Source organism: Cupressus sempervirens, chromosome 2 (assembly GCF_028749045.1).
Source record: "Cupressus sempervirens isolate cs-2001-9-10 chromosome 2, ASM2874904v1, whole genome shotgun sequence".
NCBI classification, from domain to species: Eukaryota; Viridiplantae; Streptophyta; class Pinopsida; order Cupressales; family Cupressaceae; genus Cupressus; species Cupressus sempervirens.
Genome location: NC_143119.1, coordinates 676228121 through 676372299, shown reverse-complemented (window position 1 = coordinate 676372299; position 144179 = coordinate 676228121). Strand labels below are relative to the sequence as shown.

The 144179-nt window shown below is 34.9% G+C and overlaps 1 protein-coding gene across 2 annotated transcripts; it reads right to left on the bottom strand.

Annotated features, from left to right (window-relative positions):
- Nucleotides 1-83794: 83794 nt before the first annotated feature.
- LOC149575169 (magnesium transporter MRS2-4-like) lies at nt 83795-136016 on the bottom strand. Of its 2 annotated transcripts, XM_089815024.1 has the most exons (5): nt 135504-135994; nt 118987-119441; nt 85987-86098; nt 85814-85907; nt 84707-84973 (listed from the first exon to the last, which is right to left on the bottom strand). In XM_089815024.1, exons 1-5 carry the CDS (start codon nt 135790-135792, stop codon nt 84841-84843), a joined length of 1083 nt encoding a protein of 360 aa, XP_089671150.1. In that variant the 5' UTR covers nt 135793-135994; the 3' UTR covers nt 84707-84840. The 2 variants fall into 2 exon arrangements, with proteins under 2 accessions (XP_089671149.1, XP_089671150.1); XM_089815023.1 differs by lacking the exon at nt 84707-84973 and adding an exon at nt 83795-84303 and having other exon boundaries at nt 85814-86098; nt 135504-136016.
- Nucleotides 136017-144179: the final 8163 nt, after the last annotated feature.

The following is a 144179-nucleotide window of genomic DNA, read 5'->3' as shown; positions in this document are numbered from 1 at the left end:
AATAAGTTTCAAACACTTTATTTCTCCTAACATATATGGCTTCAATATTTCAAATAATGTCTACCCAATATTTATATCAAGATTTGAATTACAAAATGTGACATACATTTCATGGTGTGTTATGTCCAACAAATGTTTTCTATGAAGTTTGTAAAGATTATCTCTAACCTTGTGTCTGAGAACATCTATAGTATTTGATGAAGGATGAGCATTATCATTCCAAAATGATATTACCAAATTTTTTATTCTATCATCAATCCTATCACAATGAGGAGCTCTATACATAATTTTCCATTTTCTTTCCAAAGTGCTATCATCCAAAATCATTCTCCTCTTAACATATTTTGATATGGTTTTTCTACTAAAACCAATATGTGATGAAAATAAAGCTATTTTTCTATTTTGGGTTATAGTGCTACCAACAAAGGATGTCAACATAACTCTTCTTTTCAACGTCTTATCTTTACTTTGACTTGTCTTCCCTACAAAGCTCAAACCTTTCTTAACATTTTTAATAATATCACATTGCATGTTAGAAAAAATTTATTTTTTGATGTTGTGTCTACACCCAACAATTTTAATGGATCCTCCAAGTTTTTTCCTATAAGAACTTAGAAATTACTTAAGATTTTTCAAGTATCTCCAAATCATCAAATTTAGTTGTTATTTCTTTTACTATCTTATTCAAAGTTTTTTTTTTGAAAGACTTAACGATTTAGTATCAGCAAGTGATTTCAATTTATCCACATCCATTGCAAGTAAATGATCTAAACTTCTATAAGAATAATTTTTTTAATTATATTGATAAAAAATAACCTATATCTAAATTATTGTTAGCGTCACTTTACCATTGAATAAAATTTATAATTTTTAACAAAATTGAATGAAACCAACTATAATTTCTAGGTATCGATGTTACTATTCTAGCCTTAAAGAATTTTGTCATTAACATATTTTTAAAAAAAGTTATATTGATCAAAGGGTCCATCACTCTTTGACAATGTCAATTTTCATGTAAACAACTTCTCAAAGGAGAAGAAAACATGGATTTCAAATGAATTTTTAAAAAATAAATATTTTTAAAAATTGTTAGAAACTAGCAAGAAAATGCTAAAAGTCAGTAATTTTCATCATCTTCAAATTCTTCATGATTTTTTAGTAATGCACATCTGAAAGTGACATTTTCTTTTTTAAATATCTATTTTAGTGTCAAAGTTGACCAAAAAGTGGGAAACATTACCATGGCCTCACCCCCTAGTAATCATTAATTGAAACTCTTCTCAAACTACTACATATTCTCATTATGAGCACTCGCATTGAGAAATGACTCAGATATTTAGTAATTTATTCGCATATAAGAAGGAATGTTTGGCTCATTAAAAGGCTTGGTAAATACTTTTTTGGGGGCTAATGTACTATTTTAAATGCATTTATTCATTTCATTTTATTTATTATGAATAACACTATTAATCAATCTTAGTCAAGGTAAACAAATTATATGTTACAATGGAGGAGTATGTAAATTGCATCAAAGATGAAACAAATGGAAAAGAGAAGAAGGAATAGTGATACAAAGACTAGAATTAATGCTATACAAAATTAGCATCAAAGTAGAAACAAATATAAAAGATAAGAAGGATAAAACAATACAAATACTTTAGAATCAATGTATGTTTGGCAAAATGCCTTTTACTTTTCAAAAAATAGTTGGCTTATATATATATATAACGGAAGAGAACTAAAGATGGTTGTTGACCTTTCTTTTTATAATTTACAAATATCTTTCCATAAATGAAATTAAAAATAAGTTCTAATGATTAAATAAAAGATCTAAGAGGGGTATTGATTTTTATTTATTTGAAATCACAAAATATAAGCATTATAATAAGTGATACTACAGTAATTTCATTTATAAAATGTGGACAAAAAAATATAGTGGAGTCACATGGTGTTTTAGGTAATGTGGAGTGATTTTTCCTCAGATTTTTCTTTGGCACTATACAATTAATTGGAATCTTTGCTGCAAAATAGAAGAACCTTATTCATGTTATTCTCACCAAAACCAAATAAATGATGTTCATAATGTGAAATATAATTAGAATCTTAACGAATTTATTATATTTTATTAAGTATAATTCTATTTAATATAAATATATATAATTTTTAATTTTTAATAGTTTTTCTTAATTTTGTCTAGTAATCAATTGTAAGTATGATGTGAATATTTACAATTTTAATGAATTTATTATAGTTTATTAGTTATTATTCTATTTAATATAAATTTATATAATTATAATTATAATAATCAATCATTTTCATTTTGAATTTAATTAATTTTAAACAATATCAAGAAATTATAATTAATTATTGTGACTAATTTTACTTTCATTTTAGTTTACCTCATATAAAGTAAAAACTTTAAAAATATGTAAAACTGTTAAATTACTATATCTATTATGCTCACTATTTTTAATCATTTTTAATCAAAATTTGATATTTAACATATATTCAAAATAAGAGGAATGTGAACCATAATTGTAATAGCAAATCTTGAATATATTTATTTTGAAGTGAACATCTCAGGATTAAACTTAACATACATGCATGAAATCACCAAACTCCAATCCTTGCAAATAGATTGTCAACATTAAAAGAAAATTTCCATTAAGTATTTAGTAAACCCAGCATTAACTTGATCCACACAATAACTCAACCTTGTTGTTAACCCTGTTGATCGAGTTTTTGTCAGTCACCACATGGTGGTGTGCTGACCGAGTGAGGTAGTCATGACCGAGTGGGCAGTGTTGATGGTGTAACTAGTTGTCACCGAGTTGTATTCTTAACTTGCAAACTTAAGTATGTGTTGTAACAAAAATTTAGGACATTATTGATCAGCTTCATGTAGTTACATTTTTACACACATATAGAGAGGGGAACAAAGTTGCAGATTATTTTTCCAACTTAGGACATAGTGGGATTACAAATTTTACAATGCAATTTTTAGATATCATTGAGAAATGCAAAGATTTAAAAAATCTAATTAATATTCATCAAAATTAAGTACTAATTATTAATTTTTGGGCCCCTTTCTCAAATCATTCCCAATGTCATGTAAGCTATCGTCACCTGGGTACGATTTGATATCTCTTTGGTCATGTGGTATTTTTACACATGGCGAGATCAATTTTACAACTTGTTCACATGGTTTTTTATCCTTCATACAATCAATATGTGTTCATATCAGGTGAATATTTATTAGCCTGCATAGGTACTATGAAGATATTTGCTTTTGTTTTTATAAAAGGCGACAGTGGCATATTTAGCTTCATATATCAATAGAGTAGAGTGATATTTGATATACCCTGCTCGAAAATGTCTTCGCCTTTGGATTTATGTGCCAAGTGTGAATTCTGCAATTAGTTTCACTGGTCTTTGTTGCCCAAAAATTATCATATATGGATTAACCCCCAGCATTAATGAAGTTGTTCCACCCTTGTGTATTGATGATATGGCCATGGAAATGATGTTTTGCATCAAGTCTCCTTCAATTCATCAGGGTCTTCAACAAGTAATTGGTGAAGCAATTATATGTCCTTCTATGAAACATTTCATATACCCATCAAATGTTGTGTCCATTTTTCTTTCAAATGCCATGGACTTGTTATAGTTGGTTCATTTGCTAGAAATTTTGGCAGCAAAAGTATTTCTTCCTCAATTTTGGAATGAAAATAAACTTGCAAATGCAATGCAGTAGTCTAATCTTTGGTCTAGGCATGCATTAATGGGTGGTCTCTTCCAAAAATCTTAGTTATTAAGGTGACATGAATACATGGTCATGTCCAATGCTCTTCAGAAAACTTTTGAAAAATAGAATCCCCACATTATGAAATCTACTCTCCAAACTATTGCTAGGGCTTTGGGTCACCAATTGGAAGATAGAGTTAGGCACATTGCTTTTGCTATATTGGATTTGTTGAGCCTATCCAACTTTGATTATTAGATTCATGAAGGGCCTCCTTCAGCTGCACTCTAAGATTTAGGCCCTAATTTGTAAGATGACATAGTGATTACTAATCAGGTGCATTGGCTTGGTACTCTGTCTGAGACTACATTTCATGAACTAGGACACGTTCGAGAGGAGGCACACAATACTATGGAGGAGCCTCCTACCACAGATACTATAGATGATGTTGTTGCTAGTTCAAGCTTGGGTTGGGAGGTGGCTCCAATGACAAGTTTGGATTTTGGGTGGAGACACTCTCTACAAATTGGTTCAATCTCAACTTCTACAAATGGTGTTTCATGCGAGGATATGGAGGAATGAAAATTTTAAGGTTTTAAGGTTTTAAGGTATTTTGTTTTGGGGGATTTTTGGATAAATGGCATGTTTTTAATCATTATGTATTTTTTGGTCGAGTTTGGGACCTTCATGCCTGTTTGGTTGAAATGTTTTTGAAATTGTAATAACTTGACAAGTTTCAGACTCTAATGGGAATATCCCTTCACTTTGTAATTTTGATTATGTTCATCGATATAAAATGTTGTAAATATCGATGTTGAGCACTTGTTCATATTGTGACGATGCTGGGTTTTCTTTCTGGTTCTTTCCTAGTTGAGCTCTTGAACTAGTTTTAGTAAAAATAGTATATTCAATGGTTCACCCACTTTTTCCAAAAAAAAAAAACCATTTTAGGTTACTAGCAGTTTGAGATTGCACATTCAAAAGCTCTCATTTGTGCATTTTTTCCAATCACCAGCTTCCATTATACAACATCTCTTTAAGACATTTTATCAAATGTATCAAATGTTGCGGATATGCTTCCACATTTTGGATACATCTTTTTTACTACACCTTTCATCTATGATTTGTTGGATGTTAATAGCCTCTTTCAAAGTTTCCATTGTGAAAATGATGAGATGGGTGCCAAAAAAATTGTCATATTTTTCTTTGCAATTGTTGATTGCATTTACTTGAAAGTTTTTTTAACTTTTCAGCAAAACCTTTTTTCGTATATCCTACAAACATGGGTAGAATTAATCACACCTCTAAAGTCTAAACAACTTGACAACTCAAAATACAAAGTAAAAGAAAGTCTCAAATTGATGAAAGTTATAGAAAAAGAGACCATCTAGTTTATTTAATATAGTTGTGGGCCTAAACTTTCCACCATAGGGTCCTAACCATATTTTTTCTTATTATTAGCATATTTGAAACTTGTCTACAAAAGGGTCCCAACCATTCATAGCTTTTCCCTCAATTGGTATGAAGTGATACTTTTTACCATTGGCCTGCAAATCTTGTATCGAAACCTATGATGCCATGTATCTATTCAATCAACTAATAGAGATTGTTAATTGTGCTATTATAGAGTATTGGATTGCAAAATGTCTAGTTCAAGTCTTATTGAGTGTAAGACTCGAACATTTTTAAAATTTAAAAAAATCATTATTGCCTCTCAACCCTTAGGTCTTAGCCTATGATTTGTACTACTAAATACCTAAAATGATTTTGTAGATTAATTCTATAAAATAAATTGAATAATATTTTTCAAATGTAAATCATTTTTACAATCTATATTTAAAAATATAAAACTTTTATTTAAGATGTGTATACTTTTTTTTATTATTATTTCAAACCATACAACATTATCTATTATGATATAAAGTAAACATTTTTTCATAATAAATAATAAATATAAAGATATTAATTTTTCCAACAAAAATATTAATATATGAAGAGGCAAAAACCCTAAATTCTAAATTTATTTTGGAATGGTTTTACTTTTTCACATTTATCTTTGCTTTGAATTGCTTTGAAAATAAGATGGAAGTTATTTTGAATTTTTAAAAAATGATTTTTTTGATTGATAAGTAATACTATTTTTAAGAACTCCCAAAATATGCAAAAATCATCATCAAACAGCAAAAATGTCATGGCCTAAAGTTGTTTAAATAGGAAAAAGAAACAATAAAAAGTAATAGGAGTTTACAAATACCATGGCTTAATAACAGAAAAAATAACTAAATTTTTTTTTAATGTAGATGAATGGGAGAATAAGGAAAGGTAGAAAAACATTGTTCATGGGGAGCAAGCAGGATGAAACCCTAGCTATCTAGGGATGGTATTGCACAAGTTTATAGCTTCACGGTGGTAAATGAGAGATTCATTGGTCAAAACTTGGTATATATGACCTCTTATTCCTCAGTTGTAGCTGAGTATGATGATAATTTAGCTCAATTAAAAGTAGAGGCTAAAAGGATGATGAGAAAGTCTTGTGAGGGTTTGGCCTTCTCATTAGCTTAGGGGGACAATGTTAACTATCTTAATAGACAAGAACAATGTGGAGAATGCAAATGGAGTGGATTTACCTTTACCAAGAAAGGAGATCTTTGGTAATATAGTAGAAAAGGAGGGAAAAAAGGCATGTTAAAGATGACATAATTTTGGGGTCAATTAATGCAGGTAAAACACAACAAAATGAAGATTAAAAAATTATAGAGGAGATAGAGAATAGTAGTAAACCCCTAGAATATGTGAATCTCCATGATATACTTGATTTTATTGAGAATTGTCAATATATATCTAGATAAGTGTGCCAAGATGGTTTACAAAAAAGTGGCCATCTCCTAAAAAAATGTTTCATAACATGCTCACATTATTCAAATCTTGAAAAAACTAGGCTTGGAAAATCCAAGTCTTTGCAAAGACACAAAAAATAATGAAAAAACCTTACATTTTGCAAAGGCCAACCACATTTTTAATTTCAAAACATTTCCCCCACAACATATATGCATTATGAAAAATTAGAGGTTCAACTTTAATTTTCTATAATGTGTACAAGTTTTGTAATAATAGCAAGGGGGGAAGGGAGGGAGGGGCAAAAGAGAGATAAGGGGGATGGAGAGAAGGGGATAAGAAGAGAGGGGGGGTGAGAGAGAGAGGCAGACACTTAGAAAGAGATAAAGAGATATGGATAAGGAGGGAGAGCCTTTCGTTTTATGATTTTGTAAGTGAAGGGGATGTTAGTAGATGGATCCTCTATCACCATTTTTTTGAACCTGATGTTCTTTCTCCTTCACTAGGCTTCCGACTAACTTGGTCGATTGAGTTGTGACTGGTGTTCTCATATCCTTGGAAGTACCTTAAAAAAATTCTTCAAAAGTATCAAACATTTTCTCACTTTTGTCCATAGTTTTTAGAAAATAGCATTGTTGAAAATGATTGAAAAGATCACGAATGAAGGATAATGGAACTGGTAAAGAATGTTTTTAATCATTGTTTTGTCATTGATGTCAAACTTGCTACTTGCAGGAATGACAATTGCTTTAGTGATCCAAATACTATTAATTGGTTTATTGACAAGGAGGTGGCAATCAATAAGATGTAACTAGAAGTACCTAGAGAAAGGTTGAAGTTATGATGTTGTAATGAAGTATAAGGATCAGCTAAGCCATTGATGAAATAATGTATTGATGACATACTCTAAGAGGATGGACACACTGAGATACATCAAAGATGTAAGGATTAACTAAGTTCATTATAAAGAGCTAAGCAAGCTAGTTGGAGGAATAATTGGAAGACTCACTGCCTTTGAGTTATCCAACTTTGACAACTACAAGCCAGAAAACTTTGAATGTGGATTCAAAGCTAAGATGACAATAAAACACAATGATGAGGTGCAAACAAAGAAAAAGAATGGAAAAGGAAAAATATGTATCTAGTGACAGCAGCACTATGAAGATGATGTAGACCAATTGGAGGCATTACTAGCAAGAAGATTTCACAGAGGAAGAGGGAAATTCAAAGGTAACCTACCAATCATTTGTTTCGATTGTAATGAAGTTGGTCACATTGCAGCCAGATGCATACAAAAGAAAAATTACAAGGATGGAGGAAACTTCAAGAACAAGAAAGAGGAAAACAAGGACTACAAAGGTAAAGGCAAAAGATGCTACATTATTGAAGAAGACTTTGACGAAAATGATGATGAAGTAGTCTATGTCACTATGAAGGATGAATCAGATGAAGAAGAAGCAACTATCCTAGTAACCTGCATGAACAAGAATGATATATGGATCATAGATAGTGGATGCTCTCATCACATGACTAGAGATAAAAGTAAGTTCATTTCCTTTACTCAATATGAAGGAAATAGTGTTAGATTTGGTAACAATGCACCATGTCAGATCAAAGGGAAAGGTAGTATCAAGCTTACTAAAAAGATATCATGTGATAATGCATACTATGTTGAAGGCCTGAATTATAACTTGTTAAGTGTCTCATAGTTAGGCAACGTAGGATGTAAGGTTGAATTTGAAAAAGGAATTGCTAAAATTTATGATTCTCAAGGAAGTCTAATAGGAAAAGGTGATCAGACTAGGAGTAACTTGTTTTATCTAGACATGGAGGATGCTTCTTGTCTTATAGTTCAAATTGATGATGTATGGTTATGGAACAAGAGACTATGTCATGTAAATTTTGACAATCTGATAAGCATCAGCAAGATGAAGAAAGTCAGAGGACTACCAAAGTTGAAGAAACATGATAACATCATGTGCAAACAATGCCAACTAGGGAAGATGACCAAGTAAAATTTCAAATGAAAGACTTATACTTCTAATGAAGTATTAGAGCTAGTTCATACTGACTTGTGTGGTCCTACAGAAGTACAAAGCTACAAAGGTGATAGATACATAATGCTATTTGTAGATGACTAGTCAAGGATGATGAAAGTCATGTTCCTGAAACAAAAATCAGATGCATTCCAAATGTTCAAATGGTATTTGGCTAGAGTTGAGAAAGAAACTAGAAAGAGCCTAAAATGTCTCAGATCTGATAGAGGAGGTGAATTCACATCAAGAGAATTTGAAGAGTTTTGCAATGAAAGAGGAATAAAAAAGAAGACATCAGCACCTAGGACTCCACCTCAAAATGGTATAGCAGAGAGAAGGAATAGATCAGTTATTGACTATGCCCAGACCTTAATGATGGAGAAAAAATTACACTCAAGTACTGGAGAGAAGTTGTAAGTACTATAGTCTACACACTCAATAGAGTTCAAGTCAAAAAAGGTACAAATGCAACACCTTTTGAATTATGGTATGGGCATTCTCCTAATGTAAAACATTTCAAAATATTTGGATGCAAATGCTATATATATATATATATATATATATATATATATATATATATATATATATATATATATATATATATATATATATATATATAAGAGACTAGAAATGGAAATTTTGATGCAAAGAGTGAGGAAGGCACATTTCTTGGTTATTCTACTAGAAGTAAAGCTTATAAGTGCTTGAATGTTAACACTAACAAAGTAGTAGAAACTACAAATGTAAAATTTGATGAGCTTGCAGAAGTTCAAAGTATTGAAAACACCAAGAAAGCAAAGGAATACAAGACCTTTGTATACTTTTATGAGGGTATACCTAATAATGGTGAAGATACAACTCAGAATGACCATCAGCAAAAAAATCTAGTATCTATCGAGTCACATATAGTAAATGCTAAACAATAGACACATTTAGAAGCCGAGCCATATAATACAGAAAATGTTCATTCAGACTCTGAGAACAACCAACAAGAAGAAAATGAACAAATGCCTAATGAAAATATGCATGAAGATTCAAATTCTGAAAGAGACAATATGCAAACAAGGAAAGAACCTGTATTGGCCAAGTATGTGAAAAGACATCATCCTGTAGATCAAATTATTGGAAATAAAGAGGCAGACCCAATGACAAGGAATAGACTCAAAAAAGAAACATGTCTGCTCAGCAAAATGAAACCAAAAATAGTAAGTGAAGCCATAACAGATGATGACTGGTATAATGCTATGAAAGAAGAAATAGAACAAATTGAAAAGAACAAGACATGGAACTTAGTCTCAAGACCAGCTGACAATAATGTGATTAGAACCAAGTGGGTGTTTAGAAACAAGTTAGATGAAAATGGTGAAATCACAAGGAACAAGGCAAGACTAGTTTGTAAAGGGTATGCATAAGAAGAAGGACTAGATAATGGAGAAACTTTTGCTCCAGTTGCCAGAATGGAAGGAGTAAGGACCTTACTGGCATATGAAGTCTTCAAAGGATTTAAAGTCTATCAAATGGATGCTAAGTCTGCATTTCTGAATGGTATACTTGAAGAGTAAGTATACATAGAGCAACCAGAAGGTTTTGTTGATGAAAATAACAAAAATAAGGTATGTAAACTGCATAAGGCTCTATATGGATTAAAGCAAGCCCCTAGAGCTTGGTATGAGAGACTTCACAAGTATTTGGTGCAAATAGGATTTGAAAGAACTGATGATAATAGAAACATGTACATCAAATCAGAAGAAGGTGAGGATATTCTTGTATCTGAAATATTTGTGGATGATATAGTTTTTGGAGGAAAGGAAGTACTGTACAAAATTTTTGATGACAAAATGAAACATAAGTTTGAAATGTCTATGTTTGGAGAAATCAAATTCTTTGTAAGATTGCAAGTACATCAACTAAAACATGGTATATTCAAAATACATCATGGAGATACTCAAGAAGTTTGGATTGGAAGACTCCAAACCAGTCAGCAAACCAATGGCAATAGGACATAAGCTATCTAAAAATGATGAATCAGCTAAAGTCAATCAACTAATGTACAGATCCATGATTGGAAAACTACAATATGTTGTACATAGCAGACCAGACATAGTACTAGCAGTTGGTATAGTGGCTAGATTCTTTGCCAATCCTAGAGAAACTCATCTCATGGTAGTAAAAAGGATAATGAGGTATCTCAAAGGAACTGATGATTTTGGCCTGTATTACAAAAAGAATGAGAATTTTGAGCTCAATGCATACACAGACGCAGATTGGAGAGGAAACATTGATGACAGAAAAAGCACAAGTGGAGGAGCATTATTCTTAGGAAAAAGGCTAGTTACTTAGACTAGTAAGAAACAAACATGCACATCTCAGTCCACTGCAGAAGCAGAATATGTGGCAGCAACAATCAATTGCATAAATATTGTGTGGCTTAAACATTTATTGAAAGGAATGAAAGAAGAGGTAACTAAACCTATGACACTGTATTGTGATAATACAAGTGCTATAAACATATCCAAGAATCCAGTAATGCATGCATAAACCAAGCATATTGAAATCAAGTATCACTATGTTAAAGAATTGGTGGAAGACAAACAAGTGAAGATGGAGTACATTCACACAAAGGAACAAAGTGCAGATATCTTCACCAAACCATTGCCCAAGGATGCATATGAATATCTTAGAGGCAAGTTGGGGGTAATGCCCCTAACTCAAGCAGTCTAAAGCAAAATAGAAGCTGCCCTGCATCAACAGGAGTAGATCATTGAAATATCAGAAGAATGATGCAGAGAATGACAACAGGAACAGAAATTCTAGATCAGTCACAAGCATGGTGACAGAAAGAGAAAACATGAAAATGCAAAGCTTATATTTAGCATGTTGAAGATGCTACATCTTTGGCATTTATGTCAAAGAGGGAGATATATGAAAAAATAATCTATATAAAGTAAGAGGGAGATATATATGAAAGATGTATAAGAAAGAGGGAGATTCAGAAGAAATAAGATTCAACAAGCAGCTATGAAGGATCAGGAATAAAGAGTAAGGATGCAGTAGTACAGAGGGAGAAGTGAAACAAAGGATTCAATTTGTATCAGTTATATACCAAGCAAGAAACGTATGTAATATTGGTGGTAACTAAGTTGATCAGCTTAATCATTTGATCAGTTTGGTTTGCCATCAATGCCAAAGAGGGAGATTGTTGAAAATGATTGAAAAGATCATGAATGAAGGATAATGGAATTGGTAAAGAATGTTTTCAATCATTGTTTTTTCATTGATGTCAAACTTGCTACTTGTAGGAATGTCAATTGCTTTAGTGATCCAAATACTATTAATTGGTTGATTGACAAGGAGGTGGCAATCAATAAGATGTACCTAGAAGTACCTAGAGAAAGGTTGAAGTTATGATGTTGCAATGAAGTATAAGGATCATCTAAGTCATTGATGAAATAATGTATTGATGGCATACTCTAAGAGGATGGACACACTGAGATACATCAAAGATGTAAGGATTAACTAAGTTCATTAGAAAGAGTCGAGCAAGATAGTTAGAGCCAAAAAAATTCTCAGTTGAAGCTGAGAAAGTTCAACTTTAGTATAAGCCAAGTAATTACTCAGATGCTGAGTAACACAAAATCCTTCAGGTGCTGAGTAGCAGAAAAAGATAATGGATGCCGAGTAATTTTTCAAGTGCCGAGAAAAGCCAAAATGCTTTAGGTGCCGAGTGCCAATAAATAACATTAAGAAGTCGAGTAACACAGAAGGTGTCAAGCATCAGTAAACCAATAATGTCGAGTTGTTGCATTATTTGTTAAGACAAGATTCGCCAGATCAGCAACGATAAGGTTGTTACATCAAATTTTGTGAAGTAGTTGGAAGTTATGAATGATGAGTAGATGTCACAGAATTCTATGTAATCCATGCAAACCAATCCAAGGTGAATGCTAATGGATTTATCATGAAGTTTCCAGAAGAAACAATTTGGAGGGAAAAACAATACTATTTTCTCAAGAGAAAATTAATATTTAAGAGGGAAATGAAGAACAAAACTTCTTTATAAGGAGTTATAGGTCAGAGATCAAGTGCACGTGCAAGCGAGAGAATTGGTCATAAATGTGATCATGCAAAGAAGCCAAGAGGAGTAAGAACAGAGCATCAAGACTTTAAGTTGATCAAGTGACTAGAGATTGCATTGGCATAATGAGTGGAATAACTCAAAGAGATAGATCTTGAAGGGTGAACAAGCTGTCAGCATTGCAAGCAAGAGAAGCCAAGCAAAGAAAGGAATTGAAGAGTGATCTGAAATCTGCACAGTTAGGGTTGCAATCTGTATCAGGTCAAAACCCTTCTAATACTTTCTTACCATTGTATTAGATATTGAAACCCTATATTGCTAGGTTAGCTTAACAGCTAGGTGGATAAGCCTCAAGAAAAGAATAGAAGATCCCCAGGAGAAGGATAAAGAGATCCTCAGGAGAAGGATAAAGAGATCCTTAGGAGGAGGATAGGAGATCCTTAGAGAGGGATGAAAGATTCTTTTGAGAAGGTGACTGCAAATCCCATAAGACTTGGGTGAGCCTAACAGCTCTATGTAAATCTTTTAATAGGGTGACATTCCAAGTTGAATGTTCTTAAATCCTTTAACAAGGTCACATTTAACAATGTACTATAGCCTTTAACAGGGCAGGCCTTTAACAGGGCAGACCATCAGAAGTGGTTGAAATCAATTGCGCAGTTATTTTGTGGGTATCATCCCCACTCCAGTTTTACCTTCTTATTCTTGGAGGGTTTTTGGGTTATCAAATCCTTAGTGTTATGGTGTGATGCATGTTTACTTTTCATGGTTGTTTATGTTTAATTGCATGCATGATAATTTTAGTTATGTGCCATTAAGGATTTGTAGAAAAAAATTTATTGGACATCATTGGACCTTGGATAACTGATTCACCCCCCCTCTCAATTATTGTAAATAACTCCAACAAGCATGTCAACATGAAGACTAATATCTTTTTCATTAATGTCATATCCCATAGGTGATAACCAGTGGGTTTTGGGTTTAACTTCTTGTATAATTCAGCAATATGTTTCTACTAGAAAATAAATATCATCCTTCAACTTTTATATGATACTAACAAGAATCCTTACATGAGTATGTATGTTAGTTTGAAATTTTCTAAAGTATTCATTCATAATAGTATTGAAATTTTCACCTTGCTCCCTTATTAGTTCAGCTATCTATGTAATTATTCGTTGTGTTGTTTGTCCATTCAACTCTTTCTTTCCCTAGAAAATAGTTTTGAATATAAAATAAAACACATACCAATAGGGATGCATACTTCACTGATTGTGTGTTGTCTTTCTTTATCTTCTTCATGCTCTCTAGGATTTGTACCCTCACCTTTTTACATAGGTCATAAAACTCATTATTCTTTACAATCTTGTAAGAAATGTATACTCAACATATAGGTACATTTTTTGTTCTATTAGATTGATACACTATGTATCCAATCATTCTTGATGCTAGAAGTGTATTTCGAGGTCTTTAATATGTTGTATAGTCATTGATCAACTACCATACTTTGATTTTGTTATAAGATAGTTGTTGGAATTCTTTTTGAATAACTGAGAGGGGGGTGAATTAGTTATTCAAGGTTCAGATGTACAAATAAAACTTTTCACAATTCAGTGAACCCATAAAATATTATTAACCATGCATGCATTCATTTTGTATTAACTAAAACTGATATGTTACTATCAAATCAACATGCATAAATGTAAAGCATAAAAAACAACATATCCATCAGCACAATTGACACAATGATTTAATGTGAAAACCCAATTTGGAAAAAACCACCATTAACATGCTACTCCTTTTTCACTCTTTTGAAGTGATGCCCTGTTAAAGGCCAACCATATTAAAAGTTACAATATACACTATTACATGTGACTCGATTAAGGGATTTCAGTCACCCTAAGTGTAGCTAGTCATTTTGTAACCTCAAGTTGATCATCAATACATTATGTTATCACTATCTTAACTAATTCTTGCACTTCAATACATAATCATAACTCAACCTTTCCTCTAGGTACTTTTGTTACATCTTGTTGTTCAAATCCTCCTCATCAATCAACTAAGTGATAATACTTGAAACATATAAGCAATTGTCTTACTAGCATGTAGTAGGTTTGACATCAATGATTAAACAATGATTGAAACACACAGTCTTCTTCAACAATCTTTCTACTCAAATGATCTTCTCAATCATATATCAATAATATCCCTCTTTGGCATTGATGGAAAACCAACTGATCAACCAGTCAAACAAAATGATGAACATCTTGTTCCATCAAACTAACTAGGTTAAAATAGTAAGACAATACCAAAAATAAAGCTTGTGATTTGAACTTTCTCCCTCTATTAGTAGCTCCATCTTCTGATTAGGTTACAAAATATAACTCCCTTAAAGTTCCTTCTTTAGCTGTTTCTCTTCTATCATGAATCAAAAGAATATCAGAATATATCCCTCTTTTTGTTCAGATCCTTCCTCTTATTGTTTTATGTTTTCTCCCTTTTTCTTTCTTTTAGTCTTCTAATCTTCTAATGGTGTACTCTCTCCATTGTTCCTCTTGCACTTTATCAATTTAATGTACTTTCTCCCTCTTTGACAACAATGCCAAAGACATACACTCAACACTTGGCATCTTTGATATATGCAAATATATACTTTTGCAGGTTCTTCAATTTTATCCCTCTATCACCTTTCTTGTGACTAATTTATGATTCTATTTCTATGATTACTTTAGGCAATTCTTATAGTAATATCCACTACATCAGTTTGTATGAAATAAATGTCAGCTTGTTTGATACAGGGTCCTCCCTCTATCTTTTACATAGCCTTTGATAGGGGTATCACCCCTAGTTACCTCTCAAATACTCATAAGCATCCTTAGGTAATGCTTTTGTGAAGATATCACTAATCTACTCCTTTGTGTTAATATATTCAATCTTCACCTCTTTATCTTGAACCAATTCCCTTACATAATGATACTTTAATGCAATGTGCTTTGTCTTTGTATGCATTTCAAGATTCTTTGATATATTAATAGCACTTGTATTATCACAATAAAGTGTCACTACTTCTATGATTTCCTCCTTCATTCCCTTAAGTACTTGTTTGATCCATACAATGTTTGTGCAATTAATACTAGTAGCAACATACTCTGCTTCAACAATAGATTGGAAAGTACATTTTTGTTTCTTGCTAGTCTATGTAACAAGTCTTTTTCCTAAGAAGAATGCTCCTCCATTGATGCTCTTCTTGTCATCAATATTTTCAGCCCAATCAGCATTTGTGTAGGCTTTTAGTTCAAACTTTTCATTCTTCTTATAGTATAAATAAAACTCTTCTATTCCTTTTAAGTATCTCATTATCCTTTTCATAGCCATCAAGTGATTCTCTCTAGGATTAGCAAAGAATCTTGCAACTATCCCTGCAGCTAATGCAATATCGGGTCTGCTATGTACTATATATTGCAATTTTCCAATCATGGATATGTATAATGTTTGATTTAGCTCAGCTGAATCATCATTCTTTCATTGCTTGAGTGTTGTCATCATAGCTATACTTACTAGTTTTGAATCCTCTAGTCCAAATGTCTTTAATATCTCTTTGACATATTTTGACTAAGTAATATATACATCATATTTTATCTGATAAACTTGTAATCCCGCAAAGAATTTGATCTCACCGAAAATTGACATTTAAAATTCTTGTTTCATCTAATTTGCAAAGTCCTTACACAAAGCATCCTGTCCTCCAAATATGATATCATCAACAAATATTTCAGATAATAGTATACCTTTTTCTTTGTTTATCTTCATGTACAAATTTTTGTTATCATCTATCCTTTCAAATCCAATCTTAACAAGATAAGTATGAAGTCTCACATACTATGCTCTTGGTGCTTGTTTCAATCCATATAGGGCTTTGTTCAATCTACATACCATGTTCTTATTATTTTTGTCAACAAAACCTTCTGGTTGTTCTATGTAGACTTTTTCTTCTAATATGACATTTAGAAATGGAAACTTGACATCCATCTGATAAACTTTGAAACCTTTGTATGCAGCACAAGCAAGCAAAATTCTTACTCCTTCCATTCTTGCAACAAGGGAAAATGTTTTACCATAATCAATTCCTTCTTCTTGTGCATACCTTTTGCAAACTAGCCTTGCTTTGTTTCTTTTCACTTCACCGTTCTCATCTAACATGTTTTTGAATACCCATTTTGTGCCAATCGCATTCTTATCTTCTAGTCTAGGAATTAGACTCCAAGTCTTGTTCTTTTCTATTTGCTAAAATTCTTCTTCCATAGCCTTGTACCAATCATCATCTCCAATGCATCTCTCACTGTCTTACGTTCATTCATGCTTAACAAGCATGATTCACTTCTCAATCTATTTCTTGTCATTGACCTTGCATCTTTTCTCTAATGATTTGATCTACAAGGTGATGTCTTTTGACATATTTGGATAGTCTAGGCTTAATTCTTATAACTACATTATGTCTCTCAACTTCAGTATCACTATGTACATCTCTATCAGGTGTTTTAGCATCTCTTTCATGTGTGCTAATCTTAGAGTCAGATTGTGCATTTTTCTCATTTTGTAACTCGACATATGAATTCAACTTGGCATTTACAAGTTGTGACTCGACAGTTGTTGAGACTTGCTATTGGTTTGGAGCATCATTTGTAGCATCTTCTTTAGTAGGCATTCTTTCATAATAGTATACAAATGATTTGTATGCTTCTAGTTCTTTTATAGATTCAGCCTCATGTACTTCTGCAAACTCATCAAAATTCACATTTGCACTTCCCATAATTTTATTAGTGTTAGTATTTAAACTCTTGTAAGCTTTACTTCTTATGGAGTAACCAAGGAATATACCTTCTTCATTATTTTCTTCAAACTTTCCACTCCTAACTTCTTTAAGAATATAGCATTTGCTTCCAAATATGATGGATATCCATACTATAGTTCAAAAGGTGTTGAATGATTACCTTTCTTGACTTGCACATAGTTCAAGGTGTATACAACAGTACTTATAGCTTCTCTCCAGTATTTTAGAGCAACATTCTTCTCCATCATGAGTGTTTTGGCACACTCCATTATAGACTTGTTTCTTCTTCAAAAATTCTATTTTGTGGAGGGGTCCTAGGTGTAGATGTTTTTTTTTTTATTCCTCTATCATTATAGAACATCTCAAACTCATTTGAAGTGAATTCTCCTCCTCTATCTATTCTCAAGCATTTCAAAATCTTACCTATTTCTTTTCCAACTCTTGCCAAGTACTACTTAAACATTTGAAAAGCATCTAATTTTTGTTTTAGAAACATGACTATCATCATCCTAGAGTAATCATCAACAAAAAATATTATATACTTATCTCCTTTGTAGCTTTGCACTTCAATAGGTCTACACAAGTCAGTATGAACAATCCTAAATATTTTCTTACAGGTATAAGCATTACTTTTAAAGCTTAACTTTGTCATCTTGCCTAGCTAACATTATTTGCACATTATATTTTCTAGTTTCTACAACTTAGAAAAACCTCTAACTTTTTTCATGTTAATGATACTAATCAAATTATCAAAGTTTACATGACATAATCTCTTGTGCCAAAGCCATACATCATCAAATTTTGCAATAAGACAAGTAGCATCTTCTATATCCAGATAGAATAGATTACTTCTAATTTGATCACCTTTTCCGATCAAGTTTCCATTTGTGTCATATATCTTGGCTGATTTATTTTCAAACTCGACTTTGCATCCCAAATTATTCAATTGTGACACACTTAACAGGTTATAATTCAATCCTTCAATATAATAAGCATTGTCACATGAAATCTTGTATGTGAGTTTGCTAGACCCTTTTCCTTTTATTGAACATGGTGCGTCATTACCAAATCTTACACTATTTCCATCATAATAGGTTAAGGTAGTGAACTTACTTTTGTCTCCAGTCATGTGATGTGAGCATCCATTATCAATGATCCATTTATCATTCTTGTTCACACAAGTCATAAGTGCAGTTGCCTCATCCTCATTAGATTCGTCCTTCATTGCAATATATACCACTTCATCATCATTTTCAACAAAGTCATGTTCATCAGCAATGTAACATGACTTCTTGCCTTTGTCTCTGTAGTCTCTTGCATCATCTTCTCTTCTTTTTTTGTGCTTGTTTCCTTCTCTAAAGTGCTTCTTATGTGTACATCTTGTAGCAATATGAACAACTTCATTACATTTGAAACAAATGATCGGTAACTTACCTTTGAACTTGCATTTTCCTTTGTGAAATTTTCTAGTTAGCAATGCTTCCAATTGTTCAATGTCTTCCTCATCTATGTTATTATCATTAATTGCATACTTTATCTTTCTTTTCTTCTTCTTCTACTTTACCTCCTCAGAATCATTTAGCAACAATTTTGTTTTGAAAGCTGATTCAATACTCTTTGATCTGTAGTTGTCAAAATTGGATAGCTCAAAAGTAGTGAGTTTTCCTACCAAAACTTCAAGGGTTAGATCATTTCCTAGTATGCATCTTAACTCTTGGATTGCAGATACTCTAATAGCATACACATGCAACAATGTTCTCAAGACTTTACTCAACATAGTATCATCATCTATTTTACTAGCAGCACCTTTTATTACACTAATAACTTCTTTTATTCTAGAAACATATTGAGCAATATGCTTACCTTCTTTCATTCTCATGTCATCAAACTTACCTCTGAGGCTCTTTGACTTGGCTCTTTGAACATTTTTGTCTCCTCCATAGATGGTGTCTAGGGCATCTGACATCTGATTTGCATTTTTAAGGCCTCTGATATCATCAAATTTGGCATAGCTTAGGGAAGAGGCAATCTCCAACATCACTTGATTGTTTTCTTTATTTTTCTTTAAATCTTCAATAGTTAGGGCTTCTTCTAGATCAACATGTTCTACAGCAATGTAATATTGTGCATAATCTCCAAGTCCTCCAAGGTGTAGCGTCATCAATCTTTGCTATGTAGGAAAGTTATCTTTGTTGAGTTTGGGTACCTCTCTTTTTGACATCTTGATCATTGTGCTTCTAGTACCTTAAAACTAATCCTCTTAAGAAAATGACTCTAATACCAATTGTTGGTATTCTTTTAGAATAACTAAGAGGGGGCATGAATCAGTTATTCAAGGTTCAACTGTACAACTAAAAAATTTCACAATTCAGTGAACCCATAAAATATTCTTAGCCATACATGCATTTATTGTGTGTTAATTAAAATTGATATGTTAAACTCAAATCAACTTATAGCAATGTAAAGCATAAAACACAACATATCCATCAACACATTTGACACAATGATTTAATGTAGAAACCCAATTTGGGGAAAAACACGAGTAACATGCTACTCCTTTTTCACTCTTCTGAAGTGATGCCCTATTAAAGGCCAACCCTATTAAAATTTATAATACACACTGTTAAATGTGAGTTAGTTAAGGGATTTCAATCACCTTGTTAAAAGTGAGCCTTGTTAAAGGACTTTAGGCCATTCACTTGGAATGCTACCCTTTTAAAGGATTTTCCAATGACTGTTAAGTCAACCTTACTCCAAAGGATTTACCCTAGGCTAATACAATTGTTAGAAAGTAATAGTAGAGCTTTGATCTGATACAACTTACAACCTTACTTGTTAATTTCATATCACTATTCAATCCTCAATTCTTCTTGGCTTCCAATCTTTGTAGCTTTGACAGCTTGCTCACCCTTCAAGCATTCATACTCTTTAAGCTTTCTAGCTTAGTACACCATTGCAGACTTCTTACTTGGGTCACTTGATGAAGCAAAACCCTTTTCTTCTCCTTGACATATTTTTGCACCAAAAACTTTCCAACTCTTTTCTTCATGACTAGACATCCCTACATATAGGAAATTAGAACACTTTTCCTACTCATTATCCATCACCAAAATTAGAGTTTTCGATGGATTAGGTAGGATACAATGTATCTACCCCATATCTTGTCTTCTCTAGAAACTTCACTTAGAATCCATTTGAATTTTCCTCCAAAATTATTTACATAAGATTATGTGTCACCAGCTCATCAATCTTATCTTCCTCCTAATTCTCAAGTTCCAAGAAAACAAACTTGTCAACTTTTATTTAGTGAATCTTTGATCTTTTTCATAATGCAGCAGCTCGGCATTATCAATCTACTAATGCTTGGCACATATTATGTTACTCAGCATCTATTGTAAAATAACTCCGCATTGATTGGATTTTACTGGTGCTCGACATCAACTAAAAATTACTTAGCATCTACTAACTTACTCAGCACCCACTAGAATTTTCTTTCACTCAACTCCAACTGACCTTTTTCTTGGCTTGCACTAACTTTTCTCGACACCTACTATCCACTTGGTCAAGCTTGGCAAATAAACTTTGTTTAACTATATTCTTCCAAACTTTCTAAGTGTAGCTAGTCATTTTGTAACCCCAAGTAGATCATCAATACATTATGTTATCATTGTCTTAACTAATTCTTGCACTTCAATACATAATCATAACTCAACCTTTCCTCTAGGTATTTTTGTTACATCTTGTTGATCAAATACTTCTCATCAATCAACTGATAGTACTTGAAACATATAAGTAATTGTCTTACCAGCATGTAGCAAGTTTGCCATCAGTGACAAAACAATGATTGAAACACACAGTCTTCTTCAACAATCTTTCTACTTAAATGATTTTTTCAATCATATATCAACCATTGTAAGCCAACTAAGTTGGCATCATTATAACTATGCATTTCTTACCTTGAGATCAAAATCCTACAACTCCATGATTGATCATCTTCAACAACCAATGTGGTTTCTCTACTCACATATACAGGTCATGCACTCAACTCAATATAATCCTTATCTAGTCAGGATGAAATTATGTTGGGATATCTACAACGTAGGTTGAATTTTTTTCCTGTAGATGCTTGTGCTCATTTTTCAATACACCATCCAAACACATGTTCTCAAAATCATTTATGATAGTTTTAACTCCCAATTCCTTAATTTTGTAGTGGACAAAAGATTGTATATTGTCTAGTGATAGAACTCCTAATGGTATAGTGGATAACCCTCCAACCATATATCAATATTCTTTGTCATTCTTCCTGATACAAGCAGTATTCAACAATAAATTGAAACTTGTAACTCGTGAGTGATCAAATAGGGCTCATGATAAACTCAATTATAATCTTTTTTTCTCAAATCTTAATACCTCAAATTATCTTTTTTTGATAATACTATATTTGATCTTGAGAAGACAAATTAAAGTAAAGGTGTAAAATGAATCATTCTATCATTATTTATCATTGAAAGATAGACGTTACCACTGTAACAACTTAAAATGGATGCAAAACATCAACTATGGGAATCAATCCTTCTAGGTTGACCTAGTCATTTCTTTCTGGATGAAATATTTATGGGCTTTGTTCCTTCTATCATTTCATGCAAGAATCCGAATTTGACTATTTGGAAACAAGCTCGAATCCATGACTTTTATAGCTAATATACATCTTCTACTATATATTTCAAGGTTATTCTTCCATATTTTATTTTATTTCATATCTTTACCCTAGATTTATATCTTAATTGGGATGATTGTATATACTTAGCATCTATATCTACATTACTTAAGCAATTGGTTGAATTTTGCATTCACATTATCATATAAGGGTCCAAGAGTGTATTTCCTTATATTGCATTATTATTTATTATTCATATTTGGAATTTGCACCCTTTCTCCTTTGGATCATAGCTAATCTAATATGGGTTATAAAGAGGAATCATAGTTGGGTATTTCTCTCTTTCCCTCACATAAATATTTAAATGGCTTAGTGACCCAAAAAAAGTAGAGATCTACAATCCTATTAAAGTGTCTCCCTTTTCCCCCTAAAGATTTTTGTGAACCTAGCAAGCCTCTCCTTCTATTTGGTATAAGATATTTTTATTTTAGTTGTTTTCCTTGCTTTGGTGAACCCGACATCTTTCCCCCTTCTTTTTGAGTTAGATATCTCTTATTTGTATTAGGTGTTTACATCATTTTTGGGTGAACCCAATTATGGGATTTTAACATGGAATTCTTTTGGTTTATCACCCTTTATATGGTTGCTATCTTCTTGCATTTAGTTATCATATTTATGATGTTTGTGCAATTTTTTATCACTTTATGTCATTCGGGTCTTTACATGCTTTTCTTGGAAATGTTCTTTTACTGTTAACTAACACAATGTTTCCAAATAAGGCATATATTAAGACTACAATTAGACTTCTATGTTAATTTATTATCTATCTTTTAAATGGTATTAGATATTTTGTTAGTAATCCTCCTAATTCTAATCCTAATCATATTCTTACTCTTCTTAATCAGATCTATTATTTTTAGCAACTTCAAGGTATGGTTCATGATCTTGATATTGCTTAGTTCTTAAGTGAATCCTCCCCTATATCACCTCCCGCTACCTCTCAACATTATATTCACACCACTTCTCCAATAATTCCCCCCTACAATACATTTTCTCATAATTCTTCTGACACCACATTTTCTCCTTCTACACTCTATTATACTTATACAATGGGTTATAACATTATTACTCAACAAAGTTATAAGGGTGTAGATCTTTGTATTAAGAATTCTATTGACCCTCGTACACACCATCAATTGATGTCTTGGTCATTTTTTTCATCTAATGATAATTCTTCTTCTTCTCCTCTACCCCTACCTCATTTACATCTTCTTCTTCTAATTCCACATTTTTCTCCTCCTGATACTAGTAAAGCTTTAGCCTTAAGGGTTTATCATCACCTTTTGCAAGCTCCTACCTTACACTATCAACCTTCCATCCTGAATTTTGTTTCTATATTTAAATGTCATTTTTTCTACAACAATGAACACTCTCTTCATGATTGTATAGAATTGATTTTATATATTTATAGTAACATTAAAATTAGTAAATGTTCTTATACAAATACTATTTATTCTCTTCTTCATAAAAATTCCTAACATTTCTAACACCTATTGCTGCCACTCCCTATTTAATTAGGAGTGGTACAATAGGCCTTTTTACTTGTTCACCTTCACTGGGGGGAAGGACCATCCTTTATTGGGATGAAAAGTACATATTTAGTTTTGGCATAGCCTCTTATGTTATCCCTTCACCTTTTTATCCTTCTTAGGTGTGTATTCTTCTAATATGTCTACATTGATTAGTTGTGTTACAACTTTGTTATGAAGATATCACTTAGATGGACATTCTTAGCTTCTTTCTTCATTTTTTTTGCAAAAAGAGGGGTAAAAATTTATTAAGACAGAAAGGAATACAACAAGGAGAGCTCAACAAGGAGCTCAATCCTGAGCAACAAGATCATCAAATTCTTGCACCATCTCAAAGGACAGTTGCCTCCTATCCCTAATATTCCAACCCGGATCATGACTAGATGCCCATTTGGCTAAACAATTAGCAGTTCTATTCCATTCACAAGGAATATACGTGCACCTAATGAACTGAAAAGAGGAAGAGAAGAAAAGAATCTACTTAACAACAGTAGCCAGCTGCCAACTAACATCCTCAAGCTCTTGCGAAGAAAGCATGTTCACCACTACTTGGGAATCAGACTCACAAATAATCTTACTCCATCCCCGCAAGCAACACTGTTCCACAACATATAAAATAGCTTGAGCTTCCATGAGATTGTTAGTATAATCACCCTTATGAACTGAGAAGAAAAATTTAACATCCCCAGAACTACAACGAGCCACTCCGCCAATACCAGCCGGACTAGGATTCCCATGGGAAGGGCCATCAGTGTTAATTTTTAGAACTCCACAGGGAGGAGGAGTCCAGTGCCCATCTCGGTTAACCCAACCCTTCCTCTGATGATGAAGCTGCCTGGACATAGAAGGAAACCTATGAGCTATAGCCCCATCCTGCAGATGAAAATTGAGGCGATTGCAGATAGCAAGATCAACTGGATCCATACTCCCATCAAGCTCACACTTCACAAGAATAGTTTCTTGAAGAGAATGTGATATTTTCCACCAAAGATGCAAAACACTAAGCCAAACATCTTGGAATATGCGACGATTCCTCTCCAACCAGATATGCCAAAGCATGAAAGATGGGCCAACAATCCAAGCAGCATGGAGAAAAGAAGACTTGGAGGGAGCAGTACCCAAGCGGGCCCAGAACTCAGGCAAAGAGGAAGCATGCCGACAAGAGAAACCCCAAGCGCACCACCAAAGGTGCCATATCTGAGTAGAATAGGAGCAATGGAAGAACAAATGGGAGACAGACTCCTCTCCATTAAACACAAAACACAATAAGAGGGGCCCTGAAATCCACGTTTACAAAGATTATCTCAGGTAAGACAACGGTTGTGAGCCACTAGCCACATGAAAAAATTGCACTTGGACCAAGAAACTTTATTCCAAACTTGCTTCCACCAAGGGACCTCAGCATCCCCAAATAATTGTCTAGTTATCTCCTGATACCCAGAAGAGACATGATATTTACCAGACAAGGTACCACCCTAAGCCAAAAAATCTGGACCAAGCAAAGAAGAACACTCTCTAGAGGCTAGAATTTGAGAAAGCTCCTGACGATCCATGTATGTACCTCCAGGAGGCTAATCAGAAGAATGCTTCCATCTGTAACCAACAACAGGTCCCAATGATAAGGAGTCTTGTAATGAGCCACTTTATCCCATCCAGCGGCAAGAAAAGAGTCACAAAGAGGCTGAAGATGAGGGTATATGGATAAAATGGAAGGGAATACATCCCAAGCATCAGACCAAAACAAAGCCTGAGAACCTCCTTTACATATCCAAAATAGACCCCTCTTTACCAACATCGCACCTGTCTTCAAAGTATGTCAAACCATTGAGCCACGACCTTCAAGAGGAAGTGCAGAAACAGAGCAAGGATCAACACCATGAAAATATTTATGAGTGATAATACAAGCCCAAAGTTGATGTTGTCCAAAGCACCATCACCAATAAATTTTAGTAGCCAAAGCTTGACTACTCAATAGAGCAGATCGAAGACCAAGACCACCCTCCTTTTTAGGCCTACAAACAATTGCCCAATTAACCAAGCTCCATTTAGTACTACGCAAATTACCACTCCAAAGGAATTGTCGAGAAAGAGCATCAAACTCCTTGAGAAAGTAAATAGGTGTAGTGTGAACCATGCTTCGATAAGTAGGAAGAGCTTGGATAACAGCTTGAAGAAGAGTAACTCGGGCAGCAATAGAAAGCCATCTATGAGTCCAATGATTTACCTTATCCTGAAGCTTGGTAATCAAATTTTTCCAGAAGAGACGTGGCTGCCTGGAAACAACAATAGGGATGCCAAGATAAGTCAAAGGAAGTGATCCTATCTGAAACTGTAGGATACCAACAATCCTGTGCTGAACAGAATCAGGAGTGTTAAAAAAGTAAATGGAAGATTTGTGCTCATTAACTTTCTGGCCTGAAGCTACCAAATAAACGTCCAAAGCATGTCGAAAGGCTTCAGCTTCCTTGATCCTAGCAAGACCAACAAGAGCAGAATCATCAGCAAATTGAAGATGGGAAAGAGAAGGTAAGCCATTACCCCACTGCCAGCCTTGAATAGAATTCTGGGACACCTGATGCTTAATGAATCTTCCCAAGCCTTCAGCCATGATGATGAATAGATATGGGGAGAGAGGGTCACCCTGGCAGAGGCCTCTAGAAGCACCAAATAGTTGAGAAGGTTGACCATTAATAAGAACAGAAAAAGAGGCAGAAGTAACACAACTCATAATCTAACTCACCCAGTCAGAGCTAAATCCAAAAGAAAGAAGAATACTCCTTAGGAAGCTCCATTTAACTCTATCGTAGGCCTTAGCCATATCCATCTTAACAAACATGGCTCTCTCCCTTTAAGTAGCCATAGAGTGAATAGCCTCAATAGCAATAACCACCCCATCCAAAATTTGTCTGCCAGCAACAAAACCACCTTGTTCTTCTGAGATAATAATGGGAAGCCACCTTTTCAATCTCTCAGCAATCAACTTAGTAATAACTTTGTAAACCACATTACATAAGGCAATTGGTCTAAAAAACTCCAATTGATTAGCACCCTCTCTCTTGGGAATAAGAGTCAAGAATGTAGAGTTCAAAGCTCGAAGCATCTGCTTGCTAGCATAGGATTCTTTAACCACCTCCAACAAATCATGATTAATGATGTCCCAAAATTCTTGAAAGAATTCAACTGGAAAGCCATCAGGACCAGGAGCCTTCCCCTTAGGCATTCCAAAGACCACCTCCTCCAGCTCTTCCAAAGAAATAGGATGCATGAGATAATCATTCATTTCCTAAGTGATAAGGGAAGGAATACAGGACAAAATAAGATTTTCTTCATTATCAGCAGGAGGAGAGTCCTCAGAGAAGAAGGTAGAGAAGTACCAAATAGCCTCCTGGAACAAAGCTGGCAAGGAATTCAGTTGAATACCTTGAGAATTAACCAAAGAAGAGATAGTGCTCTAATTCTGGCGAGATTGCACTATTTTATGGAAAAAGGTAGTGTTACGATCACCTTCCTGGAGCCAATCAACTCTAGCCTTTTGCTTCCAAAAAATTTCCTCTCGAAGTTCCCATTCTTCTAGAGCTCTAGAAGCAAGGGATTTAGCCTTGCCAAGATCCTCTGAGAAACCTCGATCTCTAATCTCGCTTGTGATGACATCAAGATCTTCTTGAACAAGCCTCTTCATAAAGTGAAGGTTCCCAAAGCATTCCCTATTCCATATCTTGAGCTGCCTTTTAGCATATTGAAGCCTTTTAGAAAATGAGAACATTGCAGTACCATATGCAGGAGCACCATCTTTCCACCAATAGAAAACACAATCATGAAGAGAGGAGTCCCGAAGCCACATCAACTGGAACTTAAAAGGAGGATGCTTCGGAACATAAGCCCCTATAGCAGAAAATTTGATTGGCCAATGATCTGAACCCCTCCAATCAAGGATTTTTGAAGAGATAGTAAGGGTGCCACTAACCCAGAAGCAAGAAACAAGAAATCTATCCAGACGTTCTGAGATAGCAGCAACACCAGTCCTGTGATTATTCTAGGTATAGAGACCATTAGAAGGCTTAACATCAGAGAGATTCAAAAGAGATATATGTTGTCGAAGAAGAGCAGAAGAAGGCCCCAATCTAGCCAAACCACCATGCTTCTCCTCCAGACTTAAAACTGAATTGAAGTCCCCTGCTAACACCCAAGGATGATAAGGATGACAATTTCTAATATATTGAATATGTTCCCAAAGTTCCTCCTTTCCCACAAGATCAACAGGTGCATACACATTAGTAACCATGATTACCTCTCCTGAGTCTAGAGCAGAAGCTACCATAGAGAGAGCTGAGCGAGAAGACATCCAGCCAAGAGGAGAAATTTTTTGAGGATCCCAAAATATAGCTAAACCACCTGCACTGCCTGTTGCCCCAACACACTGGCATTGGCCACGAGACCAAATACTAGAGGCATGTTGGACCATAGACTCCACAGAGAGCTTAGTCTCTTGGATACAAAAAACATCAGGGCTATGATCAATCACCAAGTTATGAATAGCCTTTTGTCTAGGGATGCTATTCAACCCCCTTACATTCCATGAGAGAATAATCATCATTGGGTAGATTTGGGAAAATGAGAATCCAAAGGTTTCACTGAACCAGACTCAATCAATATATCTCCTGTGAGTTTAATCTTCTCTTGGTTTGTTTTGCGCCCACTCCTTAGAGGAGGAGTAGAAGAAGCCCGCTTAAAGGGTCGAGACATCAACCCCAAGGGGAGAGGAGAACCCTTTCCCTTACCTGATGGTAGCACATCCTTAACCAAATCAGCTAAAACAACATCATTATCCTCCAACACTGCAGGAGTCACCAGAGCCTCTGTCACAGGAGCTACAGGGACCTCACAGTTCTGATATACTACAACTTGGGATGCCCCACAAGCATCATTAGGAACAGATCTCTCATCTAGGCAAACTGGATCAAAAGAGATAGGAGGAGGAATACCCTCCTCTAGAACCATACTATCTAGCACCTCAAAGCGGTTAAAACCTAAATCAGATAATCTTTCTTTCAAAGGCCTCTTTTGACCATGGCCCTTAGCATGAGGGCGAATAGGGGTAAATCCATCCTTATCCTGCATTTGAGCCTTACCCTTACCTGTAGCATCTTGCGGATTCATCCCCTTGGTAGTATTAGCCATTTGAGATTGTCCTTTCCCTATAGTATCTGCCAAACCACCAGTATTGTTAGCTGTAGAACCATCCACTCCTTTGAAACTTGAGTTACGGGGGTACTGACGCAGTAAATGACCATACTCATGACAAATCCGGCAATGAAAAGGGAGAGATTCATAATCTAACTGATGCACCCAAGAAAAATCCCCCATACACATCTCCAAAGAATCTGGTAATGGGTTATTCAAATTAATTTCAACACAAATTCTAGCATAAGAAATAACCTTTTTATCAAGGGATTGATGTGCGATCACAATCGGCTTCCCCAACAAAGCAGCAATTTGTCAAAGGATGTCTTCACGCCAAAATTCCAAGGGAAGACGAGGCAAGTGAACCCAAACTGGCACTGTTGAAGGGAGATCCTCAGCAGAATTAAAACCTGAACGCCAAGGTTTGACAAATAACCCCACATGGTTGTAGAAATAAGGGCCTCCTTCAAAAACATGATCCCGATCAGACATGCAAGAGAATACAACAACAAAATAACTATTCCCCGCCAACATAATCTCCATATCGCCTTCCACCTGCCATGAGCGGCGGATCCATGCCTTAAGAGCGGATAGGGAAATCTGGATTCCAAGAAATTTGCATATCAAAGCATGCTTGGTCCAATAATCAATGTCCTCCATTATAGCCATTGGAGGAATAACCAGAACAAGGCGATCATGGCTACGCGGAAAACAACCATTAACTTTTTTCAGCTTGGAGCTCTCCCCTGAATAAAATGATTCAGATCGCATTGCGTGCATAGTTGGAGAAGAACCATCTATTCTCACCAATGGAGAAGAAATCCCAAGACCTTCCATGCAAACAATAAAACCCCAATCCAAAATTGACTGCAGAAGATTCCCAAAAACACCGACGTAAATTATGTCCAGTAGCTAGCAATCCAAACAGAACAAAAAAATAGTAAAGATCAAACACCAAGAACAGGCTAGGGGAAAAATCCTAGCCTAGCTGGCAGCCAACGCTTCTCCACATTCTCAATAGATTCATTCATCAAGCTTCTTTCTTCATACTATTTCTCTATAGAATGTATTATTTTACAATACATTTTTATCTTTAGTTATAAAAATATTTTGTTACATGCAAGATTGTGTGTCTTTTGATATTTAAAAATTTTAAAACAAGAGGTTACATGAGATGTACATTAAAGTCCAAAATCATAAGAGGAATATGCCCCAAACTAATCTAGAATACTTTAAAGACTACCATTATATATTCAATATTAGCAAGTGTGGCTAGAATAAGTTCTAAAATCTAGATGTTGATATCAGCCCAAAAATATGATTTGACCAATCATAGATTACAATATATAGCATGATAAAAAAGGGAGTAACAAAATGCAGCATCGATACACCCTTCAATTACTATGAGACTAGTCATTAGAATTATTGTCAGTATCCTCAAAATGAGGCCCACTTGCATTGCCCCTAGCTTCAATATCCATGTCTTCAATCTTGAGATTCTTTACAAAATGGTTCAAATTATCAAGTTCCCTCTGATTAAGCATGTCCTTGTGCACTGAGAAGTATTGGAAAGATATAAAATCCTTCTTGTGGATAAGTAGTTGTCCCTCCCTCATAAGCCTCATAAACCTATCTTTGGAGATCTCCAATGTTGTAGCACCATGTGTCATAATATGAAAATGTGTGAATTTACAACCAGAATCAGTAAGCTACCTCCTTTGCCTTTGGAAAGTATCTCCATTTTTTTCCTTCCAAAGGAGCCATAAGATATCACATGTTAATATAGACCAAAAAGTATTAGTTTATAAATCAAAAGATAATGAAAATATAGAAAGGATTTCACTCCAAGATATACCAAGATCATTGTTCCAGGTAATAGGGTGCAAAAAAAAATAGACCAAAGACCATGGGCATAGATGCATTCAAAAAACAATGCTCATAAGTTTCAAGTACATAATAGATTTCACACATAATGATGTTATTCTTATCATAGGGTATATAAAAACCAACAACAAGTTTTTTAAGCAAAAGAAACCATCTAAAATAAGCATTTTTGGGTGCACAAGGTGAGTGTTAGAAGAAGTCAAAGATAACATTCTATTTGGAAACAAACCATCCTAGTCCCCAACCATGGTTAACTTTATCAAAAGTAGAAAAATAACTTTTCAACATACAATAAATGTGTTTGGCAGATATCTTATCAAAATTTATGTCATCAAGCCATTTAGTCCTCTGTAAAAATTGATTAGTATTCATTATGTGCTTAGCAAATTATTTGATCACATCTTTACATACAATAGAGAAAGTCTTTTTCTAAGTACTAGGGATGTTGAAATCACGTAAAATTTCCTCCCAAATCTCTAATCGATTATCAATCAAAATATCTTGCACTATGGAAATACTAAGTTTATGCCAATTTCTTGCAGAGAAACTCTAAGCAAGGGTTAAGGGTTTCCCATTAGCCACTACATCCCACCATAAGGATCTATCTATAACATAGTATGTAGGAAAGCCTCCAATAGACCTCCTAGGTTTAATAAAGTCCCTAACACTAGACCATACCCTCTATAGAGACTAGAATACTTTAGAGCCAAAAATAGATAGCTAGAAGTTACCAAAGATCTTATCACATAGAGAGACATTGTTCCAATATTTTCCTTTCTTAATGGAAGATTTAATAATATTATTCCTAATCAAGACCTTCCATGTTTCCTCTATTGAAAGATATTTTATGATCCACTTGGAGGCCAATGCAATACCATGAGCCTTCATATATTTAATACCAAGGCCGCTTTGCTTTATAGAAAGATAACACCAATCCCATTTAACACTATGTCTCCTTTTGTTCCATCAGACCACAAGAAATATCTCATGATTTTTTCCAAACTGTGAGATTGATAATTAGAAAATAACCAGTAAAAGAGAAATAAATACAATGAGCTGAAATGACCTTTTGAACAACTTGAATCCTCCCTACCATGGATAGAAGATTAGTTTTCCACTTCATATACTTCTTTTTAATTTTGGAAAATAGCCAAGACCACATTTCCTTAAGAGATGGGTCAATAGAATAGGCAATCCTCAATTACCTAGCAATAGAGTTAGGGCCAAGAAACTGCTAGCCATTATTTACAGTCCAATCAGGGGGTTCAGGAAGCTAGCCAATAATACAGGACTTGAGAGAGGAAAATTTAGATCCGGAGACCAAGAAAAAGAACTGAAGTCTATAATACATGTTATCAAAATTCTTATTCTCTAGTTATATAAAAAGAGCAGTGTTATATGAAAATTGGGCATTGAGAAGAGTCTCCTTATTAAGAAGAGTAACACATATGATTGGAGGACTAAGTGAGGAGTCCTAAGAATGTAATAAAGAGCATATGTTGCTATGAAAAACAAGGTAGGAGCAATGGGAAACCTTTTCTTATGGATATTTGGAGTTAAATACTATATGATAATTCATTATTAATGTCAATGATAGTGGAAGAATCTCTAAGAAGGATATTGATCCATTTACAAAAGTAGGAAGGGAATCCAAAAGCTTGAAGCATACCCAAGAAAAATGACAATTCAATTCTTTCATATGCCTTTTCAATATCTAACAACACCATAACTTTATTTTGATCCTCACACTTAGTAAAATACATAGCTTCCCATCTAGTAATAAGATTCTCAAGTATGAATCTCTCCTTGATGAGACCAATTTGGGTAGGAGAGAAAAAATCATTTTGTAGGTCTCTTATTCTCCTAGAAAGAACCTTGGCAATAATCTTATAGGATAGATTTAACAAGGTAATAAATATCTAATTCCTCACTTGTGTCTTATCACGTCCTTTAGGAATAAATTTCATTATCCCTTGGTTTATATCAGTTCCCAAGGATCCTTTCTCAAACACATCCTCATACAACTCAAATAGTTCAATGCCAATCCATTCCTTGTTATATTTATAAAATTTGGCTAGAAATCCATCAAGGCCTAGGGACTTTTTATTGGCCAAGGTGTTAATATCACATTCAATCTTTTCCAGGTTGATGGGGGTTTCCAACCTCTTAGCTTCCTTATGTGAAATTTTCTTAGGAATGAGTTTTAAGCATTCATTTAGAGAAAGTGTGTTATTCTCATTATATTCTAGTGTAAAGATATCTTTATAGAACTTGAAAAAAATATCCTTGATGCTACTAGTATCATCTAAGATATCTCCATAAATTTGGATCCCTTTGATCCTCTCCCTTTTTTGTTAAGCTCTAATGATATTAAAAAAATATTTGGTACCTTTATCTCCTTCTTTCAACCAATTCATCCTAGCCCTAATCATCTATCATTTGATCTTGAACTATTGAAGCCTCCTTAAATTCCCTTTGATACAAACTAATTGGTCCTCCAATTGAGGGTCAAGGCCTTTAATTTGAAAAACCTTTTCAATAAAAAATTTCTTATTTTGTGAATCATTTTCTTCTTTAACCTTATCAGATGTTTTTTTTCTTACCAACAATATGATATATTTTTATCCAACCAACAACCATTGATGACCATCTTTCTTTATGAACCTTACCTTGGTTACAATATTTTCTTAAGGTAGAAACCATCCTAATGACACTATTACTATCTTCATCATTAAACAAGGAGACATTAAGTTTAAAGGAGATATCATTCCTCCCTCTACTCCTATTAATATTAGGATCCTCTATGCAAACACAAGTTGAGATTAGATAGCGATTTGACATAGAAACAGGGGAGACTTCAATGGGAGCATGACTAGGTTCAGCAACACTGAAGAAGGTGGGACTTTCAATATATATCTTCTCTAGTTGGAAATACACTCTTTGGTGACTTCTTTGATTGCTACACCAAGTAAACCAGATATCTTTAAAATATTTTTTCTTGCTAGTTAGAGGGTCATTGATGCTAAATTTCCTCTTAAAGTTTAACCAAAAAACTAGTTTATTCCCTTTCTAATTATGTAGATTACCCACTTTTATCCTCTTTGACATCAATCATATTAAAGTCCCCCAAAAAAATAGTAGGCTTTAGGAAACCTTGAGATTAACCAATCCCACAAACTAGGTATGTCCTTCTTATCATTAGGGGCATAAATATTGTAGATTCCAATGTTGTTATCATTATTTTTAAAGATAACCTACAATGATCTTTAGCATGGGGAAACACCATTAGAAGATATTTTGTATGTCCATTGAGGACCAACCATAATAGAAGTAGCCCCTTTGCCTCTAATATGATTGGAATAAAATCCAATAGATTTATCCCAAAGGAATAAAAAATGGTGTAGGCCTTAAACCCCACAACCTTAATCTCTTGTAGGTAGATGATATCTTTTAGTTTGAGTTTATTACACCATCTCCTCACCAAATAATTTATATCTAGCATCTCAAGGCCCCTTACATTTCAGTTATGGATGCCAATCATTTAGATTACAAATTTTTGGAGTTATTGTATAGTCTATTAAAGCAATATGGGATATATTTACCCAATTTCCTACTATCATTTGAGATAGATTGCCTCTCCACAAGCTTCCTCTCTTTTTTAAGACTTATTGATAACTTCAATGAAAAGAGGCTCATTGACAGACTCTATATCATTTTTCTCAATAACATATTTAAGGGTTCTAGTAAGGGCTTCATCACAGGTAAAAGGCCCATTAGAGACTCTCTTAACATACTCTTCTCTCTCTTTAATAGAGTTGAGAGAATTTTTTTGAGAATTCAACATAGGTGGGGGTAGGGGCTTAAAAACTACCATAGAGTTGCTTAGATCATTACTATATTTTAATTGGCAATTGGCTAGGGTCTTGGTGGTGCTCTCATCTATGGTAGGAATCACTTCAAATTCATCTTTGAACAAAGGATTGTTCAAACTTTAAAAAAAATCATTGTCAACTATTCCTTGGTTAGATCCATCCAAATTATTATTGCCAATATCATTTACAGAACAAATATTTTTATCAACATTACTATTATTTTTAGTATTATGGTTAGCATATTATTATTATTATCTTCCATATCAACATTCTTTAAATTAGCATTGAAATCAAATTTAGGGTCCTAAGAATTTTTTTGACAATGTTTTGGAGTCGGATAGTCCTGTTTAGTATGACCATTCATTTTACAATGAAAACAAGATCCTAACTTCCCTAAGAGAGAAATTTCCCACAAGAATTGTTCTTTATCTAAGACCATCAAGATAACCTCAAGGAATTTAATCTCAAGAGCTAGAGAAATTAAAATCCTCACATTAAGATGCGAGAGACTATGTTTAGATTATTAAACTAGTAGAACTAAACCCAAGGGTTGAATAATTTGTGGGATGAAAGGCCAAAATTATGGTTGTAAGTTTTTAATCTCAATCAAATGGGGAGAGGAATGAGCAACCACTTGCTCAACATTACCTTTTGCAAACCATTTAAAATACCTAAAAAGAGAATGACCCACATTCCAATGTCTTTTTTTCAAAATCATATCTTGCATACCATGGGATTTGAAAAAAACCACAAAGGGACCCTTTTGAATCATTCTGCAAAAACTTATTTGAATCCTTAGTTTACTTCCCCAAATATTAGCTATCCATTCATCAAAAAAATTATGAGAAGGAAGAAAATATTTATCAATGCAAACAAATAAAAAATCAATATCTCTCAACCAAGACTATTCTTTTCAAATAGCTTTACTCATGTTCTTATTAGGAGAAAGGGAGAGAGTTCTAGGTTCATAGGGAGGAGACTTATCAACTCCACCTTCATCAGCTCTATCTTTATCTAATGTGTCTCCACCTAGCCTATCTCTATCACCTGTAGGTCTTCTACTATATTTATTCCTACAAAAATATCCATTAAATGTAGCCGAGGAAGGGAACTCAAGCCGTGACTAGTCTGCCACCACAGACTTATAAGAGGCTTTGTCGCTAACTCTCTCTAGTTTTTTGTTTTCCTCATAATACCAAAATTCTCATCTGACTTTGGGGCTTTATCCACGTCCATTTCCTAATTTTTGAGGCCATCAATATCTTGCAAGGCCACACCCTGCACAAGAGAACTAGGTTGGGAGCTGAGAGAGCCTGACTCTAAAGACATAAAACCTAGGATAGACCCAGCAAACAATGTTAAGAAATGATGAGCCAAAATAAAAAGTAATAATGAACAACAATTATTTCATAGTAAGACACAAAATCAAGCCATAAAAAAAGGACACATAGGGTATATGCAGAGATCAAACAAAAAATCTACAAGTATGCTAGCATCCAAGGAAAGCATGTCACTATAGGTACTCATATGGTTACAAAGCCTAGTCATGTGTCTTTTTCCTAGCAAATGTCTTTTTATATCTTGGATTATAATGTTCCTGGTTTAAAATCATCTATATCTCACATGATACATGATATCTATCTAGCATCTTATGATGTTTTGAGTTGGTTATCCTATTATGATTTCTTGTTCTATCCTTCTATGGTATGACATTATTCTATAATATTTCTTGTTGGATATAGGATGTTTTCTATATAGCTATCATTTATTGCCCACATCTTTGTATCTCATGAGATATTATGGCATAATCTTGTCCTAGACTTTATTTCTTGTCTCATGCTTGGGGACAAGGTATTCTATACATTATTTCCTCTCTCTTTGTCTAAGGAATGACTTGACTTAGTACAACAGCATTTTTAATAATGTGACATTCATTTCTCATAAGGAATGGTGTCTTCATTATGAATCTCTCTTCTATACAAGAGGTGCATGTCATTGATAATCACCCTTTCTTTGCAAACCTATGTTCATAGTTAGTATTTACCCTTACAATATGCTTCAAATTTTTTCATCCTTCTTTCCAAGGACCACTATTTTACCTATACACAGAGGGCTGAATAGGTGTATTCTTGTTCTTCTTTCTCTCTGTCTTGAAGTCATATATTTTCTCACGACACTTCTCTTGAAGGTAGGTTTCTTTTACACAAGATCTCTCCCTTTGAAGGATTTCTTCTCATCAATAAAATTTCCTTTCATAATTTATCTATATACTTAACTTATAAGATTCAATGGTGTTTGCTAATTTTATCATATACATTATTGTTAAAGGATATCTCCTTGTTGATAGAAGTAGTTATCTTTGATTCTCTTCCTTGTGATCTGTATGGCTACATAGTCATCCTAAAGAGGGGTGAATACATATGTCCTCCTTGTATATGGTTAACAAACATAGGGTAGCAAATATGGATTCAAAGCATGGCTTGGAGTACTTTAGCCTTGTCATCTTGTATTATTTCTAGATCATCCTCAAATCTATGCATTGTTTCTTCATCTCTTTTCACACACAAACACATATGCTAAAACTCATATGAATGGGAAACACATGCACATTTTATAAATCATGTGTTGGTATTAGTGACATCTCTCCATCTTGAGTAAACACATCTTTTTGTCTTTTGTTTTTTTTTCTAAATCCCTAATGGATATTAGTGACATCCCCCCATCCTGAGAAAACTTATCTTTTTTTTGGCTAAATCCTCAATAGGTATTGATCTAAGGACAAGTCTTTCTCATTAACCATAACTTCTCCTAGGGTCTACTCTAGGCCTCTCCTCTATCCTTTTAGGATTCTTGCACTAACCCTGACTTAGGTGGATCACACTCCCAATCTCTTCCTCTTTCAACTTGTCCACAACAATGTGAAACTTCACATCAACCAATCACCATTCCTTACATGTTTTATTGGCTCATCTACACCAAACACCCACACATGCTCACAATCTACTCAACATGGAGAGAGAAGATTTTACCTAGGGTTTTGAGTCCATTCCATTCCTTATCCACCAAAAATCCACTAAAACCTCTATCAATTTCAAGAAATTTCTCCAAATTAGGCCTAGTAGGGCTACAAGGAATTAGGCCTCCAAACTCACCTTTTGGCACTAAACTTAGAAAAGGGTTTAATGAGGTGGTAAATTGACCTCATATCCTAATATTCTTTTGGAAGACCTTTGAGATTCACCTAGTCTCACTTCCCCAACTTGTCCATATAGTGGGATGCTAATTTTAAGCCTAAAATTAAGGGTTTTCAAGTTCGCTGACAAGATTCATAAAGTTTGATGAAATCCTTATCTAGGCATGTCACCAAGATGTCTCCTTTGGCATAGGACTTCTTCACTCTCATGTCCTTCTCTCCACCCACTTAGACTGAAGCATTGCACTAAATCCCATTAAATGCTATTTAATACTCTATGATCCCTAACCATGCTCAATTGGCTTGCCTAAGGCATCAGTGCAAAAATGGAAAAACTTGCTTTCTAGGGCCCAAGAACTTGCATGACTATATTACAAGGATTCTTCTCACATATTCTAAGATATTTTACCATTGCCACAGTGGAAAGGTGAGTTAAGACTCCATTTTCCCAAACTACTTGATTCAGGATAGCAACAGTGCACAAACCAAAATATTTTAAAAAGGAAATGAAATGGATTCAACAACCTATATAATCACACATGAAACTTATTAACAATAACTACCAACACATGAACAAGATACAATATGGAATTTAATCCATCCAATGCCCTCAAGAAGAAATAATCATATGTTGTGGTAAAAATAACATTGAAATATGCTTTCTCATTACACAAAATCCTTCTACTATGCCATCCAACCCTTGTTATAGGTTAAGGTAGGCCTTATGTAGCTCCATTACACATGATCCAACCATTTTGATGTGGTTACACAACCATCTAAGGTAGAGAAATCACATGGAACAAGGGAGATATCAATAGTAATACCATTGGTGAATTCAACAAACACACCATACAAGGACTAAACCAACAAACTGATAAATTATCATTCAATCATTAGGAAATAGCATCCTAGTCAGTATATAAAGACACAGTCAATAGTTGGAAATTATCAAGAGTTCCCAATTCATTGAATCAACAATATCATTAGTGAACCTTTCAAACCAAAAGAACATGGAGGAGTGAATAGTGATCTATATACACTGTTGGTGTTTGAAAATGTTACCTATTTCCAATTACCCTGATGAGAACAAGATGCATCTAGGGGCAGCTAACTCCCATTATCAACACATCCATTCAGACACCAGGCCAACTATAAGGCTATACTCCTTCTGCACTTCAGGCTCTGCAAAACCTAGGGGGGTGGACCTATAGATTCTTTATATGGTACCAGTTGTCAAAGCATACACTGAATCTAATGCAAAGCAGATAGAAACCCTTATTTCTCCTAATAACTTATGAAATAACGTATATCTGCAGTAGCTAGATGCAAAACAATGAAATTCATAAGCTGAGTGAGGGCATTCTGTTTAGAGCTCTTCAACATGAAAGGGAAATTCATTTGATTAAAGATGTTGATTCAACAAAACTTCAAAAATGCAACAGTATAACCAGTGATCCTATAACTGATCAGTGCCTACTCCATTGGGCAATTCCATGAATTCAAAACATACATCTGTGACATCAGGGCGTATCTCATATACCCAGACATCAGATCTATCCAACCACCTTGTGATTCAGACATCAGTGTTCATTTAGGTCTCATTCTCACAAAATATCCTTCTCAAACAACCAGTAACCTTGTTTAAACATATTGAGCATTTACTTGGCCCTTTGGTCCAACAGCAAAATACATCAAACATACAACCTGAAAGGGATGCAAATGGGTCTCAAATCTTTGTTCCAAAACCACATAAGACTTACAGATTGCTGAGACAGGAGACAAGAACCAAAACAAAACTAGTGAAATTGTTGCTCATATGTATTCCTTTCCTTGAAACTATACATTCAGATGCATAAAATTAAAACATGAAACAACCTAATATCTCAGAACTATCTATATTATCTCTACAATGCTGTTCACATGAGAGTTCTGCTGAAGAAAATGGTGTCACAGTCATGGAAACATGTCAAAATACTAGAACCAATGGTCTCACAGTGCAAAAACTGGAATCCCCAATGGTATCACAGCAATGAACTTTTTCTTCCCAAAAACTGGAACCCCTAAAAAGTGAAGAAAGAAAGAAAGATATAGCAAGAAATGAATTCCCGGATCTGATATGCAATTGCCAAGTGTCCACTTGAAATCCAATCCTCTATAACTGAAAAACCTCTTTCTTCCCTCTCTCTATCAACTGGCAGATCAAATCTTCATCATTATACCTCTCAAAGGCATCAAAATATTTGAAAAAGTAATGATGAAAAGATGCAACTGATTCTTGATGCATTCACGGTAAGAAGTGAAAAACTAGTTACAATGTTATTTCAAGAAGCCAAGGAAACAACCTCAAATTGATTTTCTTCACCTTAAGATTGCAACTAACCCCTAAAACCATCCTCTAACCAATCTTAATTATCACTGAAGAACTCAGCCTGTTCTGTCGCCAATGCCTTTGATTTCACAAATTGTCCTATAACTTGAACCAAGAAGCACCTGTGCAAAAACAAACTCCAGATTTGGAAAGTTCAGGTTCTCCCGGTTCCAACGGTATATTGGAGTGCCTAATTCGGTTTAAAATTTCCCCAGATATGGCCGTTTGAAAATTAGGCCTCTGTTTATGTCTCTATGACAATATTTCACAAATATATGAACTTTCAAAAGTTAAAACTATATCAGAAGTTCAAACTTTTTTTTTTTTTTAAAAAGTCCATGTCAGTTTCTTGGCAAAATAATTTTAAAATAAAAATTTTAAAATCATTTTATTTTTTCTAGCCTCTTTAATTTCGAGTCAACTCCAGGTTTGACCAATGCCACGTGTCACTTTCTGATTGGCTGTTGACTCTTGCCGGATTTCTGAGTTTTCCGGCGACCTCACTATGTCGCTAGCCGGATTTTTCAAGATTTTCCGGCAAGCGACATAGCGACCTGCCGGATTTTTGACTTTTCCGGCCGCCTATAAGCTGTTGATGTCATCATTTGGGCATGCATTTTCTTTCAAAATTTACTTCACTCCTTCTAGCTGACTGGGACCCACGTGCACCTACCTTGCCTTTTCAAAATGCTTTGTCTTGTTGACACTATATGTTTGGGTGCAAAAGCATATAAAGACTAAAAATACTTCCCACTTGCTCAATGTGGGATAATGTTCTTCAATGGTTCTTGCTCTTTGTGTTTGTTGTGATTGCTAAATGCATGAGTTTTCTTATTCCAAACATGAAACTCCATCTTGCTGGTCGTTTTTGCTATGAATCTACAGACTTTTCATTGTAATGGTCATTTCTTATGCACATGGTCATTTAAAATGCTGCTACTCCCTTCAAAAACGTGGCTGCACCTTTAGAAAAACCATGGGCTTGAAAAATGGGGGTTCTTTGCTTCCTTTTTTATGCACATATGGTCTTTTATTGATTGCTTGCTACAAAAACGTGAATCACATGCTACCTTGAGCTTTGTTTCACCAACAAATTTGTTCATTTCTCTAAAAAACGTGGATGCTTCTTCCTCTGTGGATGTTTGCTGCTGTCCTCTTTGTTTTCTCCAGACATGGAGCACATCTTCTATGTTGAAAACTACCTCTCAGCTGCAACTTTCAAATTGAGACTACAATGTGAGAGAGAGCAACCTTTATGCAATCTTTTCCTTAATTCAATGTGCAAACTCACAACAAAAAGCTTCATTGTGCTCGTGGATTTTAATTGATGTGGAAATTTCTTGATTAATACTATCTTTTGAAATTGCTGGCAAATCAGCATCATATTGTGATCCTCTAAACCTCTTTAATGGAACACTTTCCAAATTCTCTCTTTCTTGAATCTTCACATGCTCCTTGTATTTTGCTTTTAAGAAACGATTTCCACCATTTACTTTGTCATAAGATTGAATCATATGCATAATGATCATCAATTTATTATTTTAAGCTCACTTTTAATCAATTATACAAATTGTGAATTAGTTTCTGGAGGCCTGCCGGTTGTAATTAAAACTTGATCCAATCAAGTTACCAAGCCACAAAAATCGGCATGAGTGTTCAATCCTGCATACTCTATCACACTGCAAATTTTCAACCCATGATGGATTCCCAGTCAAGAGATTTTAATTGCCGAACATCCATACTTCAATTACTCTGCAGGCAAACAATGTTAAAAAACATAAACTGGGCTCGGGTTCGGCATTATAAACTGGGTTATTGATCACTTGGGGTTTTGAAAACTAGGATATAAGTTCTTTGCCATGAAGAGAATATAATTCCATGTTTTGGGCTCATGAAGAATCAAAGGGCACATTTGGCGAATTTCTGAAAATAGGTACTTGGAAATTTTAACTGGCAAATGTGTCAAAAAGTGATTTTTGGCAAATGTACGGACATAAGAAAGTATGCAAATGGATTCATCATGACTTAAGAACTGGCATAGTTCAAGGATTTCTAGGACACAACACAATGGTACAATCCATTTAGGCTAGCCAATCACACGATCAAAGTTATAACATGCCGAACAGGGGTACGGATCAATCTAGATACCGTAGCCGTAACAAAACAATGCACACTGGGTTTTTGATCATGTTAGCAAACTGATCAAATGGATTCGACATGATCTCAAAATTGGAACATATGAAGTGTCTTACCCCTAGAACACAATGCAAAAAGGATTTTTTCATTTGGGTCAACTGGGTCAAAGATATGATTGGTCGAACAGGGCTTCCCAGAATTGTGATCAACTAGTTAAATGCACAAAACAGTAAATGACCAACTTTGCGGGGTGCAAAACCTAGTCAAACGGATTCGAAAAGACTTGAAAATTGAAACATAGGTCATTTGTTATACACACTAAACATCCCCAAAGTGACTAGTCATGACACAGTCCTGGGTAAAAGATATTCAGATGCAAACTAGGCCTCTGATCGCTATTTGACACTTGGTAGAATTGCAAATTTTGACACTAGCTCAAAATGGGACTTCACAGGATGATTCGGGATGGCAAAATAACATTGTGGATCATATGCATATGTCAAATGAAAGGTGTTAAGCCACTCAAACACCATCTAGGCCTCAAGCTACCAACTGACCACATGCATAAAAGGCACTTTAGGACATGATTTTCCAAAATTTTCAAAATGTGACTAAAAATGAAGCATGCAATTTTTAGTCCCAACAGTGGCTCTGTCTGGGGATGCATGCCCCTTGCGGGCATGGCAAGGATTTAGATCTTTGGGAGAAGTAGACCACACACTTGAACAGCAAAACTCTCTCGAATAACTTTATTGAAAACAAGAAAACTACTCTTAACTATGTACAAGAGATGGCCCCAAGCCACCGAAAAGTTTCAGAACTCTTTACCTCTGTCATACACCTTATTTTCATTGACATTCTCCTGAGGAAAACTGAAACTCTCATTCTTCCTTGTCTTACCCAACACATCATTATTCACAATCAGCTCAATAGGCAAAACAAAACTATCATCATCTTCATAGTGCGAATAAAAATCAGATATACTTTCTTCATCTTGCCCACTATGAAAATATGAATCAGCGTGATCATAATAACTTACATCATACTGAAAATGAAACAGATCACTATTGATTGAGTCATGGATTCTTTCAACTGGAAACACAAAAGCTTGGTACTCTATTTCATTCAACGAGTTACATGGAGCAGATTGTAACGCACCTTGTGCTTCCATAAATGAAGAGTATGTGAAATCTAATCGTTGCCTACTTGCAACCATGTTACACTTTGAATCAGATTTATCCTCCTTTGTTGAAACCTCTTCACACTCAAAACATTGATTAGTGACCATATATGAAAATTCATTCTGAAAGTGTTGATCTAGACTATGCTGATCACTATCATTTTCTTCATCAAACTGAATGTCGGAATACACCTTGAACTCATCTTTACAAGACTTATTAGCACATGAAGAAAATCTATAATCTGATTGACAACCTTCACTATTTTCCTCCTCATCATATGAAAACTCAAAACTTATTGTAGCATAACCAGCATGGAAAGAATCTGAAACAGCATTAAACTTCCCTTCATTAACATAATCGGCATTCAACAAATCGTCATGTGCAAAGACATTTGAGGAACTGTCACCTACACCTCCAAAGTCTAACAAAGATTGTTCGGATTCTACCTCTTTTTTCACATCAAACTTTGGGGAATTGATTTGACTGAATGAAAAAGTATTATGAGAGAAAATATGAAGATCCTTAGAGATACTTACGTGCTTTTCAAACTCACAAGCCAACAATTTTGAGATTTCACTAGAGCTCAAAAAGACTTCCTCACAAATCTTCTCCTGGCTGTGATTGTCATCTGGATAACATGAAGAACTTACAACAGCAAGATCCTTAGTGTAACAATATGGAAAATCAACATTATTACAATATTCTTTCTTATCGTGGCAATCACTAGATCTACTGTTGTTACAACTTTCTTCAACTTCATATGTACTGTAACAAAATTTATCTTCTCTTTTATATCCATCTTTTTCATGCTGATTGCTATTACCTGATTCATTAACATTTGAATCCGCCTCTTCACAATCAGAAGATAGATTATCTTGCTCTACGGACTCATTGTATTCATTACTACCTTGGCCTTCAGCACACTCATTATCATCAAGAGACATAATATGAAATCTGTAATCATCATCTTCCATCTCCTGAATGAATCTTTCAATTTGTAAAAACTTTTGTAATCTTATAGGTGCTGGCCAATTGACTGAATCGGGTACTAGAACATCAAGGAAAATATTAGGTAGTGAAGATTCCTCGGGTCTACAATGAAAAGGCATCTTACTGATTACTGACTTAAGCCTTAAATAACATTGTTTGACACTTAGACCTTGAGTACTGCCTACCTCATTTCTTATAAGATTTACAATCCTTTTGTAAACCATTGTATTCAACATAGTAATGTTATTATTCACGATTTTCAAACTCTCAGAATTCGGGGAACTAATCTCAGATCTAAGATCTGACTCCATCATAAAACAAACTTTCTACCTCTTCTTTCTAGTGCTGAAAATCACTAAATAGAGGCAACTTCTTTAAACACTTGACTTCTATGAAAAGAAAATATGAAAACCAAAATACCTCCAGTGTTGATACTAAACTTGGATCTGCTGATTTGGCACAGGTGCAAGACTGAAAATCCTTTACACCACTGATCAAACTTTGTAGAGTCGCCACCTCTTTGCAAGAGGAATGAAATAACCACTGCTGTGATCTATTTTTATATTTCAATTATTTATAACAGTAGATTGCAACCAGCACTTAAAAACTTATCAAGAATTTGAAACTCCTTTTCAAGAAACTACCAAAAGCTTCAGATCTGCCCATACAACTGAAAGTCCTTCCAAATTTTGCAATGAAATCAACTAGGAACAAACTGGTACAGAGATTTGAGAGTCGCCACTCACACTTGGTGAGAAATAAAACATAATTTGTCACTTGACAAATCTGAACCAGACCTTCAATGTAGGAGAAACTTGCAGATCACTGACATCTTGAAAAGAAAATATACTTTATAAATGAATTCTTGACTCTGAAACTTTTTCTACAGTATTTGCAAAAACTGAACTGATTGAAGATAGACCTATGATAGTCATAGAACACAATTTTCATCCAGTTTCAACATACTGCTGATAATGAATAAAGCTTAACTGGGGAACATGAAACTTCAGCAAGGAAAAGGAACACATCTTGCTATTGATATGATATATCCAATCTATTTCACATCAAAGGCTCCTGTTCTTTCAACAAAATGGATTGCCATCTTATTTCCCCAGCAGAGTCGCCATTTTGTTGGTGTTTGAAAATGTTACCTATTTCCAATTACCCTGATGAGAACAAGATGCATCTAGGGGCAGCTAACTCCCATTATCAACACATCCATTCAGACACCAGGCCAACTATAAGGCTATACTCCTTCTGCACTTCAGGCTCTGCAAAACCTAGGGGGGTGGACCTATAGATTCTTTATATGGTACCAGTTGTCAAAGCATACACTGAATCTAATGCAAAGCAGATAGAAACCCTTATTTCTCCTAATAACTTATGAAATAACGTATATCTGCAGTAGCTAGATGCAAAACAATGAAATTCATAAGCTGAGTGAGGGCATTCTGTTTAGAGCTCTTCAACATGAAAGGGAAATTCATTTGATTAAAGATGTTGATTCAACAAAACTTCAAAAATGCAACAGTATAACCAGTGATCCTATAACTGATCAGTGCCTACTCCATTGGGCAATTCCATGAATTCAAAACATACATCTGTGACATCAGGGCGTATCTCATATACCCAGACATCAGATCTATCCAACCACCTTGTGATTCAGACATCAGTGTTCATTTAGGTCTCATTCTCACAAAATATCCTTCTCAAACAACCAGTAACCTTGTTTAAACATATTGAGCATTTACTTGGCCCTTTGGTCCAACAGCAAAATACATCAAACATACAACCTGAAAGGGATGCAAATGGGTCTCAAATCTTTGTTCCAAAACCACATAAGACTTACAGATTGCTGAGACAGGAGACAAGAACCAAAACAAAACTAGTGAAATTGTTGCTCATATGTATTCCTTTCCTTGAAACTATACATTCAGATGCATAAAATTAAAACATGAAACAACCTAATATCTCAGAACTATCTATATTATCTCTACAATGCTGTTCACATGAGAGTTCTGCTGAAGAAAATGGTGTCACAGTCATGGAAACATGTCAAAATACTAGAACCAATGGTCTCACAGTGCAAAAACTGGAATCCCCAATGGTATCACCGCAATGAACTTTTTCTTCCCAAAAACTGGAACCCCTAAAAAGTGAAGAAAGAAAGAAAGATATAGCAAGAAATGAATTCCCGGATCTGATATGCAATTGCCAGGTGTCCACTTGAAATCCAATCCTCTATAACTGAAAAACCTCTTTCTTCCCTCTCTCTATCAACTGGCAGATCAAATCTTCATCATTATACCTCTCAAAGGCATCAAAATATCTGAAAAAGTAATGATGAAAAGATGCAACTGATTCTTGATGCATTCACGGTAAGAAGTGAAAAACTAGTTACAATGTTATTTCAAGAAGCCAAGGAAACAACCTCAAATTGATTTTCTTCACCTTAAGATTGCAACTAACCCCTAAAACCATCCTCTAACCAATCTTAATTATCACTGAAGAACTCAGCCTGTTCTGTCGCCAATGCCTTTGATTTCACAAATTGTCCTATAACTTGAACCAAGAAGCACCTGTACAAAAACAAACTCCAGATTTGGAAAGTTCAGGTTCTCTCGGTTCCAACGGTATATTGGAGTGCCTAATTCGGTTTAAAATTTCCCCAGATATGGCCGTTTGAAAATTAGGCCTCTGTTTATGTCTCTATGACAATATTTCACAAATATATGAACTTTCAAAAGTTAAAACTATATCAGAAGTTCAAACTTTATTTTTTTTTTTAAAAGTCCATGTCAGTTTCTTGGCAAAATAATTTTAAAATAAAAATTTTAAAATCATTTTATTTTTTCTAGCCTCTTTAATTTCGGGTCAACTCCAGGTTTGACCAATGCCACGTGTCACTTTCTGATTGGCTGTTGACTCTTGCCGGATTCCTGAGTTTTTCGGCGACCTCGCTATGTCGCTAGCCGGATTTTTCAAGATTTTCCGGCAAGCGACATAGCGACCTGCCGGATTTTTGACTTTTTCGGCCGCCTATAAGCTGCTGACGTCATCATTTGGGCATGCATTTTCTTTCAAAATTTACTTCACTCCTTCTAGCTGACTGGGACCCACGTGCACCTACCTTGCCTTTTCAAAATGCTTTGTCTTGTTGACACTATATGTTTGGGTGCAAAAGCATATAAAGACTAAAAATACTTCCCACTTGCTCAATGTGGGATAATGTTCTTCAATGGTTCTTGCTCTTTGTGTTTGTTGTGATTGTTAAATGCATGAGTTTTCTTATTCCAAACATGAAACTCCATCTTGCTGGTCGTTTTTGCTATGAATCTACAGACTTTTCATTGTAATGGTCATTTCTTATGCACATGGTCATTTAAAATGCTGCTACTCCCTTCAAAAATGTGGTTGCACCTTTAGAAAAACCATGGGCTTGAAAAATGGGGGTTCTTTGCTTCCTTTTTTATGCACATATGGTCTTTTATTGATTGCTTGCTGCAAAAACGTGAATCACATGCTACCTTGAGCTTTGTTTCACCAACAAATTTGTTCATTTCTCTAAAAAACGTGGATGCTTCTTCCTCTGTGGATGTTTGTTGCTGTCCTCTTTGTTTTCTCCAGACATGGAGCACATCTTCTATGTTGAAAACTACCTCTCAGCTGCAACTTTCAAATTGAGACTACAATGTGGGAGAGAGCAACCTTTATGCAATCTTTTCCTTAATTCAATGTGCAAACTCACAACAAAAAGCTTCATTGTGCTCGTGGATTTTAATTGATGTGGAAATTTCTTGATTAATACTATCTTTTGAAATTGCCGGCAAATCAGCATCATATTGTGATCCTCTAAACCTCTTTAATGGAACACTTTCCAAATTCTCTCTTTTTTGAATCTTCACATGCTCCTTGTATTTTGCTTTTAAGAAACCATTTCCACCATTTACTTTGTCATAAGATTGAATCATATGCATAATGATCATCAATTCATTATTTTAAACTCACTTTTAATCAATTATACAAATTGTGAATTAGTGTCTGGAGGTTGTAATTAAAACTTGATCCAATCAAGTTACCAAGCCACGAAAATCGGCATGAGTGTTCAATCCTGCATACTCTATCACACTGCAAATTTTCAACCCATGATGGATTCCCAGTCAAGAGATTTTAATTGCCGAACATCCATACTTCAATTACTCTGCAGGCAAACAATGTTAAAAAACATAAACTGGGCTCGGGTTCGGCATTATAAACTGGGTTATTGATCACTTGGGGTTTTGAAAACTAGGATATAAGTTCTTTGCCATGAAGAGAATATAATTCCATGTTTTGGGCTCATGAAGAATCACAGGGCACATTTGGCGAATTTCTGAAAACAGGCACTTGGAAATTTTAACTGGCAAATGTGTCAAAAAGTGATTTTTGGCAAATGTACGGACATAAAAAAGTATGCAAATGGATTCATCATGACTTAAGAACTGGCATAGTTCAAGAATTTTTAGGACACAACACAATGGTACAATCCATTTAGGCTAGCCAATCACACGATCAAAGTTATAACATGCCGAATAGGGGTACGGATCAATCTGGATACCGTAGCCGTAACAAAACAATGCAAACTGGGTTTTTGATCATGTTAGCAAACTGATCAAATGGATTCAACATGATCTCAAAATTGGAACATATGAAGTGTCTTACCCCTAGAACACAATGCAAAAAGGATTTTTTCATTTGGGTCAACTGGGTCAAAGATATGATTGGTCGAACAGGGCTTCCCAGAATTGTGATCAACTAGTTAAATGCACAAAACAGTAAATGACCAACTTTGCGGGGTGCAAAACCTAGTCAAACGGATTCGAAAAGACTTGAAAATTGAAACATAGGTTCTTTGTTATACACACTAAACATCCCCAAAGTGACTAGTCATGACACAGTTCTGGGTAAAAGATATTCAGATGCAAACTAGGCCTCTGATCGCTATTTGACACTTGGTAGAATTGCAAATTTTGACACTAGCTCAAAATGGGACTTCACAGAATGATTCGGGATGGCAAAATAACATTGTGAATCATATGCATATGTCAAATGAAAGGTGTTAAGCCACTCAAACACCATCTAGGCCTCAAGCTACCAACGGACCACATGCATAAAAGGCACTTTAGGACATGATTTTCCAAAATTTTCAAAATGTGACTAAAAATGAAGCATGCAATTTTTAGTCCCAACATACACAATAATTAAACTGAATAGGGAGCGAATAGTGATCTATATAAACAATTATTAAACTGGATATACACCAAACAGAGTTTCCAAACTCATCATGCTAAGTCTTTCTAATGTTGCCAAAAAAACTAAACAAGAGAAAGGCAATTATAGATGATTCTAAAAAAATCAAGTATTTCTGAGAATAAATAAGGATAAGAATGGAATTCAGGGGGAAAAAAATCCTAAATTGTGTTCATAACTAGAAAATTAAAGTTCGGGAAAATGTTGACAATTTTCTAGGAAAAATTAACATTTCATATAAGCCTATTGGCTTAATAAAACATAATATTGTAAAAAGTACTAGTCTTCTAAAGTTTAATCACTAAATAGATTTTGGTGTGCCTATAGTTCTCCTACGACATGAACTAAAAATAGCACTTGCATGTGAAGGACCAAGGGGTAGCCGATAGAGAGAAAAGGTGAAAGTTAAGATGATTGTTCACATTTTTCCCCAAGCATGTAACATAATATGAAAAAAAACATAAAAGAGGAAAAAAAGTTAAACATAGTTAATAGTAAATGGTTGGGTCACAAGTGAAATTTTTGTAGACATGTTATGAATTTTTTGAAAACATTTTAAGAAAAAAAAATCTAATATAGCCAACAATTGACATAGTGTTTGTTCACATTTCCTAGATCTAACAATTGAAGACACCTATTGGACAAAAAAGGAAGCATATTTATTCTATAACTTAAAATCTTTCATTATGTTTGTTGTTTGCAAGAAAGGAACAATGAAAAGAAAGAATGGGTTAGAAAAAAAAAAAATCATGTAATAACCATTCAACCCCAAAATGAAAATTGTGAACATTCCAAAAGTCTTTCATAGTAGCCTCCTCCTAATCTAAATAATATGGCACATTGTTCTAAATCAAGTGGATGTGACTCTTTATTTCATAGCTGAAATATTACATGCTAATTGTTCTCCTAATATCATTACATTCACTACCCTAAACAATGGTCTTTGCATAGTGGGGAGAGTGGATGAATTTGTGCAATTGGTAACTATAATGAGACATGCTAATAATTATCTACAAGATGTTACTTAAACTAAGTTGATTGAGGGTCTCTACAAGTTAGGTAGAATGAATGAATCTCTAAGATTTGTTGCTAATAAGGGGTAAGTTAAATGTTCTCTAGATACTATCTCGTATAATGACCTTATCCATTATTGATGGCGTCTACAAAGTGGATCAAGTAAAAAAAATCATTGCACCTATCAAATAGAGCAAAGTAGATATTATGGAAGGATTTTCATACATCAAATTGTCATTGGTTTCTATTTGCAAACAAAGCAATTTGTAGATTGATAGGCAATTTTTTAGACTACCGAGAATGGGTATAGTCACAAATGAGTATCATGATAAAACTAATGCCCAAGCATGACTGATTCTTTTATGAAAAGTAAATCCAAACAAATAAACTAAATCTCACCCCTTCATTATGCATGCAGACATATTAAATGCCAAAAAAAAAATTATCATAACGGCAATGATCAAGAGTAGATGCAACTATTTTTTGTCTTTTAGTAAAATAAATTGATATTTTAAATATCTCAAATCTAAAACTCTGTAATGGTTTGCATAGATATAATGAAGGATAAATGCATTTGAATACATCGTTCAAGATTTAAGGACTACCAATTTTTGTTTTGTCGTTTCAAGTAAAAAATTGTTCTTATGGGTGGGTTTGAAATTCTCCTTATGTTAAAAAGTATATTACTAGATCATTCTTTTTTTTGGATTGAAACTTGGTTGCCACTTTTTGGAAAGAGCTCAAACTAACCTAAAATCCTTGAACCATTGCTAAGAATCTTGATACAATTTCCCATGGACCAAAAAACTAAGAGAATATTCTATTTAGTTACAAATATCCATAGGCCTTCCTTTTTCTTAAAGCTTATTCTCTAAAGTTGTCAATGTTTGGCTTGACTCCATAAAACTTCCAAACAAGGGAAGACTCAAATCTTAAGCGAACCTCTAGTAAGCCTTAGAGGGACTTTACACACTTTCAATAGGTTCAATGTGCTATTTTGAAGATAACAATGACCCCAATGAAAGATGACATCCAAGAAACCAACTTCTCACTCAAACTCATACCCACCTTTGACCACAAGACTAGAAAAAGCCAAAACTACCCTATCTCCACTTGAACACAATCAATCCACAACAATGACAAACACTTCAATGAAGAGCACACAAGGATGAGAAACCATCTTCTCAATCCCTACAATTGATATCCATGAAATATTTGATATTAATATGGATAATATTCTAAATAACTTGAATTTTATATACCAGCAATGAATGTATTGAGGGATTTGATGCTAGGTTGAAAACTTTATGGACCGTAATGTTGTTGAAATCAATCACCTTACTATTCCCCTCACCCAATAGAAGCATGATAACACATTAGAAGAACGATGATGCTCAACATAAATATTGTAGTTTATCCTCTCTGTGTATAAGGACTAACCCTGCAAAATGTTCTAAGATTATGTATAAAATCTTCCCTCCTATATTCTAATGTGATGTTTTCACAAGTTGCAAACCTTTGATCACATGACATGCGTGGCCTCCAATGAAGCTTATCATGCACCCTACATTAAATTTTGCCTCACTCCCCAAAAGGTGATTTACTTCTTAGTGACTTAAATTATTGGGAAATGAGTCACAACCCCACATAAATGAATACAACTTCACTATCATGAGCCAAACTACTACGTGATAAATGTATTTAAACAATAAAATAATGAAATTGAAGCTTTAAAATTGGACAATCCACCAAACACATTACTATACTCTTTGATAAGATTTCCACTTTGTTTAATCAATTTCTGAAACTCTACAAGTTGGATTAATTTCCAACTAACAATAAATCACATTTTATATGAATCCAAAATCACATATAAGTTCGTGTGGTGCATTTTTTTAAACACAAGAAGATGAGCAAAGGAAGTAATCTTTCTGGAACTCTCATGTGAGTAAGACGACTCCTTCCTTATCATGCTAAACTAAAACTTCATATAGAAGTTCTAAAAAATTATAAAGATTTAGTGAAGTCATATCATGTTCTGTATTTATTCATGTATACAACATATAGTAAAAAAGTTTGTTGTTTTCAATGACCATTTTTTATTCATTCAACTTGTTGCATAACATTACATTCACTCAAATAAAATTGTGTTATAAATGAGAGTAAAAAACCAATCAAAACATATTGTATCAGATTTGTTTCAGATGCTTTAAACACATTTGTCACCATGTTTCTACAGCCACAACAGATTTGGGCTAACAAAGTGATGAGGAGATTGTATTACAAACTACTAAAAATTCATTAAGACTGTGTAATGGTTATTTCCATCCAAATCAACCATTATACAATTAAATTCATATTGTGTGAGCTTTAAGCCACATTATTTTCTCGGTGACAGGAGGCCAACGCCCAAGGCATCTTGTACCAAACCAAATATCACTGAAAAATATTTGTGGGGAGATTTATGATATCATGCACACCCCTGGTGCTCTACCAAATGCTACTACGAAAATTTCATTTATATCTTTGTCCTCCTCTCCTACTTGTCTGTGGACAGCTTTTCCAACGGTGCTTGCATGTTTCCAAAATAATTTTCACAAGAATGGAATAGTAATGGCAAAAATAGATGGTAATTGTAGCATCTACTTGAGAGTGAAAATACTTCATGAGGGGGCAATATGGCGAGTAAGAGCATCCCCACACAAATATTGTACACATACACCTCAACAATGTCATTGCTTGTATTCACTGCATTGAGATTTCAGCATGTTATCAATAATTTCATCCTTTGCTTCTCACAGGGAGATGGGAAACTCAGAGGTGTCTCACACTCGGATTCATCACCAATTTTATTCTAAAATATAGACTTGGATACTTATATTTTAAAAAATATAAGTGAAACAAGGGAAAATATATATTTTTCAAAGGATTAAATATTTCTTAAAATAAAAATTCATATCTATTTACTTAGATAGATTTTCAAAATATAGTTATGTTAGATTAAATTAAATTATAAGTATATTATTATTATTATTAAATATATGGAACAATTTTGTCAAAATTACAAGAAAATCTCTCCTCTCATTTGGCTTTTTTTTCATGGACTAAGGGCAGGTCCTTATGTGACTGCTAAGCTTATTGTATTTGCCGTAGGCTCATACTATTGTAATCAGTTCAACATATCTAGTGATTAATTTTTTGCATCTCGACCAATTAGATCTAATTATTTTTCCTTCTAATTTTAAGTTTTGATTTTTGGATTGTTTATATATGAGTTTTTTAACATCTAAATTTCTTTAAGATATTTTACTTGAACTTGATTGGCTCTTATATTTGTGTCTTATAAGAGCGATTTTTTCTGGAAGCACTACCCAAAATTTTAGCATTCACTTAAAAGAATAAAATTGTATGGAAATAAATAGTTTTGAGTTTGTAAATATTAATTTTATCACCAGTCATTCTACTATTTGATTATATTAAATTTTAAATACTTTAATTTGTGAAAGATGGCAATTAACTAATGTATATATTAAAATATAGTATTTGTGAAAGAGGGTATAATAATAAATGAAAAGGTAAAAATATAATATAAATAATTATATCTTTCTTCAAATACTTTGTTATTAGACTAAAATCTAGTACAATTATTTTATGATTATCTAGGGCCAAAATCTCTACATCTAAATACTATTTATTTTATGAATGTTTATTTATCTATAGTTAAAAAATATATTAATGTATTAATATATCAATATGCTAAAATACAATTAAGTAGTTATAATAGTATCATTGCATTTATGTGAAATTTAGATTTTTTATATTAAAGTTTTATCTAAAATATATATCAAATATTAATCAATTAGTAATAACATTATATTATCAATTTTTTACTTCATTATTCTAATTAATTAAAACTATTATAATCTAAGGCAAATACAAACCACTATGTGGCACTTGTTTTAGCTAGCAGTCACTGCTCAACATTTTTAGGAATATTTTGTGGAGCTGATGGTCCCATGTTTGTTGATTTTTGCCACTTCTTAGCAACCATCCAAAATAGAAAGTTTAAATGAAATTTAAATAAGAAATATTATAGATAAATAGTTTGATGAAAAATGGGAGGTGCTAAAGGAGAGGGAAAATGTTTTGTGGAGCCACATGTCACATTTCTCAACAAGCAGCTGCTGCTTATTTCAATCCTCCACTATTTTCAATGCTTAGGCAAGGGTCCTATGGGAGAGGCTTGGGCTCTACTTTTGTGGAGCGGGTGGCCCCGTGATAAATTTTTAAGGGGGGCTACAGGTTTAGTTGGAATCTATTCCTATAAAATAGGAGTTCTAACTTTTTAGTCCCTTCAATTTGAGCAAGTGAAAATAGTTGGGGCTGGAAATAGCCCCACCAACTTAGGGAAAAAATCTACCACTTGTCAAAATTTACTATTCATTTTCCCATCAAAATGATATAATCCTACCAAAGAAATTTGTGAAGAAATTAAATTTTTATTTTTTAAGTTGATTCACATATAAAATTCATGGAACCACTTCATTTAGATATTCTTAAAAATTCTCACCAATATCTACTCTATTTTTAAGGAAGTGGGTGCCCGTGAGACTCCAACCTTACAGCATGTTTTCATGGTGTTGCTAGACTTATCTTGGCCAGCAACAACTGCTCAATATTTTTAGGAGTAACATTTGGAGCTTATGACCCTATGAAAACAAAATTTGTTGCTTATTTTTAAGTATTTCTTAAATATATTTTTTGAATTAAAAATTAATATTAGTTGTGATAAATAAAATATAGATGCAAAATGTTAGGCCAATGAAAAACAAGGTAACTCTTTTTTATGAATACACTTCTAGCTTTTTTCAATAGGGAGATTCTATTTTAAGCCTCCCATTTTCTCCCATAGCTTAGGCAGGGGTCCCATGGGAGGGGCTTGGGCTCTATTTTTATTTGGAGCGGGTGGCCCCATGATAATTTTTAGCTTAGGGAAGAAATCTACCACTTGTCAAAACCTACTATTCATTTTCCCACCAAAACATATAATCCCATGAAAGAAATTTACGAAGAGATTAAATTTTTTAATGGGACCCCAAATTTTCTATTCCCAAACAATAGTTACGTAGGAAAAGATTTTTATTTTTTCCTTTATGGAGTTTTAAAATTTGCATGGAATTCTTTAGCTGTTTAAATTTAAGCAGAAATGACACTTGAGCAGTACCATGGGAATATAGGTTAATTTATAGCTCCACAAAAATAGGAATATATTGCAAATTATCTTTTTCCCACAATTGAAAAATGGCATGGGAAGGCTGCTTAAATTCAAGTACAAATTGCACTTAAACAGCAGCCTGGAGAGATGGGGTAAATCTATATCTATAAGGATAGGAAAACCAGGTACTGTTCAAAGTCGTGTTCTATTCATGATTGCATTTGTTCCCACCTCCATTGTGCTAAATTTTGGTTCTTTATCCTATGATTTAGAGAATGAAGGAAGGATTTAAAATGTGTTTTGTAAATCATTTGCCTCACTTTTTCATAATTTGAATCCATTGGCACCTCCTCTAGCTGGATGTTTTCAAAATTGCTGAGATTGATAACTCGTATCTCACCTATTAGTATTTTTTTCAATGCCTAGAAATAAATGCATGAATTTATAGATTCCAAACGTAGAAATCTCAGAAGAACAAGCAACAATCAATGGCATGTGAACAATGCATGCTCAAATATTTGTGTATGCATTTATCTTTGATTTTGTTGTCTGACGGAGCTTCATTTTACAAGGTCATGACAGGGAACATCTCCTCTCAATTGGTGAGTGAAAATCTTGTATCAGTGGCTTCCTTATTTACACTTTCAATCAATAATTCTCCAACCATTATATAAACTCCTCTAGGTTTTCAAATCTCAGAGATACGGAAAACATTTTGTTAAAATTATGGTTGCATATATGTTTGTAAGGTGTAGTTACTGTTATCAGATCGGGAAATTCCTCTGGCAGGCTGCTTAATCTTTTCAGAGTTTAAAATTTGATTGTATCTCACTGGCATTAGTTACTTAACACAATCATGAAGATGTTTACAAAGAAACGGGAAAATATTTGAGGAATTAGTGATTTTTTTTTAATTTAGCAAAGAAGATTTGCTTTTGAGTAGTTCGATTACACTAAATGTGCAGTCTAGTCGTCTGTTAAGAACTCAATTCAAAATTCAATTTAGCAGATATAGGAAATTCAAAGTTTACAAAGAAAAATGAAATTGTTTGAGGACGAGAGGTCTCCTGTAGAAGAATTAGTGATGTTTGTTATTTTTATTTTTGTATAAAGAAGTATCTTCTTTAGAATTGAACTAAATTTCACATCACTGGTTGCAGGAAATCCCTGCCGAGTTCGAATGCAGAATAAATTTTAGGGCTTTTAAAAATGTGATTCTTACAGGGCCAAGTTGTCACTTGTGGCATGTAAAGCTTTGCAGTACTAGTGTTCTACATCTTTTAGACACAGATGGAAAGGATTTGTTACTAAAATTTGTATAAAAGCAAAAGACATACTTGTTTTAAGACATGCCAGGGATAAATATTTCGCTGTGCATGTATTTGGTGCAATTCAGTGGGAACACAAACGGAATGATAGAATCTGTGATCCTAAAGAAGAAATCATCTCAGGATTTCGCAGTCAAAAGAGTTAGAAAATAAAGGAAATTGTTGCAGAAGATTCTTCCACTTCCACGTTGGACGCAGCTCCAAATGTTGGATCTTTAGGTTAAAAAGTTCAAAGATACGAGCGTAAATCTCAAAACTGAAAGATGTTAGGGTTTTTTCCCATTTTGTTTTTCTCTCAAAGCTCATTGATGAGGGATAATTCAGGCAAGAGCAATGATTTCAAAACTGAGTTGCTAGGGTTTTTTTGTTTAATTTTGATATTTCCTTCAAAGTTCATTTACGAGGGATGATTTAGAGTAGAACAATGATCTCAAAATTGAAATATGTTAAGAGTTTTACTTCCATTTTTTTTCCTAAACATGAAAATATTGTATCTACTCCATTCAAACAAAGGCTTTTGCAGTTCCCAATCCTATGAAAAATACATAACCAGTATTTTCAATAACCTTAACCCAAAGTGCAACATCTGCACCTTTTGTTCATGTAAGTAATTTTTTCCCTATCATTTTAATGGAGGCTACTACACTTTAGAATAAAATCATCTCATTGTTTATGTTCTAGATGTTGAAATTGTCAGTTTCCCTTTGAGCCAACCACCCACCTACCCATTAGGAGCATTAAACTCGGTAGGTGAGTTTGATTTTCAAAATGAGAGGGAAAGTTTTTGAGACAAGACAAAAGGGAAGAATTTCCATTCATTCTATACGTGTACAGAGACTAGTTGAAGACAGCAAACCTTTTAGAGAGCAGAAGGAAGGTTCAAGAAGTTTGGATGAAGATCAAAAGTTGCAGCAGCACGGCTCTTGATCTCCTTGTTCTTTGTATGTTCATTTTTCTCTATCTTGTTGAAGCAATGATTTCTCCAGGCATTACTTTATAAAGCCATCTAATGTTGTAAGTTTATATTACAAATAGAAGTTGTAGGTTAAAGTATTTTTATTCTAGTTGAAATCATATGCTCCCAAATTTGTAATGGTTGAATCAATTTTTTGAATAGAAAGCAAGCAAGCAGACATATTAGTTAATCTAGGCACTGCCCCCAAACCCCCATAGTTAAATTTGGGGGAAAACCACACCAATTAAAGTGGAAAAAATTAACCTTTGAGTCTAATTAGGCTCCACATCACAACAATTTCTCACTTGAACACTGATCAGACTCCACAACAATAACCTCCCACTTGGAGACTAATTATAGCACTACTAAACCTGTATCTCCCACTGTAATGCAAACCACCCCGAGCTTTGATTTTCTTTTATTTTGCTCGGTCTAGAAAACCAACCAAAACTTAAGAGGAATTTTGCTTCTCCCTTGTCACTGGCTTTGTAAACATATTTATTAGATTATCATATATATGTATCCCTTTTATCTTTAACCATCCATCATCCAAAACTGACTAAATAAAATGGCACCGCAACAATATGTGCTTTGTCTTTGAATGTAGAGTAGAATTCTTTGCAAGATGAATGACAATATGGCTATTTGTAAATAAATAATTGTCCATCTATGTGTACCCCAACTCTTTCATGAAGAATTGAAGTCATTTCATCTCCTTAGTTGCCTCTATAGTAGCAACATACCCTACATCTGTAGTGGATAAAGCATTGACTTTATGTAACTGAGAAATCGAACTTATTGTTGTCCCACCAACAATGAATACATATCATGTAGTACTATGCCTGACATCTAGATCTCCTGCCAAATTTAAGTTGACATAGCCTTATAAATCAATAGTAGAGCCCCCAAATGTAAATATTTATTGCGAATATCTAAGAATCTATTTGACTACACTCTAGTACTCAATTCGAGGATGACTCATATACCTACTAATAATTCCCACTGCATGTGCAATATTTGGCCTTGTACATACCATTATATACATTAAGATTCCTACAGATGGAGCATAAAGTGCATTGGACATCTTATCCTCTTCTTCTTGTGTCTTTGGACACATCTCCTTAGTCAATTTCAAATGACTAGGCAAAGATGTGTTGACAACCTTAGCATTCTTCACAAAGAAACATTGCAACACCTTCTCAATATAATTAGCTTGAGATAATGTCATTTTTTTGTTCTTCCTATATCTGCAAATTTTCATACCAAGGATTTGTTTTTTTGTCCCCAAACCCTTCATAGAAAATGAATGTGCTAACTATTTTTTTAACCCTTAATGTGATCCATGTTAGACCAAGATCAATCATATCATCAACATATAAACATAAAATAATGTAGTGGTCATCATTCAACCTCTTAAATTAAACACAATAATCTAAATGACACCTAGTGTATCCATGCTCATGCATACAATTTTCAAATTTAAGATACCATTGCTGAGGTGCTTCCTTCAAGCCATATAAACTTTTCTTTAATCTACACACTAGATTCTCATTACCTTTGACCTCAAATCATTGTGGCTGTGTCATATATATTTCTTCATCCAAGTCACCATGAAGAAAAGTTGGCTTAACATCAAGCTACTCCAAATGCCAATCTTCAGTAGCCACAATACTTAAAATAGTGGGAATAGAAGTCATTTTAACAATAGGAGAAAATATTCCATCAAAATCAATGCATTTTTTTCAATGCAAGTCCTTTTACAACTAATTTGGCTTTTGATCTTTTCTTACTTCCATCCTCTTCTTTCCACCTATAAACCCATTTATTTTGTAAAGCCTTTTTACCTATAGGTAACTTACATTATCCCAAGTCTAATTTTTCATCAAGGAGTCCATTCTTCTATCATTTTAGACTTCTACTGAATCTTTGTATGAACTTGCACAGCTTCATCATAACATTCAAGTTCATGAGCATCTATTAATAAAATAGAATACAAAGAGGAAGAAAATCTTTCTCAAAGTCTACTTAACCTTATTGACCGTCTAACATTCACTAGGGTGTGTGGTATTTATTGTTGTGGAGTGTGACAGATTGTTGGAACATCATCCTTTTGAGTATCATCCAGCATTACATAGTCATTTTCTTTCTTCTCATACTTCTTGAACAGATCTTTGTACAACACTTTCTGACTAGCTATGACATCTTTGTTTCTTACAATTTTATGGTTTTTAAAATTCCATAGTCTACAACCAAATTCATCAATGTCATATCCAACAAATATACATTTTTTTAAATTAGCTTTCAACTTGGTTCTATTTTCATAATCTACATTGCAAATGCTTTATAACCAAAGGTTTTGAGAAAAAATAACTCACCTTCTTATCAATTCATGATTCCTCTAGAATACCACAACCCAAAGGAGTAAAAGGGCCTCTATTGATCAAATATACAGCAGTAGGTACAACCTTTGCCCACATGTTTAAGGGCAGCCTAACATGCAACCACATAGTCCTTGCATGCTCCATTATTGTCTTGTTCATGCGTTCAGCCACTCAATTTTCTTAAGGGCTCCTTGGAACAGTTTTATGCCTATGAATAACATTAGTTGAACAACAATATCCAAATTCATTGTTCTAATATTCACCACCATTATCAAATCTGAGATGTTTTAGTCATTTACCAGTCTTATTTTCAACCTAGTTTTTCCATTTCTTAATGTTAAGTTTCTAGTTGCAGTCAAATTGATTCAATCATGAGATACATTGTTGATGGTAAAAAATTATTATTATTATTATTATTATTATTATTATTATATATATATGGTTATTTATATAATCAATATATTAATTAATGATGATTAACTATAGAGAAATGTCTCTTCATCAGACATGTCTCCTCGAATATTTGTGAGTCTCCAAATTTGCATTTGGAAGATATCAATTACAATGATCATGTTAGTACATCTGCAGAAAATGATCCATATTACTCTAACATGGCATCATAGCCAACTGTAAATGTAAGAAATTTCTACCTAATATACATGGGAAGTTTCTTAGCTATTGAATGAAGATAATGGATGGAGACAATGAACGTGAAAGTTAGAAACATGTCAACAAGGGAAGTCTCATAAGAATCTGGAACAAAAAAATGCTTATGAATGAAGCATCTCATTCAAAAGTCACCAAACTAATAAATTCAAATTCATGAACTGTCAACAAATATATGAGGGACATCTAGAATTCAAGGAATGGAGTCATATGAAAGCATTACATATATGATGACCTCATCATTTGAATCAAATAAACTCGACGCCTAGTTGGTATGCATTGACTATTTCCCTTCATGAGGGGCCCTTCAAATATGTTGTAGAATTCTACTTTGTATCTCCTAAATATAGATATGTTTAGTATAGCTATGGTTGTTTATAAAATACTTGCACGGAATGGAAAGCAGTAATAAGTAGGAATTAAAAGTTGTTTGAAGATCTACATGGCTCAAGGATTGATCTAGTGTATTAGTGATGTCTAATCTACAGCAACAATGTGACTATATGAGTCTTATATTTTAAAATGTGAATGAAGATAACAATACTTTCTCATTTTGATGTAAGGAAAAAACATATAATTACTAAGCCAAATAGAAATAACAACATTGATCATAGTGAAGGCAAATGGATTTCCCTTTGTAATTGATAGTAGTTGATTACATATATCACGTGGAAAGATGTGAATTGGCAGCATATTGAAGGGACATGAGTCAAATAAGAAAGGAAGTCATCTCACAAAAATTGTTGTCATTGGGAGGGTAGAGCAGGAGTTTAAAGATCTCTTATACAACAACAAATATTTAAATAATATAATTGTCATTGAATCATGTGGACCCCCTATACTGGGTAAGCAAAAAGAAGTTAAAAGAAGGAAACCCCTACCATTTGTTGGTGGTCACGTAGAAGCGTGGGCCTGAATATTGTGTATGGCATGAGGGCAAAAGGACTCAAGCACTGACTAAATAAAGTAACCCACGTAGGTGCTTTGTCAAGTCCCGATAAAATAGAGAAATTCAAACTAGGTAAGAAAATACCATTTGTTCAAATAAAACAAAAGGGAGACATAAAGGTAAGTTGGTAATATATTATGTTCCTTTGATATTTATATGTTCAAATTCCCTTGAACTATCAATATGTTAATATATATATGATAGGAATATAAATATGGAAAATATAAGTATATTTGATATTAAAATAAAGGAAATAATATGTTGAAAACATAGATTAAAGTATATGGAATATATGCATATATTTAAATTAAATATTTATCTATATTAAGATAATGGGGACCATTATATAATTGGGTATTATAGAATGATCTACATTTTATTGGAAAGATCTTATTTTAAGTATTATATTAATCTCTCTTTTTATTTACTTTTATATATGTACTATAAGAGCTAAATATCTTGATCTTTTCCTCCAAGCATGTTATTGCAAGAAAAAGAGAAAGATTTAGAGGGAGGCTCACATTTGAGGCAACCTTGAAAGAGAGGGAGCATATAGGGATATGATTCAATCAACCTTTGGTGATCTTGATCATATTAATTCAAAGGGAGTAAACCACATTGTGATGGATTCACCAATGATATAAATTTGGAATACACAGATTGCAAGATGTGCATAATATAGGTTTAATCAAAAGATCAAATAAATACCTTTGCATGAACAAAGGAAATTTGAGATGTTGTTGTGAGAAGTTTATGAAGCTTTTAAGAGTTCATTTGAACCATCTACGAGTCTCTCTTTAATGAATGAAACTCCATGCATGAGTTGTAGATTCGCTCATGTGGCACAATCATACTCAATCAAGATATTGGCATATCGTGGCTAAGTTTAAGAAAATGGAAGGACATGTTTGCTTCTACTGTTAAGCTTAATGAATGTTTGGACCTTCAATGGATGAAAAGAGAAAGCTGGAACTTAGAAAGAAGTTGTCATATTTGATATGATGCAAAAGTGTTGAACGATATAAGAGTAGGAATTCTACATTGTGAGGGGAATGATAACCAATGTTTCATTCCCACTTGAACCATCTTTAGAAAGGAGATGTTCCATGACCCTCATGGGCAGATAAATACTCGTATCTTTTACATTTATCTATTCATTTCTTTATAATCATATGCATACTATAAGAGTTATTTGTCTTGATTTTTTCCTTTATGTCTAAGGATGTTCTTGCAGGAAAAGAAGGTTGGTACTTTACACATGCTACCAAATATTGTGCAAACTCAATCTTATGATAGTAGCTTCAAAGATGTTGATGATCAAGATGAATAAAATGAGGCTCTTGAAACAAATATTTTTGATGATTGAGATTATGAGATCCTTCTACATTAAGAGAAAGTATGACACTTCTTCTAAGGCAACACAGGAGCTTAGAATATTGATACTCAAAGGGAATCTAGATATACATGTGTGGGATTGCATGATTTGATGGGCCTACTCCTATGTATATCATGAGGAGGTAATGACTTATCACCAGAAAGTCGAAAGATTGATATCAAATTTAGAGAGAATTTGAAAGGCATCATTTGGCAAAGAGAGCTTCCTAGGATCATTATTCAGAGGAACATTTTTAAGGTGCAATCCTTTGTGAATGATATCTTCTCTATGAGGAGAAGTTCTAAGTGAAATTTCTTGTAATGTATTCTTCTCTATGAGAGAGAATTGAGGTGAAAGAGTTTGTACGATCCTCTAACCTGATTCATGGTGGTTATTATTTTGCATATGATGTGTAATGAAAAATGATGATCTTTCATTGACATATATAAATAAAAGGTAACCATTGTAAGATGATGATCTTATAAATGGTAGACCTGTTATTATGATAGACCTCATTAAGTTGGTGTCCCAAAGTGTTGGAAGTCATGACAATGAAAGTATCATGATAAGACAAAAGGTAACCATTATAAGGCGACAGTGTTATAAATGGTAGACCTGTTATCATGACAGACTTCATTAAGTTGTTGTCCCAGAGTGTTGGAAGCCATGATAATGAATGTATCATGATCAAACTTCATTAAGTTGTTGTCCTAGAGTGTCGGAGCTCATGATACTTGTCACGAGAGAGATCATGACATTGTGATTTATTTTTATCCGATAGACTATATTAAATTGTTGTTCCAGAGTGCTAGAAATCAAATAACTCATATCCTTCTAGGATATAACATATTCTTTTGGTAGGCATCAAGGATTTGATGCTCGTGCACATACCAAAAGAATACTTATGGTGAATATCATAAGATTGATATTTCTTGTTGAAGCATACTTCGAATTATATTGAAATATAACATCTAAGTTAGTGGATTTATGTTGATATCCTTAAATATTTCATTCTAGGAATATCACACTGAGATGATATCTCGTCATATACTCAAGACAATAATGTGTTCTATATCAATCCTCCCTAACTAAGAGGGAGTGTTAAGTTTTTAGTTGCAGTCAAATTAAATCAATCATGAGATGCATTATTGATGCTAAATCACAACTAGATAAATATTATTTTATATATATGGTTATTTATATAATTAATATATTAACTAATGATGATTAACTATAGAGAAATGTTTCTTCCCTAGACATGTCTCCTCTCACATTTACGAGTCTTCAAATCTTCATTTGGAAGATATCAATTATAATGGTCATGTTAGTACGTTTGCAGAAAATGGTCCATGTTACTTTAACACTTAAAAGTTACAAATAAATTAGATTTATTTTTAAGAAATCGGATTTATGTCTAAGGAAATAAACCAATACTTTTCTAGTTGCATCATCAATAAATGTAACATAATAATGAGAGCCACCAAGGGAGATACCTGAGCTGGTCCCCATACATTTGTATGCACAAGCTCTAATTTCTCATTTTCTCCTTTTCCTTCCCACACTTCACAAAACTCTCTTTTTTTTTCCATACAGACAACTTTCACAAAAATCCATATTGACACATTTCAGACCTAGTAAAATTTATTTGAATCAAGTAATTACATACCTTTCTTACTTATGTTCCCAAGTCTATTGTGTCATAGTGTTATTTCAGAATCTACAACAAATGTTTGTTCTCCTTGCTTAACTACAGTAATTGTTCCTGAACATTCATTTTTCTCTAAAAAAATTAGAGTAGAAGGAACAATATGGCCTATACAAAGATACAAAGTGCCTACTGTCACACCTTTTTCTACTACTAAATAACCTTTTGAAACCTTCCAATTTGTATCATTAAAAATAAGTGTGCAACCTGTTACCTATCTTTGCTTCTCGCCAAAAATTTGAATTCAAATACTTGAACCCACCCAACGCCCTTCTTCCATATTTAAGTATTATTTAAATACCCGAGAAATGCAGAAATAAATGATTAGACTTTCTGTTTTCTTGCAACTTTTCGCGCTATCAGATCTTTGGCGATCTACGGTGGACACTTTCCTGCATCTTCAAAACAAATGACTTTTACATAATGCGGAGAAGCCCCTTTGCGACGTGTGGCAGGTGGGTCCATGTTCTTCTTATGGGCCGCAAGATGGGAGGTGGCAGGGTGAGCTGGCGATTCTATTGGCACCCGCATTTTGAGCTTCATCAAACTTTCTGACAATGTGGACAAGCGCCTTGGTGACACATGTCCATATGATGTCACAAATGATATTCACGCAGGTTTAGAGAGCACGTGTTATGAGCACCGTCAGATCTCCCAAGATCAGTGGTTGGCGCGTGCCTACATTATGAAGATGCGAGGAGATTAAAGATTGCGGGCAAGCCCCTTCATGACACGTAGCTGATAATGACATCATGCATCCATTCTTCCCAAAGCAAGATCCATCATCCGATGCAAGGATCAACGGCTAGCGCATGCCCGCAATAAGGAGTTGCGAGGAAATTAAACAATGTGGGTATGCGCCCTTGCAACACGTGGCATGGCATGACGTCATGGGCCCACTTTTCTTAGAAGGTAATGATAACTCATCTTTCGTGGCTGTTGTCAGGTGATTCGGAGTATGAAGAGGGCATTTCATTGGTCTGTCCAATTGACTAGGCATGCAATCGTATAGGATTCTGATCGCCGTAGATTCAAATGGGATCAAGGGCTGGCGCTTTCCCACATTATGAAGTTGCAAAGAGATTAAGGAATGTAGGCAAGTGCCTTGTTGCCACATGTCCTCGTGGGGCCAGGGTTGTTTCATAGGCCGTAAGGTGGTGCCAGTTGGATGCCAAGTTAGATGTCGAGTGTTTCATGGGCTTAGAATTTTGAAGAGCAAGCGCAGTAATATGGGGATCTTTCACGATCGTTGATCTCACAGAGATCAAAAATCAAGGCTTTCCTGCATTATGAAGTTACAAGGAAGTTAAGCAATGCAGGGAAGTGCCTGAGGGATACATGTCTTTGTAGGTCCGAGGAGATACATTACGGCTAGGGTATTAACAAAATGGCTGACGGTTATGAGACATTGTGGTCAGGGTTTTGAGGAGGTGGCGCAGTTGGTAAAGAAGATGTGGTCAACCGCGTGGAGACTCTGCAGAGTGCCAAAAAAAAATAAGATCATTGGTCCACGTGGCTCATCCTGGTGGCAAAACTCAGTTGACTTGCTGACCCTGCTAATTCATGAACCAAAAAACGAAGGGAGTCAAATTTTCCCACAGGATCTGATCCCTGTGATCAATTCCAACCACCCTCGAATGAATGATAAACTCAAGAGAACACTCCACCAGCCCAGTTGATCCATCTACTTGGTCAGACAATTTAATGGCCCTGCTTCTATCTTCTCAGGGCCCTGTTCCAACAAAGATCAGATATCATTGCATTTGGATCTGTGTTCAGATCAGATTTTCCCTAGATCTGCATGATTGTTATCTGTAGGGCTTAATGGCAGTGGTTGTAAAGTAATTTCAGTTGGAAAATATCTTAGTTATGCCTGAGATATAAAGGAAAATTTTGTAGATTTTGAAAAGGTCAACTTTTCTTTGACTTCTCTAATATTGCTCTGCAATTTCATGTGTAAATTCCCTTTGCCTCTGAACTGTATGACATTCTGCCTTATCTCCTCTAGCCATTGATGTAAAGTGCAAGGACTATTTGTCTCTCATTGGTGTATTGTAGAGATTTGCAATCTCGCGTGACTATATCTCTTTTGGCCTATGAATGGTATATTAGTGAATCCTCTCTTTCCTTGTGTCATTCATTTGGGTTTTTTGATCTGTATGTGATTGTTAGATTAAAGAAAGTCTGGATGTGTATATCTTTTGGTGTCATGATGGTTCAATAGTGCATGTATGGGCAGAGATTGGCTTGAACACTCTATTTTGGTGCATCACCCCCTTAGGTTAGAGTAGGTAGATTTTCTTTCATGCATTCCTTCTCCCTTTTCCTCTCCAAGAGTAGTTAGGTGCACCCTGATAGTAAAGGAAGTTGGCCTTCTCCGGAGACTCAACCTCACAGTTCAAGTCCCACAGCTTGGGGGTTGTTTCCATGTTTCACAAGGTTGTCCTTAGGTAAAAACTTTGGATGTGGGTGCAAACTTTTGTGACAACACAACTCTCATCACCTAGTTGCCCAGATGAAATTAAATTCCTACTTAGTCTCGAAACATGTCTTAACTCTTGTAGAAGCCAATGATTCTCATTCCACAACTTTATCTTAATTTTCCCTTTTCCAATAATTTGACAATGTTCATTATCTCCAAACAAAACTGGACCAAAATCCCCTTGGACATAATCGAGGAAATGAAGTCCCTGAATCTAAAACCTATGACATCAACATTTTCTAAGGAAAGAAGGAAAGCATCATCTTTGAATGTATTACTTACCTCATTTACCTGTTTATTCCCTTCTTGTTTGTCTCCTTTATTATCCTTTTGAGTCCAACGATCTTTCTTCTTATGCCCTAGTTTCCCATTGAACCAACAATCTCTTGGTCCTCTAAATTGAGACATCTTTCCCTTTGATTTTTACGATTTTCAGAATTATTTGCTCTCTCATTTGTTATGTCCCTGCTTTGTGCACTCGAAATGCTTCCTGATGTAGATCCACCTGAGATTTTCCTACAAATTTCCTCACTCAAAATTACACAAGTCAAATAATCAAATTTTATGGTATTAGATCCAAAAACATAATTACTCACAGCTAGTACCAAGCATTCTAGCTTCCAGGAAAAGAACACAAAATCAAGAGAACCCTAATTTCTTGATCAAAATTGACATTTACAAAATTTAACTAATTGGTAACCATATTAAAATTATTTAAATGGTCAATAACAAATCCACCTTTTATCATCTTCATATTAAATAAATGCTTCATGAGAAATACCTTGTTTGAAGTGGAGGGCTTTTCATTCAACTTTGCTAGGGTTTGCATCAACTCTTCAGTTGTCTTTGCTTTCATAATATTAAATGTCACAAATTGTGCCAAACATAATCAAATACTTCCAAATGCCTTTATAAAATATCCCAACCCTCATCTATCATAACAACTAATTTCTTGGGTTTTCCTTGTAATGGCCACCATAAATCTTTCTAATAAAGATAATCCTCCATTTGAATTTTTCATAACTGAAAGTTCTTCCCATTAAACATCTCAACCTTCAGCTTACCCTCATCTATCATTGCTCCTACTCAGCTGTGAGACCTTCTTGTAGAGGATAATTGAAACAACTAGGCTCTAATACTACTTGTTAGAGTTAACGAGATAGAAACAACATTACATGCAAATATAACCAAAATCAAAAAATAATAAATCACATAGAAGAGAACACAAGAGACAAATTTTTAACGTGGTTCACCTAATCTTTGGGCTACATTCACCAAACAGCGAGTCCAATATTTGTATTATCCAATTATTACAACCTGATTACAATCTATAATCCCTTACAAATCAATATTGTTGCAAGAAGTTACAATCTCAACATACATAATGAAATCTCTAACCCTAGGCTATTTTATACAAGTCTTTTTTCAATTACAAATTAGGGCTAGATTAAGCCAATCGATAGAAAAAAAATTACTTTCGTCATTTTTTACGATAGTAAATTCATTTTTTCTTTAAGGGCGTTGCCCCTCAACCCTGCCTTGTATCGAGAGCATGCTTGGGGTTGTTAATCCCAGGACTCCACAAGTTGGGGTGTTGCCCCTTCACCTTGCCTCAAGCGCTACCCCTTGAACCCTAAAGCATGGGGTGTTGCCCCTTGACCTGGCCTCAAGCGCTACCCCTTGAACCCTAGAGCATGGGGTGTTGCCCTCATACCCTCGTAGTAAAATCAAGGGGGGAACTACTGTTGACAATTGGCTAATGGAGATATGTAATTGTTATCATTTATGGCAACACATGATATAAATGCTTACAGGAAACCTCGAAAAGAAAGATAGTTAGGTTTTAGTACTCAGAAAAATGTCTAAGTATAAATTTCGTATATAGCAGTGTATTGTTTTGTTTGTAACTTGTTGTCGATGTCATATTATGACTAGTAAAGTTAGATGTAGATAGTATACATGTGGATGATGACGTGGATAAACTTAGAAGTTAGTACAGACTGTATAGAAAAGAGATTTGTGTTTTAGCAGTGAAATAGGACAATGGAATTAAATGAAAGGAATTATTTTGTTTACAAATAATTACTTGTCCAATTAGGGCCAACATCCTAGACATTTACTCTAAGTTGGAAAACTATATTGTGGTCTTAGCCGACCTAGCAACAATTTGTAAAAAGGCATGGTATTTATGCAAAAGTCATCTTGTTAATTCAAGTGTGCTATCTTGGAGAAATTATGTTGAGCAATTGTATGCGAACTTTTGTGAAAGTGATAGATGTAAAGTTTGTGAAGCTATTTTGTGATCCGAGATTGAATTGAGAAAGAATCTATATACCAGAAGTTTGATTACTCGTTTGGGTAGTGAGCTCTTCTTGTAATTATAAGTGCATGTTTAGGCAGTGGGCTCATCTTGCATCTACCATACCACAACTCCTAACAAGGTTGGAATCTCCTAACAGGGATTCAAAGTCTCCTAACAAGGACTCTCTATATTAAATTTTCTCCTCGACTCCTAACAAGGTCCATCCTTTAACAAGGAACTTATATATTAGTATAGTATCTAGTTGGTATCATCCCCACTGAGGTTTTCCCTTGGCCAGGGTTTTCCTAGTTAACAAAATATGGTGTTATGAGTTATCTTAGTGAATGGTCACTATTACTGTTTAGTATTACTTTATTACTTTGTTATGTATGGTATAAAGTAAGAAATAATATCCAATTGGTGATTCAAGTTTGTAGATTATTGATTCACATCCCCCGCCCTCTTAGTAATCCTTATTTCTAACAATTGGTATCAGAGCACAGTTACTCAGAAGAGGCTTAACAACTTGAGTAAGTTCCCTATGGATATGGAATAGTTGATGAAGAACCTTGAAGAGGCATTTGATCAAATTGATCTCCTTACTAAAGAAAGAGATAAGTTGAAGGATAGATATGAAGACTCCAAAGTATACATTTAACAATTGAAGGAAAAGATTAAACATCTCAAATCCAGGCCTAAATCTACTAAATCTGGAACTAGTGATGATGATTTTTCAAAGCTGAAGACATAGTACAAGTTCTTGAAACATGAATTGAAGATTATGAATCTGAAGTTGACTTTGAGGAATGATCCTAGAAAAGTTGAATCTAATTTGAAGACTGAGAATGCAAATCTTAGAGCAAGTCTGGCAAAGAAGACATTTGAATTTGAAACATTGAAAGAAGATCATGAAGAACTTCATAAGTACAATACTAATGTGAAAGGTGAATAACTTGAAACATGAATTGAAGATTATGAATCTGAAGTTGACTTTGAGGAATGATCCTAGAAAAGTTGAATCTAATTTGAAGACTGAGAATGCAAATCTTAGAGCAAGTCTGGCAAAGAAGACATTTGAATTTGAAACATTGAAAGAAGATCATGAAGAACTTCATAAGTACAATACTAATGTGAAAGGTGAATTAACTCAGTGCAAGCAACAACTTGAGAAGCTTTATTCTAGCAGAGAAAAGCTTGATGATTCAATGTCAATATAGAGACCTACTTATGATAAAACTGGTCTTGGTTATCTATTTAACATGTCTGTGAAGAACCCTGAGATTAGATCAGATCTAAAAATAAAAGATAAATCTAATGATAAGATTGAATCCAGTTAATCTTTTGATAAACCTAAAGAAGTTGGATAAGACAAAGAAGTTGAAATATTGAATGAACCAAAGCAAGTGGAATCTCCGAAGGAAACTAGGTATGGATTTAGAGGTAAATGTTTTACATATAATGAAATAGGTCATATGAAAAGAGATTGTACAAATAAGTCATTTAATCATGTTAAGGACTATTATTGTCATAATTATCATGGTATGGGTCATAAAGCAATTGATTGTAAGAAACCTAAATATGATAATGATAGAAGGAATAGTAGAACGTCTAAAAATACTAAACCTGTAGATAGAAGAAGATTTAATGAAAGGATATTGAAAGAAGGAAGACCTTATGAAGATGGAAGATAGCTCATGTGTTATAAGTGTAACAACCTTGGACATAGTACTTGGAATTGGCATGCACCTGATGATCAACAGAATTCTAGAAGCAAAACACCAGTATGTTAGTTATGTAACAACTTTGGACATATAGCAAAGTATTGCAAAATGGATAGAAAATTCAGAGGTAGAAGGAACAATGGAAGAAACTTTGGAAATAGAAGGAATGATGGAAGAAACATAGGAAATGATAGAAGGAACTATGAAAGGAACTTTGGAACTAACAAAGACAATGAGGAACAAAGAAATATAGTCAATGAACTTCAAGAAGAACTCAATGAGGCATTTGTAAAAGGATTAGACATCTCAAAAGAAAAGCTAGAAGATGATGAGATAGGAAGATCGAAGTCAGTTATCAAGTTTGATTCAATTAAGTTGAATTAAGCTTGTTCATAGCACCCAAATTTAAGAACTTCATTCAGAAATCAAATTAGAGGGAAAAGGTGTATCGAGATAAGTGTAGATGGTATCTAAGCTCGCTTGTAATTTGGAGCTTATTTAAACAAGTTATGAAGGAATTAAGAGTTACTAGTATTACAGAAAAAGTTAATTATGTAGCAGAAGATGAAAACTATGTTTTTGCAAAGAATTTCATGAAGCAAAGTCTTGAGGAGGATTGTCATGATGGGAGGAAGCTATAGTAAACCTCGGGTGGCATTTGAAGATCTGATAGATGATCTTGAGTAGTTATTTGATTTCAAAATGTAATTGACAACTTTTTTGTGTTTACAAAGTATGCAATTAATGCAAGTTCAACTTGATGGAATAAATGGAGTACAGACTTGATTTTCACTTTATTGCAATCACATCAGAACCAAAGAGCATTCAGAAGTGACTTGTCAAGGTGATTTCGAAGCAAACCTTATTTTTGGAAAGAGGTATTTTATCATTTTTCATAGAATTTATTCGATAAAAGTTCATATTTGATAGAATCATGGATATGTCTATAGTTCACAATATTGAGAATGAAGAGAGACCATAATTGAAGGTTGTTTCCGTGAAAACCATAGAAGGAAACCATAACTTAGCATTATCCATTACTCTTAACAATGTAGTGTATTTTGAAGATGTAGGAAGTTATCTTACCATTAAGTTTGAATCTATTGGAAGTGAATATATGAATGAGGATATGGAACTAGTTTTCAATCACAATATGATTGTGAAACCCAAATTTGAACACTTGAAGGAACTAGACCTGTTCAAATATCATTTTTATTGAGAATTGGACATAGATGAGTGGACACAGATCATACTAAGTAGAATACATGATGGAAAACTATGGATGGCAGATAGTGTAGTTGATATCTTAGTTGACCTTATTCATGAGCTAACTGGTTTTTGTAAACAAGAAAGTGTACCTATAGGTGAGAAAATGGTTTAAAAGAATGTTGAGAGCTACACAAAGGTAGGATATAATGGAAAGGCTATGTTGATCAACACCATTAAGCAAGATGATGTAAGATTCCTGAGTAGAATCATTGCCTACTCTATATGTGCAAGTTCAAAGATTGATGAATTATTAGCCAAATTCATCTATGCAGCCTACAAGATATGTGTTGAGAAGGAACAAGTAAATCTTAGTGAAATTCTAAGAATGCAACTTCTAGAGAACCTAGAAAAGGTCAATAGGACTAAGAATGGTGCATTTAGATTTTAGTGACTGATTAATCACATATTCTTTCATGTGTTTAAAAGATTTCCATATTTATCGGTCACAAAGATTATGAGCAGTACGAGGTGTACAAAGGAGAAAATCACAGAAGTATGTAGAAAACATCCAGTAGATAAGATATTAGATGGTGGAAACTTGATAATGAAAATATTTCATTATGAAATGAGGTAAAGATTCAAAATTGCACCTACAATTGTAGATAGATTTAATGAAGAAATTTGTGTTATGGTCGATACAGATTTCACTTATATTCAAGTAGTAGAACGTCGAGAAACATTTCTTGATCCATTAGGTTATGAATTGAATGATGATATAGCAGTTGGATACATCAATTTATTGTTGAAATCAAAGGACAAAGTTGAATACATATTTGGAACTTATGATGAGATTACCCAGTCAACTCATCAAGCATGCTTGGAGAAGGCTTCTCACAAGAAGATAAAAACAATAATGAAGAAAGCTTTATTAGAGGTTGGTATGATTGAGAGTGAGTCACACGCAGTCAGGCAAACCATGAAGCAAGGTATACTGAATGTGCACCCTTTGTCAGTATATATTGTAGAAACATATTCAAAATAGAGCATTTTGTATGCAGCATTGTCAGATGTTCAAACAAGTGAACCGAAGAGAAAATCTAAGAGATTAGTGGAAGTTGTGAAAAATAAAGGCTACAAGGGTAAAACAACAAGCCACATGACAAGGAAAGAGACAAAAGCATTGTTGAAAATTGTTGAGTCTAGCGAAGAAGAAGAAGAAGAAACCAAACAGACAAAGAAGGTGACAACTTCAAAGCAATCAGTAGGAAAAACTCGGCAACCCTAGAAGCTGAAGATAGAAAAGATAAACTCAGCTATTGCTAATGAGGGCAACTTGTTCAGATGAACAAATTCTATGATTTGTATAATAACTTTGAGAAAGGTCATACTGATATCTCTACTATGAGATACATTATAGCCAAAAATTTGAAACTAAAGGATATTTAAGGCACAGTAAACCAGAAGGTCTATGACAGACTCATAGAAAAGAAGGCTACAACAAGAGATGAGGACTTAGAACTTTGGAAGTCTATGTTAAGAAAAATATGCAAGACTGATGACAAAGAAGAAGTCAAGAGATTATTGAATAATCTTGCACCTTAATAAATAAAGACAGACCATTCCTATTTATGGTGGGTGAAAAGGACAAGATAAGAAGTGAGACTGTAGCAGCTATAAGTCAAATGATGACAGAGTCTAAGGTAGCATCTTCACCAGCACCCAGAACCTCGGAAGTGTCAGTGAACAGTGACACAATGCAGATAGATTAGACCAATATTACCATTAATAGTGATGATACGAATCCATTTAAAGGTTCCGAATAGAATAAACCTCATACTAAGGATATTGAAGACAAATTGAGACAAATCAAAGAAGAGAAAAGGCTACTAGAAGAAGGAAAAGAAAAATAGAAGAGGCCAAGCAGAAATTGTTTGAGGATGAAATAAAGAGAAAAGTAGAAGAGGAAAAGAAAAGATTAGTTAAAGAAGAAATGAAAAAGAAAATAGAAGAGGATGAGAAGAAGAGATTAGAAGAGGAAGATAATAAAGAAAAAGAAAGAGGAAGAAGAAAGAAGAGTCAAAGAGGCAACTAAGAAGAAGCAAAGGGAGGATGACACTAAGCCTTCTAGTTCGTCTACTCCGCTTTCACTTGCTAGTCTAGCAACTAATGATAATGATCAAATTGACTTGATCTCATCTTTATCAAAGCTTATTCAAAAGAACAAGACAATGAAGAGCCTGCAAAGAACCTTGATGGAGGTTACTAACAAATTACATATTACTCTGGTAGTGCAGCACACAGAAGCAGATCTAGAAAAAAGGGCACAAGCAGTGCTAAAGTATTTTGATGAAGAATTCACAAATTTTTTGAATGTTGCAGAAACAAAGGCACAAATCTCATATGATGCTAACTTGTTTAGCACCATTTGTCAAGATATTAAGAATGATTCGATAAGTCTTGATACTTGTATCAAGGAACTTCGGAAGTGTCAATAGGATGGCAAGATATTGTACATTAAGTGTACTCTATCTCACAAACTAACTAAGGATATTGATAGTCAAATTGGAGGAAAGATAAGTGAGCTAAAAGCTCTATCTAGCCAGATACAACATCCAACTAGTAAGATTGATGATTTTGAAAGATAAGTGGTTAGTATTCAGAGTGATATCAGGAAACTGAAACTTCGAAAGGAACAAATTTTGAAGAGAGTATCATATTTTAGAGAGTCTATTGCTCTAGAAAAAAAAATTGTTGAGAAATAGTTAGAGGAATGTATCAAGGACAAGGACACTTATTCTAACTTTTTATTCTTTGACCTGAATGTAGTTGAGATTACATCATATGTCTTATGTGCAATTCTCAACTCTGCCAAATCTACCAAGGAAACATGGACTAAGGGTATGGGTAGTTTTTAGGAAAATTTTGATGATTACATGAAGATACTATTAGTCTAAGGCAGATGTTTACAGAGATTTTGACAACAGATGGATAGTTTTTGACATTTTAACCTTTGCCATTGATGTCAAAGGGGGACAAGTACATAAGAAAATTGTAAATCAGGAAAAAGGAAAAAGTATGAAAGTATATTGTAAGGGGGGGCATATCTAAAATGGACAAATTGTAATAGATGTAATGTGAATGTGTTCTTTATTTTAAGTTTTTGATACTTAGCCAATTCTCCCTATTTTGTTGCCATTAATGCTAAAAGAGGAGATTGTTGACAATTGGCTAATGGAGATATGTAATTGTTGCCATTTATGGCAATACATGATGTACATGCTTATAGAAAACCTCAGAAATAAAGATACTTAGCTTTTGGTACTCAGAAAATTGTCGAAGTATGAATTTGGTACATAGCAGTGTATTGTTTTGTTTATAACTTGTTCCTGATGTCATATTATGACTAGTGAAGTTAGATGGAGATAGTATACATGTTGATGATGACGTGTATAACCTCGAAAGTCAATAAAAACTATACGGAAAAGAGATATGCATGTTTTAGCAGTGAAACAGGATAGCGGAATTAAAAGAAAGGAATTATTTTGTTTACAAAATAATCACTTGTCCAATTATGGCCGACATCCTAGATGTTTACTCTAAGTTGGAAAAGTGTATTTGTGGTCTTAGCTAGCCTAGCAACAATTTGTGAAAAGGCATGGTATTTATGCAAAGGACATCTTGTGAATTCAAGTGTGCTATCTTAGAGAAATTGTATGCGAACATTTGTGAAAGCGATATATGCGAAGTTTGTGAAGCTATTTTGTGACCCGAGATCAAACTGAGAAAGAATCTATATTCTAGAAGTTTGATTACTTGTTTGGGTAGTGAGCTCTTCTTGTAATTGGAAGTGCATGTTTGGACAATGGGCTCATCTTGCATCTATCGTACCATAACTCCTAACAGGGTTGGAATCTTCTAAGAGGGATTCAAAGTCTCCTAACAGGGACTGTCTATACTGAATTTTCTCATTGACTCCTAACAAGGTCCATCCTCTAACAATATTATCTAGTGGGTATCACTCCCATCAGGGTTTTCCCTTGGCCAGGGTTTCCCTAGTTAACAAAATATGGTGTTATGAGTTATCTTAGTGCATGATTACTGTTGTTGTTCAGCATTACTTTATTACTTTGTTATGTATTGTTTAAAGTAAGAAATAATATCTAGTTGGCGACTAAAGTTTTTAGATTACTAATTCACCCCCCGCCCTAGTGATCCCTATTTCTAACAACTATGCCAAATGAAGTGGAAAAAAATTAACCTTTAAATTTGATTCTCAACAAAATGGGTGTATAACTTTAGATTGTGTATAACTACTCACCCCTTCCTTATCTAATATGAAACAATCGTCAGTGGTGTAGAGTAATCTTATCCATTCTTGTATGCATGAGTTGTTAGTTAGTGTTAGAATCTACCAAGAAATAACCTTAGTTGTCAATTCAAGTTTGGGGACAGATTTGAGTTTAGGGTTCGAGTTCAGGTACAAAAAAATTCCCATTTAGGTTTGTAGGTGGGATCATGAGTGTGTGTGTGTGTGTGTGTGTGTGTGTGTACACATATGAGAAATGTGCATAATTGTAAAACTAAGTCATTTCGGTGTTTTATAGTATGAATATGTGTCGCTTGATCATTGATCCATGCCAAATGTCAAAGATAAACACTGAATACTTGCTCATTAATCAATGTTCATGATTTTAAAGAAAATCATATAGTGAATTACTAAATTGTAAAATGAAATTTCAAAACATAAACTAGTTCATCGGATTGATAGATAATAAAATTTGAAACATAATGATAAATGATAAATGTTTAATAGTTGATCAATGATCATAGAATCATAGTATCAAATATGCAAATGTCATTCAAGGGTCAAATGGGTCATCGAGGAATGAGGAATCGATGGCTTCATCCTTGAATGCAATTGTATGTAGATCCTCATCTTTGAAGCCCAAATCGATTCCACTAGCCTCAGATGTTGTCACATCCTCCTCCTCATCCTTCTCAACATCTAGGAAGGCAATCCTAGCTAGATCCTGGACAATCATATCTAAGTTAGCTGACTAACTTCTATGACCTCTTCTTATATTTTTTATCCATGTGTGATAGGAAGCGCCGATTGTTGTGAATAAATAACAAGTCTTTTGTTTTCTTGAAAACCAACCGATTATGCTTCATTGAGTGGATAAAGGAGTATGTACTCCAATTCTGCTCAACAGCAAAAGAGCTCCCAACCTAGAGAGATAACTATCAAAAATAAATAAAAAATAGAAAGTGTAAATTATAATACAATAGGAATTTAAGAGTGTTAATTCTACAAGTTAAGTGGCCATAAAAAAGGGGAGAAAACTTAAATAATTACTTGTGATGGGATCTTAATGGCAAGAGGTTGGAGTACATGTAATCTTGCCCATACAAGTACCACCATCCAATCGCATCCATTCTATTTTGGTCATTGTTTGCATTAGGGTCTGCATTTTTTCATGGGCAAACTCTACAAACTCTCTCCTAACATCAATGCCACCTCAAGATCACTAAAGGGCTTGTCAAATGCCTTCTTATACCTATTAGCAACCTCAAGATCTCTATATGGTGTCACTCTATCAGGAATAGAAAGTATCTCACCGTTATAATGCCTAGGAGAAAGTACATATGCTAGGAGGTGTAAAAGTGTAGTCATCTTGTTCCAACAATGTAGAAAAAATTTCTCCACCTTTTTGTAAAAGGTTTCCATAGGATGCTTCTATCTCATCTAAATGACATAGGATGTCAAATGATGTTCATGTAAATTATCTTGATGTAGTGTTAATTAAAATTAAAAATTAAAATCCCTCAATAAACAAGGATAAAGTATTGTATAAAAAATGTAACTTACTATTTTTGCTCTCTCTAGCATGGAGTCCATGGCATCATATATGTCACCAAACAAGGCTCATCAGTGTCAACAAACTGAAGCATAGACATGATGGGCTCAATGAATTCTAATACATATTCCACCCTACCCCAAAAATTATCACTCAAGATCATATCCTTTACTTTTTGAGCCCTTTTTGTATCGGATTGCTTCCATCCACCCCATTGATTGCTAATAACCATTTGGGACAATGCATCTTTCACCCTCACAAGTCGTCTAAGGATGATTATGTGTGAAGCAAATCTTATTTCAGCAACCCATTACCATGTTAATTCAAATTGTAAGTTAATAACACATTTCAAATATGTAAACGACACAAAAAACATTTTATTCAATTATGTAAAGTAATTGATACAAAATGATAAATGAAACTAAATAAAGTTTAAAATTTACCTTCTATAATTCCAAGTGGGAGAAAGTTCTGAAACTTGCTTGTGGCATATGGTGGTTTGTCACAAACATTTGGATCTCCTCACCCTCCTCATACACTTTTTTCACCCATTCAATTTTGGTGCCAATTGCTTTCATCACCAAGTTCAAGAAGTGGATGGTGCATATTGTCCAAAAGATATGATCATATCATGCTTCTACCAAAGCACTTGGAGTCCTACAAACTTTAGCATTGCCCGTTATTACTTAGACAACATTGTCAACTCCCACAGCCCCTATGGAATCAATGAGAATCTGGGCAATAAAATATGCATCCTTTACTTCCCCTTCACAATCAACTACCTTTGAAAAATTTAACCTCTTGGAGGAGACAACAATCTTATATATTAATGGATAGTTTCCGCAATCTTTCCATCCATCGGAGACAATACTCACCCCTATTTGGATCCACGAATGTCTTATTATTTGAGGAGGGTTTCTACATTCTTTCTCTCATTTGCAATATGGTGGTTCTCAACTTTTCATATCCAGGGCCTCAGTAACCACAAGGTGTTTCATTTATTACTTCCACCATCTATCTCCAATAATGTGATCTCACTAGATTGAATGGAACACCATTCGTAAAGAGGCATGCCCAGCCTTTATTTCAGCAATTTCTTTCAATTCATTTTGAAATACCCTATCTAGTGGGCCTCTCTTGCGGGTGGTGGATTGGGGTGTTTCTATTTCTTCTTCATTCATATAAGGGGTAGGTAGGAAGGGATGTTATCTAGTGGTTGTTTGAGAGGATGGTGTTGGTGGTTTGTACTTTGTTATTTCTTTTTTCCCCTTTGACACTAACCTATCATCATCTTGTTGTTCTTTCAACATGCTTGTATTTGAGAAGTCGGGAATCCATTCCTACCTCCATTTGAGGGGCCCTCACACATGTTAATTCTTGGACCTGCAAGGCCTATGAAATGACGTTTAACTTAGTAATGTGAGCTTCTATATTTGGTTTGGCAAAAATTGCATTATAATATATACCCTCCTCCAACACATTGTTCAATTCTTGTTGTATACTTCCACAAAAGATAACTTTTATCAATTTTAAATCTTTAAGATCAAGCTCTCCACCCACTGAAATCTGATTACTCATTCTTGCAATCTATAACAAAAATAAAATAAAAAAATATTTCAAAACCTATACAAAAAACTTGATAAATTTTAGAACAATAAAAAAACTATAAAACAAACTATTGAAGAAGCAAAAGAATGATCAAATGCATACCTAGAACACTCAACCAAGTTATTAGAAGGATCTAAGATTCCACAAACAATCTCTACAACCTTCTCTTCAAACTTGCAAAATGAGCACACCAAAATGAGAGAGCAAAATGAGAAAGCAAATGAGAGATCAGATGAATGAAAAGTTTCTTTGGGCTTCTTTTATGGTTGCAAAAAATATATATTAAAAAACTCATCGATAAGTGTTTTTATTGTCACTATTTTGGCCCCATAGTCACGAGTCCGCACTGCCAGGTCCACAGTGGGTCTAGGTAGGGTCCTTATTGGGGATTGAGGGTCCACCCAAGTCCACGCCACAGTGCCCAACTAGTACCGTACTGAACTTGCAGAGGACCCAGGCTCAAATCCGAACTCGAACCCAAGCTCCAAGGTCAAAACCTGTCTTTCTAAGAAATAACATGTGCCAATCAAAACCAATCTTCATCTTCAAATAACACAAACAATACTGCATTCATATAGAATCCATTCTCTATTGCGCAGATATATGTAGTTTTACCAATCAAGATTGGCCATGAATGTCATAACTTGAATCATGACTTAGGTAGGCATAAGCTCTTGTTGATTATTGGACATGTAGAAGTTGATGAAAGCCAACTTCATAGTGCGCCAAGATCACCTGCATGCAAATAACCTGCTAAAGAGAAACCGAAGGAAGAAACAAGAACTTGAAGCAACAAAGAGAAATTCTATTGAAACAATGAGAAAAAATGAAATTGTTGTACAAAAATGCAAAAGGAGAGTCTGTTTATAAAAGCCTCTAGGAAGTTTGTAGAACAAGCTTAGAAAGTTCTAGAAAGTGCTAGGAGATAAGAATGACAACTAAGCATACATCCACAAAAGGTGAGATACCCTCGATCAAGGTGAGAGGATAACTATGACTTAGATAGAAACAAACTCTCGTGTTGTCAAGAACTCTTAGACTACAACTAATAAATAAATACATTTAACTAAGTAAACTTAAGTAAGAGTAAATAATAATTATTTACTCTAACACCCCCCTTAAGTGCAACTTAGGGGAATGCACTTAAGCTTACAAAAGCTAAGATGAAATGCAAAATGGTTCTCGGCAACTAGGTCATGTTAGGTACCTATGAAGAATGCAAAGAAATGCAACCTCTGAAAATGGGGAAAGAAGGGAAAACCTCATGAGAAAAACCATCCCCCAAAGAGAGGTAAAACATGCTGAAAAAAAACATGAAGGAAGGCCTCAACAAGTTGATGAAAGCCAACTTCACAATGCGTCAAGATTGCTTGCATGCAAATAACCTGCTGAAGGGAAATCAAAGAAGGAAGAGGTGGAGCTTGGAAAAACTAAACGAACTGAGAGAGAAGATATTGCAACTATGAGAAAAATGAAATTGTTGTACAAAAATGCAAAGGGGTAGCTTGTTTATAAAGACCTCTATGAAGCTTGTAGAACAAGCTTAGAAAGTGTCAGGAGATAAGAATGAAAACTAAGCATACATCCACAAAAGGTGGAATATCCTCAATCAAGATGAGAGGGTAAGTATGACTTAAATAAGAACAAACTCTCCTGTTGTCAACAACTCCTAGACTATAACTAATAAATAAATGCATTTAAGTAAACTTAAATAAAAGAGTAAATAAGAATTATTTACTCTAACGGGGGATATTTGGTGCACCAAGGGATAACACAACTGATGCAATAGAGATGATTCAATGAAATCATAACTATAAAGCATGCATTTGTAATTAGAAATAGTCCATGGCTTCATAGCATTGATTACATGTCTAATATATTCGTACATGGAATACTTGAAATCATAATATAAATATTTATCATATTCTTCCACCTACTAGGAAAAGATATGCAACAATGGCAATAGCTAACTTTGCACACTCAATTAAGATACAAAACGAAGTCAAAAATTTCCCTTTCTTTGAAATTCTTGAATATGACTCAACTACTTAAAGCTAAGGTTTCAGCTTCTCACCAATAACAATGCACTCTATAGGAGACGTTATGTTGGGGTCAAAAAGTGGTCCAAGAAAAGTGTTCCCCAATAATTATTCATTTAATCACCATATAGCAGTTCACAAAATGTTCAATAGTGCTTCACAAATTTTCAATAGTAGTTGTGCACAAATAAGCCAATCACAAATCAAAAAAGACGCAACAAAAAAAAAAAAACCAAATATAAATATACAAATGATCCACTATTGGTATATTCAATGATTAAAATTGAGTGAACCATTATTGTATCTTGATTCACTACTAGATATCTTCCCCAAATCATGGATTTTGCCGAAAGGTCACTCATAACAAAAGCACCTTATTCAAGATATTAGCTTGGAAATGATTGTTTGACGTTCTTAAAATGCAAATATAACTTAATCCTTCCATGACTTTTAACATCCTTACATGATTGTTGTAACAATTTCTATTAAGAATGAAAACTTAACACATTGCCTGTCAACGTCAAAAATAGGATGATCATAGGAAAATCCTGATTTAAAAAGATAACGTTTAAATTGTTATCTTTGTGTATATGTATTCCCACTTTCACTCTTAATTAGGTAAGAATATAAATAAAAACACCATAATTTTTTAATATATTTTTTATTTTATATTTAATTTTAGATAAATAAAGGCCAAGGTCAGAAGAAAGGATTTTTTTAAAATTGTTTTAATCTTTGACATTAAAATATAAATATTAACAAGTTTAGAAAGATGGGAGATTGGAATTGACTTATATTTTTGTATTAATCTATAAAACTATTTTGATTAATAACACTTCAAATAGCTTGAATATTTAAAATTATATTGCTTGTTATTGGATGAGCAAAAGCTGCTCTATAATAAAAATCATATATGAGACACAATACCTTTCGAAAGTTTTGTAAATAAGGTAGATAGCTGTCCACATGGAAAATTCTAAGGTTAAATTTTGTTTGAGCTGGAGTACAATTTGCATGGATGAGCTCCCAAGAAGTCTAAATGCTTCACCACATAACGCAGAAACAATAACGGTTAAGTGAAACATTTATATTTATTGTAGTTAAGACATTGAGAAACTGTGTCGTCACTTATAAAATAAATAGGCATTGCAGCAGTTTAATAATATAGATAGTAAGATTAGATGGCAATCCACAAATTCAAATCTATTTGCAAGAGCTTTTGCAAATCAAATGAAGTCAGTTAAAGCCAAACCCCTTAAAACAAATCGGCAAAATGTAGCCTATCAAGTTTTTGTCTCAAAAAAATCATAATGGACAATAAAGTCACAGATATCAGGCAAATTACTTTTAAGTTTTTACTAAGTTCCAAGTAGCTCTTTCCACCGGGCGTAACCTACAATTATAAAGAATAGTGCAACACATCCTGACAAAACAGATCCCCACATAGGGAAAAATATCCCATTAATTTTATAGAGCGGACAAGGTATATTCATCCCAAATATCGTTGCTACCAAAGTAGCAAGGGCTATCACAAAGCTACCTATTGTGAGAGTAAGCTGCAACTGAATAAGTTCATTACGTTGGTTATCCAGCTGAATATTCACATAATCTTCTGTGTCATCAATGTATTCACGGACCTAGAAGACATCAAAGAACAACCTGTATTATGATAAAGATTGAGACATGATGACAAAATTCTGGAATTCTCAACCTGAACTTAAAAAATAAACAAAAATACTCAACATCAAAATTAATAGCTTTAAACAATTCTCTGGGGTGTGTGTGTGTGTGCATGCATGCACACATATATAGAAAGCATGGAAATGCCGAGGGAAGGTTAAGAGTTATTCCTTCAATCCACTAATTCCATATACATCAAATTTTCGGTACACTGTCTTTGATCCAAAACAATCAGTTAGCATACACATCCCTGAAATCATGAAATGACATATGGACAAGAAATCCTGTCTCTTCCCGTGAGTTGTTTTTCCAATGGAAGGTTCTTTGGATGGGGAGAGGAGAAATGAGGAAATTTCTAAGGGACAAAAGGCCTCACTGATTTCCATTGTTAAATTATTTCTAACTCTACTGGATTCCAGGTTCATCATCAGCTAGCTCTTGATGCAGATTATCCGTCTATTTTTCAGATTTCTATTAGGTAAAATCCACTCTAGTCAGAAGTAAACAATCCGAAGTGTTAAAAGGACAGTAAATGGATAGGTGGTGTTTATTCTGAAAAACAGTAATCCGGTCCAAACGATGACTTGTAAGTTGACAAAAAAGCATTGTGAATCAAGCAATAGCCTCCTGCACATTTCAGAACACAATTACTCAACTGTGAATATTGCCAGAATTATAGTGACCCACAGCAGATGAGGAAATTGATTTAAAAGAACCTACTTCCTTTTGAACGGCGTTCAAAGTTAGTCTTCTGTTTAGGGTTTCAAAGAAAGTACAAATATAGATTGATAACTGAATAGCACATAATCCGGTCTTCATATTTCAATTTATCAAAAGAACGAGTGAACTTCCTTAGAACTCAGCTCTTTCATGTGACTCTATATTCATTAAATACAAACGCTAAGCTACAGGAAAAGATCTTGAGAGGATGAAACTGACATTTTCCATTCTCAAGTAAAAATTTGAACTTCCCAAATTCCAATATGCTGAACTTGTATCCATGTGCATTTTCTTGTAAACATGGTTTTACGTACCCTGATTTTGCATCATCGTCAAATTGTTATTTCTTATTTCAGCATTCCTAGAAGCTAGCCAACATCAATATAAAATATTAAGTGTACTTAGCAAGTAACTTGTCACATTTGTACTTGTACAGAAATATATTCTCCAATCCATCAGTCTGTCTTTTATGTTTCAGTTCATTTGCGTTTGTACAGAAACTCTAACCAGAATAGAACATTATTTTAAAAAGTTAAATACAACAAAGCACACAGAATTATGAAGGATGTAAGGAGCTGCTCTTGGTACATTTAACCTGCGCATTTTTCTATACAATTAAAAGGCTAATCAATCTTGAAATATTGAATTTACCCCAATTTAACCTGGCTCATGGTAAAATTGGTGCAAATATATATATACTCGCTTAACCTAGCTCATGGTAAAATTGGTACAAAGAAATTTACTCACCGATAAAATCTTATTTCGAGTTCCATCAACTTGCATGAAATAGGCCTCCAACAGCATCTCAAGGTCTTCGACGTCATTTTCATCCCCAGCAACACTATTAACAAAACTGGAAGTGCTCAATTGTCGAGAATTTGAGGGAGACAAATAAGGGGTAATAGCTAAACCACTCTGACCTCCAGCTGTCACTGAAGCTTCCAACTGTTGACTCTGTAGGTACTTCCGAGTTAAATACAAATCAGCCATATCTTCATCATCATCTAGAAGATGTTCAAGTTCATCCCTTACCTGTTCAAATGGATCAAAATTGGAAATAAATAATGCTGCTAAATGTAAACATAGATCCCTAATTTTCTAGAGCAGAACTATACATATAAAGATACATGTATATGAGAAATAACACCACATTTTTTGAAAATGATTATTACACCTTGTTATTCATTAAAGTTCAGTCAATGTGATGTGTTTTGGAATCTGGATTGCTGTATTGATTAATATTTCAAAAATAAATTCTTCATATCTATGAATGATAAGATTGCCATTTCCTTCCATATCTTACTTAGTCTAACATACGACAAGAGAACGAACCATAAGATCTGTAATCTTTCATATGCAGATTTCTTTAATTCATTTTCCTCTAGATCAAGAATCATGAGAACCCATATTATGTCTCCCTGCCCAAGCAAGACAGTGAAGATCCACAATATATTGCCCAAGTGATAAGACCTTGGTTTAAACTTGAGTAGCTAGCTAAACGTACAAAAGCTAATGCTGCAAGAATAGGTTTTACAACTTTTATAAGTGACCTTATTTATCAAACTCAAAAAAAATGAAAGAATAAACAATAGAACAAATCCCCCAGAATCTATGCAGCCAAAGTACAAAACAAGTGATAACCATGCCATACTTTCCTCTATTGGACAAGCCAAATCCCAAGAAAAGATACAATGCAACCACAAACTAATAATAAGCTACAGCCATCTACTTATAATCCCAGAAGATATGCTTTTAAGCCTTCCTGCTTGCTACACCATACAAACACAATCTTAAAGAAAAATTCTGCTAATTATGTATACTGTTAACCTCTATTATAAACATGGTTTGACCATATCCAGAGTCGACCTAATCATATGAAGATCTCTCTAGTTGAAACAATAATGAATGAAGTTTTATAAGAGCTTTCTAGCGGCTGGCCAACAACCAGCCTAGGACTAGCTGTGCTTAAAAAATTAGCTAGAAGAAGCAGTAACTACCAAATTTTTTGAATATATTCTCTTTAACTGAACAGGCACTTGGCTGGATCTGATTTTCCTTGCCACGTGTCTAGGTGATGGGTTCAAGATCCTGATTTCACGGCCAATTGGTAATATAGTGAGGTCATGTAAGAGCTACTTACCTGTATTAATAGTCTTAAAGCCTGCCTAAAGATTGTACTGTATTCAAACCAAAATGCCGAGAGAGTTAATAAATGAAAGACAAGTGAGTCTATTGTATTAAGTGTGGAAAACGCAATTGTAGTAAGCTAAATGGCTTGAGTGTCGAAAAACTATTCCAAATAAGAAAGAATTAATCAACATGCCGTAAACAAAAACTATATTTATCTTATTGGTGTTCTAACTCCAAAGCACCTGCAAGATCCACATTGTGGCTTTTAGGGTCATCAAATCAGAGAACAACTTCAGTGGTCTTCTATTTAAATCATTCAGTATTATTATAATTCACAGTATGAAGTGTCCTCTTCTCCTCAGTGGTCATTCAGGTGTTGATTAGCCTATTCTTTTGCCATCCCAGTGGGCTACTTCAGAGATATAAGGGATGCGAGATAAGCATTGCCAATTATTAATTGATGGAGACATAAATAATATCATTTTGTGCCCATCAAGTAATATTATAAGGGAAAAAGTCACTGTGGGTTATAAAATTAAATTATAAAAATAAAGTGGCTTAAGTTATGAAATAAAGTTGTAAAGAGACTTTATTAATAAGGTAATAAAATATAAAGTGACTATCATTAAGGCAAAGTTATAAAATGACTTTATTTTATATGATAAGCCTTCAAGAAGCGGGACAGACCTCTTGGAGGAGGGAAATGTTTATTAAGAATCAAACATTGTGATTTGAGGTCCAAAGGCAGTTCAGAAAATCTATTTAAGGGGTTTCCTTCCTTCTCTGAGTATTATGATATATGCAAATTTGACACTTCATAATCTCTCCATTGTTGCTAGTTTTACAGAAAACCCTTGGATATTCATAGTTCAGACGGAAACCCAACACTACTTGAGTGGTGGGCTCACACAGAGTTCATCATTGAGTGAATTTACATCATTTTAAACATGGTTTTGAGGAAAATTTTATGCATGTACTAGCATTGTAACAACAATGTATTTGATATGACAGGCATGCATGTTTTGTATCAGAATCCTTATCAATAGATTTCTGTTGGTAATCGCTTATTTCCTTGGAAATCTATATCGTTTCCTTTGCACATTTAGTTTGCACATTTGAATCTTGTTATTTTGTGATTAAATGAAGAGAACATGACAAAAATTGAAAATCCAAATCAGATTTGAAACAATATGCTAGTTCATTTCAGTGGTATCAAAGCCCAAATCCTGCCAGCCTGTGGGGTTTATCAGCACATGATAATGATTCAGTTGTATGTCAGATTTTGCAGTTGCATGTGTGTTGGAATTTATTGCATGGCAACTTGGTGAATACCCAGATGATTGCATCTCAGTTTACGAGCAGTTCATGATGAGGGTTACCATTGTATGTTATTTCCAAGCAGTACCAGTGGATTTTCATTGCATGTCAGATTTGTGGATACCCATATGGTTGCATGTTACTTTTAAAATGGTTTAATGAAGTCAGTCTATTTTGCATGACATTTTCAAGCAGTACAATTTTTTGAATTTTATTGCATGGCAGTACTAATCAGTTCCAAAAGTTAGGTTAATTTGCATGTTAGTATTTGACTCATGCGTGATAGTGAATGAGCTCAGAGGTATATTGCTAGGAGCAAAGGAAACAAATTTAGCCTTTATTTTGTTTTAAGTCAAAGGCTGAAATTAAAAATAGGCAACTACTTTCCTTCTTGCCTCACTAGCTAAAGAAAATGATAGAAAAAATAGTTAAAGTCCACAAAGAAATGATTGACATATGGAAACACTTATGAGTGGTATGAATGACTTCTTTTAAGCATTTCAAAAATATCAATCAAATATGTCACTATTGTTAGAGAAGTTGAAATATGGAAGAAGCCAAAAAGATGGATAAGAGCAATAATAACGATGAACACATTGAAGTCACTAGTAATGAGCATATAGAGCATCCCAACGATGAGAATTCATTTAACAAAGCCAGAAGTTCACTTCAGCCATACGAGGGTTTACGCAAAGAGGATTCTAATAGAGAGAGTAACATGACTTGTTTTGATGTTAAGCATGAGATTGATATGGATTCTTTCGGTGACCACAATGCATTTTCTAGCGTGTTAATTGATTCTAATGATGACACAATTCATACACACAAAGAAAAATCAGAACATGGCATTCAAAGTGCAAGTGTTGAGAATGAAGCTTCCAATAATGAGGTGCTTGTAAAAGTTAAAGGCACAACACAAATGCGTGACAGTTTGTGCTAATTGTTATAACACCAGTGATATATCTCTTCATCCTCAAGGCAATGCAGCTTATGATCATGGAGAATATAATTGTAAGCCTTAGTTAATTGGTATGGTTGTTAAACACTAATATAACCAATATGCCATTAACTAATTACTTGTATCTTCTTTTCATATATTATCGGTAGTAATATGTTCTCTAATCGATCATCCTTGATTCCTTTGTTGAACTGATTTGATATTAAATAATGCTAGTTCAATGCTTATCCTATATATTATATATTCTTAGTGATAAGGTATTTTTCTTCTAGCTATCATTGACTTCTTGTAAGATCCTTTAGATGTACCTTTTCAATTTTGTCTCTCACAAACTTCACAAAATTGATGTGAAAAGGGCACTAATATCACAGTTAGGGTTTCAAACAGGGGACATGACAATCTCCCAAAATTGTCTGCCCTCAAGCCATGATTGAATGATCATGGAGACCTATTTGTAATCCAACTTCTGCTATGCTTCTCTGATATTTTTCTCTTATTTTGAATGTAGATTATGGTTTGATAGTAATTACTTGGTTAAGCTTAACTTAAAACAAATCTTCTCTCGTCTTCAAGAAATGAGGACCTAGGTCACCTCATAATGGTGCCAAAAAACCAAGAATAGCATGCTTTAAATTCATATACTTAAATAAACTCTAGTTATTCTCTTATTTTAGATCAACAAAAAATAGAAACACACATGAAGCATATACTTGAAAATACGCAAATGTATGGGGACACAAAGCATATGCAAAATATACACATAAATGTATGGGAACACAAAGTATACCTTAATATTTTAATTTGGGAATTGGTTTATTTTGACAATTTTACAATGTAATCATTGGAGTTGCTCCTTCATAAAAGTCCATTGTTTTACGTCTTCATCTTTTGATTGCGTGGTTTTAAGACCTTCATAATGTTTTATTCTCTTGTTATTCCACTTCTGTGTCAAGTATTGCTTCTATTTGTGGGCTTCTCTTCTTTTCCCATAAATAACCTGCTTCTATTTGTGGGCTTCTCTTCTTTTCCCATAAAAAGTATTGGATCCCACTTCTCTTTGCACCTATAACAACAAGTCTTTCCCTCTAATATCTTTCATGTCACATTTGTGTCTAGGTCCCTATTGGCTATCTTTGTCCCCATTCAACCCATCATAGATAATCGATCTGAGAAAACTTCAATGGGTTGGATTCTTTGCAGTGGGTTAACACTCTAAAGTCTACGGCTAACATTTCATGTTATCCACATTTTGCTATTTTGCAGTCACTTTTCTGCCCTTTGCGAAATAGCGAAACCTTCCTACGTTAACCGCTTTTAGCTATTTCGCAATGTTGCCCTTTTCCTGTTTGCATAATACCACCTACCGTCAGATTCAATGCCTTTATTCATCAACGATTGCGTTTTAATCACATATTGGGGTTCTTTTGTTGCATCTGGTTCGTCTATTTCAAATAGAAAGATTTTCATCAACGCTCATCAATTTTCTGGGCAGATCAAATCTTTTCCATGCAGGTCAATTCTACAGGTATACATAGGTGGGTTAGAACTGCATCTTTTCCCTTCTTGTGTTTTTCGACAATGGCGCAATTTTATCTCTTGCGTCCAACACACGTCTTCAAGGTCAGTTCTTTAATGTTGGGCGACTTTTTGGACCTTGTTCCACAACGCTAATGTATTCCTATGCCTCTTTTTTTTTTTTAAGCATCAAATCTTTTGGATTTATCTTTCCAATGGCTAGGTACATTATTTTGGACTTTTCCTATCACTTCTATGGGCAAGTTGCATTTCCTGTTCAAATTTATTTCTGATTTTTTCATTTATTGCTCACCTCTGTAATCTAACTCCAGTCTTGTTGGGGTTTGACCTTCATGGAAACACTTGAGTTATGCCTGATATATAAAGGCAAGTTTGCAAATACTTTTCGTGGTTCTTCTCTAATTCATTACAGCAACATTATGCTCTGTATCTGTATTTGTTTTTCCTTTCATTAATGAAATACTTGTTTTACCTATTCTTCCATTTCGCTATCTTGTGCAAATTTTTTCCTTGTGTTGGATTATCTTTTCAATGTTCTTTAGTGTGCATGTTGTGTTTATTATGCTAGTAAATGTTGTGTTGTGAAGTTCTTATTCCTTTCAGCATTTTCTTAGTTTCTAACCTGCATACAAGTTCTTCGGAGATAGATTAGAATTTAGAGTTGTGTAGTGCAGCTATAGGCAGAGGTAGTAACCACGTTTCAATCTGGTGCATCACCCCCTTTCATTTCAGCAATTTATTTTTATGCAATCCTTCTCCCTTTTCCCTCAAAGTTTTAGTTTAGGTGCATCCTGATTATAAGAAAGTCGGACTTCTCCGGAGATTCAACCTCAAAGCGCAAGTCCCACACTTGGAGGTTGTTTCCATGTTACACAAGGTCGCTCGAGGGTAATACATCGAGCAAAGGTGCAGACTTTTGTGTCAACAGTTTTTGGCGTGCCCAGTGGGACACAAATTTAGCTAAATAAGTCCGTTGGTAGCCAATTCAATCTCTATTCATTGAGAGTTTGGGTGTTTTCTCAATGAAATCAGCCTTTAGAGGCATTCTATCAAACACCATGGCGACTCTAAGTGCAAATTGACTAGTTTCAAAAGGACCCAATGCTGGTATGTGTAAGGATCATCTCTGATCTTTTATGTTTTCCAAGTTTTGCTGTGAATTTGCAAGTTGTATGAATATCCAGTCATGGACCCATTTCATAGAAATCATTATTATTACCCCCCATATCATGAAAATGTTATTCCTCATACCTCATACTATCAATACCAATCCCAACCTCAAGCTGGTTATGGCCAAAATTCCTTTGCTGCACCAAATGGCCAGTATGCCCAAAGTTTCTATCATCCTCCCACACCTGCTCCTCCAGTCCCAACATCCACATACAATGAGCTGAAAGACATGATGTTGGAACTCCAAAGCCAGATTCATAAATGGGATGAGCAGCTGCAGGCTTGGGATAGGCAACTTGATGAGGTTGCAAGGCAGCAGGAGTTTGGTATAAGGCAGCAAATTGAGGTCCAACAGGGGCAGTATGAACAAGATTACACTTGTCAAGTTTCTCCTCAACATCAAGAGCCAAATTATCATGCTCTCTTTTACTCTCTAGAGAGGGAGGTGAGAAAGGCTCAGGTGAAGGAGGACCTTGATAGAAGGTTTGTTGTTGCAGAAGAAGAGCCAAGGCTCAAGCTTTCTCAAATGCAGGCAGTTGAAGCACGAGAGCTTCCAAGGAGAAAATTTGCTAGCTTCAGACAGAGCAACCCTCCTATTTTGTAAAGTACCACACAAGAGCCAAAGGCCCACTCCCACCCATATTGCCAAATCTGATATCTGAACAAGAGCCACCCAAATGCAAGTTTACTAGCTTCAAAAGGAGTGAGCCTCCCCAAAATCTCATACCATGTTGTAGGGATCTTGAGCATGAAGCTCCTCGGCTTGATGTTGAGTGGCTACCCGAGAATAAGGAAGAGGAGGAGGATGAGGTGACTACCAAACCTTGTTGATCAAGCTTCAAATGTGGAAGAAAGATTAGACTTGTTGCAAGAAAAAGAAGAGAAAAACCACAAATTGTGGCAGGAAGTCAAGCATGAGCAAAAGGAAGAAAAGATGGGTGCATGTTATGATTTGGAAGATGATTTTTCCAGCATCATAATGGATTTCTACTCAAGGCTTGACATTATACCAGTAGCTCCCAAGGAGGTGGTTCATGAGAATCATGAGGAAGAGGTGGAGATCATTTCTTCACCAAAGGAGGAGCCACCTTCAAACCACAAGGATATCACCATTGTAGTCAAGGCTGATTGCTTAGACCCAATACCATCAAGAGGATGCCCCATAAGGCATTCAGCTCTACAAAAAATCAGCATGTTGCCCCCGTTAATGCTTACTTTTGAGCATTAGAAAGATTTTCACAAGGAGCAGCAAGTAAGTCTTTGTCAAAGTGACAAAGCCCCAACGTTGGAGAGCTTCTTTGTTCTTAGCATTAGGAAGCTATTCCATGCAGCAATATGTTTGTCGTGCTTGTTCTGTTTAGTTGCCCACGTGCATGAAAGGAACAAAAAACTTGTAAGGAAGGGCATCTATTTTAACAAGCCAATCAATGGCTTCGTTTGATTTATTTTGTTTCTAAATTCTTGTACATAGTAGAGTAGGTGTTTTCATCTTTCCAAGAAGTGCATGTGCATAGCTGTTCTCTTCTCGCAAAGCTTCCCGAAGCTTTCCAGAGCTCCCAGGAGCTTTCAACTTTTTTTTTGATTGCAGATTTTTTGTGAAGTTACAAGTGGGCTAACGTGTCGTTATCTTCTGGTGACTCTATGCCCAATGGATTGCTTAAGGCCACTGATCTATGCTTAGCAAGCAATCATCCCGTTAAGTTGCCTCAGCCCAATGGCCCATCATAGATAACCAATTTGAGAAAACTTCAATTGGTTGGATTTTTTGCAATGGGTTAACATGCTAAAATCTATGGCTAAATTTTCATGTTCTCTGCATTTCGCTATTTCGTAGTTGCTTTTCTGCCCTTTGCGAAATAGTGAAACCTTACTACGTTAACTACTTTTTGCTATTTCACAATGCTGCCTTTTGCCCTATTGCTAAATAATGCCAACTGTCAGATTCAAAGCTTTTATTCATCAACGGTTGGGTTTTAATCACTTATTGGGGTTCTTTTGCTGCATCTGGGTCGTCTATTTCACATAGAAAAATCTTCATCAACGGTCATCACTTTTTCTGGACAAATCAAATCTTTTCCACACAGGTCAACTCTACAGGTGTTCTTTTCTATCTTGTGCAGATTTTTGCCTTGCATTGGATGTTCTTTTCTATGTTCTTAGTTTGCATGTTGTGTTTATTATGCTAGTAAATGTTGTGTAGTGAAGTTCTTCCATTCAACATTTTCTTAGTTTCTAACTTGCATACAAGTTCTTTGGAGATAGATTGGGATTTAGAGTTGTGTGGTTTGTTGTTTCATTAATGCTTAGTGCCACTATAGGTAGAGGTAGTAATCGCATTTCAATCTGGTGCATCACCCCCTTTCATTTCAGTAATTTATTTTAATGCAATCCTTCTCCCTTTTCCCTCAAAGTTTTAGTTTAGGTGCATCTTGATTGTAAGAAAACCAACCTTGTCCTAAGATTCAACCTCAAAACACAAATCACACAATTGCAGGTTGTTTCCATGTTACACGAGGTCGCCTGAGGGTAATACATCAAGCAAGTGTGCAAACTTTTGTGTTAACAGTGCCCATGGATTTTTGCAACTAAGACATTTTATTTTCTCCTCTCTTTGCTCACAAATATGTCTGGCCACCACCTTTCCTTGTAATCATAACATAGCTACTTCCTTCAAGGTTCTAACCTAACATCTTCAAAAAAGAAAACTCTGTGAAATCTATCTTTCTTCTAGAAAGTCTTTGTATGCTTCTTTGAGGATTTGTTACTTGTAGATGACGTTTCTAGTCTCCAAGTTGTTTCAATGGCATCATCTAGGGTTATTGGTTTAGAAGCACTTAGCAGTCCCTCTGGTGAATCTTTACATCCTTCAACAAATAGATAGGTCAGCCTATCTTCATAACTCCTAAAACTCTAATTACAATTCTTTGGAATTCACGTATGTAATCACCCACAATCCCTTGATGTTTTAGCTGCATTAGTTCTTTAAAATCTTTTTGGGGTTGTGTCCAATCAAATCTTTTGATCAATTTTTGTGAGAATTCATCATAGGAGATTACATTTTAGTGCCCTTGGGTGTGGATTCCATGGTGCCACCATTCGTAGGCCAATCCTTCCAAATGTAGGATACCAAATTGCACTCATCCTCTACTATCATTGGGTTGGGGGTAAAATAAGTATTCAACTTTTATAACCATGCATGGTTTTTATTTTATCAAACCTATCGATGTTTGGAAAAGTTCTTTAATTTAATTTGTGTCTCAAATCCTTAATTGGATGTCTCTTATACTTTTTGGGTGCTTCATGTCCCTGATATAGTTCCTCCCATCTTAGGCTTTAAAATTTGCGTAGGTTATAGCCATTTCCTCGGTGTTGTTGGTGGGTGGATTTATTTCTTCTCCCTCCTGTGGTAAACCATCACTAGATAGGAAAGAGGGTTTTGGTATCCTAGATGTAGAGGACCCATTATTGTTTTCTAAACGATTTGAACTTATGTCTCCAATTTGAGGAATTAGTTTTTGAATTATTAATTGAATTACCCTTGCTTTGTAAGGCCTATAGAAGTACTTATTCTTTTCTTTTGGTCCACTAAAGCTTTGGTTGTCATCTCCATGACTGTTTTAAAATCATTTTCCGTTGGTTCATCCATGTTATTGTTTTGAGTGGGGTTAAAATTTGTTGCTAGTGTTCTTCTTTCCCTTTCTAAGACCCTTAGTGTCATTTGGTTATGTTGCATTAACTTATCCTATGCCAATGGAAGGGATTAAGGCTCAAATACCAATTGTAATGTTCCCTACTAGGAAGCTGCCAATACCCAATGATTTAACTTACATCACTATGCATTTAAATAAAATCAAAGACATAATACATTTGATAGTTAAGCCCAATTCCTTACTTCTCTCATAAATGTCAACCCTAAGGAGGACGGGAATTGCTTATCATAAGGCACTTGGAAACCAACTACAAGTAGGCTAGATGTTCATACCCATCTCAAGACTTCTCCCTCAAGGCTTCAGAAATACATGTCCTTGCCCCATCTTGGAACTTACCCACCTTGTAAGGAATTACTCCAACTCTCCCTAACAAAACCAACCTATCAACTTAAGGGGTTGTAGCAAGTGATTAAGGAATGGCTAGAAATATACTGACTTCAAATGTAACACAGAGAAGGATGGAGGGCCCTGTTGACCATTTCACCACCCCTTGTTTTCCAAGTATTGTCAATCTCATGAAAACCAGGGTGGTAGCCATGTCTAAGTCCATTATCTTATTCATTAATTGCCATGCAGACCAATAGGGATACAACAAAATCTTGACTCTTCCTTTATCCCTAAGCCTTGTAACTTTCATACCGAAGGAGGCTTTTCAAGCTACAACGATGCGATTATCCCTTTTCGCTCGGTTGCTGGCAGTTAGCACTTAACCGTCAGATGGGCTACAATGGTGCAAAATGGTCAAGTTCATGTTTAGCGTGGCTTCGCAACTTGAAGGGCTAACAATTAGATTTCAATGGCGACCATGCAAATTAACCATTGGCCACATGATCGCAGGCAGTTTCAAGCTACAACCATGCAAAGATTAACTCTAGCAGTCTAATTTACATGTTCTCACAAGGTTGCAAAGGGTCAAGTCTAATCTAGAGTTAAGTTGGCGACACTGCAATTGCCTTGATCACTCATTTGCAAGGTTAACTTCCAAGTTAACAACTTAAGTGGCAATGTTGCGATCTTCCCTTTTTCGAACAGTCGCAGGAGGTTAGGCTTAACTCAAAGTTAGGGCAGCCAAGTGGCGATCATCTTGTTTGCAGCGTCGCAGGGAGTTGAATGCAAACATGAGTTAAGGTCGCGACTAGGCAATTGCGGTCAAGTCTAATGGCTTTGCAATTTAGCAGGTAAAATAAATGTTAACGCCCTAACCACGGCGATATTGCTCAGGGTCAATTTCATGTTGATCGCATGGTCAAGTCATTCCCCTTAACTACGTCTTTTGCTGTGACCCAGCGAAGATGCTATTTTTTTCTTTTGTTTGTCGAGTCGTGGCAGTTAAGTGCCTAGATGCTTTTCGTATTGCGACTGAGCAAAGCAGTTAGCATGGCCTTAGTCGCACAGTTGCCTAAGTCGAAAGAATGTTTCAAAGTGTTGTGTTCGCACAGTCGGGGCCTTGAAGATTGAAGGGTTGGAGATAGCCGCGACTGGATGAAAGTAATCAAGAACACCTAAGGCAATGCTTGTTCGCCTTGTCGCTAGTTTTAGATGCTAAAGGTACAAATTGACCGCAACACAACAATCATGGCAATCACTGGGTCACTGCGGTTAAGGGATTAAAGTGTTAAAGAGTTGCGACACAGCGATCAAGCATGAAACAAAGATATAGGGTCAACATAAGATAGAAGATTGGGCGAAGTGGCGAGATACTTCAAGGTCATAGGGCCACGTGGAAAAGCTTGACAGTCAATTCCAGTTGACTTGATGACTTGGCTAACTTGGCGTATCAAGAAACAAAGAAGCAACTCTTTAATGGCAAGTCAGATCCTTTTGATCGTCTGCAACTACTTTTGAGTGTTCTCCATGCTTATTCAATGCAATTTCTTTCCTCCGTCGCTCTACTTTCCATATACCCAATCTGATTGGTTATGGCCATCATTTCTGTCTTCTCAAGGCTCAGATTTGTGCAAAAGATCAGATTTCCTGCATATGGATGAATGCCTTGATCAAATCTTTCCCAAATTTGTAGTGATTGTTCTCTAGGATTTTAATGGCAGTAGTTGGCTTTGGCTTCTAGTTGAAGTTATCTCAATTATGCTTGAACTATAAAAGCAAGTTTTGTAACCCTTCCAAGGGTCGGTCTTTTTTCTCTAATTCTATAGCAATTCATATTCTTTGCTACTATAATTTCCTTTTGCCTATGAATGAATATATTTCTCTGTTGTACCTCATTCTCCCATTAATATAAGTGCAAAACCTTCTTGCCTTGTTAGTGTATTGCATCCATTCTTCAATTTGTATGAATGCATCTATTTGGCCTTGAATGATATAGAGTGAAGTTCCTTCCTTATAGCATCTCATTTGGTCCCTGATCTGCATATGATTGTTGAATTAAGGCAAAGGTTGAATCAGTGTATTTTGAGATTATATTGGTGAATAGTGCATTGTTAGGCAGAGATAAGACTAAACAGACTATTTTGGTGTATTACCCCTTTAGATAAGATTAAGTAGTTTGATATTCATGCATCTCCTTCTCCCTTTTCCTCTCAAGAGTAGTTAGGTGCACCCTGATAGTAAGGGAACCGGCCTTCTCCCGAGACTCAATCTCTACTTGCAATGCCCCACACTTTTGAGATTGTTTCCATGTTACACGAGGTTGTCTTTAGGTAAAAACTTTATGCAAGGGTGCAAACTTTCGTGTCATTGGGACCTCAATGAGATCATTCCAACCATGCAGCAAGGGTAAACACGGTAAAACAACAAAGACGATGAGAGGCATACCAAATCCACTTTATTCTATGAGATCAAACTGTTGGCAACATGCCTTTATACATGCCAGGCTAATCGGGCTTGCTTGGTTGCAGCCTTACAAATCTTCGGTCACAGACCTTGAAATTTAATTCTATGTGTATTCTAATTACTGAACTTTGATTCCTCCCTCAAGAGATACATCGTGTTACAATATATAGGTATCACGACACACAAGTCGGCCCTACGAAGGATTACATTCCACTAGAATAAGAAACATGTTATAATAGATGAGCAGGTCCAAAATCACAAGGAACTCAACCCATAAGCCATGCAAGGTCCAACCATCCAAGGTTTTGGCCACACACAATCCAAGAACATAAAATGATGCACCAACATCAACGCAGACCGTAGATTTCTATTGCAAGGTCAGAACTCACCAATGGGTTGCAAATAAGCAAGGACACGCTACCCAAGAGAAGAAGAATTACATCACAAGATACAATGATCTAAACAAGCTGCAGTTCTGGGAACATGATCCTAGATAAGTCCAAGATAAGATATGATCATCGTGCAAGCCAACACACACATGAAGAATCGTCAACATGATTTTCTCAAACTAGAAATAAGAATAATATTGAATAGAAGAGTTTTTGGTGACGCAAGATATCTCACAAGCAAAGATGCTCCTGCATCAAACACCTAGGTTTATTAAGAAAGTGAGTTTCACTTTGCAACCTAAGAAGAATCAAAGTTATCCAACTCAGCTTGAGAAATATAGGAAAAATCCTCAACCAGTTTGTCCATCCACTTCACCAAATATTCCGTCCCTCTAGTACTCCCAATTTTGTTGTCTAAAATCTTCTCAATCTTATCCATCTTCTTCTTAGGATACTCTTGTTTCACTTTTCAATCATCTTGAGGCTTGTGATAATCATACAAATCTACGATATTGGAAATAGGTGACATATCCATGTATCAGGTAACCCCACTTCAAAAGCATTTCCATAATCAGATTTTCTATGTATTTTACAAATCCAAACTTCTTTATTTTCAACTTGCTATAGGTCCCAACAAGAAATATCTCTCTTCAAGTGAACCATAACTTCATCTCTTATTGCAAAATCCTCATGTCTTCTAGTTCTATCGTCTCCTTATAGTTCTAGTTAGTATGCTTCAAATGATACTTAACTTCCTCATGTAAAGACTCCATAAGATCGGCATAACCTTCTACTCCGTGCTTTTCCTCTCCTTATGAACAAGATCTCTTAGCTTCTTACTTCCTTTAGATGCATGCTTGTAACAACTTCAAATGATGTTTTGTTTGTGCTCCTATTCACTAAATTGTTATAGGCCAACTCTGCTTGTGCCAAAACTAAGTCCCAAATACCAGGTTTATCTCCAACTAAACTTTTTAATAGATTATTGTTGGTTAACAATTTGTTTTCCTTGATATTTTGGGTTATACCTTGATTCTTGACTTTCTCAATGTCTTATGGAAAACAAAGAAGTTAACAACAGAATGGATTAGTGTAGTAATCTATCAAATACCCCTGAATTGAAAGGTACAGCTCACTTATGAGTGCAAGATATGCAATGAATTTGTCTTTCAGGTTTTGGAGGCATGCTCTTAACCAGAGAGTAGAAAAGGTAAAAACCAAGTTGCTTAACACTTGGAACAACCTAGGCAAAGAGGGGGGATTAACTCACAAAATGCAATCTACTTAGACTAACAATGCAGAGAAATAGAAACATGCATATCTAACTACAACAGCAGGAAGAGAGGAAGAGATGATGAAACAAGTAATTCCTGGATTACAAATTTAGCTAATGTTTTGACAATACCCGGATTGTCTGTCCTTCAACTACTCCACACATCAATTTTCCGCTTCCTTATGAAATGAACTAAACTAAACACACAGATTACAATGAACAACAGAGAGAACAAAAGACATGCTTATGCTAAAGAGAGTGAGACATACGATCTATTGAACGAAGGAAATAAAGCCAAGTTCATTCACTTTCATTCAACTTTCAACATTAACACATTCATTCCATATACTCCAATCTAAACTAAATGAACAGCAAAACTTAAATTGAATTCAGACTCACACACAGTAGTCCCAGCTACAGGGGTTTGCCAAAAGTAAATTTTGCCCATCCAAATTTTGACTGTCATTTTATGCTCTTCGCAACATCACAACTGAGAATTCTTTAAGCCAGAAAAAGGTCATGATTCAGCGATGACCAATGAACTAACTACCTCGCATCTTTGCCATGATCTGGGACTTAGCATTTCTTTCACCTGCGATGTTGCGGTAGCCTTTAAATCTAACTATTCTGATCACTTACCGCAACTTTGCAACTTAACTTTTTAACCACTACCTAAACCTTACAAGGATGCGATCATGGCTATTTCCTCTTGTCGTAAGTTTGGCGACTTTTGTTCATTTTACATTATGCTTTATGACCATACGCTGATTGTACTTGGAAGAAAACTTTCCAAAATGAAAGAAGTGTTGTTGATCTTGTGCTTGATCAATGGCTGAGATTTATCCTTCATACCGATGCTTGTCGGTCCACCTTATGCTTTCTTGGCACATAGCATCCTTTTCGCACCCTCGCAACCTTCCTTGAAAGTTAACATTAACACCTTAAGACACTGCGAAGACCGTTTTGAGTTTAACTGTTACCTTGTTCGCAAGTGAGCAACTTAAAACTCTGACTCACTATTTAACCTTGCGAAGCTGCAATAAGGAGCTTTCGTTGCTTCGCTGACTTAACTCATTGTTAATCTTAACTGCCTGTGATAATGCGATAGCGTTTGATCTTTAACTGTCCTATTCTTTTTTTTGCATCATCACGACTTGAAAATTCTTAACTGTTTTGCCACTTTATTCTTCCTTCAATCAACTTACTCATTCGATCTAACTTTGTTCGCAACCTCACAACTTAAGATTTTAACTCATCTATTAACTGTTGCAACGATGTGATGAAGAACATTCACTACTTCACGACCTTAACCTGAAGTAAGCCTTAACTCCTTGCGATTATGCAATCACTCAGACCTTGACTACTATGGTTAGCTCTCGCTACTTTGCAACTTCAAATTCTTCGAGCCAAAACTAAGTTGCGATCATGAGATCTTTTCAAACTTTGGACGTAGACATTCAGATATAAATTACGCTGTCGATCTAAGATCAACATTGGTCTTCGCCACCTTTGACCATGTTCTTTAACATTGTTGCATTCTTCAGTGCTCACTTTGCATCAAGATCAACTAATCTTGCTTCTAGCTTGTTCTTCGCATTTTGCACCATGTTCTTTAACCTTGGTCCTTGTGTTCTTCACTACCATTTGCTCTGGATATGCCCATAATTTGTTCATTCTACCTGTATCACGTCATTAATGGAACACTTGATCATAGAGTTAGGATTTCTTATGAATAGAACTATTTCTCTCTCTCATCTAGGGAATGCATTAACTTACCCTTCCCATCCTAATCACCAAGCACAATTAAAAACATTTATATTTCTCTTGTATTCCCACCTAGGCCACTCAGAGGGAAAGATGAGAGAGGAAACCCTAATGGCAACCTATACCAAGGCATGACATGAATCACTGACTTAGCATTTGACCAGGAAGTTCAAGAATGGAGAACTGAAAATGTGGCAACAATTACCTAAGCTCTTGTTCACAACCTCTGTTTGTCCATGAGTATGTGGGTGAAATGTAGAAACAAACTTCAAATCAATATTCAATTCATTCCAAAGTGCCCTCAAGAAATATCCAACAAACTAACAATCTCTATCTAAAACAATGTTCTTCGATTAACCATGCAATCTCACAATCTCTCTAAAGAATAAGTCAACAACATGCCCAAAATATGATGTCTTCCTACAAAGTATGAAATGTGACATTTTAGAGAATCTATCCACCACCACAAAGATAGAATCGTTACCTCTAAGTTTTCGGTAAAACCCAAAACAAAACCTATGCTAATGTCTTCCAAAAGTCTATAAGGTACTGGAAAAGGAGTATGTAATCCAACATTCTAACTAACCCCTTTGACAACTTGACAAACTCTACAACTCTAAAAAAAATCAAACATCCTTCCAAATTTGTGGCCAAAAGTATCTTTCACTGATCAAACTTATTGTTTGGTCAATACCAAAATGTCCTACAAGTCCTCTATGTTTCTCCTTAATCAAGCTATCCTCGTTGATTCCCTAGGTATGCACAACTGAATTCCCTTAAACATGTCTTTTTGAATGAAATAGTCCAATCCAATTGCTTCAATCAAATATAACTGATTCTTTACAAGCTTTCCAAAGTTCTACAAAATCATGATGTCTCAAAGCCTTCAAATCATCAAACCCAAGCACTTCAATTTTCATCTTAATCAACAAATTTCTTCTTCTACTCAAAGCATCAACAACCTTATTTTACTACCCACTCCTATGTTTCAATGAAAAAGGTCAAATTCTACAAATACTCAACCAATTTCAAGTCTATGATTCAATTTACTTTGACTACCCAAATACTTGAATGCCTTACGATCTGTATATAACACAAATTCCTTTGGTATCAAGTAATGTCTCCATTTCTTGAAAGCTTGAACTATGGTATAGAATTCTTGATCATATATTGGATATTTCTTCTTAGCAAAATCAATCTCTCACTATAAAAAGGAATAGGTCTACCTTCTTCACTAAATATAGCTCTAATTACATTTCCACTTGGATCACAATCAACTTGAAATACCTTAGTGAAATCTAGTAAGGCCAATATTGGTTGTTCAGGAACGTTTTGTTTTAATAACTCAAAACTCTTATGTGCTCCATGTGTCCACTTGAAAGACTTTTGACCTCCTCTCAGTCTTAATCATAGGATTACAAACAAAACTGAAGTTCCTAATAAATTTCTGCTAGAAACTAGCCAATCCATTAAAATATTTGACTTCTCCAACATTTTTTGATGTAGGCCATTCCAAAATTGCTTTTAACCTTTTCAAGATCCATCTTCAAACCTTTAGTTGAAATCACAAATCCAAGACACACTATTTATTCCTCCATGAAAGTACATTTCTTAAGGTTAATCAACAACTTTCCCCTTTCAGTCTCTGCAATACTTGTCTCAAATGCAACAAATGTTCATCCTTACTCTTATTGAATATCAAAATATCAACCAAGTACACAATGACAAACTTACCTAAGAACTTCTTCAATACCTCATTCATTAGCCTCATAAAAGTGCTAGGTGCATTGGCCAATCAAAAAGCATAACCACCACTCATACAATTCTTCATTTGTCTTGAAAGCAATCTTCCATTCATCCCCTTCGTTTATTTTGATCTAATGATATCCACTCTTCAAGTCAATCCATTATGTCATTCTTAGTAGAGGAAATTTGTACTTCACTATGATCTTGTTTATAGCTCTGGAATCAGTAACATTTGCCACTCTCCATTCTTCTTCATTACCAATACTGTTGTTATTGCATAAGGAATCAAAACTTTCTTTGATCAAACCCTTTGGTAACAACTCATGTAGTTTTATGCTCAATAAAACATTCTATACTAGTGTCATTCAGTATGGTGTCTTGTTCAATATACTAGCTATTATATCCATGCAATGACTAATACTCCTAAAAGGTGGTAATCCATCAACTATACTATCTAAAATGATATCTTGAAATCATGTCAATAATTCCTTGATCTCCAATAGTTGTCCATCTATTGTTTCCTTGTCAAGTTTCCTAGGAAGTAAAGCTTAGCACATACTTTCTCCTTCAAATCATCCATAAATTTATTTCCTTCAACCAAACAAACTCTTACTATAGTACAATTCTCACTCTTTGAATCTTCTACCAAAGGCAATAATACTTGCTTTATTTCATTAGCCAAAATAGTATACCAATTCAATCTATCATCAAGTATTGCTTGCCTATCATACTGCCACAGTCTGCCTAATAAGATATGACAACAGTCCATCACCACAATATTAAAAAGAACTTCATCATGATAAGATCCAATCTTTAGTTTCACAAGACATTGTTCAATTACCAAAACCTTACGATCATCCTTCATCCAAGTAATTTGATATGTCTTTGGGTGCTTTATTCTTGGCAACTACAACTTGGTAACTAACTCCTCTAATGCTAAATTATTTGATCTCCCACTGTCTGTGAACATTTTCCTGCAACTTTCCATCTGGTCTTGAACAAATTGTTCCTCATCATTGATTCTTCATCAAGTTGCTCATTACATTAGGCTCCCCTAATCATTAGGGTACGTCCATCTTCTAGTCTATTCGTGGAATCAGGTGACTCTTCCTTCACAAGTGCATTTCTTCTTCTACTAACAAACTTATTATTTGAATTCCCATGAGTACATTCAAAAACTTTATGACCTTCCTCTCCACATTTAAAACAAGTACCTTTAAACCAAGTCATATCTTCTCTTTTGCAATTATTAACCCCAGAATAACTTCCTCCTCTGCCTTGGTATGAACTTTCTTCTTTCCATTATGCTTTGCCTTTGTTTTGTCAGAGTAAGTTCTACCTCCTACTGCATATGCTCTGCCTCGGCTTCTTTGAAATCTACCACTTCTTCCTCTTTGTCTTTGTACATGTCTCTTGTCAGTTTTTCTTCTACTTTTAAGGCAATATGGTAGTTTCTTCAATGCTATCCATCTTGACCAAACTAATTTCATTTTAAAAAGATATCCTCAAGTCATTCAGGCATCTTGCAATCCTTTCAACTACATCATCTATATCCCTAAATCTAATATCCAACCAATAGAATTCTTTGTTGTATTCCTTCATAGTAGATTTCGTATGTTTCAAATTTTGCCACATCCTCAACAAGCTGACTTGATAATCACCAAGTAAGAATTTACCCTTCAATTTGCTCACCATTTTGATCCAAAACTTAAATCCTTTCCTTCCCCTACTCTGTTTATTGGGTTGCAAGTGTTCCAACGATAATGATGCACATCCTTTCAATTTTGTACTAGCAATCTTAACCTTCTTAATTGCAGGAGTGCTTTCACACTTAAAATACTTCTCCATCTCCAAGATCTAATCAAGCAATTCACTGGAATCAAGCTTTCAATCATATTTTAGGTGGGATTAAAATGTGGTTTTGCATTCACTATAATCAAGGCACTTAAGAATCTTTCATCACCTTTCTCAAGAACAGGTCCATTATCTGCAACAACTCCATCTTCACTCACATCTTTAATAAGTCTTCCTCTTCTTTGGTTGTCTCCACAGCCTCAAGTCTAGCTGCAATTTGTCTCAAAATATCTATCACAACAAGATCTGCATCTCTCCTTCTACAAACCATCTTAGAAACTGATGCAGGAGCATCCCTGGTTGCATTGTTATCCTGCTCATCTTTGTTCATTCTACATGTTGGAGCCGAGTGCCAGTGGTTTCCAATCTTCTATTACTACCATGATATTCAATGGATATCGAGTTACTGAAGCTCTAGTGGATGTCAAGTTACCATAGCTCTAGTGGATGTTGAGTTACTATAGCTCTAGTGGATATCGGGTAAGTGTAGCTCTAGTGGATGCCAAGTTACTGTAGCAATCTAGTGTTGAACAAGTGTTCCATCATGTGCCGAGTGAATCTATTGGTGTCGACTGTTACTGTTGGTGCAGAGTGCCAGTATTTGTCTTGGTCCTTCTTTGACTAAGTTGTCTGTGTCTGGTTCCTGTTTGGGCCAACCTTGCACGTATTTAATTTTGTTAATGGTAGTCAATATTTGATGTGAGCCGACTTGTGGTTGCACATGCATTTAATGTAAGGTTTAATTTTGTGATAAGTTGGCCTGTGGCCACACAAGTATTTAAGGAGGTCTAGGATTGAGTTTTAGGGGTAGAACGAAGAGGATGTAAAAAGCTGGAAGCATATGTGTCTGGAAATCTGAATTTGAAGGTGGACCGTAGATTTGAATGTTCTCGCCGTAACCCAGAAGGCCTTACAGCTAGGCATCTAGGTGTGCCTTTGGCTCTAGTTTTTTGTCCCTCCCTACGTCAGGTATCAGAGCTTGAGGTTCATCCTTGTGGAGATTGGATTGTGTAGAACCCTAAGTGAATTTGATTGTGGGGTAGCAAATCCGAGGATTTGACCTACAACTTGCAGAGGGTTACAATTTTGCAAGAACTTGATTTGTAAAGATGGTTTGAGGTAGAGGAAATGTTGACAATGCAATATTAGATACATTGAGACAAATTGCAGCCAGATTAGATGTTGTGGAGATAGCCCAGATTAGATGTTGTGGAGATAGCCCAGAGAAAAGGAGCACATCTTAATGATATAAGTGATGATGAAGCAGTAGCACCAAACCCTAATCCAGAACCTGAAGAAGGCCAACATGAAGCAAGGTTGTTGAGAGTGTTGTCTCACCAAATTCAGAGCCTGTTGTAGAAGTAGTTCCTTATGATAGAAAATTGGATACCAATGCTATGTTAGAGTGGACTTCTGAAATGGAGAAGTTCTTTGAGTATTTAAAACGCTCATGGTAATAGGAGGATGAAGATTGCAGTTACTAGGTTGAAAGGACATGCCTCACTATAATGGGAGCATTTGCAAACTGATAAACAAAGGAGAGGAGAGGAGAAGATCAGAACTTGGGTGAAGATAGTGAACAAAGTGAAAAACAAATTCCTTCCTGCTGATTACCAATTTAGCTTGTTGGGAAAAATGCAAAATTTGAGGCAAAGAGACATGAATGTGAAGGAGTATACTGAGGAATTCTACAAGTTAGACATCAGATCTGAACATGTGGATGACAATGTTGAGAAAATTGCAAGATACATAAATAGATTGAGATCTAGAATTCAAGATGAAATAAGTTTTGTAAAGTTGGAAAGTGTGGAAGAAGCATACCAATATGCCTTGAAGGCTAAAGAGATCTTGACAAAGAAGCATGAACAAAGACAAGGAGGTAGAGGTGGTAGATTCTAGAGAGGCAGAGGTAGATCTTATGGTGAAGTTGGTAGATCTAATAATTCTATACAAGATAAGGGTAAATCTGAATGGAAGAATGATGACAAAGGCAAGACCGAATGGAAAGGTGGTAATTCTTACCGAGGAGGTACTAGTTCTTACCGAGGAAGAGGTAATTCTTATTCTAGAGGTGGTTTTCATGGAAATTGTTTCAACTGTGGTAAAGAGGGACAAATCTTTTGAATGTAGATCCTTTGAAAGTGGGTAAGGTAACAGAAATGTTGTGACTCAAAGAGATGAGGATTTACCAAGTGGACCTGAGACTGGAGAAAACTTGATGGTGAGAAGAACCTTATGTAATAAGGTAAGTGATGAGGAACCTGTTTTAAGGAGAAGTCTTTTCAAGACAAAATGTAAGATGGCTAGAAAATGTTGCAGAGTGATCATTGACAGTGCAAGTTCTACAAATTTAGCATCAAAAGAGTTGGTTCCCAAGTTGCAACTACAGAGGCTGAAGCATCCTAAACCTTATCATGTTTCATGGATCAAAGATGAGCATAAGATATTGGTAAGTGAGCAATGCCTTGTGAAGTTCAAGATTGGACACTACTTTGATGAAGTTTTGTGTGATATTATGCCCATGGATTGTTGTCATATTCTATTGGGAAGACCTTGGCGATATGATAGATATGTTATACATGATAGAAGATTGAATCAATATACTCTTTGGGTGAATGGAAAGAAACAAATATTGCTGCCTTTGATTGAAAGTTCAGATGAGGTTAATTGTACTGCTGTAAAAATTTGCATGGTTAATGGGAAATAATTTGAAAAAAAAAAAAAATTTAAAAAGAATCAAATTTGTTTTGCTATAATTCTAAGGAGACCAAGTTGTATCAATGGTAATCGAGTGCCAGAAAACAGTGTTAACTGAGCGTCAGTCACTGGTGACCGAGTGACGGTTGGTAGTATTGATCGAGTACCAAGAGAAATTGCAGAATTGTTGAATAAATATAAAGCGATTGTTACAGAGGATATACCTAATGGTTTACCTCCAATGAGAAGTATAAATCATTGTATGGCTCTAATTCCTAAAGCTAGTTTGCCGAACAAAGCACCATATAGATTGACACCTACAAAGAATGAAGAACTTAATAGACAAGGGCATGAATTATTGCAGAAAGGTTTGATCAAAGAAAGCTTGAGTCCATGTGATGTACCTGATGTCTTAGCACCTATACTAATTCCAAAGCTATTAACAAGATTATAATGAAATATAGGTTTCCTATGCCGAGAATGGATGACATAATGAATTGTTTGAGTGGAGAAAAGTATTTTACCAAGATTGATTTCAAGAGTGGTTATCATCAGATCAGAATTAGAAAAGGTGATGAGTGGAAGATTGCTTTTAAGACAAAAGATGGTTTGTATGAATGGTTGGTTATGTTTTTTGGTTTGACTAATGCACCTAGTACTTTCATGAGGTTGATGAATGAAGTTTTGAAAAGATTATTGGGTAAGTTTGTGATTGTTTATTTGGATAACATTTTGATATTCAGTAAGACTAAGGAAGAACATCTTGAGCATGTTAGAAAAGTATTGCTGAGATTGAAAGAGAAGTTAATGATTAATTTGAAGAAGTGTTCTTTTATGCAAGAGGAGATTGTGTATTTGGGATTTGTGATTTCAGCTGATGGTTTGAAGATGGATCTTGATAAAGTAAAAGCAATTTTGGAATGGCCTACACCTGAGCATATGGGTGAGGTAAGATCAGTTCATGGTTTGGCTAGTTTCTACAGGAAGTTTATAAGAAATTTCAGTTTCTATTTGTAATGCTATGACTGAGACAATGAGAGGAGATAAAAAGGAATTCAAGTGGACACATGGAGCTTATAGGAGTTTAAGACTTTGAAACAAAAGGTCGTTGAGTTACCCGTATTGGCTTTGCCTAATTTCAATAAGGTAATTCAAGTTGAATGTGATACAAGTGGTAGTGCAATAAGAGCTATATTAAGTCAAGAAGGTAAACCTGTTGCTATCTTTAGTAAAGAGTTGAACAATGCTAAAAGGAAGTATTGTATGTATGATTAAGAGTTTTATGTTATTGTTCAAGCATTGAAGAAGTGGAAACATTATTTGATTCCTAAAGAGTTTGTGTTGTATACTGATCATAAAGTTTTACAGTACTTAGGAAGTCAACATAAATTGAACCAGAGACATATGAAGTGAGTTGAGTACTTGCAAAGTTTCACATTTGTTATCAAGCATAAGAGTGGAGTTACTCATAGAGTTGTTGATGCATTGAGTAGAAGACGTTCTTTATTGACTAAAATGAAGATTGAAGTTCTTGGTTTTGATGACATGAAAGAGTTGTATGATACAGACCCTGATTTTTCTAAGCATCGAGAGAGTACAAAGTGTCAAATCTAACAAATCACATAAGTAAGTATGTTGGGTATTTTATTCAAGAAAATATGTTGTTCAAAGGTATTCAATTATGTATTCCTAGAAGTTCTATGAGGTTGAATTTGATTAAGGAAAAGCATATTGGTGGATTGGTTGGACATTATGGAATTGATAAAACATTGAGTTTGCTAAAGGATAAGTATTATTGACCACAAATGTATTAGGATGTTCAAAAATTCATAAAGAGTTGTGGAGTTTGTCAAGTTGCAAAAGGAGTAAGTCAAAATACTGGTTTGTATACACCTAAAACTGTTCCTAAGAAACCTTGGAGTGACATCAGTATGGATTTTGTTCTTGAATTGCCCAAGACAATGAAGGGGTATGATTCTATATTTGTTGTTGTGGATAGATTTTATAAGATGGCTCATTTCATGCCATGTAAAAAGACATCAGATGTTGAGCATGTTGCTAAACTTTTCTTTAAAGAGATTTTGAGACTACATAGATTACTAAGAAGTATTATTTCTGACACAGACAGTAAGTTTTTTGGTTATTTTTGGAAGACTTTATGGAAGAAGATGGGTACTGAGTTGAAGTTTAGTTCTACATTCCATCCACAGATAAATGGACAGAAAGAGGTTGTGAATAGAAGCTTAGGTAATTTGCTGAGATGTTTAGTGAGAGATAAGCCAAGTAATGGGGAAGTAGTGTTGGCACAAGCTGAGTTTGCACATAATAATTCTGTGAATAGGAGTACAGGGAAAACACCTTTTGAGATTGTTATTGGAATGCAGCCTAGAGATACATCAGATTTGAGAGATATTGCTGGTGAAGAAAAGAAAAGCGTTGCAGGGGAAGAATTTGTTGATTTTATAGTCTTTGCATAAGGAAGTGAAGTTGAGGTTGGAACAAAGCATAGTTCCAAAAATCGCCTTGAAATCACCGAAATCGCCAATTTGGCGATAAGATTCATGACTCCCGATTTTTTTGGAATCGGAAATCGCTAGCAGCGATTTTTTCTTGTGAATCGCCTGAATCGCCCAAATCGGCGATTCATGGCGAAAATCGCCATAATCGCCATCGGGTATCTCCAAAAATCAGCCGCGCCAGCAAGCATAAAAAGTTGGACTTTAAAAAAAAAACACATGTTTTATTTGCTTTCTAATTTGTCTTTCCTCTTTGTTATAACCCTAAAGAGCCTTCTATTTGCTTAGCATGAGTAGAAGAGAGGAAGAGCGAGAGAGAAGAAGAGAAAAGAAAATCCATAGGTTTCCAACCGGCAAGAAGGAAGAGCACCAAAGAGATCAGAAGTTCATCTGAGGAGGCCATAAATTGCATTGGGAGCATTAAGGAGAGTCAATATCAACACTCCTCAACTCATTTGCAAGAAGTAAGTGCTAGTTTTTTTTTGCATGTTAGTGTATTATGCATTTTTTGTTAAAAAATTTTAGTGTTCATTTGCAAATCTTTAATGTTTTTTATTTCTACTAAATTACAAACTAGGGTTTGTTGTTTTGTAGTTTTTGTTTATTAATTGCAAACTTTGATATTTTACATGAATTCTTTTATTGCAGCAGCCCTTTGCTTTTATTTTCCAATTTCCACAATGGGTAAAAAAGATGAATGCTGGAAATATAATGAAGAGTTTCCTAATGGAACCAAATATCAAACAAAATGTATATTTTGCAAAGAAAAAATAAATTCGGGAGGTATCTATAGATTGAAATACCACATTGCTGGCATACCTGGCCATGATGTCACAATTTGCACTCATCAAACTACTGAGGCAAAACGCACTTGTTTAGTGGCATTAGAAAAAATTGAACAAGACAAGTTGAATAGGAAAATGCAACTTGAAGGGTTAAGAGGTATTGGCTCCCGTGCTCCCACATCCACAACCGCATCTACATCAGCATCTACATCAGCTTCCGCATCCGTCGGTTGTGTTGGAGAGGGTTCTTCCAGGCCTCCTTTTCATCCTAGTGCTAGTGCTTATGCGAGTGTTAGTGGTAGTCGGTCTTATACTGAGACAGAGTCCAACACCAACCTATTGCGGCCTAGAGTGCGGAAAAACAGAATGGATAGTTACTTTGTGCCCCGCACTACTCTTGGCTCCCAACCCATGCTTGAGGGCATGGGTTTGAACAAGGAGATTCATGATGCTGCCAGAAAAGAGATTTGCAAATTCTGGTACTTTTGCAACATTCCATTTATTGCAGCCGAGTAATTGATTCTTTTTTCTTTGTTATCTTTAAAGTTAAAGTTAAAAGTAAGAGTAAAACTTTAATTATATCTACTTGTTTTATGATTTGAGTTTTTGACATCTAAATTTCTAATCAATATCATTATCTATTTGTGACAGGGCTCCTTATTGGCAGAACATGATAGATGCACTTGCCATTTGTGGTCCGGGATTTAAAGCCCCAACTGAGGCTGAGTTGAGTGGATACCTCCTAGATGAAATGGTTGAGGATGTGAGGCATGAGCTTGAGGACAACCGAAAGGAGTGGATCAAAAAAAGTTGCACCATCATGACTGATGGTTGGACAAATAGAGGGGAAGAACACTCCTCAATTTTCTTGTATCCTATGGAGGTGAGTGATCATTCTACTTTCCTACATACATAATTTTGAATTGTGATTTACTATTTCAAATTTTGATTTGTTGATTGCTAATAGTAATTATAATTTGTTGTTTTGTTACTTGTAGGATATACCATGTTCCTCAAATCCATTGATGCTTCTGCTCATGTAAAAAATGCCACATACTTATTTGAGGTTATTGAGGAAGTTATAGCAAAGGTGGGGGAACAACATGGGGTGCAAGTGGTGACGGATAATGCAGCAAGTTATGTTGCTGCAGGTAAACTTTTAACTTTTCAAGTTTTGAAAATAAATTTATTTGAATTTTGAACTTTTTCTAATTCTAACTTAGAATTTCTAAGTTTTCTAAGTTCTAACATGTTTGAAATTTGAATTTCTAATCAACTTAAAATTTTGTAGGTAAACTTTTGATGGAGAGGCACCCCACCATATTTTGGTCCCCTTGTGCGGCACACTGCATTGACATCATGTTGGAGGAAATTGGCAAACTTGAGTGAGTCAAGTCATGTGTGGAAAGGGCAAAAAACATATGCAAATTTATTTATAATCATTCATTTGTCCTTAGCACAATGAGGAAGTACACAAGAGACAAAGAGTTAGCTTGTTCAGGGATTACGAGGTTTGCCTCGAATTTCATCACCTTGCAGTCCTTGTTGACATCAAGGGTGATTTGAGGAGCATGTTTGTTGGGTGGGAGTGGATTTCATCTTCCTATGCTACGACCACTGCAGGGATAGATGTGGTGGATTGCATATTTGATGATGATGGTTTTTGGAAACCTGTTAGAGAAATCCTTAAGGTAAATTTATTGCAATTTAACATTTAATATTTTATAGTTTACTATGCTAATTGTTTAATGATTTAGTTTTAACTTAAGTTATATTATTGAATTATTCTATATTTAAATTTTGACTCAAATTTTTATTTTGGTTTATATGTAGGCCACTGAGCCCCTTGTATCTCTCCTACGAACTGCTGATGGGGAGAAGCCCTCTATGGGCTACATATATGAGGGCATGGATAGGGCCAAGGAGGCCATTAGAGCCCAGTATGTAGGAGTGCAGGAGAAGTATGCCCCTATTTGGGACATCATTGATAGGAGATGGCAGAATCAGCTCCACAGACCCATCCATGCAACAACTTACTTTTTGAATCTGGCATTTCGTTTCCGTTTTGACTTCAAGGCAGATGAGGAGGTTCTCACCGGATTATATACAGTGGTCCAGAGGTTGAGTATTGATGAGGATAGCAGTGCTGCAATTATTGAGCTTGATAAGTTCAATAATAAAGAAGGGCCACTTTTTTCTAGCAGGATGGCCATAGATGCTCGGGAAACAATATAGCCAGGTAAAAATTAAATAATATATTCAATATTCAATATTCATGAATCTAGATTCTAAACTTAAAGTTGATTATGTAATTTTAGAGTTAACTTGTAATTTGTAATTTGTAAATGAGACTAATTGTTTTTATTTTCCCTTATTTCAGATAGATGGTGGCAAATGTTTGGGGCCACAACCCCAACACTTCAAAAAATTGCCATCCGTATTCTGAGTCAGCCAAGCAGCGCTTCTGGATGTGAGCGCAGTTGGTCCATGTTCGAGCACATCCACTCAAAGAGGAGAAACAGGTTGACAGTGCAGAGGTTGAATGATCTTGTCTTTGTTCATTACAACCTCCGTCTTAGGATTAGACAAATTTTGGGCACTGACTCCTCTCCGATCATTCTGGAGGAGATTGATCCAGAATTAGAGTGACTCATAGAGGTTGTGGATCCAGTCTTCACTGAGGAAGACCATGCGTGGATTGCCCAAGTGGATAGAGAGGCTGAGGCATCTAGAGCACGTTCTTCAGGCATTGGTAGATGCACACGTGCACGCACAGACACAGGACCTAGCAACGTTCGTGAGCCCATCTTACATGCAGGAGATATGGCTCGGCAGTCCTCTATGACCTACATTAGACGCCTTGCTACTAGGCAGACTGGATACTCAGAGGTTGAGGCTGAGGCTACAACCGAGCTTGAGGATGGTGTTGAGGATGATGATGACTATGAGCCTGAGGCTTGAGCTAAAGCCTTGTTTTTATATTTTGTTTACAGATATTGATATTGAATCATTGATAGACATGTTTCAAACTTTCATGGATCTTCATCTTAGATTCTTACACACATTTATGATTTGATGTCTTATGGATCATCTTACATACATTCTATGATTTAAATCATTATGATCATTTGATTTCTATTTACTTCAGCTAGCCTACAATTTACATTTTAGATAACATAGTTACGTATGTGATGGATTTTATGTTCCATGTTTATGTATGTTAAGTTTTAACTTCTATTTGATGATGTTATAGTGTGTTTAAGTTATATTCAATAAAGGGTGCATGAAATAAGTTTTAAATTGTTAAAATCTTCAAATTTAAAGGGTTTTTTCAAATTTGCCGATTCATCACCGATTCATTGCCAATTCACGATTCGATTCAGCCTTGCTGATTCTGATTCATGTTACTTTGGAACAAAGTAATCAGAATTATAAGTAGAATGTTGATAAGTCTAGAAGACATCAGAATTTTGAAGTTGGTGATGAGGTGATGGTTCATTTAAAGAAAAGAAGATTAACTATTGGAACACACAGTAAGTTGAAGATGAAGAAGTTTGGACCTTGTAAGCTCTTGAAGAAGTTTAAGAGTGGTAATGCTTATGAAGTTGAGTTACCTGATGACATGGATATATCTCCTATATTCAATATTGTTGATTTGTATAAGTATCATGAGTCAGATGATGAAGTTGTTGTATAAGAAGATTATCCTAAGAAGCAAGTTAAAGAAGTTGAACAGATATTGGATCAGAGAGTTGGCAAGAGCACAAGAAGAAAAGATTACTATGAATATTTGGTGAAGTGGAAGAACAGACCAATTGAAGATGCTTCATGGATTTCTCAATCTGAGTTGGATTCAGTTCAGGTTGTGACATCTCAATGATTCAAGAGAATCATTTCTTTCAACCCTGGTTGTCTGATGCAGGAACATCCCAGGTTGCCTTGTTATCCTGCTCATCGTTGTTCATTCTGCATGTTGGAGCCGAGTGCCAGTGGTTTCCAATCTTCTATTACTACCATGATATTCAGTGGATGCCAAGTTACTGTAGCTCTAGGATGTCGAGTTACTATAGCAACCTAGTGTTGACCCAGTGTTCCTTCATGTGCTGAGTAAATCTATTGGTGTCAAGTGTCAGTATTTGTCTTGGGCCTTCTTTGACTAAGTTGTCTGTGTATGGTTCCAGTTTGGGCCGACCTTGCACATATTTAATTTTGTTAATGGTAGTTAATATTTGATATGCGCCGACTTGTGGTTGTGCGTGCATTTAATGTAAGGTTTAATTTGGTGATAGGTCGACCTTTGGCCACACAAGTATTTAAGGAGGTCTAGGATTGAGTTTTAGGGGCAAAACGGAGAGGATGTAAAAAGCTGGAAGCATGTGTCTGGAAATCCAAATTTGAAGTTGGACCATGGATTTGAATGTATTGTATCTTGCCAAAACCCAGAAGGCCTTACAGCTAGGCATCTGGGTGTGCCTTTGGCTCTAGTTTTCCACCCCTCCCTACGTCAGAAACCCTTTGCAATTATAGGTTAGATCTCAAAATCTACCACCCCACAACCAAATTCAACTAGCACTTATGACAACCACTGGTTCAACAATCAACCCTACGAGGAATTAAATCAAGCTCTAATATCAGAACCTTAATGAGATCAATCCAACTATGCAGCGAGAGTAAACACGACTGAGTAACAATAAAGAAGATGAGAGAAATATGCAAGATCCACCTTATTCAACGAGATTGAACTGTTGGCAACATGCCTACATACATGTCAAGCTAATCAGGTCTCCTAATTTTAGCCTTACAATCTTCAATCAAAGACCTTGAAATCTAATTCTATGTGTATTCTAATTACTACACTCTAAGTCCTCTCCCCACGTGATACATCGTGTTATAATATATAAGCATCATGACACACAAGTCGGCCCCAAGAATGATTACATTCCCCAAGAACTAGAAACATGCTACAATAAATGGGCAAGTCCAAAATCACAAGGAACTCGACGCATAAGCCATGCAAGGTCCACTAATCTGAGATTTAAGTCCACACGATCCAAGAACATAGAATGATGCGCCAAGGTCATCGCAAGTCACAGATTTCCATCGCAAGGTCAAAATTCACAAATGGGTCATAAATAAGCAAGAACACACTACCCAAGAGAAGATGAATCACAACAAGAGGTACAATGATCCACATAAGTTGCGACTCTAAAAACATGATCCAAGATAGGTCCAAGAGAAGATATAATCATCGTGCAAGCCAAAATGAAAACACAAAGAATCCCCAACATGATTTCTCAAACTGGAAATAAAACAATACTACACAAAATTGATTTTGTGTGACGCAAAATTGCTCAAAACCCAAGATGCTCCTACATCAAAATAGATTATATATATATATATAGGCCCCTTATTCCTTCCAGGATTTTGATTTAATATTTTGTAAATCAATATTGATGCACAAATCAATTATTGCATACCACTTGTTGTTACATGATACTTACAAGCAATTAAGTCTAGGTTTTATTCCTTTCATGGGCATTGATGAAAATGTGGAAACCAATATTGAAAGGTTGTGTCTTTACTATATTTGTATTAATTTCTATTTTAAACTAAGTATGTCCAATCCGTTCTAATTGCACCTCACACCTTTTATACATATCACAACATGTGGTGATTGCAATAAAATCTCACCTTATAGTAAGGTAATCACACTCCCTTTGACTAGTCTTTGATTAGTTATATCTGACTTGTGGCTGTAATCTATTATTGTTGATTGTTGAGTGTGTTAATCAATCATCTTCATTGGTTATCGATTAATATTGCTTGTTATATATTGCTGTAATATTATAAGACATGGTAATCACCACATCCTTATTAATGCAATCATAGCCGAGTTATAACATTGATTGCCATAATCTCGGACTTATAATCGCCCCTCAACATATCTTGTAAATTATCTTGCCGTCTCTGTGATGACTTCTCAAAGTTTAGCTAAAGACTCTTCACAATGGTCATCCATGTCCGTTCATCAATGCAGAGGCAATATATATCTGACAATAACTGTCTTAGACAGTAGCGATTATTGGTGATTGGAAGTAAGCATTAGTTGATTGTTTGGTTGTTAAACGCTGATATCACCAATAAGCTATCAATCAATGACTTCTACCCTCGATCAATAGTGATATGTTCTCTACTCGATAATCCTTGATTCCTTTGTTGAACTGATTCAACATCAGTTAATGCTAGTTCAATGCTTATCCTATATATTATATATTCTTAACTGTTAGGTATTTATCTTCTGGCTATCATTGACTTCTTATATGATCCATTTTTATGTGCCTTTTCAATTTTGTCTCTCCCAAGCACTTCAAAATATAGATGTAAAGAGGATGGGGATATCACAGTTAGGGTTTCAAATGGGGGATACAACATTAAATACATGAACCAGCCTTGAAATCTGACGGAGTGTTCATTATGCTGTAATGAGTCTAATAGAATTAGGAACCCTTTAAATGGATACTGGAAAGGGCTTTTCTAGTTATCGTCATCAACAACAATAACAATAGAGATTAATTTGGAATTGAACTTTTTTTAAACTGAGAGATTATATTTGAGCAACAAAAATGATGGTAATAATAGATATTAGTGTAAAATCAACACAAAAAATCACCATGGAAACTATATAGTCATTTTCAAAGCTTACTACGTTCACTGCCCACCTAAACCTTATTAATTAAGTCAACTTGGGTTTATTCAATCCATTTTCAATGGTATTCCTAGAGTTGAGACTGAAATTTTACCAAAGATATAGCTCAACAAAAGTGTCTTGTTAAAAAGGTTTTATGATATTTAGATGACTTGGAACACATGCTAGCATTAGCAACATCAATGTTAACCAAGCCTATAGACTGCAGATAATAAGCTACTGATTCACCCATGCACCACAATACACCATTTGTGTATTACAAGTGGATCCACAAAAGTACAGATGATACAAGAACCAAAGTAAGGACACGAGAACAGACATCTCCAAAAATACCAGAGATATGGCACTAAGGCACCTTATGTTGATTTGCACATTACACGTGGATATACGAAGTATTGAGAATTGTAAATACAAAAACCAAAGTAGAGACAACAGAATAGATATTTTCAAATAAAACTACAGGCTTTCCTCTAATTTCATACTCATCATAATACATCATTTATATTTATATTTGTTTTTCTCGTCTTCCAAAGATGACATTGCTAATAGTATGATAAAATTTTAAAAAAATCATTATACCTTCTGCACCCGTGCAAGGAGACGAGTAAGATTGCTTTTCAGGCTCCGCACACGCTCAAGGCTCTTGGTACTGACATTTCTAGCCAGCTCATCTAATACAGGGTAAGCCTCTCGCTCAAGTTCTGCAACATTTGTATCCATGTACGTACAAACAACCTCCAGAGCTATTTCCAGTACACGGAACTCAAACGGAAGTTCACGCTGCAACCCATCTGCTGCTTCTGGGACAGGTAGCCAGTGTCCAGGTGAAGTTGCAACAGACGTGCCAGGCTTTTCCTGCTGGCCTGTGGGATTAATTCCCTGAAACTTAGATGATACTGTGGAAGGAAGTTGTTGCCTGAGTTGATCCACAAATTGAAGAACAGCTTGGTTCAATGGATCAAGCAAGAAGACCTCTTCAGCAGTAACAATTGCCTTGATAAATTCCAAATTGACCACCATAGCTTTCTCCCTAGCTGTGTATTGAATCCAATAAACCAAACAGTAAACGCAACTCCTGTAATTTTAAGCCCAGAAAGAGCAGGACAAGAACCATGAAAGAAATGGATTATGGAATACATTCACTCACAAAACATGAACTATTTTCATTTCAAGTTGTTCAGAAACTCAAGAGCTACTACCAAATGATCTGCCCTAAAAGTAAAATGCTTCAAAAGACATCGCCATAGAACACGTCACAACACAATTATAGTACAATAACATAAGAATGGGTATCATGCAACTAATCAATAAACAATGTTGCCCAACCATATGGCTTGAGTTTCAAAACAGGCGTTCAGGAAATAAAAATTTAAGGAACCATAAACCTGCATTTCAGTCTAGCCATTGTGAGTCATATATGCATATATGTTGTACAAAATATTCCTCTTTCAAAAATCCTAAACTACAGTCAGAAAGTTTGTCTCCATCCTACTCTTAATTTTTTTCACTATGCCAGAGGAACCAGCCTTCCTAACAAATTGTCCATCAATTTTGATTTGCACTTAGGTTGGCAGTATCAAATATGGAAATTTTAGATTTCTAATACTTTTTTTAACTGAATTTTAGCATTCTACCTTTACATATAGAATGGAAACGTCCTTAAAACTTTATACCAAATACATATGTACATTTTCTGCTTTTAGCAAGTTAAAAAATATGCCGCCAATTTATTCCTTAACTAAATTTCTAAGTCCCATTGTGATAAGTGATGGAAAGGGGAGACTTATTAGGTTGCCGATTTGGGAGTAGATACAAGTGTGGGTGCGTGGATATTTTTTGGGGGGGTTTGGATTCGTTTGTGTGTGTGTGTGCCTGTTTATATGTATATGTATACATGCAAAGAAATGCAAGAAATATACAAATTATATCATTTGATAGTATGATACTTCATCATTGATAAATTAGGATGTCGGTTGAGGTTCGAAAAACCTATTCGCCAGTATGGGAAAACTTTGAAAAGTGGTTTGGATTTGTTTGGGTTTGTTAGTACAAAAACACGTAAAATTATCTATATGTACATATTTATGAAGCCTAAAAGCATGAGTTAAGATTAGAATGTCACATAGTATCATAAAAGCATTTAAACACCATAAACTTGTAATCACAGAATCATGAATCATGATCATACCATCACAACATCACAAAACATTAAAATGTCAAGTGAATAATCATAACATCAATTTTAAGTATCATCGACTCAAGTTCAACCTTGGAAGCTAAGGCGTGGCCCTAGAGGCTGGATGTGGGAGTGGAAGCCTTGGGAGGCAGAGGCGAGAGCTGATGCTACCAAAAGCTGGTCGAAAGTCATTCCCCACCAGTCGGTTGCAGCAAGAAGCCACACAGTGGCTTCCGGTCGCATCCTATTGGTCGAGAATGACTTCTGGCCAACTTCCAAACGCATTCAAGAGCATTTGCAGGCATACCGAAACATAATCACCCAGAAAACCGCGAAAACGAATTTTAAAGCAAATTTTTCCACTTAAGTGACTTAAAAAGCACATGGGGAAATAGATATTTTAGTCTAATTTTTCCTTGGAAACCCAAAAATGGCCCTAATAGAGGCCATTCAACAACTATTGCCTCCATTTTGTTTGTAGCTCCTCTCTTTTTCTCATTTGCTCTCCATTTTTGCATTTTGAAGGAAAGTTGATTATTTTCAAAGAGGATCATTTGAAAAGTAAGGGATAGCTTCCACAAATGAGTTTTAAGCAACTAAGGTAAGCATTTAATCTCATTCTTGTGTTCTTTCATGATTTGTTTGAGATTTGGATGAAATTTTTCAAGTTATTTTTTTATTTTTATTTTAAAAGCAAAGTTAAGCAAGTTTAGCAATCCATCTTAAGTAGTTTTCTAACATTTTTTTGCATTTATATGCTTGATGTTGATGGTTTTTTTTAAATTTAAATTTATTTAATTTTTTATAGATGGCCGCCACCGGTAGTCAAAGTTCAATGGGCCAAGCAGGTGACAATTTTAAAGTTGATGTGGCATCTCCTTTATGGAGACATACCACAGGAATATCACGAGTTATTGGAGGTGGTTCCTATCTTTGGAAATATAATTATTGTCAAAGTAACAAAGGCAAACCATTCAAGGGCTCTTACTCTCAAGCAAAACTTCATTTTATAAGCCCTGCTAGTAGAGAGTTTTCAAAGTGCAAAGGCATGGATGGGGAGGGGTTGTCTATGCCTAAATAGCTTCATTTGTCAAAGAACAAGAAGTTGCTTACAAATTGGTAAAAAGGTCAAAGCAAAGTTTTTATCACAATCCATCCTCAAAGAAAACAATGCAATTACCCAAGAAGCCAATTGTATCCCCCGAACACTCATTCTTGCAAGTGCCTATACTGGAAGAGGAAGAGGAAGAAGTAGAAACTATTTCCCGCAAAAGGTCCATTGGACAAAGCATTAAAAATGGAGGCACGAGAACTTGTTGATCAAGCCATTGCACGATATCTCCATGCCAATAGTCCTCCTTTCAATTTGGTGAGATCACCATATTAGAAGGAAATGGCGGCAATCATACTTAAAGCACCAGATGATTTCACAAGTCTCGGATATGAGAAGGTATGTACTACTATGTTGACAAAAGAGAGGGTTTGAGTAGATAGAGCTCTTCAACCAATTAGAAATTCATAGAGAAGTTTGAGAGTTTCTATTGCTTCGGATGGATGGAAAGATACGAGAAACCGGTCATTGATTAATGTGATTGCAGTGTCACTCTAGGCAATGTTCTTGAAAGCAGTTGATTGTGAAGGGAAAATGAAAGATTCACAATTCATTTCCAAATTTCTCATTGAGGCCATAGAGATGGTAGGTAGTGAGAATGTAGTTCAAGTGATTCAGATAATGCAACAAATTGCAGGGGTGCAAGTGTTTTGGTTAAGGAACGACATGAACATATTTTTTTGACACCATGCATCGTACACTCCCTAAACTTAGTCATGCAACAAATTGAAACTCAAATAAATTGGGTGAAGCAAATTTACCGCAAAGGAGAGGAGATACAAATGTTTGCGATGAACCACCACATGTCACAATCCATATTCAGATCATTCTTCAATTTGGAGTTGCTAAAGGTAAATTTGAATTATAAATTTGTAGTTAGTAAACACCAAATTTCAAGTTTTATTTGTAAATTATGTAATTAAATTATTTCAATATATTTTATATCATGTTCAATATTTATTGACATATTGTTATGATCTACTTAGGTGGCTGAGACCCGGTTTGCATATCATACTATTGTTACAAGACGACTTGTCAAGGTGCAAGAAGCATTAAGCCAAATGATTATTATTTCAACCCAATGGTGTATATGGAAGGCTTAAAATTCAAAGAGGGCACAAAAGGTCAAGGCATTGATCTTGGATGACAGTTGGTGGGATCGTGTGCAATTTGTATTAGATTTCACTGACCCTATCATGACTACGCTCCACTTTGCTGATTTAGATCAGCCTTGTTTGGGGGATGTATATGATGGTATGGACACAATGGTTGAGAAGGTAAAACTTCCAATACAAGCACATCAGGATGACCCCACAAAATGTGAAGCCTTCTACAATCAACTTGAAGCAATCATTCATCGTTGTTGGGAAAAGATGACTACCCCATTGCACCTCCTTGCATATGCCTTATCTCTAGGGAACTATAGCGAGTAAGTACAAGGTATGCTTGATAGAGTAGCTCCTTGTCCAGATAAAGATGTTGTTGTGGGTGCTAGAAAGCTTTTGCAAGACTCTTTGTAGATGAGGACACTCACAAAAAAGTTAGGACTGAATTTGGATTATTTGCTTCGGGAACCAAACTTAGTCCTCTTGCAATAAAGGACAAATGTGACATGGGAGCTATCACATGGTGGTACCTTTATGGTAAACCGTTCAAGCATCTACAACCTTTTGCAATCAAAATCCTTTCTCAACTAAGTTTTATTTGTTTTTAACTTTTTTTACTAAATGTAGTCTACAATTCTTTAAATTGGTTTTCATTTTTATGTTTTAGCTTAATAAATAATTTTGTAATTGTAAACATTGTTTAGGTTGCAAGTTCTTCTGCTGCTGAAAGAAATTGAAGTACATACTCATTTATCCACTCAGTAAAGCGTAACCGGTTGGGCTCTAGAAAAAAATTGGAAATATATAAATTATATCAATTGTTTTCTAAATATACGTATTGCTCAAGTCTCTAGAGAGTCAGAAGTTATACAACTAAAACAGTAATGAGTCTTTGATAAGATGGGATCTGAACAATACACGTGTATGATTTAACACATTCCACATTTGTAGATGAAAATTTATTTTCCAACATCATTTTACCATCTCACTATGTAGTATGAACAGAATCCTGGTACCTGCTCATATGTTTCATTCCTTACTTTTTACCATTCAAAGAAAATTATTACAAATCGGACAGGACGTTTGTGGCCAAGATTGTCAGTACTCTCCTCAAGCATACGGAGGGTCTTTGCTTTGACAAATATTTGAGCTCAGATAGCAGTTTCCGCTATGAGATGGTAGGTAACAAGCACCTAGTGGACATAGACTATGATAAATAATGATAATATACCATTTGGAAGCAAACATCCACTCAGCCTTCCTGTTTTACAGAGAAAACATTTGTTTTACGAGAGAATCAAGAATGCTATGCCTGGGGAAACTTGTATAACAAAAAGCTAGGTTCTTACTTAGACAGGAGTGCAATAATGTAATATCCCATTTATTTTTATTTTGGGTATTTCAAACTCTAATACACAATAGCAATGATTTGGCACAAACCATAATAAATATAAACTTTACTTTCCTTGAAGGTTCAAAAAATACTATCAATAATTTTGTATAGTATTTTACATTCAGTTTACAGCCCAGGAAATGACAGAATTAATTCCAGTATCAGTTGCTGTTTTAATCACTAAGACTGCAGTGATCTACTCTATGAGTCTATATGAATGCTGTTGAAGTGTCTCTGAATCTGCCCAAATTCAGCAATGAAAAATAGGGGTGTTTTATCCTCTAATTTGAGACCTTGACTTTGTCCTCAGGTTGCTGAAATACAGCCCATGTTCGATAAGGAGTAATAACTTGATATAAAATGTATTCAATGATGATCTTCACCCCTCATTTGATCTCTTACATTAGGATCTACCACTAACAGTCACAATTCTCCCAATGCCCTTCAAAATAAACTTTTAATTATATTTTTCCTAATACTAATTGATCCTTCCTCTGGCGCCCACAGTTCCCACTGATCTTCTTTCATGGCTTTTTATCTGTCAACTGCCTATGCAAATTACTGCATCTTTAATGATCTCCCTATGTTTCCTTGGGCAGTGGATCAGTTTACCTTGGCAGGGTATCATTTTTATTCAACTTTTGAATATTGCATCAAGGATTGCAACCATGAACCTTGTTAATGGCTGCTCTTCAATGTCCTCCTTAAGACTGAGACTTTGTCTTCTCCTTCAGATGGAATTAAATCTGTTGCAGATCATTCTAAGTATGGATCAAAGCACATTCCCTAAATGCTAAATTCCCAAGACCTATTGGAAATTAAAAGGAGTTGGGTTAATCATGTTCTAAATTTAAAGAGGCTGCATTACAAATTAATCATCTCCCAACCTTCCAACCTTTGATAAAAGCCCTTCTATTGATCCCTACGAAACACTTCCGGACCCCAAACTATTTTTACAATTTTAAAGACAATGGTCTCATACAGATCTAAACGTAAAGACTCCATATGCAGACATTTCAAGCCTCTCTTTTGCTACAAAACAAATAAGTTATTACTTCCAAGCCCTGAAATATTTGAAAGACTAGGGAGGAAGATTCAGAGCGTACAAGGCAGGAAAATGCAAATGGCAATCAACACATAAACAAAACTGTCTAAAATGCCCAAGTCATGGATTAGCTGGTGAACAGTCCTATTCTAGCAATCAAAGCTAGACAGGTGGAGAAACAACAGAACCCAATAAGTAACATGCGAGGAAGAAACAAGAGGGATTCAGAGCATATAAGGCAGATCGATGAAAATGCAAATAAAATGGAAACAAAGCACCCAAGTCATGGATTGGCTGGTAATCAATCCTATCCTAGCAATCAAAGCTAGGCTGGTGGAAAACACCAGAACATGAAAGATATGTGTAACATGGAAGTAGGAAACAGTTAAAGATGGCTTTCACAGTTATAGAGTAACACAGCCAATGGGGACTAGGTCTCACTCAAATATGCATTTCTCTCTGTCCATAGTAAACAAATTATTTAGGATGTCTGTGTATGGTCCAAATCCATATAGAAAAGACTTATGGAATACTATCCAAGAGCATTCCTTTGAATATGAAGCTGGAAATATTTTCACAAAGTAAACCTATAATGAAGGCTGTTGCATAGTGTTGTAATAGTATTTTAATCCTATAAGAATGCCCCCTAGCCATTTCCATTAACTGTCTAATTGTAATCATAGGTCTAAAAATTTTAATCAATAAGAACACCACCTAACCATTCAATTTCCTGCAATTGTAATAATACTTTTTTCTAATGTAATATGAGATGCATGTTTTCTAAAGATAACGAATAAAGTGCCCCATGGTATACCAGACATCCAACACAGAATTATTACCTAGTTAATATCTTCAAATGACTCGCATCAAATTATTTCAGATAAGAAGGAATTAGAGTAGCCATCTTTCCACTAATTTATTTGTAATGTTAATCATTAAATTTTGTAAAGTTGATTGTCAGCTATACCAACAAAAGGAAATACACTGAAAAGTAAAAGTGTTATTGCCAAATTAAGTTTGGTTGAGTACTACATTGCACATGTTGTCAAATTAGGGTAAAATATCTACATGGGTGTCTATTCTTGTCAGGATTAAAAAAAATTCCAGCATTTACATAGGTTTAAGATTCAGTTATAGTGGGTAGACTTCAGCTGTCTCATCAGATGATATTAATTATAGTTGGCATGAACATAACTGTTACCAAGTGGCTGTGAGAAGAGATAGATTTAAGAATAACTAAAAAATTCAATTCAAATGATCATTACATTGAGAGAATTTCAAAAGTGCTTAATCATACACAGAATGGCAGAAATTTAGGTTGACATGAGGATCAGCCAGAGCTGACTTTTAGAGTGTTGAGTTTTAAGGATCGTTTCTGCAAATGTAATAACACTGCCATGGTATTGGTGTGTTCCAGATTCAGATTTGGATCTCATATAAATATGAGAGGAGAAGACGTGTCTCATGTGTCTCTATGGTTTAATCATCATTTAATTAATAATAATATATTAACAATAATAATAATATGTATAACAATATATATATATATATATATATATATTATTTAACATGAATAAGTATATATAGGAAATGATGATTTACCAATAACAATAATGTATCTCAGGTCGAATCAATCCGACTAAAGCTACAACCTTAACACTCCCTCTTAGCTAGGGAAGATTTGTAGAACACATTATGCTCTCAAGCATTTGAGAATATCCACATATATCCATCAACTTAGATGTTATCTTTCAATATCATCCGAAGTATGATTCAACAAGAAATATCAATCATATGATCTTCATCATACTTATATTTTTTTTTTTTATGTGCACTGGCATCGAAAAAATCCTTAATGCCTACCAAAAGAATATGTCCATAGGAAACAAATTATTTAGGATGTCTATGCATGGTCCAAATCCATATAGAAAAGATTTATGGAATATTATCCAAGAGCATTCCTTTGAATATGAAGCTGGAAATATTTTCACAAAGTAAACCTATAATGAAGGCTGCTGCATAGTGTTGTAATAGTATTTTAATCCTATAAGAATGCCCCCTAGCCATTTCCATTAACTGTCTAATTGTAATCATAGGTCTAAAATTTTAAATCAATAAGAACACCACCTAACCATTCCATTTCCTGCAATTCTAATAATACTTTTTTCTAATGTAATATGAGATGCATGTTTTCTAAAAATAACGAATAAAGTGCCCCATGGTATACCAGATGTTCAAAACAGAAGTAATACCTAGTTAATATCTTCAAATGACTCGCATCAAATTATTTCAGATAAGAAGGAATTAGAGTAGCCATCTTTCCACTAATTTATTTGTAATTTTAATCATTAAATTTTGTAAAGTTGATTGTCAGCTATACCAACAAAAGGAAAAACACTGAAAAGTAAAAGTGTTATTGCCAAATTAAGTTTGGTTGAGTACTACATTGCACATGTTGTCGAATTAGGGTAAAATATCTACATGGGTGTCTATTCTTGTCAGGATTAAAAAAAATTCCAGCATTTACATAGGTTTAAGATTCAGTTATAGTGGGTAGACTTCAGTTGTCTCATCAGATGATATTAATTATAGTTGGCACGAACATAACTGTTACCAAGTGGCTGTGAGAAGAGATAGATTTAAGAATAACTAAAAAATTCAATTCAAATTATCATTAGATTGAGAGAATTTCAAAAGTGCTTAATCATACACAGAACGGCAGAAATTTAGGTTGACATGAGGATCAGCCAGAGCTGACCTTTAGAGTGTTGAGTTTTAAGGATCGTTTCTGCAAATGTAATTAACACTGCCATGGTATTGGTGTGTTCCAGATTCAGATTTGAATCTCATATAAATATGAGAGGAGAAGACGTGTCTCATGTGTCTCTATGGTTTAATCATCATTTAATTAATAATAATATATTAACAATAATAATAATATGTATAATATTATATATATATACAATAATATATATTATTTAACATGAATATGTATATATAGGAAATGATGATTTACTAATAACAATAATGTATCTCAGATCAAATCAATCCGACTAAAACTACAACCTTGACACTCCCTCTTAACTAGGGAGGATTTGTAGAACACATTATGCTCTCAAGCATTTGAGGATATCAACATATATCCATCAACTTAGATGTTATCTTTTAATATCATCCGAAGTATGATTCAACAAGAAATATCAATCATATGATATTCATCATACTTATATTCTTTTTTTATGTGCACTAGCATCAAAAAAATCCTTAATGCCTACCAAAAGAATATGGTATATCCTAGTAGGATATGAGTTCTCTGATTTCCGGCATTCTGGGACAACAACTTAATATAGTCTATCAGATAACAAGAAATCACAATGTCATGGTCTCTATCATGACAAGTATCATGATCTCCGGCACTCTGGAATGACAAATGAAGTCTAATCATGATACTTTCGTTATCGTGACTACCAGCACTCTGGGACAGCAACTTAATGTAGTCTATCGTGATAACAGGTCAAGCTATTGATAAGATTGTCACCTTACAATAGCAATCCTTTGAAAATACATCAATGAAAGACCATCACCTTTCATGACATAATCCACATATGCAAAATAGTAACCACCATGAACCAAGTCAAAGGGTGGAACAAGGACTTTCACCTCAACATCTCTCTTACAGAGAAGAATACATTACAAGGAATTTCACTTAGAACTTCTCCCTCATAAAGAAGATATCATTTACAAAGGATTGCACCTCAAAATTCTCCCTCTGAACAATAATCCTGGGAAGTCATGTCCAATACTTACTCCCTCAGAGGCTCTCTTCCCCCAAGGATGCTTGTCGGACTCAATCTGAATCTGATATCTATCTTCCGACTCTCTACTGATAAGTCAATACTTCCTCATGATGCACACAAGAGTAGGCCCATTAAAATCATGCAGTCACACGTATGTGTTTCTAGACTCCATCTTCTAAGCTCCTACGTTGCCTTCAAAGAAATGTCATACTCCCTCTTAATGTAGAAGGATACTCATAATCTCAATCATCAAGGATATTCGCTTTAAGAGCCTCACTTTATCTAGCCTGATCATCAAATGACTACTAAATCCAAGATCAAACTTATTTTGGAGGTATTGTCACAAGATTGAGTTTTGCACAATATGCCTAATGTACCATTCTTCTTTTCTAACAAGATCATTTTCAAATACAAAGGAAAAGATCAAGGAAAATGGCTCATACAGTACATAAAAATACAAATAAGAGAGAGACTATAAAGAGTAGATAAATGCAATACTTAAGAATAATAAATACTTATCTGTAAATCAACATCCTTAATACTAATTGCTCCAATAAAGGTCCATATGCATCAAATCAGAAAATGTCTCCAATAGGAATGAAACATTGGTTAAGGTAATTACTCACCCCCCTACAATGTAAAATTCCCACATACTTCATTCTATAGAATTACCAATCAATTTGAACCATCAAATGGTCTAGTTCAATAGCTTTGAAAAGAACACCACTTCCACTTGCGGGTGAATATCCATAATTATATTCCTATTCTATCCTCTCGAGACGGTCCTTGTGTTCCTGCTCTAGTTCTATATCCATGTTTAGTTTCCATATTATTTCTCTTTTCTTCTGATGACATATAATTGGCACATGTGCATTCACTCAAGCATTTCAGATTATGATATCTTCCCAAGGCTCACATGATGGGACTGTCATTGGTCCACGGTCCACGGCTTTACTGATGAAAATAGGTGCTCAGAAGTCGAGGCTAAGCCTCCTTTAATTCTTGTTTGTTTGCTCACCTCTTCCCTAGTTCAGTAATCCTTGTTTATGTAGATCAAGACCCACTTCCTTACATGTACCTCTGCTTCTTAATGTATTGACTCGCCAAAGTTCTATTCCAACTGCAGAAACCACTGTGTGCTCCCGCTATTCAATAATGATTGGGTTAAATTACCTTTCCCAGGATTCAATGTTGCTTATTTGCCTTTATTCCTGTGATGGTGTGTTTGGCTTGGGACATTAAAAAATACTTGGATTGAATTCTCTCTTCTTACCACCATCTATAATATGAGGTCACTCACATATTTATATAAGTGTCAATGAATATATATTGATTATATTTCTAAATGAATATAGATTAGTTTTCTTATTCCTATCATTTTTATCTTGATATTGATTTTCCATATACAAAACTTGTTCAATTGTAGACTATATCCACAGTGGCTGGGACTCTATTGCCATTTGTTGGATATTATTCTTTGTTGCTAATCATCTGCAATATGATTATATGTGCACTTAATATGATCGATGCTGGGTTTTCTTCTCATTCGTATTTGATGCCTCATCCTTATCCCATCTCTTCTCTACGTGAGCAGTGCCAATCTTTGTATGGTCACAGTGCAAACACTGTTACATATCCCCTGCATAGGTAATCTTTGTGTATGATGCATTTGTTTGTCCAACACCTCCACTTATACGTGGGTTTTATGTGAAGATATCTTTTCTGGTGGATTGGTCTATTCTCGTATGCGTATCCTTTGTTATTCCTTGCCTGGCACAGTGGTCATTTTATTGTTTTGCCTGATTCAGAATCACCAAATGCATGCTTTGACCTGTGCAAATTTCTTCCAGATATGTATGTCCCAAAGCTACAATAGCATTCTCCGGACGTGAAATGTCTAAATCTATTTAACTGATGCAGGAGCATCTTGCATGGGAAAATTATTGGAAAAAAAAAAAATTGAAAAAAATAAAATAAAAAAATAAAAAATAAAAATTTAAATTTGTGGAGAGAGAAAGTGACGAAAATTAGAGGAGAAATAATAAATAAATAAAAAGGGAAAAAGGAGAAAAAGAAAAAAAGAAGAATTTCTATTTTCGAGGTGCATACGTGGTATAAAATAGAAAAATAAGAAAAATAGTCGTCATTCCATTAATTGAGGTGTGTAGGTAGAAATTCTAGAAGGTTTTGGATAAATCATGTATTTAATATTTGTTGGGTGCTTAGTTGTATTTGGGTGGGAATTTAATATTTATTTAAAGGTAGTTGTATTTACCTTTTATCCCACATTGGTTGTGTTTGTAATGTCTTGGGTTAGAAGTGCCTATTTAAGAAAGGCATATGAACATTTCTAATGAAGCTCAAAGAGAAGCTCAAGGAGTAGCTTGAGGAGTGGAAGCTCGAGGAGTAGAAACTTGAGAAGTAGAAGTTGTGGAAGGAAAAGCTCAAGGAGAAGCTTGATATCATCTTGTGGGTGTTGTAAGGATCTTCAAGTATAATAAAATTTGGTCTCCATATTGTTGCTTTCTTGATTGTGAGTGAGTAAGGGTGGTGTGGCCCTTTATCAGTGGTATCAGAGTCATACCTTCATCAGTGGTATCAGAGCAGGAGTTCCTGAGTGTACAAGCAGATCGCCGAAGTGTGAGGCAGTTTGTACTAGGACCTTGGTTGGGCAAAGTTTATCAGAGCTTGTGGATTGCAAATCCGTGGTCCTAGACTTGTGATGTGGTTCCTGATTGTTCGTGCGAGATGGTAGGTTGCAATCTGACTTGCAAACAATTTGGTTGTCACAAGGAGCGTGGGAAGGATTAGTTGCAAAGGGTTTACGAAGATCTTGGGAGATGGCTCCAAGAGGATTGGACCCTAAGATGATTGCGAAAATCCATGATATAGTGGAGAGGAATTTTTCTAAGATGTTTGCTCGGCTGGATGCTAAAGCTAAGAAGGTCAAGGTGGAAGATGATGGTTTTGCTGATCAGTTTGTGGAGTCTGATGCAGAACCTGCAGAGCAACTAGAGGTTGTTGCTGAAGATATTCCTAATGTTGTTGATTTTGGGATAGAGGTTGGTTTTCATGATCAGTTGGTTGAGTCTAACATGGAGACTGTAGAGCATTTGGTCATGGATGATCTAGTTGATGTTGGTGGTGACTTGTATGTTGCAGAACACTTGGTTGTGGATGATCCAGTTGTTGGAGGTGAGTTATGTATTGCAGAGCATCTTGTTGTGAGCAATGAGGTTGTTTGTTTTGAGAGTTTGGCATGTATTGATGGAGATCTACATGTTGGTGCTGATATAAAGTTTGTTGTTGCTGATGTGAATGAGAGTTTGTTGATGAAGAATTATGTTCAGTTTGTTCCTGGGAGTGAGCATGCTGATTGGATGGTTGAGATTCTGGTGTTTGATAGAGTGATGCATATGTGGAAGATTTGCATGGTGGTTTTGTTGTCCCTATTGAGGTGGAAGCCTTTGGTGAAGATGAAGATGGTGGTAGATCTTTCTTTGGGCGTCAAAGTGTGGGACACACTTTTCTATCTACCGGGGGAGTCTGATGCAGGAGCATCTTGCATGGGAAAATTATTGGAAAAAAAAAAATTGAAAAAAATAAAATAAAAAAATAAAAAATAAAAATTTAAATTTGTGGAGGAGAGAGAAAGTGACGAAAATTAGAGGAGAAATAATAAATAAATAAAAAGGGAAAAAGGAGAAAAAGAAAAAAAGAAGAATTTCTATTTTCGAGGTGCATACGTGGCATAAAATAGAAAAATAAGAAAAATAGTCATCATTCCATTAATTGAGGTGTGTAGGTAGAAATTCTAGAAGGTTTTGGATAAATCATGTATTTAATATTTGTTGGGTGCTTAGTTGTATTTGGGTGGGAATTTAATATTTATTTAAAAGTAGTTGTATTTACCTTTTATCCCACATTGGTTGTGTTTGTAATGTCTTGGGTTAGAAGTGCCTATTTAAGAAAGGCATATGAACATTTCTAATGAAGCTCAAAGAGAAGCTCAAGGAGTAGCTTGAGGAGTGGAAGCTCGAGGAGTGGAAGCTCGAGGAGTAGAAACTTGAGAAGTAGAAGTTGTGGAAGGAGAAGCTCAAGGAGAAGCTTGATATCATCTTGTGGGTGTTGTAAGGATCTTCAAGTATAATAAAATTTCTTGTGAAGCATTTTTTTTGGTCTCCATATTGTTGCTTTCTTGATTGTGAGTGAGTAAGGGTGGTGTGGCCCTTTATCAGTGGTATCAGAGTCATACCTTCATCATTAACGCTTTAGCCATAATATTTGGGCAACTTGCAACTATAATAGTCATACACAACTCAGGAATATGCTTCCATACAGCAATATACCCTCAGGAAATGGTTTGGCTCAAGCATTGAACAACAAATATAACTAGCACCAACAGCACCAAAGAGTTTATATATTCAGCACCTGATTGTATCCATAGAAAACTCATGACAATGAAGAGCTCATATTTATTTTTAATGTCTTCTGCCAACTGTTTGAATTATATCCAATCTAGTGTCAATTCTCCATATTGATTGTTACATTCACAGCATGATGCGATTGCTATTTCTGATATTTTATTGCTACTGCCGCTGAAGATTTCCTTCTCTCCATTCACTTTCAATATTTGTTCCACTCTATTCTTTGCAAATGACATATACTTCTTTTATATTTATGCACATGAGAAATAAAGCTTTTCAATAAATGAGTGCACCATTTCATTAATAAAGCTTTAATCACTGTTTAAGACATTGCTTCATAAATCGTTGTGTTATTTGATGTTTGAACCTTTCTAACGTTGCTGCTTGATTTGTTTTATAATAATAATTTTTTTTTTTTATTCTTTTTGTCACCATGCACAGGTTCTTCTAACATTGTAATCTAATTTTTTCGAATGCCAAATTAACTTTTCATATGTTGACTGGGTATTATAATTGCTGAAAATTTTATCACAGATTATTAGGTGATAAAAATATATCAACTGTATATATGTTGCTGTTACCTGCTGACTGCTCGTAGCCACCACTATTCACTGTTGACTGGATATTCTTCAGTCACTAATATACACACTGCCTTCAATGAATAACAAATGTTAAAATCACTGCTAGATGCAAACTCAGCGTCCAAGACTTATCAACAACATACAGTTATCTGATAGTATTCAATTCTGACTTTGACGACTCCCGACAGCATACAATCTTAAATTGTCTGGCCTTTAATCATGCATAGAAGGCTCCAAATATCATATCCAGAACTGACGGGATATGATTCATATTTCTTATCATATCGCTGCCCTGTCATTGCTTATCATGCCTCCTTCCTCTCCCTTGCTCGGCATGTCAATGTTTTTTCTTCTTGTAAATCAAGTTGTTTCCTTACATTCGCAGTTTGGATCTGATACCATGTTGAGTTTTAAGGATCATTTGTGCAAATGCAATAAACACTGCCATGGTATTGGTGTATTCCAAATGTAGATTTGAAACTCATATAAATATGAGAGGAGGAGACATGTCTCATGAAGAGACATATCTCTATGGTTTAATCATCATTTAATTATTAATAATATATTAACAAAAATAATTATATGTATAACAAATATATATACACTAATATATATATATATACAATAATATATATTATTTAGCATGAATAAGTATATATAGGAAATGATGATTTACCAATAACAATAATGTATCTCAGATCGAATCAATCTGACTTAAGCTACAACCGTAACATAGAGATGTATGACAAAATATAAAAGTACAGAGAATTTTCAGGGTAGCCAAGCCAGGCGCCAATTTAGAGTATAAAGCCCATTTGTAGAAGTCTATACAGAAAAAAAAAAAATTGTACCCTGGATAAACCCAACTTTAATTATCCAACCAATTGAGTGATACCTGGCTAAAATTAACCAGCCAGCATGTTGTTTGAATTTATTATTGGTGCCAAAGCCCCGAAACGGTGTCCTAACTGTTTTCAGCTTTGCCAGCACTGAAGGAGAAGCTCCTACTCTAAGCACAGGCTTTCATTCTGAGTTGGGTGCACACTGTAGTCTAAGGACCAACAGAGCGTAGTGAGTCCTCATACATTATAAGCTATCGTCTGATCGAAACATGGCCATACATGACTGCCATATTCTGTAAGCTACCTAGTAAGCTAAGGACGGCCAAAGGTCCGCCGGCGCCGGCAATGATAGACCTAAAAAGACCTTTTATTTCTCTTTTTCTACTTAGTATTTCAGATTTCTTTATGTCCATAAACAGACCTTAGCAGACCTCTTATTTCTCTTTCTCAACTTGGTTTTTTTCTGTACGTCCATACACCCTCAAACTCAAAAGTACTCGTCAAAATTTTAGGTTCCTTGTCAAGAATTCGCCAATTTACTCGAAAATTACATAAAAGCCTTGTTTATAAAAACAGTAAAAGAGCATTACCAGCGAAAGTAGACTGTAAAAAACATACCTAAAATGTTTGATGAATGGGAAAAGACGGGGCCGAGGATCCTCAAATCCCTGGCAGGAATTGAGACGCGCTTCATGATCATATGCTTATCACATTCCAGCACTTCTGAATTTCCACCTGCATCGAAGCGCATCCATAGCCGAAACCCTGCTTTCTTCTTGCTCTTGTGAAGATGGGGTTGAAGCTGCAGCTCTGCATCCGCGTGTGGACTTCTGTCGATTAAAGCATACGATTCGTCAGACCCCTTTTCCTCGCGATTGAATATCCTTCTAAACCCACTTTTCCCCATTGTTCATCCAACAAATGGCATAATTGAAGCAGAACCCAGAAATTTCATGGAGATCCACAATGCAGAATTGTTGAGCACAGACCGTAAAGGTAGCATACGAAAAAGAACAAAGAGAATGAAAGCCCAAGGTTCATCAGATCGAAACTTCTCATAATTGAATGTTCAATTATTTTGACGCCTCTCATTAAAATTTTTTAAAAGTAAAGTTTGTAACGACGAAGAGGAAGATGAACGAGTGAAGGATTAATACTTGACCTTAGTTTTTTTGATGAATAGTTCTTTTCAATTAATAAAATTTACTAAAATTACAATTTACAAAAAAGGGGCCGGGGGATACAGGATCACCTCGCGAAAGAGTTCAAATGGTCAAAGCCGGAATAAACAACATGGCCTCAGCCAGAAACTATAAACTATTCATAAAAAAAAAATACTTTTCAACAACTTCAGGGTGCCAAGGCAGTACCAACAGGGGGAGGAGGATCATCTTTATCAGGAAATCCCCACGCATCAGTGGGATTGTGAGGCGGACTAGGAACAGTCCAGCCGTCAACAGCATCAGCAAGATCTGGGGTAGTCGCAGTCTTCGCATCCTTCTTGTTTGGCCACGGAGGAGAAATTGCCAAGGCCAGCCGAGGAAACTTGCCAGAGTGCGCTTGTCCAGGGGAAGGAGCCGGAGACCGGCCAGAAGCCCGCCCAGGGGGGGGGAGCCAAGGACCAGCCAGAACCACCACGTGGTGGAGAAGCGGAGCGGCGCCTTCAACCACCATGACCACCGCTGGGAGAGCGGTGGCGGGGACCCTCGGAGCGCGGCGTGTGTGAATGGCGGCCAAAGGACTGGCGTCGGGAACGGCGACCACAAAACAAGGAGGCATCGGCCGAGGCATCCGGAGGCACTCTGGCAATGGTGCAAGGAGCATTGCCCCAATGATTTAACAATTCATGTAAGTGTGCAACCTCCAGGGCAACTTTATTAGCTTGCACCTGTATCTGCATAATGACATTGTTACAAATGCATGCCTTAGTGTACATTGCAATGTTAACATCCAAAAAATTGTGAGTGAATAAAACTGCATTCCTATCTTTCCATAGAGAAAACAAAATTTCTATCCTGAAAGTATGTCAAATCTGGGAGAACTTCCAAGGAAATCTGGGGGAATCACCCAGCAGGATCATGTGCCATGAAAAAGGTTCGGGCTTGAAAGGCTTAAAAAAATCATGAATCCAGTGCCAATAATTCTGAGCACGCTTGCAAAACTAAAAAATATGCAAAAAGGACTCAGGTTGGCCACAAAAGGGGCATATGGGATCAAGAACCCCAATGTGCTTGAGCCGAGGCCCCAGGGGAAGACCTTGGAAGGCAAGGCACCAAGCAAAGTGTGCAATCTTAGGTTCTGTAATGGCACTCCAAATGGTGTCGAACCGTTTTCTCCATTGAGAAAGCAAAGAATGCAAATGCCACCATTGATTAAGCGTGTCCACCATCGGAAGGTGGGGCGAAAGCCATCTGTATTCCATATTGGGCTTATAATTGGTAAATGGAGTGACAGGAAACCACTTTCAATCATACCACCAAAGACAAACAGACTGAATCCCCACTTTATGAAGTAAGTGCACAAGGATGGAAGACAACAGAAGGTCATAAGTCTGGCGATCGGCACGAACAAGGCGGTATTGAACTTGCATATCCTCCCATGACCTTGCCCTTAGTTTTATATAAATTTAGTTTTTATTTAATAAATTTATTATTGTATATAGAATATTTAAGTTAATAAAAATATTATATAGAATTTTTTTAATAATAATATATATATATTAGTATTTCTTATATTATATAAGTATATATAATATTTTTAATTGAATGAAAAAATTAATTTATAATATATAATATTATAAATATATTAAAATTTCTAATAATATTTTAGTATCATGTTTTACAATCTATGAATCCGGTTCATATAAGTTATTTCTTATTATTTTTCTTTGAAGTATTCATTTACATGTTCTACATTTAAATTATTTCTTTCCATTTAAAATGGAGGGTTTATATTGTTCATTTTCCAAATTGATTTCAAATTCAAATTCATTATGGATATTCTAATAAGCTCTCACTCTTTATAATGATGTGGCATTTACTTCCAACCATTCTTCTAGTAAAGAAAAATGCAAGTTCTGTCGTCCCATTCTTCTTTGGAATATTCATCTACATGTTTCACATTTAAAAATCATAGGGTTTGGTCCAATGGTAATATTAATATTTTATCATTTTCCTTCATATTAATTCTTGAATAAGCCTTTTCATTCTATGTCCTTTTGGATTGAAGGATTGTACTATTAAGATTTTATACTATCTTTGACTTTAGCCCTTTAAGTCTTTTTCTTCAAATGTTCATTTAGGTTAAATTCTTTCACGTAGTAAATAATCTTAACAAATAATTATGAATAGTCTAGGCTTCCGCCCATTATCTATCAAAAAAAAATCTTTCACATTTTTTTTTAAGTCATTTATTATGTCTATATGAGAGTCTTGAATTTTTGGAATGTTTGTTTTTTCCTTAATAAAAAGTAATGAAGGATCTTTTATTAAAGAGATCAGATTTCCACAATCCATTGCATAATATATATATATATTAGGATCTTTTATTATCAATGTAATTTAGAGCAATTATCTATGAGTTTTATGAAATGAGTTTTAGATAAAAATAAGATTCAAATAATAAGGACATATTTTTCCACAGCAAGTCAAATTATAATATTGTTGTCAATATTTATGTGTTTAGTTTTTTATTCAAACTCTTTGACTCATGATATCATGAGTCAAAGAGTTTGACTCAAAAACTACATAGTTAACTCCTGACAACAATATCATAATTTGACTCAAATAGTTGCATTAGAGAATTTGGAGTGGTGATGGAGTTAACCAAGGTTTCTCAATATGTTCTACATTACTCAACTTTTGCATTTACAAACTTGAAGAAAGGTAAAACTTGAAAAACAAATGGGGGTGGTGTGTTTTAGGGGAGTTTGTTGTCCATTTCTTGTATGTTAATAAATGTTGATGGCAAGGTCATCGAAGATTACAAAAGCATTTTTTTGTCTTTGAACATTCTTACAAAGATTTTGTTGATGTTGATGAAAGATCAACCCCACAACTCCCAAGAATCAGCTACATGCAAACACTTGTCACAGAAAGAGAGAAGCAAAAGCTATGGAGGATGGAATTCTCAGATCTATAGATGAGACATTCTTGATGAGCAAAAAAAAAATTTGTTATTATCAAAAGTGAATTAATAAATTACAAAGAGATCAATCATTATAAAAGAAGATCAAAATCACAACAGGTTAAACCTAAGTTGCATGATAATAATTAATAAAAGAATTAATTATTATATGCCTAAAGTTTAGCTTAATTAAACTAGAAATAATAAGTGATTTAATAATTAAATCAATGTGATTTAATCAATAAGAAAAATTATTATTACTCTAACACCCTCCCTTAAGATAAACTTAGTGAGTAGCTAAAAACCTAGAAACTACTCTTGAAAATAAATTTGGGTCCCAGCAACAAAGGTCTGATGAGGTACCCAAGTACAACTGAATCTTTGAAAAGAGGAGAAATCTAGAGAAACCATATGGGAAAAACTCTACTCCAAAAATAGATGCAAACAATGTTGAAAAGAACTAGTGAAGGACTAAAGAAGCCTCCAAACTAGGGAATGACCCAGAAGATAGGAAAAAAAATGATCATGAATAACACCACTAAGGCATGAAGAAGCTACAAAGCTCTATCAAAAGTAATTGTTGATCTAAAAAACCTCCACTGAAATAGAACCTGACCAAGTAGAGAAGACTATAATTTGCATCGAATCAGGAGGCACACAAAGGAAAACAACTAAACTCGAAGATACAAATGGCATAAAACACCAAATCCTGGAGAGTTGATCAATCGAACATGGAAGGTTGCAGCTAGAGTAGGAATGAAAAGATAAGTATTTATATGGTAAATGGCCCATCTCATTGAAATGAATAAGTATCCAGCCACTACATCCGCCTAGTACTTAGGAACAAATATTGAATACATAGCTCACTCCATCGAATCAAGAAAGCATGAGAAATGATAGAATAACCCCCCTAATGAAAACAAGGGTGAGGTGATAGGAAACTGAAAAAGTGGGCCAAAAGAATTGCATGTAAAGGAACCATGATCAAGATGCACAAAAGAGTACATATGTGTGTAATGAGGTGATCAATCTCAGACACATCATGTGGCTAATGTCACTAAAGGGAAACTCGCTTGACAAAGGAAGATGGCAAACAAAGGCAAAACATCAACCCCCCATGGCAATTTAATCAAATTAGTCTATGTACAATAAGGTGCAAGATATGGTGAATCCCAAGAAAATAATAATTTGTACAAGTTTCCTCATATGACAGTACTCAAATCAGAAGGCAAAATAAGACAAAACTACTAAAACGAAAATATAGATGTAATATGGCACTTTCAGTGCATTTACAAAAATGTATACAAATGATCTCTAAATAGCCCAGAAGAGACATAAGGTTGATACAATAGATAGTACAACCCATGATGAATCATTTGAAGCAACAAAATCGATCTACAAGCCTAAAACAACCAAGATATCTACTAGAATGCAAAAATGCAAAAAATTAAATAGAAGGTGCCTGAAGAAGAATATGGGAAAACACCTAGCATCACTAGAAAGAGTATAGAAATACCTTTTCAACGATATAAAGAATTCTCAAATCAGAAATCAAATGCTCAAGATATGTCTCCCGGAGTACAAAATAGAACTCCTAACTTTGACAGCAAAAATAGTCATAAAAGAACACCAAAAGTGAAAATAACATGCACCTCTAGAAGGGGCTCAGAACCAGCTTTCCGGTGATATATCGTTTGTGAAAAATGGAGTCTGGATGAGCAAGTTACAGCCAAAAAACCATAGGTAGGTCAAAAATGAGCCGGAAGGGCAAGCATAAGTGAATTGCCTCGGTTTATGTGCTAACATATCTTGGTTTTTGTGCCAAAATACATTGGTTCACATGCCAAAGTGTCTTAATTTGCGTGCGAGAATTCTTCATTTTTGTACAAAAAATCTCAATTTTTGCACCAAAAATCTTGATTGTTATGCTAAAATATCTTTATTTTTGTGCCAAAAAATCTCACTTTCTATGCCAAAAAACTCATAAAATCCCCACCTTGGAAAATGTGCACAATCTGGTAGTAATTTTTTTTGGCCTTAGAATCCAACTGTGTCCAAATTGGACAATTTTATATGAAAATAGGAGTTTTGGGGCACTTTAAGCTCAACGGTGAGGTCTATTTGGACTCAAAGTGCACTAAAAATGGTGACCCCCAAATCCAATACAAAAAAATGAAACTCTAAAAAATGAAACCCTTTGAAAGAAAAAGTAGAGATATGAAAGCCAGGCCAAACCTTTAATAAATAGAATATGGGTATGAAGATCCGGAGCTATGATACTATGTTGAAGTTGATGATAGATCAACCCTACAGATCCCAAGAATCACCTGCATGCAAACAAACACCTATCACAAAAAGAGAAAAATAAAAGCTATGGAGGCTAGAATTCTCATATCCATAGATGAGACATTCTTTATGAGAAAAAAAAAATTGCTATTATCAAAAATGAATTAATAAATTACAAAGAGATAAATCCTTATAAAAGAAGATCAAGACCCTAGCAGGTAAAACCTAGGTTGCATGATAATAATTCATAAAATAATTAATTATTATATGCATAAATTTTAGCTTAAGTAAACTAGAGATAATAAGTGACTTAATAATTAAATCAATATGATTTAATTAATAAGAAAAAACTTTATTACTCTAATAGATATAGATACAAGTTAATTCAAGAATAGAGGCAAAAAAAAGAATAAGCATGATTATTATCTTGAGGGGTTAGTTTGTGGTGATTGATCAGGGAAGTATTGTACATACTTCATAATTCTTTAAAAAAAAAAAAATTGGGCCCTATTTTATCGAGATTTTGGGTCAACATGTAATTATTGATTATAACCCTAAAGTGGTAAAAATACTTGTATAAAAGAGCTTAAGTTTAGGGATTTTCATTATGTATGATGTGAAAATTGCTTCTTGTGGCGATATTGAGTTGTAAGGGATTACCGATTGTAATCAAATTGTAATAATTGGATCGTAATAATATTGAACTTACTGTTTGGTGGACGTAGCCCAGGGTTTGGGTGAACCACGTTAAATATTGGTGTTTTGTGTTCTCTTCTTTGTGATTTATTATTTTCTGATATTGGTTGTACTTGCATGTAATTGATATTTGTGTTTGTGGTTATTCCTAACAAGTGGTATTAGAGTCAGGTTTTTTTTTTTTCAGTACCTCTGCAAGAAAGTCTCACAGTTGAGTGGGAGCCTCACGATTGAGTGGGAGCGATGGCAGATGAGGATAAGCTGAGGGTTGACAAGTTCAATGGGCAGAACTTTCATTTATGGAAGATGCATATGGAGGACTATCTCTATCAGAAGGATTTATGGAAGCCATTGGAACGAAAAACTAAGAACCAGGGAACAATGACAAATGAGGACTAGGAGATTTTAGACAGAAAGGCACTTGAAAGCATTTGGTTATGCCTAGCACCATTGTGACATTTAAAGTTACAAAAATGAAGATGACAAAAGAGCTTATGGAAACCCTAGTGAAATTGTATGAAAAGCCCTTCACTTCAAATAAGGTATTTCTCATGAAGCATTTATTTAATATGAAAATGGCAGAAGGTGGATCTGTTACAAATCATTTAAATGAGTTTAATACTATTACTAGTTAGTTATCTTCTGTGGGTATTAATTTTGATGAAGAAATTAGGGCTCTCTTGATTTTGTGTTATTTGGGTCTGAAAGCTGGAATGGCTTGGTAATGGTTGTGAGTAATTATATTTATGGATCTAATACCCTAAAATATGATGATGTGATTGATGTTATTTTGAGTGAGGAAACTCGTAGGAAAACCTTAGGCGGATCTACATCAAGAAGTGCTTTGAATGCACAAAGTAGAGGCATAACGACTGAGAGAGGAAATAATTCTAAAAATCGTGGGAAATCAAGAGGAAAGTCAAAGAGGAAGAGGTCTCAATCCAAAGAACTAAGAGATTGTTGGTACTGTGGGAAACTAGGGCATAAGAAGAAAGATTGTTAGACTCGAAAGAATAATGAAGGAGATAAACTAGAAGGGAACAAGGAGAAAAATGTGGTAAGTAACAAATCCGAAGAGGATGCTTTGCTTCTGTCTTTAGAAAGTGTTGATGATTCATGGGTTTTAGATTATGGTGCTTCATTTCATGCTACACCTCATAGAGGTTATTTCATTGATTATGTCCAAGGGGATTTTTGGCTTATTTATCTGAGGGATGATGAACAATGTCAGATTGTTGAAAAGGAAAAAGTTAAGATTAAGTTGCAAAATGAGAATCATTGGCTACTACATGAGGTACGACATGTTCCAAGGCTAAGTAGGAATTTAATTTTAGTAGGGCAACTCGATGATGAGGGTTGTGTAGTTACTTTTAATGATAAAAATTGGAAAGGTTTAAAAGATTCCCTTGTAGTAGAAAAAGGTGTGAAAGTAGGTAACTTATATCTTTGTACATGTCATATTGTTTCTTCTACTTTGATTGTTTTAGAAAAAAATGAATGTTCAAGAACAATTGTTGTCGGTTGAGCAAGGAGAACAAATAGTTGTTGTAGATTCTAATACAACATTGTGGAACAACAAACTTGGGCACATGAGTGAGAAAAGGTATGAAAGTACTTCATTAAAGCAAGTTTTACCAGGTTTGAAATGTGTTAATTTGGATTTCTGTGAAAGTTGTGTGTATGGAAAACAAAAGAGAGTGAGTTTTGTGAAGAGTGGGAAGGAAAAGAAAAGTGAGAGATTAGAGCTTATGCATATAGATGTATGAGGACCAGCTTAGGTATCTTCCCTTGGTGGGACTTTATTATGTTACATTTATCAATGATGCAACTAGAAAAGTATGGGTTTATTTCCTTAGAAATCTGATGTATTCCAAACTTTTAAGAAATGGAAATGCTTGGTTGAAAATGAGACTGGTAAGAAATTAAAATGTCTCAGATCTGATAATGGTGGTGAGTATTGTAGTCATGAATTTGAAGATTATTAATCCGTTAATGGTATATGTAGACAAAAAATTGTTCCAAGTATTCCACGAGAAAATGGAGTGGTTGAACGCATGAACGAGACTATAATGGAGCATGTAAGAAGCATGAGATTGCATGTAGGGTTGTCCTTAAACATGTGGGTAGAGGCTGTCAATACTACTGTATATTTGATTAATAGAGGTCCCTCTACTCCTTTGTGTTGTG

Bases quoted from the DNA above. Each gene is read 5' to 3' on its own strand.
- LOC149575169 (XM_089815023.1), bottom strand. From the start codon at position 135,792: ATGGGGAAAAGTGGGTTTAGAAGGATATTCAATCGCGAGGAAAAGGGG. The intron at 86,099-118,986 runs GTATAATGATTT...CCATTTGAACAG, and splicing joins TCCTTGCACGGGTGCAGAAG to GTAAGGGATGAACTTGAACA. The intron at 84,304-85,813 runs GTGAGTAAATTT...GATGTCTTCTAG, and splicing joins CTCGAAATAAGATTTTATCG to GTCCGTGAATACATTGATGA.